Here is a 137,069-nt window from a genome sequence, read left to right as displayed (position 1 = left end):
TTGTTGTACTTGCTTTCGTTCGGTTACGTATTGTAGAAGTTCATCCGTTCGATAGAGAGATAGCTGGTATGGGGAGGCATTTGTGGTCAGAGGACAACAATGACCAGCGATACAGGGATAAAGTGTGTTGAGACCTTTTGTGCTGCCCTGGCAGTAGAGCGAACAAACAAGAGGAGTCATTTTGCAGCAATGACATCACAAGGTCTCAAGAACCCCAGTGAACATCTCTGGGAGGACATCTTGCTCGTCAGCTGAGATAGCGTTTACCACCTCCAGAGGTGAAGAACTGGAACAGACTCTCTCTTGGACTTATGGAACAGGTTCATTCTGCTGACGTCATCCGCCGACTCACGACGTCAATAATATGGAGACGTGTGTTGGCGTGTAATGGATATACCCAGGGATGTCACACTCTGCTATTATGAAGTCAAATTATTGGAAAATGATTTCTGTTTTTAAAATAATTAACATAAATATCACATGCGTCTTTGTTTCTATTTATGTTAAAGTCGGTGATAACTTCTTTGCCCTGTAGCTTATGCCATTGTGTTTATGTGATCAGAGCATCTTTTTATCATAAAGAAGACAACTTTTACATGTTTGACATATGTGGATTGTGTTAGATTGTGTTGGATTGTTTTTACGAGCTGAAACCCCCTCTCAACTTGTTATTGTTCTGTTTACCTTCACCTTGCCTATGTATATATAAAGACTTGCTAGTCGTCGGTGGTGGAGCCGCATCACAAAGCAATAAAGAAAAGATAATGACAATGCTGAAATAGTTTCCCCATTTTAGGATACGTTCTCGTAAAGAAGACAATTAACAATTCTACTACCTGCTTATCTAAATGTGTAGACTCGTCAAAATGAACCAGATTCAAAATGCTTACCGTCAAGAAAGGTTTATTAGCAAAGATCTCAAGAAAGAGACTGTGTAAGATGTGAAGACTCTCCCTGCACACCATATTGCTGTGAGGGATTTATGACTGACGGGCATTACGGGATATCTACCACTCGGTCCAATCTCCCTATGCTAAGAAGAATGCTCAGTAACAGCGAACCAAGAATGGTTGGGTTGTCTATCTGTCTCTTGGAAGAGTGAATGGAGTGAGTTATTGGGTTAGTTATTCAAAACCCATGAAGCTGAAGTAATAATGGCTAATACTCATTATCAACCTTCTTTCGCTGATCGGAATATTAGCTTAGGCATTTAACATAGGCCCAACACTGAAATCGTCCGATCCTCAACCTGGTTTCTACGACAAGCAAGATTCCTAAATAATACACTGTATCTGGAATACAAGTTTGGATTCATTCGCTACCATGTTGATATGTTTGTCACCATCTCTGCCTCCTTCATGAGTACAATTTTATGAGCTGTACATGATGTTGGATGTCCCAAAGTCAGCATTCGAAGCTCTATGAAAGGGTTTTCATCACAACACATCAAAGTGTCCAGCTTCACCTTTTATGAAGACACATCAAAGATATCGTTTCAACTTTTATTCCAACACATCAAATGTACCGTATTACCCGTTTATTCAACACATCAAATATACCGTTTTACTATCCTATTATTCAACACATATAACATAAAGGGTTTTTACCTTTTGTTCAACACATCAAATAGCCGCTGTATTACCGTGCCGTTCAACACATCAAATATACCGTTTTACCTTTTAATTCAACGCACATATAATATAGCGTTTTACCTTTTATTCAACACACTACATGTAACGTTTTCAACCGTTTATTCAACACATCATCAACATACCTGCCTTGCAGCACCTTTATTCAACACACATAATATAAAGGTTTTACCTTTTTGTTCAACATATCACATGTACCGTTTTACCGTTTATTCAACACATCACATGTACCATTTTTACCTTTTAATTCAAAACACATGAGACTGTAATAATTCTACCCCGCTTTACATTCTACATATATATTATTGTTATACAGCTGTCATTCAACCATTACAGTTAACATACAGCTCTACCTTTTCATTCCACAAATAGATTATACAGTCCTGATTTCATTTCAACTTGCTTCAGTTGTACAGCTCTGTCTCATCATTGAACATTACAGTTATACAGCCTCTACCTTTCATTCCACTAAATAGAGTATACAGTCCTAGCCTCTATCTCAACACTTCCAGTTGTACAGCTCTGTCCATCATTCAGCATTACAGTTATACAGCCTCTACCTTTCATTCCACAAATAGAATTATACAGCTCTACCCCTTCATTCAACACTTCAGTTGTACAGCTCTGTCCATCATTGAACATCCTGAGGATACAAGCTCTACCTTTCATTCCACAAATAGATTATACAGTCCTACCACCCTTCATTCAACACTTCAGTCATTACAGCTCTGTCCATCATTGAACATTACAGTCATGACAGTTCTACCTTTCATTCCTGGAAATGAGAGCGGTACAGTCCTAACCTTCATTCAACACTTCAGGTCGTACAGCTCTGTCCATCATTGAACATTACAGCCACACAGTTCTCACCTTTCATTCCACAAAATCAGAGTATACAGTCCCAACCGTCATCCAACACTTCAGTTGTACAGCTCTTGTCCATCATTGAACATCATTATGATACAGTCTCTTAATTTTCATTCCAGGCGACTAACGGGATCGGGTGGTCAGGCTCGCTGGTTGGAGCTGACACATGTCACCGGTTCCAATTTGCGCAGATCATGGACAGCTTTAACCATTAGGCTAATACACACCCCACACACCCCCACACACCCTCATTGACACCCCCACACCCCACACCCCCACACCCCTTCAATCGAAGCATCCGGCTTACTTTCGATTTCTACATAGAAGTTTTTCAGCACACCAATTATTCAGCTCGTATTAACCGAACATTGTTATTTGCGAGTAAATACCCAGGTTCCATGAAAATACACTGTTGTTCAGACAGCGATAATGTTCGCTACATAATGGATGGTAGTTGCATCGATGGCTGAGGTTGATCAGTGGAGTTATTCATACCTTCTTATCGGCTTGAATGGGAAGGAGGTGGTATAACCTAGTGGTGCAAAGCGTTCGTCACGCCGCCGAAAGATCAGGTTCGAATCCCATAGGTACAATACGTGAAGAAGCCGTTGCTATGTCGCGTGATATAGCATCGATCCGTTGGTCGCCTCTTACGACTTCGGCTCCATATGTTGCTAAAGAATGGCAATTCTAACCCGGGATCGTCCGCGATTGCGAATACCTTATTATCATCACTAGTAGTTAGTGATTGATAAACACCTTCGCAAACACATACGCATTACGTATGGTTGAAGTTCTGAAAATAGCTGGTGATTGGGGTAACCTGGTAGTTAAAGCATTGGCTCGTCACGCCGAAAGACCAGTTCCGTTCCCACATGGATGCAATGCGCGTGAAAACCGTTGGTAGCGAAGTGTGTCCCGCGGTGATCTTGCTAGAATATTGCCTTTAAAGAAGCGGCGTAAAACGAAATTCACTCGCTCACGTATATGAGCGCTGTACGTTTGTCAAAAGGGGAGTTCGTTTATGCCATGCCAAAAATGAGGAAAATTCAAGGATTCGTGGACAACGGATGGAAGATGAAATCAGTTTAGGAAGACAGATACCATATTTTGTATTTCGCTGGATTTGAGAATAATGGTTGAAATGATACAGGTTGATGTTAAACACGGCGTAGAAGTACACACCAGGCCAGAGTGGTGGCTTCAATGTTCTGGAGTGCGGAGACCCGCTTCCATCCGCCCCACAGACCTCCACAGAAGTCGGAAGCAGGAGATTCCTCATCACCGCCGTGGTCATGAGTCGTTAGTGAGTGAAACGGTAAAGGCCAAAACCACGACTAAGCTGCACAATCCGTAATCTTTTATAGATAGTGATAATTACAAGGTCGCAAGCCTGTCTGCTGACCTGTGTACATGTCACATACATAAGATCCGCCAACAAGAGGCGTTATTCTATAGTAATATATACCGATGGCGTTAATGAAAGATACGGTCGCGGGTTTGAAATACGAGGGATATGTTGCCTCACATTAGCAAGTGAACCATTCGGTGCATGTGGACGTACTCTGGAGCAATTGTAGGCACTGGACAAATGAAGTTTATAGAAATGGACAACTCGCACCCATTTAAAAGGCATTCGGCGTGTTGGACGACTCGCCATAAATCTGCACTAGTTCGCATAGGTACGCCAGTCGCCTGCCTTGTATCTACGCGGGGTCCAATGGGCACGCTTCGTCCGCTTAGCATGCTTAAATCTTTGGATTCATGAATAAATCGGTTCGACTACGGTAACTGATCTCTGCTGGTTCGCCGACACGCGCCTGTGTCCGCTTAGCGGCTTGTCTGCGGGATTCATGGTACATACCAGTCCGCTTTGTGAGGCGAGTGTAAAGTATTGAGTGAGTATGGTTTTACGGCGCGCTCCAGCAATCTTCCTGCTATATTGCACGGCGCTCTGTAAATAATCAAAGTCTGAACCAGAACAATCCAGTGATCAGCAGCAGAGCATCGTCTCTGCGCAAGCAGGGATACGATGACATGTGTCAACCAAGTCAACGAGCTTGACCACCCGATTCCGTTTGTACCTCTTACGACGCTGCCGAAAACGGCCTGAATGTAGATAAAATTTCAGTGCAATACCTAGCCTTGCTCCAAGGCTGTACTGAATGCTAATCCCATGGATGTATAGAAATTCTCTCCTTTAAAGAGGCAAGTCTAGACAGGACGCCAGTCTGTTATTTACGTGTTAGAAATTATCATTTAAATTATTAATTATTACCTTGGAGACTATTGCAAGTCTAGGAAATACCCTGCATGTATGTAGTTAAATGTTTAGACTGCATAGTACTACAAATTAATAAATGTTTATCTTGTAAAATCCCAGCCTAATACAATGTCATCATTAAGTGTCCCATTCAGTTCTAGCATTGAAATCCGCATGTCAGTTTATTTCGTGTTACCGGTCCCAAAGTGTCACGTTCAGAGTATGCAAAAAAAACCACTATTCCCTCCTGTACTTCATTTTAAAGAAACCGTCTACAGTATGTCTCGAACTTGGACGAAGGCGTCAAGGCCACTGCCATTACTAGATTCGCTCGGGCTACAAAACACGAGTTACTTCCCTTGACATGTCCATTTCTCACAAGGGATGACTTTATTACTGACAAGGGAAAGAAGCATTCTACAAGAAATGGAAGTACATCTTATTTTATCACCTAGTTTCGTTTGTCAGATGCAGTCATTTACAGCATACATAAATGCAACACCACTATAATCAGGCGAGTTCATCGTTGTTTATAAAGTCACATGACTGAACAAAATGGCGGACTCACGCGAGCTGTGAACGAACAGAGCAGAAGAGACAGTTTCAAACTCCTGTAATATAAGCTATCAGTGCTCATATTATTTTGAAAGGTTTGGCATCATTCTAGCGTTAAATATGTTTAGTTTGGAGTATAATTGGTTTATGTCTAAGGCTGTTTCAGACGATCTGAAGGAAAAGTTTAAGAAGTAGGGCTTTCAGTCTCAGTAACACTTCCTCCTTGTCATCGGCTTCAGAAGGGTTCCGCAGTCGTCAGCTGAGGGAAATTATAGACGTCCATTTTCGTTGTCCTATTTCATATGGTTTGCTGTGTTTTTCTTCAGTATAAACTGTTTTTATTCTTACTGCCCACGACTGTGAGATGCATGTGACATAGGATACTGGCTTAGATTGGGGCAAGATAAGTAGACAAGTCGTTGGTGACCAAAACAATTTTTTCACGACCCGCGAGAGTGTGTGTATGCTTACACATGATTCATACCAAGTTGTCGGGTAATTTTAGTTGGTGATCACAATATTTATAAAACGTTGAGCTAGTCAGCATAAGGGATTACGTAATATTTAGATTGGGTAAGGTAGGTGTTGTTGGGAACACCAAAATAATTTCTTATGGAATAACATGGATCTCCATCAATGATATTATGATGGTGATATGAAATCCTGTAAAGCAGAAAATGAGAAAAAGAAATGTTGTATGTCCTGCCTCACATAACTTGAAAAGGGTTATTCCTCCCAGAAAATCTATGTATTTATTCCACCATATACTCTTCAGCGTGTAAAAATCTGATGAACATTGAGTAATTTTTGTAAAATATCAAAGACACAACAGATGCTTGATTTCAACCACATCTTGTTTCAGGTTGCCATGATCACTTTGATTAGTGGACTATGTACTACTGTGGTGTTTATCTAAAATGATACAACAAGTGGGGATGATATAACCAGCCGGCCAGCTTTCATCCTTAGCACAATATCTTTGAAAAAGACACTATGGATCCTTTTGGAGTGGGAGATGATGTTTTCAAATATTGAAGAACTGTACACGCTGGAATCTGACTCAGCTGCCTGAATATGGTGAAAGAAATAACAGTGAAGATGAACGATGTTCTCCATTCCCGTAAGCGAAGAAACGACCTGAATGCAAAAAATTATTCTGTGGTGAGATGATGACACATGTGACTGCATCAGTTTGTTGTCTCGTGTTCTGATTGAACATTTTCCACTATGTTCTGATTGTATGACTAGACCTGGAGATGAATAACCACCCATGAATAGTTAAATAACTCCCTCTTATATAACCCTCAGATTTTACCTCCTTGTTCCCTGGGTGAGGTGGATAATATCATTAACATTTTCTTGCTTGCAATTAGGCATATGTCATCAGGGCTCCAGATAATTTTTCATATCAGAATGCATTACTCTCTTATTTATTCAGTATAGGTACTGGAAAACCTTAAGAATACATTTAGATTAACTGAATGGAAATTAATGGCGTTATCCATGCAATCTGTGTTTAGCTTCATATATACCAACATTGCTACTCTTGTGTAAACAGGTCAATAAACAATAAAACAATACTTTTCAGATAAATCACGATCTGTAAATGATTCTAAGACCGTAAACCATTGCTGTGGTGCATTATCTGCTAACCTTTCTTTCTAAGTTATTTCCTACATTATCTTGCATATTTGTTATCCATACATATTATGCCAATACGACCCTTATCTGGAGCCCTGTGTCATATTACTTGAATTATTGTCACGCTTTGTTGTTTAGCGCCATGCTCATCAAAATTCTAACGACATGATAGCAGCCTGTAAATAACTAAATCTGATCCCCATAATCCAGTGATTGATATTATGAACAACAATCCTAATCATCTAGAACAAAAACACAGAGACAACAAACTCAATGGAGTCTTTACTATTTGATGCCGTGATCTCCTCTTGCAACCCCTACCAAGATTGGTTGGTGACCTGTTCCAAAACAGATTCCATTCAGGTCTTATAGATGAGACAATGTGAAATATTGGATGGATGTGTAGCATGTGTATTGTTGAATATACATACGGCTATGCATTACAACCCTGTTGTCACTGAATAATATACTCTCATCACTCTGTGCAGTGTGAGCCGTTGAACATAGTGCTTTTCCAGGGGCTCCGAGATAAGGGCGGTATGTCGGTAATGTAACGGATATAAAGCGATGCATGATGCGCGAGGAAATAATAATAAGAATTAATTAAATAATTAAGAAAACATAGCGAATCATGCATACGACAATGGTGTATGGTGTCTTGTTGAATCATTTACAGACATATTTATCTGAAAAGGTATTGTTTCTATTGCGTTTTATGGACCTGTTTGCACAAGAGTAGCAATGTTGTTGTGCATATGTGAAGCGAAACACAAGATTACTGATACTCCATTAAGCACTCTAGATGTACTCTTAAGGCTTTCCAGTACTCCTGCATTGAAAAAGTAAGGAATACGTACTTCTGATGTTGAAAATTTCATCTGGAGCCCCCTGCTTTCCTCTTAAACCCATTGAAGATGTGGGTTAGAATTGGTCTTCAGTAACCCATAGCGTGTCAATACAGAGGCTACTAGCGGGACCAGGTGGTGTAAGGCTCGCTGACCTTGGTTGACACATGTCATCGGTTCCCACCTTGTGTAGATTGATGCTCATGGTGTCGATCACTGGACTGTCTGGTCAGACTCAATTATTACAGAGCGCTACTCCATATGGCTGGAATATTTGCTGAGTGTGGCAAAACTAAACTCACTAACTCACTTTCCTCTCACTACATATGCTATCCTTCTGAGAGTTTCTAGGACTCTTAGGCCCCACAACAAAGCACCCATGTGGTCACACCTTAGGCAAGTGAGTTTGTTAAAAAATGCCTCTAGCCACCCAGCAGAAAATGGGTACCAAGTGGTATAAGCCATTTGACTGTAAAACCTTCCAGCACCTCGAGCAACTTGGGTTATCCAGGGTAATATAATGTCCCCTGTTCTGTTCTTGTCCCTCTGCGTGGAGTTTAGCGCTATATAAGTGGCCAATTATTATTTTCATAAGTCTATATTCACTCACTTACAGCCAGTGGGTGAGCCTAATGGTAAAAGCATACCCTCATCACTGAAAGGGCCCAGGTTCAATTCCTTAGATGGGTATACTGTTGGTAAAGCTCATTTCTGATGTCCCCACGGTGATATTGCCAGAATAATGCAAGAAAACCATACTCATTCATTCACTCCTTCCTACACACACACCTTTCCACCAGTATCCATTCAGGGTATATTACCTCACCTTTTGAATTGGAATTTTTCAGGAATGGAGATTTGACGAGACTGAATGTTCATGCTATTGTCAACACAACAAATGAACACCTCAACGATAGAAATAATGAAAGTGATGGAATATTTAAAGGCCGGGCCTGAACTGTATAAAGAAATATCCAATAATATAAGAGGTAAGTCAGTATGTTTACAATTATATAAGTGGTAAGTCAGTTTGTTTACAGGAATTCGGTGGTCAGGCTCTTTGACTTGATGACACATGTCATGATATCCCAATTGTGTAGATAGAAGCTCATTCTGTTGATCACTGGATTGTCTGGTCCAGACACTATTATTTACAGACGCCACCATATAGCTGGAATATTGCTGAGTGTGGCATAGTCTGTTATACAGACCCTGAAACAAACATATCCAGGAAAGCCCCATTCTCTTCCCACAGAGGTAACTCCTGTCATATCTTCCTACGTAACCTCTGTTCTAATACGGCCCTTTCATGGTGTGAGCGTTCAAGACTCGTGATTGGAGACAATCAGATTTAGTTGTGCAATCAGCGACGTTGTTTCAAAAGTGATCATTCGCAAGGCCTCGGTAATTTCCGTATGCTTCGAGAAAACTAAACTTCTTCCCCTGCGCGATGCGCAAACGTTTCTTCTAGACAGAACTCAGTCATGTTATGGCGGATCAGTGGCGTCTCCGTCGCCCTCGTTGACAACGGACAAGCTAGCCATTAAACGTCTTGTGTGTAACATCAACACAAGTCCCCGGCAGATGGGGGATATTTGTGGCCCCACATTTGCTTGTGTTAGTCAAGTTGAATCTAAGTCAATGTAACAGGTGTTCTGATTGGATAGAAAGAAGGGAGATAATTCGTGTTGCGATCTTTTGCCGCTAGGGGATTTAACGAGAACCGGGAAATATGGCCGTAATAGAACAGAGGTTAAGTAGGAAGATATGACAGGAGTAACCTCTGTGGGAAGAGAATGGGAAAGCCCATGCAAGTCTAGATAATGTGGCAAGTCTAGATTTCCCCAGTTTCAGGGTCTGTACCAATCTGCTGAATTCAGAAGCGAGCACAGCGCTTGTAATTATCAGTTGATCTCTAGCTGTCAATGGTGTTTAATATGAACCTGTGGCAGAACCTGTGAGCCTCCCCCACCACACCCCAAAACCCCACACTGAGCAAAAGCCTCCTGCTTCTTCCCTGTCCTTCCACTCCAGCCAAACAACATGTGTGATTACCCTACAGATTTGATGACTCATAAAATCTGTATGTTTTCATTGTCATAAGGAGGGGATGATTATTCAAAGGTTTTCCATCTCATGGTAACATTTAATTGGAATGTTGATGAGGTAATTGCTTCACCACCAGTGAAAGCAAATTCAAGAACATTTGTCCCAATCAATGGCAGTCCTTTCAAATGATTTCACAAGCATTGACCACTCGAGTTACCTGACCTAAACATTACACTGTGTGTGTAAATCATTCACTGTGAACTAAACATTTCAATCAGATGACATGACTCTGTCTTAGTACTTCCAATATACAAATTTCTAATGTGTGATGGGACATCAAACTGACACATATAGTGCAGATAGAACCTTTGGATTTTTAAGAAATGTTAGTAACTTTGGTGTCCAAAATGGAGTTTTTGAGAGATCCAATTTTCTATGAATAGGAATCTCAGAAGATGCTACCTTAAGCTGGTATCCCTATGCTTGCTCTCAAAATCTGGAGACACTTTATACGTACAGCTGCCTGAACTGCCCACCGTCCGACGGTGGGAAGGCTAGGGCAATCAATATTCCTGTCAAACACACATTCAAGAAATATCTCTCTGCAGATTTGTTTAGTCTCTGAAAATGTAGTCTACCATTATGATAGAAGACTTTTGTTTCATGAAAATGAAAAAAAATGAAAAATATAAATAGTCCCGGAAAATGAAGAAAGTCTCAGGGCTCCTTTTCATTGTATTTCATTTTTTTATTATGAACTATTTTTTCTGTAAAATATGTTCATTCAGAGACTAGTTGTTAGTCTAGGTGTGCCATTAAACAACAAACAAACAAAAACAACCGTTTGTTTACAGATATTTCAAGTCTCAAGGTATTCTTGTATCTTCAACTATCACATCTCCGCCAAATAGTATCACATGGTACCATTTGTTGTTATCTTTGTCTACATTTTTTCTGCTGGTCTCTGTTTTTGGAAAATAGAAACAGATAAGTGCTTGTCCTTCTTTAGCTGGAGGGCATTTGACCCATATTCAGTTCCCTTTTCTGTTCTGGATGTTGTAATGATGGAATAATATCACTGTCATATTGGATGACACACTTTTGCGGTAAAGAAGTGCCATTTGAATGAAGTGTAGAAGTAAAGTAAAATTCATACTGAGAACATATGTTTATAGTAACCATAGAATATGGTTTAAGAGATGGCATGTCATTCTTAATGTATACTTCAAACTGTATCGTTATCTTATTAGTGGTGTTCCGATTAATTTAAATAATCGAAGATTGGTCACAGTGACCAAACGACCAAGCAATCGATCACATTTTCTCATAATCGAACATAAACGATTTTGGAACTACTGTTTTAGTCATTGAAATACTTGACAAAATGGAACATATCGTTGAAGTTGTCAGGGCCTGAAAACGTGTTTAATTCTTAGAAAACTCACTTCCCTAACTGAAAAACCATGACTGAATATTTCTTGAAGACTCCGGGAAGTTTATGTTCATGATATATTAGTCATCACTTTAAAGTAGCAAGTTGCATCATGTTATACATATCTGCAATAACAACCTGGATGGGAAAATCTGAAAAATGACGCTAACCAATTTTTGTCGATGATTGTTCGTTGGTAATGAAGCAATCATCAATTGTGAGATTTCAACCAATTCCCAACACTATATCTTATACATACGGCTTTCACAAAGTTGTCTTTCCGTATCCTGACTGAAAAACAATGTTAAATGTACACTTATAGATCAGTTTAAGCATTCATGGATTGCTGCCCTTCAAAATTCATCTAAAAGTAAATACTTCCCGTTATATAAGCATACTCCCAACTTAGAACCTTATTTGATCAGCCTTTCACTGAAACTACGTATTTGGTTGACAAAACTGCGATCATGGAATCGTAGATTACCGGTTGAAACCAGCATATGGTTTAATATAGACATAGAAAATAGAACAGGGCTCCAGATAAGGGCCGTATCTGTATTTATGTCGCGGATAAAAAATATGCATGATACGGTAGGAATTAATTTAGAAAACGTAGCACATACGCACCACAGCAATAATGCTGTACGGTCTTGGAATCATTTACAGACGTATTTATCTGAAAGAGTGTTGTTTATTGACCTGTTTACACAAGAGTAGTAATGTTGTGGTGCATATATGAAACGACACACAAGATTACTGATACGCCATTAAATTCCATTCAGAACTCAAAATGTACTTAAGTTTATCCAGTACTCCTATATTGAAAATATAAGGAGTACGTACTCCTGATGTTGAAACATTATCTGGAGCCCTGATAGAATATGTACAATTTGTAACCACCATGTTTACGTGACATATTTCATATTATATTTGTATCTTATGTACAGTTCTAATGATGTAAGAAAGAGTACACTTCCTAGTTATTTTTGTAATAACCATCATATTGATAAGTTTATTTCCTCATGAAATCCAACAACCCTCCTTGGCTTTAGTACAGAAACTGTCCAGTTCAACAAAAATTGTATTGTCCCTGTATCAATTATACATTTCTAATATGTGTAGATGTATATAAGTCATAATGGCACATTGTATGCATGTTCTCTATATCATTTTGTATGATTTTTTATAATAATATCCTGCTCTGTTCTGTTCACTCCTGGTGTGTTTATGTAAAGAGGGGGCGGTGGTTAAAGCGTTGGCTCGTCACGCCGAAGACCCGGGTTCGATTCCCCACATGGGCACAATGTGTGAAGCCCATTTCTGGTGTCCTCTGCCGTGATATTGCTGGAATATTGCTAAAAGCGGCGTAAAACTAAAACTCAGTCAGTCAGTTATGTTAAGAGGAATGTTTGATTCTAAAGATGAAAGCAGGGTTTTACACAGACTTTGAAAAAAGAGAGTCATGGTGACCCACAGTATTCATTTTTGGGAGTCATTTTCAATATTTGGGAGTCATTAAAATTTTAGCGTAATATTTATGTGTGTATATCAAAAGGGAAAGGTTTTATTGTTTATGTGTTGTATTCTCATTCATATGTTAGTTAATAAACAGTATATTTTTCACAGTTCAGTTCAGTCATAACAAACTCAAGTATATGAACAAATAATCAGACTTGTGATTTATTCACTGTAACATACAGTTATTAACATGAATTGAAAGAAAAATCTAAATTAATGAAGACCTCATGAAAACTATCATTGTTTGCTTATCAGATCAATTTTGTTGACTCTGAACTGAATTGTGAGGGTAACTCATAAAACTTGCATCAAGTTTGGCTCGTATGATAATATTTTGAAGGTGTTTTACAAAATTGTTGCGTCAATACACAGGAATCACGCGTCATGTAAAACCCTGTGAAAGGGCATACAATTGTGCTCAACCGTGAAGCGCAAGCCCGCTCCCATCCTGACGTGGGTATACAACTTTGTGTCAGTAATGCTATTTTGGAAATATGAGCAGGCCCAAAACGCATCACATAGGCTGTAGAGGACAAATGCAAATTAGATCTTGTACCTTTTGTATATGTTAATATCTTCTACCATTGGTTATGAACCAGGGCCTAGATTTTCAAAGCTCGCTTAGCGCTAACATAGTCATAAGTTAATGTATGGCACTTACGACTATCTTAACGCTAAGAGAGCTTCGAAAATCTGGGCCCAGGGCGATAGGGTAACCACGTCATTAAAGTCTTGCTGGTCATGGATACAATATGTTACACAGGTTTCTGGCAATTCCGGACACAATGCTGCTAAAAGAGGTTTTAAAACCATGCTTATCACTTCCTCATTCAGTTGTGACATAATGTTTCTTTTTCTCTCCTTGCACAATATTGCTAAAAGAAGCCTTTAAAGCATGCTCACTCACTCACTCCCTCACTCACTCTTTTCTGTTCAGTTTGCAAGACAGGCGAGGCAAAGATTACAAAAGGCCACAACCTTCCTGCACGTTATATCATCCATACAGTCGGCCCCCGGTTTAACATCAAGTACGTGACGGCGGCTGAGAGCGCCCTGTACAATAGCTACAGGAACACATTACAATTGTGCAGGTAATATTTTACATAAAACACTTTCTGTATTTACTTTGGGAATACAACATTCATCCCCTCGGCCTTTCTTATATGTGTTTGTCAAAATGTTCCTTGTTTATCTTCAAAATACAACATCCTTGGCCTGTGTTTAATTTGCTTATCGCTTCATTCTGCATTGAACAACATCAACATTTATACCCTAGGTTTTGCTTGTTTATCAACATGTTCTGTGTTTATCTAGGTCTCTGTTGTGTTTGTTTATCCAGACTTTCTGTGTTTATCCAGGGAATACAACATACACTCCATGGGTCTCTGTTGTGTTTGTTTATTCAGACTTTCTGTGTTTATCTAGGGAATACAACGTACGCTCCATGGGTCTCTGTTGTGTTTGTTTATTCAGACTTTCTGTGTTTATCTAGGGAATACAACATAGGCTTCATGGGTCTCTGTCGTGTTTGTTTATCCAGACTTTCTGTGTTTATCTAGGAAATACAACATACACTCCATAGGTCGCTGTCGTGTTTGTTTTATCCAGACTTTCTGTGTTTATCTAGGGAATACAACATACACTCCTTGGGTATCTGTTGTGTTTGTATATCCAGACTTTCTTTGTTTTTCTAGGGAATACAACGTACACTCCATAGGTCTCTGTTGTATTCACACCAGCAGGAGGGGTTACCCATCTGAGAGTGGTGCACACATTGGAATCAGTAAGCTTTCATTTTTTGTTTCCCAAGAATCTGTAAATCAAGAAATAAGAATCACTGACCTTTGTTTATTACCTAGCTCATAAACTAAAAATATACAGAGAGAAATAGAAAATCAGAATGAAAGTCAGCTTAATTTTACATCAATTCAAAATATCAAATCTGCAATTATGTCAATCAAATGTGAACATTTCATGCTGTCTTCTTTCCCCTTTTTTGGTGGTATTCATTTTCATCAGAACTATGATCCATTCCTATACTATTATAACCACAGCCTATGAAATTAGACCTAGTCTGCGAGTCTAAGACTACTAGGACAGTCTAAGACAAGTAACACTCCAGTGATGGTAGTCTTTCAGTGTTTGAGGGCTTCAGCACTTGTTCATCCTGAACTATTTCTCATTGCTTCAGTTTACTACAAATTACAATTAATTCTTCCACAGGGACGACCAGACGCTTCCTGGAGAAGTATGGTGACGATCTAGACACAGTTGTGTTTGTGTGTTCAGAGGAGAACGTGGTGAGTTACAGCATCGCAAAAATCATTGAAAATGATCACATAACTACAAAGGTAGATCCTAGTGTATGGGGACAACCTGCAAATAGACAGTTGTTGTATAGTGGCTCACATAAGTGCAGGGAGTGGGTGCTTTCTGGTGTTAAATGTACATTTACTATGCTACTAAGCTGACATTTCATGACCTGTTAGTTCAAAGTGTTGCAAGGCTTTGTGATTATATACCAGTAATACCATTTATCTGTTCTTCTCATTGTATGATAAGAACAGATGACTGGTATATAAGTAATTGTTGCTTGAAATACACGTATGTGAAATATTCCAGGCGATTATTGCCTTTACTGGCAGTGGGGTAGCCTAGTGGTTAAAGCGTTCACTCGTCACACCAAAGTCCCTGGTTTTCAATTCCCCTCATGGGTACAATGTTTGAAGCCCATTTCTTGTGTCCCTCGCTGGAATGTTGCTAAAAGCGGCATAAAACTAAACTCACTCAATCATTGCCCTTAGTTTTCTCTGGCAGTATCAGTGGAGAGAACAATGTGTTTGCTCATTGTTTTGTTACAGGATGTGTACAAGGGATTATTGCCCTTGTATTTCCCTCGCAATATCCGAGAAGAGAAGTACGCTGAAGAACTGCTGCCTCGGGACATAGGGAATGAAAATGGTGAACCTGTTATCAAAGACAGACAGATTCGCATTTTGGACAAACCTGCATTTGCAGCTCTCAGTGAGTAAAAATATATTACATTACATATTATATAAGTGGTATAACAGTACAAGTGTTAAGGAAATATTGAACCTGCAATGTAGGGCTGGATAAAAAGATTGATAAAAATGTTTGCTTTAAAATCAACGACAGCAATTTTCTCTTTTGATATTGTGGTGTGCTTACAGAGGCAGAAGGAAGAGAAGACTTTGAAGAGACCATTGACCTAAATCGGGCATTTGAGCAATCAACAGCACTCGATGTGGGTCATCATCCCTTTTCTCAAATGGAAGAAAACCCTGATAAAGTGAAGAAAACAAGTCTCTATGGGAAGGGTAGTGACGAACAGAGGAAAATAGAGATGAAAAGGAGGTATGATTATGCATTTGGAATTTACAGAATATTGAGACTGATGATGTGACAGGTTTGTTTGTTGTTTAACGCTGCACTCAGCAATATTCCAGCTATATGGCAGTAGCCTGTAAATAATCAAATCTGGGCCAGACAATCCAGTGTTCAACAGATGGGATATGATGACAAGTGTCAGCCAAGTTAACAAGTCTGATCCCTACTTCCGTTAGTTGTCTCTTATAACAAGCATGGGTTGCTGAAGATCAGTTCTAACCTGGATGTTGATGGGTGTGACCTGACAGACATTGACTGGGTGCTGGTTAGAGAATGTCATTGTTTCGCTGGAGATAGGGAGGGCTTTTGTACTTCAGTTGTTTACACATTTACTAATCACCCCTAAAGCCAGTGTTTCATTACCCACTTAGAGAACAATTCGTTAAATGAACAACACACTGTCTCTCTCTTATTGCAATTAATTTATTCTTTTCTTCTAAGATATGACAGGTTCTTGAAGCGCTCCAAGACCGACGATCTAACCGACATAGCAGCCCTGAGATGTTTGTATCGGTCAGGAGTGGACCGTGTTGGCCGACCCGTGGTTGTGTTTGTTGGCAAGAACTTCCCTGCCAACAATGTGGATCCAGAGAGGGTGAGCCATTCATGGAAGTCTGCATTAGGATTTTCTCATAAAATTACATAAGGCTTTTATTGTCTTTGACTCTGAGAATTTTATGGAGACTGGATGCTTTTTACTATGAGCCTAAATATATACATATATATGCTCTACATGTGTGTTGGAGGCCCTGGTCTACATGTGTTTCAGACCCTGCTCCACATGTGTGTTTCAGACCCTGTTCTACATGTGTGATTCTGACACTTTTTATACATGTGTGATTCAGACACTTTTTATACATGTGTGATTCAGACACTTTTTATACATGTGTGATTCAGACACTTTTTATACATGTGTGATTCAGACACTTTTTATACATGTGTGTTTCAGACTCTGCTCTACATGTGTGTTTCAGGCCTTTCTCTGCATGTGTGTTTCAGGCCCTGGTCTATATGTGTTTTTCAGTCGCTTCTCTACATGTGTGTTTCAGATGCTTTTATACATGTGTGTTTCAGACCCAGTTCTACATGTGTGTTTCAGATCCTGCTCTACATGTGTGAATCAGACGCTTCCCTTCATGTGTGTTTCAGGCACTTCTCTGCATGTGTGTTTCAGGCCCTGCTCTACATGTGTGTTTCAGGCCCTGCTCTACATGGTGCGAGTGATGGACCCTGTAGTGGAGAAGGACTATGTGGTGGTGTACTTCCACACGCAGACAGACAGCAGCAACCACCCGGCTATGAACTACCTCAAGTTTGCTTATAGTTTATTAGATCGCAGGTTAGTATCTTAAACAGGATGGTTCCTGGTATCTCCATGTTGCCATTTGGATATGATAGTGAGGGAGATACAGAATTGGTATCTGTTGATACCTGGGTTGGGTGGACATGGTATTGGTGCCTGGATGAGGTGGTCATGGTATTGGTACCTGGGTAAGGTGGTCATGGTATTGGTGCCTGGATGAGGTGGTCATGGTATTGGTACCTGGATGAGGTGGTCATGGTATTTGTGCCTGGGTTAGGTGGTCATGGTATTGGTACCTGGGTTAGGTGGTCATGGTATTTGTGCCTGGGTGAGGTGGTCATGGTGTTGGTGCCTGGATGAGGTGGTCATGGTATTGGTACCTGGACTAGGTGGTCATGGTATTGGTGCCTGGATGAGGTGGTCATGGTATTGGTGCCTGGATGAGGTGGTCATGGTATTTGTGCCTGGATGAGGTGATCATGGTATTGGTACCTGGATGAGGGGGGTCATGGTATTGGTACCTGGATGAAGGGGGTCATGGTATTGGTACCTGGATGAGGTGGTCATGGAATTGGTGCCTGGATGAGGGGGTCATGGTATTAGTGCCTGGATGAGGGGGGTCATGGTATTGGTGCCTGGATGAGGTGGTCATGGAATTGGTGCCTGGATGAGGGGGGTCATGGTATTGGTACCTGGATGAGGTGATCATGGTATTGGTACCTGGATGAGGTGGTCATGGTATTGGTACCTGGATGAGGTGGTCATGGTATTGGTGCCTGGATAAGGTGATCATGGAATTGGTGCCTGGATGAGGTGGTCATGGTATTGGTGCCTGGATGAGGGGGTCATGGTATTGGTACCTGGATGAGGTGGTCATGGAATTGTTGCCTGGATGAGGTGGTCATGGAATTGGTGCCTGGATGAGGGGTCATGGTATTGGTACCTGGATGAGGTGATCATGGTATTGGTACCTGGATGAGGTGGTCATGGTATTGGTACCTGGATGAGGTGGTCATGGTATTGGTGCCTGGATGAGGTGATCATGGAATTGGTGCCTGGATGAGGTGGTCATGGTATTGGTGCCTGGATGAGGGGGTCATGGTATTGGTGCCTGGATGAGGTGGTCATGGTATTGGTGCCTGGATGAGGGGGGTCATGTTATTGGTGCCTGGATGAGGTGGTCATGGTATTGGTGCCTGGATGAGGGGGGTCATGGTATTGGTACCTGGATGAAGGGTCATGGTATTGGTACCTGGATGAGGTGGTCATGGAATTGGTGCCTGGATGAGGGGTCATGGTATTGGTGCCTGGATGAGGGGGTCATGGTATTGGTGCCTGGATGAGGTGGTCATGGAATTGGTGCCTGGATGAGGGGGGTCATGGTATTGGTACCTGGATGAGGTGATCATGGTATTGGTACCTGGATGAGGTGGTCATGGTATTGGTACCTGGATGAGGTGGTCATGGTATTGGTGCCTGGATAAGGTGATCATGGAATTGGTGCCTGGATGAGGTGGTCATGGTATTGGTGCCTGGATGAGGGGGGTCATGGTATTGGTACCTGGATGAGGTGGTCATGGAATTGTTGCCTGGATGAGGTGGTCATGGAATTGGTGCCTGGATGAGGTGGTCATGGTATTGGTACCTGGATGAGGTGATCATGGTATTGGTACCTGGATGAGGTGGTCATGGTATTGGTACCTGGATGAGGTGGTCATGGTATTGGTGCCTGGATGAGGTGATCATGGAATTGGTGCCTGGATGAGGTGGTCATGGTATTGGTGCCTGGATGAGGGGGTCATGGTATTGGTGCCTGGATGAGGTGGTCATGGTATTGGTGCCTGGATGAGGTGGTCATGGAATTGGTGCCTGGATGAGGTGGGTCATGGTATTGGTGCCTGGATGAGGTGGTCATGGTATTGGTGCCTGGATGAGGGGGGTCATGGTATTGGTGCCTGGATGAGGTGGTCATGGTATTGGTGCCTGGATTAGGGGGGTCATGGTATTGGTACCTGGATGAGGTGATCATGGTATTGGTGCCTGGATGAGGGGGGTCATGGTATTGGTACCTGGATGAGGTGGTCATGGTATTGGTACCTGGATGAGGTGGTCATGGTATTGGTGCCATGGATGAGGTGGTCATGGTATTGGTGCCTGGATGAGGTGGTCACGGAATTGATGCCTGGATGAGGTGGTCATGGTATTGGTACCTGGATGAGGTGGTCATGGTATCACTTTTGTCTAGTGATGTTTAATTGCAAATTTACTGTCTTTACTTGTCTTCTCTTGTTCATTCCCTTAAAGTAATATGTAATGTTGTTTTCTTACCCCCTGAAAAAAAGTTTCACGAAAGTGTAACCTGTAGATAACCTGACCCCCTTCTACATTCCAAATTGAGGGGCCAAGATCTAAGGAATTTCCCTATGAAAAGCTAAGAAAGAGAGACGTTTATTTCACAAGTATTGAGCCAAAGGCCAGGTAAGAAAAGTCATTTGAATAGTTAAGCATTGCTGTGACAGCATCAGCATTACAGTAAATACCTATCTTTAGTCAATATGTGATCCCCCCTAATTGGTGTCATGTCCCCCTTTTTTTGTAACAGTTAAGGGGGATGTCCCCCTTAATCCCAATTCCTGGATGCAACACTGCTGAATGAGGTGGTCATAGGTTACTGAAGACCAATTCTAACCTGGATCTTCATGGGTGACCATGACAAATGTTTTACTTTGTGTTACAGATATAAGAAGAACCTAAAAGCCTTCTATGTGATACACCCCACCTGGTGGTCTAAGGTGAGCATTAGTGAACTAGTGATATAGGCCTGATTTAGTTCACATGAAGGGTTAACTCATTCACCTCTCCATAGTAACAACTGGCAGCAGCTGTTAAGGTCCATTACGTGTTACAATACACAGGACAAATGTTAAGGCTCAATTCATGCACTGGTACAACCAGTGTTTCCGCTGGCATTTTGTATAGCTGGACATTGTGACCGGTAGGGTAGGGTATTGCAGAGAATTTTCATATTGCGATATATTGCGATGCGAAAGCATATATTGTGATATGTATTACAATATATTGCAAGAAGTATTTTTTAAACAAAAAAATACTTATAACGAGTTAATGCTTGATTTATAAAGCATGAACACAACAAAATCACTATGCTTGATTAGGCTTTAATCACAACTTTTAATCATGACAAAATAAACATGTAAATAATATTTGACACAAATGAAACAAGGAAATATCCGAAGATTCCCGAGTGTTACGAAGTTTCCCGAATGAAAGTCAAAATACCGGTTTTCGATCAGCGTATCGCAATATGTATCGTTTTCATGTCTGAACCGGTAAATACCGGTAAACCGGTTATATTGTGCAGCCCTAGTGACCGTCGAGCATTTCAAATGCCAGTTCTTTGTAAAATTTGCCCGTCAAGTGATCATGCATTTCATTGTGTACGAGACCTTGCACCCGAACAACCAGCCAGAAATGTTGAGGGTATCGCAATGCATCAGTGCCGCTCTTTTTAGCCTGGGGTTTTCCAAAACTGCTATTTTTTACTTGACAACACCTCGATGTCATTGTGAAAACGTAATCTTTATTGAAGAGAAATAAGATTGATAGAGGTAATTAGAAAATTGACTTTAGAATTTGCTGGACACGATGACCGACAGCCTTTGAAATTACCGGACATTCTAAATTTGTACCGGTCAAAGTCTGGTATATACCAGATAACGGAAACACTGACAACTGGTGTAGTCCGGTGTCATGTACTTGACCTTGACATTGCTGCAAAGGTTGTGAAGCCTTACACAAGAAAAATGTCTGATTTTCTTGCCACTCACAAAATTGGTAATATAGTGACAAACTATCCCAAATTTCCTCTTGAGAAGTGATAACATAAATTTCTGTATAGACTAAGACATTTACCATGTGTATGATGTTTTTTCTCGAGTCATCACACTTTGGATGTAGCTCCATCAGTAAATACAGTTACTCAGTCATTGACATCCACTGATGCCTGTGTGGAAAAGTGTTTTCATTTGAGAATTTAATAACTTTACATGTGCTTTACATGTGCTTTACATGTGCTTTTCAGCTCGCAACATGGTTTTTCACCACTTTTACGGCATCAGACATCAAGCCAAAGGTGCATAACCTGCGTGGTGTCCAGTATCTGTACACCAAGATGAACCCTGACCAACTGGATGTACCACCGTTTGTCATGGACTATGATATTCAGGTGCAGTAGTAGTGGTCACATCATAGTCAACAATAAGTCTTCATCTTAATTGTAGTCACAGGATTTCCATCAATATTGCAAGACTACAATATATTCAGGATAGAGAGTAGTGAAAAGTAATCCATCCATCCATAAACATGATTGTTTGTATTGACAGCAGCATTCCAGTGCTCGTAGCTTTCAATAAATTGGTACATGTCTGAGGCCTGCATCACTTTAGGTCTTGGGGTGGTGGGGTAGCCTAATTGTTAAAGTGTTTGCTCGTCACACTGAAGACCTGGGTTCAATTCCCCACATGGGTACAATGTGAGAAGCACATTTCTGGTGTCCTTCGCCGTGATATTGTTGGAATATTGCTATAGCAGGTGTAAAATGCTGACACAACATGAGATAACTGGAACATGGTATTCTGTTCAAAGCAGCATTAATCCACACTCACACTCATTCTTTAATAATGGAAGACGTTTTGAGACAAGCAATAACTGTGTGCTTTTAGTAATATGTAATGTGTTCTTTCAGATTAACGGTGTTCGCTACAGTGTTCCACCCGAGGACAGTCCAGAAGGACTTTGATGAGAAGATGTCCGTAGAGTCCCAGCATCTCAAACTTTCTTCCAGTAAATTGTTCATTGAGCTAAACATACATGGATGCAGATGAAACTGAGATTACTCACACACCATCTTTTTAACTTCCACTTCAGTTTGACAATACTGACTTTTGTTTCCGATAGATGAGAGTATGGTAATATTTATTTGTGTGATATTTTTGTAATCAGTCCATGATATATTTGATTTGCAAGCAGTGAATGTTGGGCAAGTTTGATCAACCCACTTCCAATCAATGAGAACAGTGATCTCTGATAATGGAAAGACTTATCTCTGTCAATGAGAACAGTGATCTTTTCTAATGCAAACAATGAGAACAGTGATCTCTTATAATGGAAACACTTTTCTCTGTCAATGAGAACAGTGATCTCTGATAATGGAAACACTTATCTCTGTCAAGGAGAACACTGATCTGTCAATACTTTGTTTAATGATGTTTCTGTTAATTAGAAAAATATGATAAAATGAAATGTGAAAGTCAATGTGATAGTTTCATGCCACATTTTGGAGGTATCACCACTTTTTAGACAGTTTTCCAATGTGTGGTATAACTGGTACGTTCTAGTATCACAATATCGTCATTCCTCCAGCACTTCAAGAAACCCAAGGATCAAGCCCTTGAATTCAGCTTTTGTAAATTGGGGTTTGTATCACAGGCAATAGCTTTAAGGTTTTGTTAGGTTTGTTAAGATATCTTACATTTAATTAGAAAAGTACGATAAAATGAAATATGAATGTCACTGTCATAGTTTCATGCCACATTGTGTAGGTATCACAGCCACTTTGTGGACAGATTTCTGGTAAATTCCAATACAGGGTACAACTGTGAAGGTTTAATATCACAATATCATTGTTCCTTCAAAAATTCAAGAAAACTTGGGATCAAGCAGTTGAATTGGATCACAGGCAATATCTTTATAGTTCACTGTTGAAAGGTGTTCTCTTTGTGTGTCTCAATTTCAATGCTAGTCATAAGTCAGAAGCAGTGTTTTTGCTGAGACATTTTATTCACAGATTAATTAATGAGACCGTATTTGTATTATAACAAATACATTGAACACTGTATTGCTACCCATGATGCTCAGCTCTCGAATGGAATGTAGCAACCTCATCAGATTAAATCAATAATATTATGATCTCAACAGTGTGGAAGGGACTGGATATTTGATTTTGGGAGGGGTGGTTCGGTGAGAATATTAGGCCAGTGGGGTGTTTTGATTAAGTGACAGCGAAAGACAGCAAAATCGGATAGTGTCCTGAGACAAGTCCCACAGTGCCCTCAACCACCCACCCCACATTCCCCATGTTATAAATGTTTAGTCCTTACAACCATATTCTTCCATGTCACATGCAGAAGAATGTTATATGTAGATACCATTTTAGAATAGGTCCAGCCTCTTCAGAAGCTTATGAGTTTTGTAACAGTGCGATAGAGCATTGTTAAATTGGTATTATTTGAATTCAATTTTTTTTAATTGAAATTTACAATGTGTGCGTCACCCGAACTTGCAGGTCTAGAAGGAAAGTTGTCGAAGTACTGACAATGAAAGGAATGCATCATGTGTTTCTTCAGGTTTTATGATCCTGTCGATGAAGCAGTCTTTACTGTGTCTTCTCTGTGTGCAGGATGTGTTGTGAGTAGTGTATTTCATATGTAGGATAAGCAGTGTTATTTGTGAACTACACAATGCCATTTTAGAAAGTGGTCAAATGTAACATATGTTATATTTGGGATTACACTATCTTAGTACAGGGGTGGAAATAACTTTAACATTGATAGTGTACTCTGGTACAGTGGCACATGTAATGTCACTTGCCCTGATAATTTTTCTACTATACCGACCGTTTTCTTGCTGATTTTTTAAATAAACAACATAATTAACATTGGAAAGTCAACTGGACACCGGTACAGTGTGATATACAAATTTGCTTGCCCGACAGAAAAAAACACTGGACTCGGACGTTGGGCAATGGGTTATTTCCACCCCTGTAGTAAAGTACAGATTCTAGTTTTGTTGGATTGAGTCCCATCCGGGATTCGAACCCACATCCTCAGAGTCCGGCACCTAATCGCCAGCACACAAAGTCAGATGCCTAGACCGCTCAGCCACGGCGGGGGACTCATCCCAACAAAAGTGTTAGAATCTGTCCATTACTAAGAAAGTGTAATCCCAAATACTAGTATAACATATGTTGCAGTGTTATTGTTTAATGCCAGTCTCAGCAGTATTCCAGCCATATGTTGACAGCGTGTAAATAATCATCCCTGGACTAGTCCTGTATTCAGTATTGGTTGCAACAATCCACATTGTCAATGTATCTTGACATTCTAGCTACTGAGCCTAGCTACCTGATTTGTTTGGTACCCAGGACACTAAGACAAGCTTGCTAGTATAATTGTGATCGTGAGTTGATAGTATGTAGGATTCACATGTTGTTTAACAAAATGTACCAACTTACTGATACGGTATTCTTAAAAGAGGGTAACAGTAGTCATAATAGAAGCCAAAAAGATTTTTTTCCAAAACAAGACCAACTCCCCATAATTCTGTCCATATGACTGAATGACTTCATATCATATATCATTTTGGGGGAAGAGAACTTGTCTTTATCAAATTTGTACTGGTATTTGGATTATGAGGATCATCCATGTAATGTTTCATTGTTACTTGGGTAGGCCTGTTCACCAGTATACATCAGGAGATGAATGAGTGAGTATGGCTTAACACCGCTTATAGCAATATTCCAGCAATATCACGGCGGGGGGACACCAGAAATGGGCTTCACACATTGTACCCATGTGGGGAATCGAACCCGGGTCTTCGGCGTGACAAGCCAACACTTTAACCACTAGGCTACCCCACCGCCCTCTGGAGATGACTCCATACATGGTTGTAGGTTTGATGTGTGTTATGTCATCCTATGCTATAAGCTTATTTCAGGTTTGTCACTCATTTCATGATGATGTATGTCACAGTGCTGTTGTTGTAAGGTATGGGTAGTAATTAAACATGAACAGTTTATTTTAGTTTATGTAAACTTTAACTCAAGTATGGAACATGTGCTTTCAGCTATGACAGATCAAGTTTAAAATATGTGAAATGTAATAATTTGTAGTGTGTATTTGGAATGTCAGAACTTTTATGTATATTAAACAACTCATGATGATGATGATGATGATAATGATAGGTATTTTTAGATCCACACTAGTGGTCATCTTAAGCTCATATGTGGCATGTATATTTCTTGTATATTTGCTTGTAAGCTCATTTTTATAGAAAATACCTTGTTATGCCTTGGTCCATTGTAAGGTGTTGTACATGTGAGAAAGAGAGACACTGAAAGCCCGTTAATCTAAGCCAGTAAGAAATAAACAGATTATTTCAGTATGAGTGACTTTTGAACCTTTATCTAATTTGGGAACTGATTGACAGGTAAAGATCAGTCCAGTATGAGTGACAAAGTTCAGATTATGATGCGAATGGATGGTATTTTTGTGTTCTAGAGTTCGGAATAATGAGTTCAATTCCACAGTTCATCTGCAAGGTGATTGACTAAGGAATGGCTAATTTGAAAAATTACTCAAGAAGCAGGTTTTGTAGGTCCGAGAGAAATATGTCGTCTGTAGGGAGGGGTCTGAAAAGGTTTAAGGTCAAGGTGAAGGTCATTAGCAAGGTATTTTGAAGGTAAAGGTCACTGGAATGGTCATATCTGTGGGACTCCGTGTTAGCTGAGACCATGGTCTCTGGAGTTAGCATCCCTGTTTCCAGCTGCAAATAATCTAGCATATGATCAAATGTTATTTAGCCAGACATTCTGTATCTGAGGCATTTATTCTGAAGACATGTAAGTTAGGTCATGAAACCACAAGTGCATGCAACTTTTTTAGTAAGTTTGTGAGTGGCATATCATTTTCTGTTTTAAGTTGTCTTGCAACAAACAAGTTTCCCAAACCAAAAGTACATGTATACTTTCCTGAACAAGAAATGTGGCATGTGTTGTCACCAACCCAAACTGATATCATTCAACAAACAGTGGTATGACTTACTGTTTAATGTTCTGAAGAAAAAGGACTTTCTGGTTCAAATTGTTCTCATTGGGATGGGTTTCCCTAAAAATAAATGATGACTAAAGACTCGAACTGATTTGGCTGGAATCTAGTTTGGTTCCTCATGACGTTGTACTTGTTGAATGGCTTAAGATTTCTGGGCCTTTCAGAAAAGGTGGTGAGAGGTTGCTTCTGTTTTTGCAAGTCCTTGTAAACACTCTTCTAGTTAGCTGTGATATAGCTGGAATATTGCTGCTTGCTGTGTAGACGGTATTTGTCTACTTGTACATATAGTGTGATCATTGGTCCTGTCTATAATCAAGATGGTAGACAAATGAGTGCCCACTGTATATGACATTTACATATCCTGTTATCTGTTATATGCTTTTGTTTTAGTATGTCACTGGCAGGACACAAGTAGGAGATGTTTTTATTCATTCTGTGCATTTTACCCATAAAACATGCAGTTTACATAGGTACTCAGATTGTCACAAATAAACAAAATAAGTAAACTGCTATTACTTTACGATTTGCTCAGTTGAGATTGGAAACATGAGATTTACATGAAAGATGGTTGCTATCTCTCCATGAGAGCGAGATTAACGACCCGTTTGTCAGTGTGATGGATGTACAGAAGACATAATTGAAAACGTATTTAGAATGCAAGGATCAGATTTTCAAAATGAGAATTTTGTAAATTGTGCACACACAAAAATCAATTTGTATGCGGTGACAGGGCTCCAGATAATTTTTCAACATCAGGAGTACGTACTCATTTTTTCAATATATGAGTACTGGAAAACTTGAAGAGTACATTTAGAGTACTGAATGGAATTTAATGGAGTATCAGTAATCTTGTGTTTCGTTTCATGTATGCACCACAACATTGCCACTCTTGTGTAAACAGGTAAATGAACAATAAAACAATACTTTTTTCAGATAAATACGACTGTAAATGATTCCAAGACCGTACACCATTGCAGTGGTTCGTATCTGCTACTTTTTCCAAAACATGTCCTTCCGTATTGTGCATATTTTTTATCCGTACATACGCCGATACGACCCTAATCTGGAGCCGTGGGTGACATGTTTGCTGATGACAGTTAACTGGGCAGGTATTAGTTAGAGACCTTCAGCTATGTTTGGTTACATGGATCTGTATTGTGAAGATACCACCGGTTACTATATGTGATTCATTAATATGTGATACAAAGTGGCCAGACAAATGGCCACTGTGATGAAGGTTGTTTTGGATATTTAGATGTGTTCTTGAATTATCTGAAGCATTTTGAAGAAAAATGGCTATACTGTTCATGTTCGTTTAAATACCTAGAATGTGCTATGAGCCTGAAGCTATCGTTTGTCTTAATTATTTGCAAGAGCCAATTTCTTGCTGTTGTTGAGACAATATGTTTTATTCTCTTTTTCAAACAGAAATATATGTGTGAATAGCAAAGGGATTGGCTTGTTCAATGTTCAGTGTATTTAGGCCTCTAACCTTGAAGGTGCATAACCTTGAATTCAACAACCAAAGAAACCTGCGAAAAGGAGTTTAAATAATTACGACTTCATACAAGCCAACCCATGATGCAGTAATTGTTTCGGAAGACTTATTGACGAATATTATGATATCGAAGTGCTCATGCAGTCAGTTATTCCCAGTTGATCTGAGGACAATACGAGTAGTATTACCACTTGTTTAAAAAATGAAGAAAATGGTTATTCGATTGGATCGGTTTTATTGTCCGAACTCAAAACAGCCCTGGAGACGAAAGAGTGGATGGATTTTACTGTTCACAATAAAATGGAGGCATGATAAACAGGAAAATCAAGGAGGCATTGAGATGCCTGAAAGATTCTGCCTGACAATGTTTGAAACAGTCTCTTGTTTTAAGTGTGAATCCATGTGCAATACAGGTTACAAAGATCCAGTCCAGTTTATTGTCTTTTATACCAGCCCCTGAGACTTAAATGAGCACATTTGGATTAACGATATGCCACTGTGACCTTCTCATCTTGTATGAATATTTATTTCATTTTTTATTTTTGTGTGGAAATACCTGAATAAACAATGCAGTGTGACTAATAATTTTGATCTAATGTAAAAATAATTAATGAAAATATGATTTTGTATAGATTGTGTAATAAATTGTACATAATATTTTCTGTTTTTTCTGTTGTGTGTATTTTCCTAGTTCAGTCTATGAAGGAGTGATTAAAACAAGTACTTCAACTTATCTGGATGCAGTTAGTCGTCCTAGAGGCACCTTGGGGTAGATAGTAGTCAAAGCATGTCACACTTAAGACATGGGTTTGATTCCCCACTTGGGTACAATGTGTGAAGCCCATTTCTGATGAATATTGCTAACAGCAGTGTAAAACTAAACTCACTCATTTCTGATGTCCCCACTGTAATATTGCTTTTTGCTAAAAGCGGTGTGAAACCAAAACTAACTCACTCACTCACTCACTCACTTGTCCTTGCGATTAATCCACTCTTTTTTGATGGAGCGAATTCAATGTCGGCCTCCTCGTGTACATGTGATGGTTCTTACTGTGTGCAGGGGCGTTGGTGCAGCCTAGAGGTTAATTCGCTTGTCACCTCGAAGACTTGGGTTCGATTCCCCACATGGGTACAATGTGTGAAGCCCATTTCAGGTGTCCCCCGCCATGATATTGCTAGAATATTGTTAAAAGGGGCGTAAACCTAAAAGCTCACTGGCTCACTATTGTATCTGCTCCTACAGCCATGCAGTAAGTGACATGGAATAAGTTCAACAACGTAAGTTCCAATTATAGACTTTCTCCAATCTGTGGTTTAGTCAGTTTAGAGCTCAGAAAGAATGACTGGCATAGGTGGATGCAGGGGTTCGCACCCCCCTTTTGTCCTGAAAGTTTATTAAATGACCCATGAAAACGGGTGAAAATGAAGTGTGCACCCCCTTTCTCATAAAGCTGTATCCGCCCCTGACTGGAATTTGGTAGGCATGGAGTGTGCTGCACGTTTGTAGGGTTCTGTATATATGGGATATGTGTGTGGGTGAGCTGTTTTGAGGCCTGACACGAAATTTACATTTCGGGACAAAAGCCATATTTTACATCATTATTTTGTGATTAAGACGTCGAGTTTAGACGTCTTTTACTTGTCAAGATATTGTTCTTCGGAAAGTTCATTAGATTTAGGAGAGAGATTGTACACCAATATAGAAAAACATCATGATAGAGCTAGAATATTGCTGAGCGCGTCGTTAAACAACAAACAAACAAATAAAGATAATAGTTTGCAAGAAACGGGACACATAGCTTGTATTGTTTTTATTTTGCAGTGTGTCTAATGTACCAAACATAACGGAAAAGGAGACGTGTAGTTGAATATAATGTACATTATAGGGAACTCTAAATATTTTCTCTTGTGGTACGTGTCATTTACACATCAGTGTGCGTTAAAATTAGGATTAAAATATTTCCATGCTCACAAGTAATCTCGGATATAGCATTGTCCACAGAGTGAGTACGGTTTTACACACCACCAGAAATGGGCTCCACACATTGTACTTGTGGTGAATCGAACCCGGGTCTTTAGCGTTAGGAGCCATTAGGCTAGGTAGGTGGTTGGTTGGGTCTCGGTAGGTAGGTAGACAGATTTACATTATTATTTGCAAACGGGTAGGTGAGCATAACGTCAGACCTCCAGACTTAAGCTGGTTTTATAGTGCTAGCCCACTGAGATATACCATGCCGCAGTGAAGCATGAATACCCCACTCAGACACATTATACTGACTCCGAGCCGACCAGTCCTTGTTGTACCCATTAATGCTGAGCGCCAGGCAGGGACCAACAAGTACCATATTTTAACGTCTTTTGGTATGACGCGGTCGGGGATCGAACCCGCGACCTTCCGCACTCCGGGCGGACGCTCTAACCACTACACCTCGGAGGCGGTCCAGACCTCGAGGGATGAAAATAATATGATACGCCTATACAATCTTTTCTATCTATACTAAAATTTATATATGAGCAATATTTCTCCTGTACATTTTATTAGAAGTGAGAAGACTTCTTTAATACCATATTATATATTTTCGATATGTGTATTCAAAGGTGACCAAACGATATGCAGCAAAATATAACGAAGAATGTCAACTATTGATCGTTTGTTTGTTGTTTAACGCCGCACTCAGCAATATTCCAGCTCTATGGCGGCGGTCTGTAATTAATCTAGCCTGGACCAGACAATCCAGCGATCAATATCATGAGCATCGATCTACGTAATTGGGATACGATGACATGTGTCAACCCAGTCAGCGAATCAGACCACCCGATGTCGTTAGTTGCTTAAAAATTACGACAAGCATATGTTGCTGAAGGCCAATTCTAACCCGGATGTTCACGGGTACCCCATTGTTCTTTTATTGTAACTCGTGCTAATTTAAGGGGATTAATTATGAGATTCTTGAGAGGCATTTAGATTAATTATGTTACTAATTTTAACTATCCCTTCCAGAATAATACCTGCTTACTGCTTGCTTGTATGTGAGTCCCGATAACGATCAAAACTCGTGTACAAAATATCAGATAGATCTATGACATGCATAGAAACATGTATTTGGTATGCTGTATCACCAGATGTCATTGTCATCCAAATGTCAAAATAAGTCATTATTGATGTAATATAAAACATCAAGACTAGAGAATAACAGGTTTTCATTTTCCAACGAAACACATTACAGCGAGATTAAAATGTAAATGCAAATGAGTGAATGAGTATAGTTTTACGCCGCTTTTAGCAATACAATATACTCCAGCAATATCATGGCGGGGGACACCAGAAATGGGCTTCACATATTTTACCCATGTGTGGAATCGAACCCAGGGCCTAGATTTTCGAAGCTCTCTTAGCGCTAAGATATAGTCGTAAGTTACTGTATGGCACTTACGACTATCTTAGCGCTAAGAGAGCTTTGAAAATCTAGACCCAGGTCTTCGGCGTGAAGGTGTATATACACGACAGACATAATTTTTTTACCTCGGATTTGCATTCTAATCTCACTGGAATGTGTTTCGTTTTAAAATATATTTAGATCCTAGCTGTTTTTCTCTACTCTTGGCATATTATTTTGCTCCAACAATGACTTATTTCAACATTATCATTTCCACCGCGGGCGGTGGCGAAGCCTAGTGGTTAGACTAGTGGTTAAAGCGTTCGTCACATTTACGCTTGAAATCGGGATACATGTATTTCTACAAGGGACTGGCTTTTAATCACTGAAGGTAAGTAAATAACAGTAATTGACAGATAAATTGACGGTTTTATGAAAACTTCGTTTTCTTCAGACTTTTTAACCTTTTTCTTCATTATTCATAATTGGATTTAATATGAAACACTCTTCCTTACATGGATGAAGTGATTTTTGAAAATAATCTGGCCCTAATACGCTTCCATACTTCGGATCTCCAGCTGGATGTTATGCGCATCAGTTGCTGCACAGAATTACCGGACAGCAAGCGATGTCGTCAAACATATCGGGACACTTTCACAACTGAAAGTTGTTCGCGACAGAGTTATCTCCCCTTCTGCATGTTATCCCCATGTCCGTTACCAAAAGCAGTAACTTCTGATGGTTAATGGCAAATAACATTTTAACAAGATACAGGTTACTCCGATGCACCTAACCTGACATTTACAGTTATTAGCTTACAATAAACAACTAATCATTTCCCATGTTCATCGATATTTTCAACCGTCAAACATCACGAATAAAATTTTAATAACCTTTTCAGTAGCATTGAGTTCAGCTCCATTTAGACTTTCGTGCTCGCAAACTTCGTTTTCCACAGGTCATTTATTCATAGAGTTTCCATTGGCGAGCTGGTGTAGTTAGATGAATTCTCCAGCTACCTAATACGATATTTTAATTACCGCTAACATAAATATTTAAACCGTCTTTTACGGAAAATTGCAAATATAACATAACCGGTGTTCATGCAATTTGTTACCCCTAAGAATCATTCATGTAAAGTTTCTCTTAAAACTGAATGAACGGGTTTCATGCCTTTACGTTGCTTTTCATAATGCTAATGTAGCTGTCATCACCAACACTGTTTAACTCTCGGGTAAATCAGGTTCAAACAGGTAAAAATAAAACACAAGGATGTGTTTGCGATTCCTTTTATTGTATTAATTCATCCAACATAAATGCACTCCATGCTGCTACATATATTTATATGTCATTTCCTGATGACAGATTGGTAAACCAAACAACTTACCATATTAAAACGGCGCTACGGGCTCTGCAGAAAGTGAATTATGCTGTGTAGCCTGCTGGCGATCAACTTTAATATCTAATACAAACACCATCAGCTTACTACTCATGGGCAACACTGACGAAGATAAAGTACGTGGAACATGTTAAGTGTGAGCTTCGGGTCTCTTGTTGTTTGGAGGAAGAGGATATCTCAAACAATCCACACAAATACATAGGCGTAAAGATCATAGCAAGGTCAAATATGCAAATTAGATATGACCCATGCACTCAGTTGTTAGAGCAGACGGATGACCGGACGCCGGATTGCGTGCCATGCCACACGCCTATCGGCCCTTTCAGGCCTGTGGAGCTAAAAATTAAATAACATGAACCATAAAATGAAATTTCCAATCCCATTAGTGACTTAACTTTATTCACCGAACCTTAAACTCATTCAAGAAGCGTTTTTTATCTATGTGTTGAGCATTTAATTAAAAAAACCATGTAATTATTGCTCTACAAAATTTTAACAAACTCATTTCTTATGGAAACATAGGAGGCTAATGACTTCATTGTATTTTACCTTAACCAGGAAGCTAAATTGAAAACACTAAACTGATCGATGTTCCCTACAAACATGAAAAAGTTCGAAAAGCAAGATCAGCTACCTTTTAGCTCTCAAACTTAATGTAAATACAGTAAGGCGAACCAGAAATGGTTTAACTTCTTTTTGTTTCCGTTATGTTAACGGAAAAAAATCAAGTTTTGTCTTTGTCAAACTGTAAACATTTAAAATAAACCTAACGCTATCATTCACAATGTTATTTTCGACATGGGACATTGCTATTCATTCACAGCAATAGGAAACATGTACGCATACATTATTTGAAAGCACACTCTGTATACAGACTAGATTTTGATGTGCTCCAAACATAATAACATTCTCAAATCAAATAACGGTTTCCTCAAAAGGAGAGGACATACAGACGCACGGTGATATACTGATATTTTATCTCAATCACTTTACATCTTGGTTTCTAAACAACATCCGAATGATATTAAACGTTCATCCAAACATGAGTTTACTCAACCTTGCACACAGCAATCACAAGCTGAAACTATCATACCTCATCCTTAGGTATATTTTCATAACAAAAGATAATAATAAATTTATTTTTTCATGTGGTGAAAATTATCATCTAAACCAAAAGCAAGCATAAAGCACGGCTTCTTTGCATTCAGCTCTCCTACCAACCGACATCAACACGGAATTGCTTGCTTGAACAAAAATAAGTCTTAAAACAAGACAATATAATTGCATTAAATAGGCAAACTCAATTAGATGTCAAAAACATTGACAGAGCATATCTACCCCTCCAAAGAATAAACTGTTAACCATAAAGACAAGAATAAATAAAGAAGCAAACTACCTGCAGTAGTACAAATTCTTTACTTTCGTGGTTGAATGATGCGAGTCTCAAACCCACATCTTCGCCACCAGGGCTCACTGTGGTCATAGTTAAAGTCGAGGTTAAAGTGTTGTAAGGCTGAGTTCTGGCGTGAGGTGTCTTACTGAGTTTTAGCCCCTCCTCGAATACAACCACTAAAGTACAGGAATTTGTACTCTTGGCAGACAGTGTAATCCAGAAGTCGGCTCCTGTGCATTTGTTCCATTAAAAGAGGAGAAAAGTTTTGATATTATGTATGCCAATAAAGAAACTTGACTGTCGGCAAAGAGTGCTATATCATGTAGCATATCGCGGCGAGGAAACATCAGACTTTTTTAACATAATTCTTACTAGTTAAACTTCCTCCTCTGCATGTTAAACACTTCTGTGAGGTGAGACCACTCAGTCTACGTCACTCGAACTAGCTAGTAGTTAACTGTGTGCCAGTTTTCATTTTGACCCTTTTATAATTCTCCAGCAAGGTGATTCGGTTTTGCTTCTGGAGTATTTGTTTCAAGGACGTTTTTCCATGATTACTTGCTCTGAAATACTGTTTAGTTACGATATCGTTAAGTTTTTCTAGCCCTGCTGTGTAAATCAATCAAATTTCCATGAATTCCAATCAGTTCAGGAACATGATGCTGAAGGATGTGAATATACGGGGTAACATCACATCTCTGATACATCTACATACAGCTTGATCCATGAATTAATCTCAGAAGACACTTCATTCACATTTGGTGCACTTGATTTCACTAAATCGTTTATGGAGTAGAAACCCATCCCAGACGGATTGTATAACGCCTGCCCTCTCTTCATCGTCAAGTAATTCAGAGGCTTTAAATACCTTTGAGAGTTTCAATTTCTCGGGACCTTGCAAATCACGAAACTCTATTTTCCGTGTATCTTTGTTGATAAAAAATTCAAAGTTTATCCCTGCTTCTTTTAATTGTTTCTCCAGTCTAGACATGTGTTTAAGCTTATTTCTATCAAGGCCAGCTTTGAAACAAGTGTTTGTCTTTACATTGTCCAACAGTCTCAATTCACACACAAGAAGACTGAACAGCTTATCTGTAACCCTCAGAAAGAGATGCAGTTGGTCAATCACCACGTTTCTTAGAGGTATGTTAGGAAACAAAGGATCGTTTGATAAAGAATAATCAGTTTTTGTTTTTCTCTGCACTTTGTCACTATTCGATGCCTTATAATCAATTCGCGCCCCTTTGTTTGGATCCGACATTGACCATTTTTCTTCGACACGATAACGTTCCTGTTTTGAACACTTGCAGTATATACATGTGTGTTGAGATGCAATAGAACTTATTCCTACAGCAATGAGTAAGAACTTATAATCTCCACCTAGATAAAGAGTAAGTTTCAATTGTACACCAGCTATGGAGATCCACGTTCCATTTAATTCATCTGTTTCCTTCCTTAAATTGGAAAGGCCTGAGTAAGTTCATAGTGTCGTTCCCTAGTGCATACAATGGCTAGAGGTAATTTCCCAGCGCAGAACCACATTTACTATCGTTAAGGATAGTAAAAGCCACGTTTATCACATGTAAGTGTTTCCCGATCCGTGTCCCATCTGCCGAGATTTTTACTTTAAGACATGTCCCGTCAATATAAGCATCTGGGTCATTTGCGATCAAATTTGGCACAACAGCATGTAACCGCTCTCGGGTGACTGTTCATATCCTAATCCGTCTGGAGTTTCCTTTATGATAAAGTTACTGTTTAACTGCGAATATGTCTCTTTAATTTTGTGAGATCTGGGAAGATTTTTGAACAGCATGTAAGTTCATGAATAAGCATTGTTGCTTACATTAAACACATCTAATACATACAAGAGTCTATTGTTGCTGTCTTCCTCTTATTTCTTTGTCTTTTTTGGGGATAACCACCCTTTTCTATTAGTATTGACAAAACCTTGGTGTTGTCCTCTTCAACAAAAGATAGTGCATCCTTACACTGTATCATCCTTCCTTGTTCTTTGTCTTTCAAGGATTTTCCTTTTCTTTGCATAAGAGTGATCCTACAGTTAGCTAGTATTTGCCTTTTCCGATCTCTGTCCTGGACCGTCTGGGAGCCTTTACTTTTCAGTTTACATTCGGGTTTTAGTGCTTCCACTAGTTTAGTTTCTAACTGCTGGTTTTCATGTTTTAAATTATCAATGATGCACTCCAAGTTTTGTTTTATTTCATTAACTTTTAATTCACTGCGATGTCCATCTATACTTACATTCCACTTGTATTCTTTTTAGAAAGATTGGCTAAAAATGTCTGAACTGCCTTCCACCTTTCCTTTTACACGTTGCTGCTTGTTTTCTGAGTCTGAATAATTCTGATTTCATATTGTCCTTTCCCTTTCGCTGACAATATAAGACACACCAATTTCGTCCTCTAACTTGCTAATGAAAGATTCCATGTTTTCTTTGGTCAACTGATTTTCCCAAAAGTTACTCTGCAATATGTTAAATAACGTCAGTTTTGAAATGACTACCATGATGAGACGTAAAACTGTAACTTTCATGCTGGACTCTTGCCTATATGACTATAAACTGGTGGCATTGAGGAGAGATCTTTCAGTCGGGACACGTTTCCTGGGGCTTTGACAAAGGTGAATGAAAGTTGATAGCCTCTATCGAGGAAACACTCCTCTACGTGGTCTGGAAAGACTGTGAAATCAACCAGTGACCTCCAGCTTACCAAACCAAAACTTGACTGTGTCAGTTTTGACAAAAAGTTATCACCTTGAGCATTGATGACTCTGTAATCCCATCCGACTCCCAGTATGGGCTCTAAACATTGTCTGGAGGAGATCAGTACACTGTTCTGTCTCTCCTGGTCTGGTAAACCTCACCAATCTGTTTAATTACCTCGAAATCATCACTGGTTATAGGTACTGGAATAAACAACTTGCTGTCTGTGTGTGAGTTATTCAGTGCTTCTTTTATTTCAATCTGTAGTTGTCTAAGTGGTAGTCTGTCTGGTGGAGTAGTGTCAACGATGTCCTCAACCTTAATTAATTCGTCATATGAAGTGCTCCATCCTGAAAAGTAAATCTCTTAAGTTTTGTGTAAGAAAATATTTTGTGATTTTTTATTGTGATTTTAAAAATACTAAACACAAAGGCCCATTTTGGGCGCAGAAATTCAGTTTCAGAAACACAGTTTACAAATATCTGTCGGATAAAGTACGTTTTAGAAGTTCCAAACATCTTCAAACAAAATACAGTGGAATCTGTCATATTCGGACCTTGGGTAATTCGGTTTTCTTTACAGTTCGGACCTTAGTGCTGGTCCCAGCAGAACTTAGTTAAACTATCATTACATCAAACGCTGAATAAATCGGTACTAGTGTTTTGTAGAAATTCTACACTTTACCACTAACCACTAGGTTATGTCATTCAATTAGATACCAATGTAATGAACCCGGCAAAATCCTGTCCTTGGTCGGTCGATAATTCTAATGGGATACAACCCAGGTGTCCATGTTTCTTTTTGACTGGAGGTACTGGCCTTACCACAAGTCTACGCCCATCAGCCAAGTCTCTGTAAATGATAAATCTGTCAATCAGGATCTGGATGTAAAAGGAAGAATGTTTTAAATAACGTTTAATCTCATGTGTAGTAATGATACAAAAATAAATTGAAGATGTATTTTTCCCCAACTAAAATTAAATAAGTTGAAACTACTTTACTAAGTTTCACGGGGTACAAATTCAGGCGTCACCGGTGAGTTTGCAACGTGCCGTCCCACGTGGAATCTTTATTAACGTTTCTACCAAATAATGCTTATATCAGAGTAAAACATCAATTAAAACAAAACGTAGGTTGTTGTTAGATGTTAAGCTTATTTACCTGTAAGAATTGACTTTTGATCCGTCGATATTTATAATTTGTCTTTGACGCAGACGTCTGCTTATTTCTTTCGCCGCCATATTTGTCAGGAGCGACCGAGGGGAGATAACTCTCATCCATGTGACATAATTTTTCATCTCTGTCTCAATATGCGCCGGTAAGGTCAACTGTGTTGCTGACTGAGTTTAGTTTTACGCCGCTTTTAGCAATATTCCAGCAATATCACGGCGGGGGATACCAGAAATGGGCTTCACACATTGTGCCCATGTGGGGAATCAAACCCGGGTCTTCGGCGGGACGAGCCAACGCTTTAACCACTATGCTACCCCACCGCCCTCAACTGTATGGCATAATGCAACGTTAGAATCTTATAGTCGTCTTATATTTCTAGGTAAATATGATGCATACCAGCATGTTTAGTCACGTAAACCACAATTAATAAGAGATGTTAGTTGCCGTGTTGCGATCGATGTGCTTAGGTGCGCGGAATTACCGGACGGCATATAATATGATGCGTTAACTGAGAGATCTGTTATTTGGAACGGGTTATAAAGCGCACTAAGATGCTTGTTTGATCCCGGTTATGTAAATTATGTGAAGGGATATGCATTTATGTTATCTACTAAGCATATACACGCGCTAGGAATATGAATGGGTTTGCCATTGAGCAATCATTGCGCGAGTCAGTGAAGCGCCAGCGCATCACACACGGGGAACCAGACTGACGTAGTGGGAGTTACCTCCCTTGAACAAAGTGTCCACAGGTGTTCCTGATCAGCTGGTGTGCAAGCCTTCTGCTTGGAATTGTCAAGTAAACACTGGAGTTCGTCCTCAGCACGTTGTCAGTAGATTGTTACATTGACTGGAAAGATGGCTTCCATTGGAAGGCTTGATGACAAGGTTGCCCTGGTGACAGGTGCGTAAGATTAAGTAAAGTTAAGAATTATAACGATTGATGCGCTTAATGCCATGAACCAGAGACCATATACCGATGGTCTCAGCATGAACCAACAAATAATTAATCTTCTCGTATGTCATCTTTTCATCGTTATTCCTCGGTGCATTTCTCGATTCTTCTGTTTGGTAAAGTGGCGTTTGTAGAAATAACAATAGTAATTCTGATACGATGTGGAAAACAGCTTAAATTGCCTATGTAGTAGATTATTTTCGTGTTAGTGGATACTAGTAGTCCTTGATCCCTTGAAAATTAGGGTGATTGGTACCACTTGGGGCAGCAAAGGGAGACCTATTTCTTTCAACAGCCCTACATGTGGTTATAATGTTTTGATGTTATAGCAAAGTATTTGTGGCAGCTATTTCATAAATATGATCTTTGACCTCTGAGGTGTCTCAAAATCTTGGAAAAATCAATTTTTGCTGCCATGTGAAAGAAAACAAACTTTATTAAAAAAACATTTAGTTGTTAGGAAGTGTTTGTTTATAGCCGAGAGCAGTGATGCAGTACTATACATTCAAGGCGTGACCCTGCCTAGTATATATGTGTCCCAGTCCACCCAGCTGTGAATGGGTACCTCATTAGAATGAGAAAGCCACAATAACCCTAAAGGCATAGTGGCTGCAAGAGCTGTATATACCCCAGGGAGTTGAGATTGATAATACGAGATGCACGTTGAGATTGACATCAATGATCGAGAGGAAAATACCAGCACCTTGAGCATGCACTAGTTGCCTGGATATGTGCTATATAAATATCCTATAAATAATAATAATAATAATAATATATAGGACCGCATCAAGGCAGTGTTGGGATTTTGTGGTGAAACTGATCATAGATACTGATATCATTCTGGAACTGCAATTCTTGAGAGGCATTTAGAAGTTGGTGAATATTTCTACATTCTGGAACTGCTGTATTCCAGCAACTGAGGTCAATCACATATGTGTAAGTTGCCCTAAGTTGGCACAGTCTGGCCATAGCTGTCACGCGATATCATTTTGGAAGGGACTAGCAACTTGGTTGTTCAGGTTGGGTATTCTGCCAACACCGGTGATTAGTTTAGCGACAAATACTCAACAGTTACACAACATTTCAGGCTTTTAGGGTTGAAAAGATTAACGCTTATTTCAACCTCACTCTATGAATAATCAGAATGTTTTTGCATGCATCTAAAAGAATAAGGCTTCATTCAACTTTACTCTATGGATGATCACAATGTTTTATTCATGTACATGTATCTATAAGAAAATAGCTTCTTTCAGCTTCATTCTATGCATGATCAGAATATTTTATGCATGTGTCTAAAATGTTTTGCCTAATTCATTCACTCTGTGCATGATCAGAATGTTTTATGCATGTTTCTATTTTATTCTCAGCAGATTTTGTTCTGGTGAAACAACAGCCTATCTGTCATTTTGTACAAAACTCTTGAATAAAATAAAGCTTCATTTAATTTCACTAAATGCATAATTACATGTATAATGTTTTGTGAGTATCTTAAAAGTTCTCAGTAGTTTTTGATCTGGTGAAACAACTGACAATTTGTTCCAAACTTTGAGACCTTCTGCTGAGTTACTGGGTAGAATAGCTGGGGTTTAGGCACCCAGGTGATCAATTTGAACTGATAGCCACCCCAACCAGTTTGCAACAAAACTGTTTTGTGTTGAGATTAATGTAGGGTACATGACTGACTGACTGAATTTAGCAATATTCCAGCAACATCCGTGGCGGGACACCAGAAATGGGCTTCACACATTGTACCCATGTGAGGATTGAACCCGGTCTTAGGTGTGGCGAGCAGCGCTTTAACCACTAGGCTACCCACCGCCGTAGGGTTACATGCACACATCGGGGTAAATATGATTCTGAGGTTTCCAACACAAACCAAACTGGCTGTATCTGTGTCACTAGGGTGAAAACGTGGAAGTCATTTATGTTAAGATTTAGTTCCTGTCACAGAATGTTTTTAAGCAATGAAGAAACGTGTATTTTCAGGTGCCAGTTCCGGTATTGGTGCCGGCACAGCCATATTGTTTTCTCAGCTGGGAGCCCGTGTCATCATCACAGGGAGGAATGAGGAGAACCTGGAGAAGACAGCAGAGCAGTGTAACCAGGACAAGTACAAGGTGAAGGTCACGGACACGTTGGGATAGGCGTTTTCATATGCAGTGTTTAAGATATATAAGGTAACAAGGTATCCAAGTATGCGGTGAAGGTCATTGGCACATTGAAATTCACAAATAAATTCATCTTCAGTGTATAACATATAGCATGTAAGCAAGTTTTTTGTGCCTAGAATTAGACGGGTTTGAAGCGGGGTGGCCTTATGAACTGCTTAGAAGTATAAGGTGAAGGTCATTACCCATGAACAACTGTGTATGATATACGGTACAAGGTAAACAGGAATCCAAATATGTGCATATCACAACTAGGTCTCTCACGAGTCCAAAATTTGGGACTCGAGTACTTGAGGAGTCAGACCCGACTCGGACCCGAGTACCCGACAATTTTGATGCTTATCTAAAACCAAGCATACACGTGGCTGTTCCAACTTCCAATCTACGAATAATGCAGCATATATATGTGAATCCAAACGTTCCTGAATAAAGCAATTGATATTCAGTGTCAATGGAAGTATCTATTACCTTTTTTTCTTATTATTGCAAACAGAATGTGAAGGCAACGTAAGTGTCACTGTGACCCAGTTGTACAGGATCAATTATGTGATTAATATTCATGAGTTGGGCCGGTGATACCTTATTACGCATGTAAATGCTGTAACATGATAGGTTGTGTCCCAGGAAAAGAAACCAATCAATGTACTTCTCTTTTCTTTTGGTTTTAACTTTGACTGTGCTTTCAAGATTATCTAATATTAATATGTCTTTGCAGTTATGACATATTAGCAACTTGTAAACATTCACCTAGACGATAAGTCACATAATCAATTAACCTTAATCATTGTTACCTCGTAAGGATGGGAATAACTCGATGCGCCTTGTGGCAACAAGAGTTGCATGATCCCCAGGGAGTTGAGACAATAAGATGTACCGTTGAGGTTGACATCCAATGATCGAGGGGAAAAATACCAGTGCCTTGAGCATGCACTAGTGCGTGAATATGTGCGCTATGTAAATATCCAATAATAATAATAATGGTTAAATTGTGGCAAAACACGTGCGCAAGCAGGAAGATATTTAGACAAAGCATTCATTGATTGGTGCTGCATTGGATATCTTGTAAAGATGGGTCGACTATGGAACTTAAAGAATAAAATATGTAAATCAGGATTGATGTTTATTTGAGATTTCTTATAGTGAAAACGTTTTGGTTTCAAACTAAAGACTAAGCATTTATTGAGTAACACTACACTGAATTTCTTCTTCTGAAACTCTCCTGAACGGAGATCACGTCAATGGTATTTATTGTGATTAAAACTTTTAACTATTTCAGGATTTAGGTCTCTGAGTGTGAATGCTATTTCGAATGTGTATGTATGTGTTGATTGTTCATTATGTAACACTGAAATACACCGGATAAGAACGACTGAATATCTATGTAGAAAACAAGTTGAACAACAAGAGTGAAGACTAATTGTATCAAATTGTTTGTTTAGTGAAATTAATGCAAGAAACCAAGAACACAGGGCCAAGTTGTAAAGAAAATAGATTATTATTGATACACGACAGATATCATACTACCATTTCTTTCATTTTTGCTTTTAGAAATTGCCATTGAAAGTGACATAACTTTATCATGAAACAACAAGTGAATAACACAACTTATTGAAATTAAAATATGAATGCAAACCTGTATGCCTTAAGACGGCATTTCAATTTTCCACTAAATCACAATCAAAATGCGTCCAGGCATTTTTTTCTCATGATCATCCATCTTGATTGCATGAGACGTTTAGAGTTATCTCCCCTGCAAGTCCTGGAGTCCTTTCAGTTGGACTTGAGTCCTGCTTTACCCGACTCGGCCCCGAGTACCCTAGTACTCGTGAGAGCTCTAATCACAACCCGTATGACTTGGCATGGAATACAGTGGTAAACATACAAAGTGGCTGAGGGAAGGTCATTGACACGTTGAAACAGCCATGGACTACTGTGTACAACATCTTAGATGAAAAGGATCCCTACATAGCTTGCCATCTTTGAGCACTTGTCACTTATGGAGCCCCCATATTTGCTTATCAACAAATATTATTCATACATAGTATGATATAAATATAAATGGCTCTATACAGGTTATACATCATAGGTGTTGCGATACTTTTAAACATGTGTATGTTTTTAAAAGATTTCAATATACCACATCAGACTTTTGTGCGGCAGTATTGACATCAATGTCACTTCAATCATTTAATAACACCGGGGCCGGGGGAGAAGCCTAACTGTTAAAGCGTCCGCTCGTCACGCCAAAGACCCGGGTTTGAATCCTCACATGGGCACAATGTGAGAAGCCCATTTCTGGTGTCCCCCGTCGTGATATTGCTGGAATATTGCTAAAATCGGCGTAAAACCATACTCACTCACTCAGTCACTAATAACGCTGCATGTCAACCAAACATAATTAATAAAGTGGCAGAAGACCAACCTGCCATGAAGTGTGTTTTCTAAGTGGGAAAGTCAACTAGTCAACTAAGTTGCTAAGTGACTTACTCACTCACTCACTCACTCACTCACTCATTCACTCGTAACCACTTATAACTAATTATAGACGACCTGTATGAAAGAGTACAGAATTTGAATATGTACGAGTGTTCGACAGAAGAGTAGCCTAGGGATACACCTGATGTCACTTCCATTATATGATAGCACAACAAGAAGACCAAACGTTCTCTATTCCTTTGGGGTGCATTGGGGAAGCCAACTCGCTCTCTCTCTCTCTCTCTCTCTCTCTCTCTCACTCACTCACTCACTCACTCACTCACTCACTCACTCACTCACTCACTCACTCACTCACTCACTCACTCACTCACTCTCACTCACTCACTCACTCACTCACTCACTCACTCACTCACTCACTCACTCACTCACTCACTCACTCACTCACTCACTCACTCACTCACTCACTCACTCACTCACTCACTCACTCAAGACAAGACATTTTTGTTTGTATACATTGTCTTGTCTCATGAAGTTCCATGTCCTCCACAGCCCGTCCTCCTGACTGGTGACCTGTCAAAGGAAGAGGACACGAAGCGTATTGTGGAGGAAGCCATCGCAGCCACAGGCAGGCTGGACATTCTGGTCAGGAACATTTAAATTAAAGTTACTTATTGCAGTCACTCCATATCATTTATATATAGCCCAGAAACGTTGTGACATACAATAAAGAAGAAGTTGTCATCCATAATATTTGCGTTCTACATAAATGCAGTTTTCATTCCTCAGCCACATCCATGTGCCATTCATGCACTATAATGTTGTGGACCGCCTCCATGGTGTAGTGGTTAGAGTGTCCGCCCGGAGAGCAGAAGGTCGCGGGTTCGATCCCCGACCGCGTCATACCAAAAGACGTTAAAATATGGTACTTGTTGGTTCCTGCCTGGCGCTCGGCATTAATGGGTACAACAAGGACTGGTCGGCTCGGAGTCAGTATAATGTGTCTGAGTGGGGTATTCCTGCTTCACTGCAGCATGGTATCTCAGTGGGCTAGCACTATAAAACCAGCTTAAGTCTAGGGTAGTACAAGCAGCCACACATGCATGCACATCGTCATATTAGCGAAATATTCTCAAGCACGACGTAAAAACCCAATTTCACCTCACCTCACCTCACTATAATGTTGTATGGTGCTCTGTACTCGTATGTGCGGATCATGTTTGTTTTCACTTGTCAACTCATGCAAAACTCCAAACTGATTTGGCCTCTGTTTACCTAAAGTGTTGTGCTGCGAATGTATATATTTTTGTAGACAAAGGCCAAATTAGTTTGGAGTATCCTCGCTTAGTGGATTTTCCAACGCTTAAGAACATTCCTTGTTTTCTCAATTATTACGGGAACAATTATATAAGCTGCCACTAGCTCATTAAAGGCAACTTTATCTTGTACACAAGCCATCATCTCAGTATTTCCAATGCCTGTGGGACACAACCAGCCTCACTCTAGTGTGAGTAAACACTGCTGTTCGAAAGGTATGACGCCTGAAAACATAATCGTACAAAATAAGTCACTGTCAAGACCTGATGATAATGTTAAGAACACTGCTCATTGTTGAAGTGTCCAGCTGTGTTTTAGTAAGTTTTTCAAAACACCTGGGATTTACAGTATTGGCTGGACTAAAAAAACACATGTTGAAGTGTTCCGTTGAGCTGTTAATGAACACTGAGATTGGCTGTTATTCAAAGCGTATTATTTAGTTGTTTCTTTTTTTCCAAATTCATTTTGAATGTAAATTGTTAAATAAATGTGTTAGCAGATGTTTATTTGGCTTCTCTTGTTCAGATTGTTGACATTACCTGTATGTAAGTAAAAAAAGAGTAAGTGCCCACGTAACTGAGGGCAGGTGTGTCATGGGCCCATTTTCTGGAATGGCTATTAGTGGTTACTAAATGGTTAAATCGTGGAACCAAACCATTGGATCCAAATTCATTTGGTATTTTTTCAACTGAATCATCAGTAGATTTAGCTAAAATGTGTACAAATGATTGCTATTTCCGGCTTTCTTTACAAGAAAATATGCTCATAACATCGATCCTTTCACATCAAATAATGCCAGGCAGCACAGGTAGCACAGTTTAGAATTATCAGTCATCATGTCAAGTGGGATGTTTTATCAAGTATTTCATCTGTTTTTGCACCAAGTTTATTCACCGATTCATTTATCAGAATTTTCTGAAGTTATGCAGTGTAATTTTCTTTTGCGTAAAATGCTCGAATAATTCAATGCTTTCTTTTTCTCGCCTTCGTAGAATTTGGCTAGGGGAGGTAACTGGCTACTGAGTCTTGACATGAGTCCTGGAGATTTGGATGTAGTCAGAAGACACACAGTAGATATCTTAGCAATGTTTAAATGCTATGATATCAATAAAATTGATGAAAATTTTCAGATTTATGACAGCTGTATACAGTGTGCATTATGCACCATGGCATGTTGCTTTCAGTAAGTAACCAGGTGCGACTTCAGCAGCGCATTGGGCCAAGCTTGTTTTGTCACTCATCATAATGTCAAACAACATCCTTCATATAGGTATTTTTGTCTTTCATATAGGTCAACAGTGCTGGAATCCTCGAACCTGGTAGTATATAGAAACCACAAGTTTAGAACAATTTGACAAAACTTTCAACATCAATGTAAGGTGAGACTGTTTTTAAATACACATTTTATTGTAATAGAAATGCTGTACAAGTAGTTAAAACAAGTCTTGCAGTAGTATCGTGACAGTATTCTACTTTCCCTTCCAGCAAGATAGGTTTCTGACTTTTTTCATGGATGTCAAGCCTAACATGTCTGCATATTCCGATCTTTCTACGGCAAGATAGTTCACTGACTATATTAGTCTAATTTCCACCCTTGTCAAACTAGGCTGGAGTTATACAGAGTTATATTTCAGTTGGGATAATGATTCTGTGCATAGTCCAATCATGTAACTGTAACCTTCTAGCGCTTCACAGGCAGCTTGGGTTATCGAGGGGTAATAATGAACTGTGTGCTCTATGAGCATGCTGTCAGTGTGGACTAGTTATTATTAGGATCAAAATCGCAAAACGAAACAACATAATGGTGTGTGCAGGGTTCGTTCACATGCAGGAAATGCAGAGCATGTGAACCGATAACTGGACATAGGCAGACATTTTCCAAGTCTTTTCATGTTTTGAATAATAAGACCGGTTTTGTTGCAAATGAGATCTTGATTATCGATCAAACAGTCTTTTTGACTGGGCTCTGCCATTTCTTTGAAGCAAATGCTATGGATGTGAGAGGTGAAATCTGACTGATAATTCCTGTACTGATCTGGTGCAGTATGGTGGTCTTGCATGTGCCCACTTGGCCCAAAATCAACAAATTATGGCCATCGATGGCCCCTCTCACTGCCCTGTCTGCCACGTTAGTTTGTTGTTTTCCACAAACACGTGGAAATTGACCAATGAGAACCGTTTTCTGTTCCGAGTCATTCCGAGATTTTCGGACAGGGTCGAGGTTTACCTAAGGCCGGCCAGACGTTTGTTCAAAACGGAGGGTAGTGGTAATGCGAGGGTCAGTGGTCAAATATGAAATGTAGTTAGACGAACTAAATACGATGAGCAGAAGGCCAAAAGAATAATCTACAAGCTCAACACGTTGTTTTGTGAAAACATATATGGTTTGATCAACGCATGCGCTAAAATAGTCGCTACCGCATCGCGGTTTTCGATCAGGCTCTGAGCATCAAGCGAGTGTCATCCCTTGTGTATTTTATGTAATGAGTGTAGCGGGAGAATTTTCTAAAAAATCCATTTCTTCACCGATTTCGTTCAAATTTGAAACATAAGTTACTCATAACATATAAAAACAATATACGGTTGCAAAAATCTAGATTTTCTATTTTTTAAATTTATTGTCCAAACAGTGATTCGAACCCCTGTGCATGAAAGCTATATACATTCAGTACCACACTGTGACGACCTGTGACACAAGACACTCCCTCATCGTTGTTTCAGGTCCATCTACCACTTAACAATGCTGTGTGTGCCTCACCTGGTGAAGACGAAAGGCAACATCGTCAACGTCTCCAGCGTCACAGGGCTCCGAGCAGTATGTTATTTTATTTCATGTTTAGGCCAGACCAATTTTATTTCTTGTTTTATGTATTTTTGTCCTCAGAAAACCTAAAGGCAGGAGGGAAAAAAATACGTAAATAAAATCACTAGTCAAAGTAATAACTTTTCTAAATACTCAAAGTATGGTACTTTTGGCAATTTATGAAGTGTATATGGGGCAAAAAACAATGTGAAAACAAAATTTCTTGTATGTTTACATTTTTGGCCAATAAAAACATTAGGATTATATTTTTTGAGCGGGGAAAATTCATTTTTATTTTTTTTCTTATTCTTGATAAAATGCAACAGGCAGATCCATAAAACAAGAAATGAAATTGGTCTGGCCTTAAGTAGATATGTCTGATTTACATTAAATCCAAGATGTCATCGTATCCCAGTTGTCTAGATTGATGCTCATGCTGTTGATCTCTGGATTGTCTGATCCAGATTTGATTATTCACAGACTGCCTCCATATAGTTGGAATATTGCTGTCTGAAAGAGTTGCTAGTATATCCTTTTAGTTTTTGTTTTGTTGTTTTTGCGGAATCAAAATTTGCTGGAATTTTTTAAACATTGTCCTTTTATTTCTCTTTTTGATAGCATTACTGAAAGTGTCAATGTTGTTAAAATGTTGATTTGGGATCAACAATGTCAGTCATGAACAACTGCTACAAGGCTCCAGACAGGGACATAGGAGTCACATTTCAGTTGCACTGTATGAATGCTAATGTGAGAAGATTATGGAATTGCAGTCCAAGTCATTCCCTGTCTGTAATTGTTTCAGTTTCCAGGTGTCTTATCATACTGCATGTCTAAGAGCGCCATTGACCAGATGACAAGATGTGTGGCTCTGGGTGAGTATTCAAGATATACACTGACAAGTGACTTATTTTTATCAATATTTGCTATTGATGATACTTCAGTTATGGGGGTTTGGGTTCTGGTAATATGATTGTGTGTGTTTCATGCTAATGTTTTTCTTTTTCACAGAATTGGCTCCTAAACAAGTCAGAGTTAACTGCGTAAAGTAAGTCTCTTATTCAATATAATAGTTCATTAATATTGCACATTTATCCATGCACATTGCATGCTTAGAGCGCTGACATATTACCCTGATCAACGAGTACAGAACATCCCTGTGGAGAATACAAGGTTCAAATTCAGACTACCATCGCATCATACCAGGTACCCAATTTACTGCTGGGTGGACAGAGGCAATTTTGGACAAACCCACTTGCCTAAGGTGAGACCACATGTATCACATGTGCTTTGTTGTGGGACAGGACTGAAGTCCTAGAAACTCTCAGGTGTCAAGCTGCCAAGCACGGTCGCCCATCCAAGACCTCTCCACGCTCTCAACTGAGCTCATTGATTATAACAATAGTCATGATGATAACAATAGTCATGAATATATAACAATACTCATGATTATAACAATAGTCATGATTATAACAATACTCATGATTATAATAATAGTCATGATTATAACAATACTCATGATTATAACAATAGTCATGATTATAATAATCACCATTATAGCTAAAATACATGGAATTATCATGAAACGGCCCTCCCATTATCAGAAATTTGCGGGCCGCTGCAAATGATATTGGACCACTCAACCTTAACGATGGGCCACTATCAGTTCTGTTGTCAAGTGACGTCATAGTGGGTGCATGGGCTTACGGTTCATTTGACATTAATTGGCTTTCGGCTGGCAGATATTCTGGGTCAAACAAGTCAAAGCAACCCGAATTCCCGCTATAAATAGCGGTAATATTGGCTTTCTTGTTGGTGCTAACCTTAACATTTGCATTATTAAGGCTGTTGATGGACCAAAACCGAACACTGACATAGTTTGACATGTTGCAGGCTATGGTTTTGTCAAAGGCCAAGGTAGAATATCGTCACTTTCTGTTGTGGCATCACTTGAATTATTCGATGACGTAATTGCATTCGGGCAGTCAACCCTGTCAGAAGTTGGTTTTGAGTAAACTTACAGTCAAATTTCTTCATTGTTTCCTTTTCTTTTCAACATAAATTCCATGTATTTTAGCAATAATAACGGTAATGCTATTTTTGAGGGCATTATCATTTGCAGAAGCCCTCTGTCTTTTTCAGCTGCCCTCCTTCGTCGGGCAGTTAATGGAAGACCTCGGGCTTCTGCAAATGATAATGCCCTCAAAAATAGCATTTTTGTGAACAAAGTCTATGAAAATATGCTTGTTCTGTTTTATAACATATTTGATCACAAATGGTAAGTGTTATCCTCTGACCGATTGGTTACAGCCCAGGTGTGATTGTGACAGAGGTCCACAAGAGAGGAGGTATGACGGAAGAAAAGTATGCACAGGTAAGTTGTCCTCACAGCTGATGACTCCATATACCTGGAATATTGCTGAGTGCGGCATTAAGCTACAAACACAGCTGATGCATCATGTGAAGTATTTTGCTCTGATACAGTCGAAGTAAACTTAGGTTCAGTGTTATTCGTTACACTGCTTTACTACCCTAACAAACTCTAGTAGAGCATTACCCGTGAAGGTCCGGGTTAGAATATTGATCTTGCTTGTCGTAAGAGGCAACTAACTGGATCGGGTGGTCACGCTCGCTGACTTGTTTGACATATGTCATCGGTTCCCAATTGTGCAGATTGATGCTCATGCAACATGTTGATCACTGGATTGTGTGGTCCAGAATCGATTATTTACAGACCGCTGCCATATAGCTGGAATATTGCGGAGTGTGGCGTAAAATTAAACTCACTCACTCTAGTAGAGTGTCACATCAGCTAACCTTTGAGTGACCTATTACTGTCCAATCAAACATGAGATGGATTTAACCAATCAGACAACAGCTACAATTTAGGATTAGGCAGGACTTACAAAATTTTGTCCTCCCCGGTCATTGACAATGATCAAAAGAAAATATGCATATATTTAACCTGCAGTATATATGCTTGTATGCTTCTGACATAGTTACTATTAGCTTATATTTCCGCAAGATGACATCCTTGAATAGTGACAAAAAGCAACTGTTTACTCACTGTGGTGAATAATTGCATTCTCTATGTGTATCACTCGCAAGCAATCGTGCGGAAAATAGCATTCGGAATCATTCGAGTACAAATGTTTTCGAGGTAAAAGTTCAGACAGAATGTGCGAATGTTAACTATCGCAATTTGGTAAGCTGTGTTCTCATTGGTCAGTTCAAAAGTTTAGCTGACACGACTCTCTACTAGGGTTTGTTAGAGCAGGGATACTCTACAACAGGGATAGGTCACTCGCTTTCTTTCTTTACCATTTGTACTAATTAACGTGTGCCTCGTCATGCTCCAACGCACACAGTGACTTGGTTCGGTCCCAACGCAATTTCGCAGCGTTTAACAGTACTTCAGCCAGTGTATTGTATCAGTCAGAATTTTACAATGAATGAATGAATTAAGAGCAAGAATGTTATGTGAATGAATGAAAGAATTTAAGAAAAAGAACAAAAGAAAAAGAACATATGTGAATGAATGAAAGAATAAATGATACACCACGGCCATCCCTCCCCAAACATGTTAAAGAACGCAAAACTATCGGTAGAACACATGTGTTAACATCAGCTGTCCTTTTAAAAAAAAAAATTACTTTGAGACCTTTTTTAACATTAGTAACTAATTCAGATATTTTATTGCATGTGTGGAATGACATGGGCATTGACAGAATGTTAACTGACACTGTCACAGACCCCTCAAAAACAGAAAGTTTAGAACTATCACAAAGCGTTGTAAACACCTTTCCAGTTTTGTCAAATACTAAGATCAACAAGAAAGAAAGAAGTTTTAGAACTATAACACTCAAGCATCACACCCAAACAAAAACAAAAAACAATTTAAAACTATCACTATTACTTGCAAACACCTTTCACCTGATGGTATATTCCACACATAAAAATTGAAGGTGTATGTGAAAGATGTTTTTGAACAATAACTAGAAACACTCAAACAACGCCCTATAGTATTTCAGTGGCAGATCGGCGATATGTCATATTTTTCACACACCTCAAATACACCCTAACAAAAAAAAATTAATTATAAAAATATCACTATTACTTGCAAACACCTTTCAACTAAAGGTATATTTCCCTTCTAAAAATTAAACGAATATGTGAAAGAAGTTTTTAGCGATATAATTTAGTCTTTCTTCGCTGTGTACTGAGAATTGAAGCCAGTGAGCTACAACATGCCCACTTGAAACTTTACTACAAATCTACTGTACTTATACTGACACTAATAACAATTATTTGACTTAAAATGAAGTGACAGAATAGGTAACTTATCTTCTACATGTAGCTTTCAGTTGTCACAACACTCAGCGTATGTAATCAGCTGTTGAAAATAAACCGGGCTCAATCTTAAAAACTACGCTGCCGCCATATTGGCTACACTGGTCACGTGACGAGCCGAGGCATAGCTTAGGAGCTTTCCGAGGAGTGACCACTCCCCCTTATATAGTCTCCCTGGTTAGAGTCAGTATAGCAGTGTAACGAATAATACTGAGCCTAAGTGTACTGTGACTGGCTCTGATACTGTATGACTCTGCATGATGATCTGTAGAAGGAGGTCTGTCATCTTAGAAACCAATCAGCTATGATCTGTCTGTACAAATCCACGTCCATGGAGTTATTCCAAAAATTTGCTTTGTGATTCTGTTGTAGTATCTTGAGCATCTGATTGGATGCCGATTAAACAATTAGTGAGACTTAGGTAATATAACAACGTATGGTATGGATTGAGGTAATATAGTTTTCTAGTGAAGGAACCTTTTGCCTAATGTTCAGCTCACCTGTTGTCTAGGAATATGTAACTGACTCAGCGTTTAAAATTCCCGCCTGCCCGACCATCCGAAATGGTTTATTTTCTTCTCAGACGTTCAAATTTCAAAAGTAGCCTGTCCGGTGGTCTGGTAGATATGTTTACCCCAAACAGTATGTATTTCATAATATCAGACAGGTTCTCTTGTCGTCAGTTTGAGGTGTTTAAGGTATGATGAAAATTATGTGAAACTACTTACGATTGGACAGTTCATGTTACAATAACCAATCACAACACGTGTACTTTCAGTTTATTGTTGAAAACCGGACAGGCAAGTTCTGGACTAGTATTTTTTAAAGTTACCAGTCGGGCTGTTTGGCTTGGATTTTGGGAGTTTTAAACACTGACTGACTGTTATAAAATTGTTATGTATTTAAAGTTAGATTTGATTAGATGATTTTATTGAATGTTTCATCACTTCCGTGCCAAAGAAAATTATCCAGCCGTTTGCTTATCTGAATATTTCAATTATTTTCTAGGATTATACTCAGTGTTTCTGATGAATGCAACCAGTGAATGTTATTTGTTTTCCAGTTCCTTGAGCACTGCAAGACCACACATGCCTTAGGTCGAGTAGGAGAGGTCCGTGAAGTTGCCAATGTCATCGCCTTCCTGGCCTCCGACAGTGCATCATTCATAACGGGCAACACAGAGGCTGTAGATGGTGGTCGCCATTGCATGTGTCCACGATGAATGTCTCCTAGTTTCATCAAGACTCTGTATTTTCATCACAGAAGAAATCTATATCTCTTACATCAATTCGAAAAATTGTGTTTTCTTGAACTTCTTTTGAATAGAATAATTTATTGTATCACACCACTCTAACTATGACATAATGATCCCATCTTCAATACTACCCGAGGATTTATCAGTTTAGGGACCGTTCATAATTTATTGCTAGGTGGGGTGATGATGATTTTTATGGAGAAGCATGTACAATGTGAATGACAACACCACCCCACACCCACACCCCCGAAAAACTTATGTACAAAGTAAGTGGAACCCCCTCCCCCCTGTCATGTACAAAACCAATTACCCCACCCCTCTTTTTAAAGTCCCAAATTGCTCTTTCTCTCTCTGGGGGCGGTGGGGTAGACAAATGGTTAAAGTGTTGTCTCGTCACACCGAAGACCCGGGTTCAAATCCTCACATGGGCATAATGCGTGAAGCCCATTTCTGGTGTCCCCCACTGTGATGTTGCTAGAATATTGCTAAAAGTGGCGTAAAACCAAACTCAGTCAGTCTTTCTCTCTCTCTCTCCCTCTCTCCCCCCCCCCAAAAGTACATGTGTACACCCTACCAAAATGGGTGACCCACCCTTAAAATCAACCCACCCACAAGCCATAAATTATGATTGGTCCCCACAGTAAGGTATACACAGTATAACTCCATTTGACAGATGACTCTTTTATTTGTAAGAGACGAGTTTAATAACTCATAATGGTTATTCATATAAGCTCATGTTTTCCGCATTTCATTTACATGAGATAATGAATACAGTTTGATATATTCAGGATGTTATCTTTATTATTAACAGGATGTAGAAGACGTCCAACAACATCAATCTCATCAAATGAGGGCATTGCCTGTCATGTTAATATATAGGTGTCCAGGCCAAAGAAAGAATCTCATCGTATTATTCATGACTGAAAAGTTGCAAGAGTTTCACAAGATCTGTAAATTCTTTCCAATTTTTAAATAATTTGGATTGAGTGGACAATAATTAATGGATTTAGTGGACAGTTTCGCTGACTTCGTTTCATCATGTTTCATACAGATATTGTACACGGGTTATTAGCAAATAGCAAGTGAAACGAAGTCATGAATCTTATAACTTTTCAAGAGGGATCGTAAAATTTGAGTCCTTTTTTAAGATTTATGTACTTGTCAGCTTGCAGAAAGGGTTAACCTCTTTGGTCATGTGGACAAGGTGTCCGACTTCCGATCAGTAGGTCCGTGGTTCAAATCCCAGCACAGGACTCGGACAGTTTATGGTTGCTACATCATCATACCCGAAGGTGTGAACAATGTTTATAATATCACTAGACTGTCTGATCAACAATCACCAATTCTAGCCATATATACTATTTCTGTGTGTGGCATTTTAAAAGTTACGAAGTACAATATTGGCAGTCTTTTTATGGATATCAACTTAAAGATTCTAACTTTATCATCTGTATCTATTGACCACCACATGTATTGCGTCGTCATAGCATTGTGACGTCATAAGCATTGTGACGTCACGGCCGGAGTTAAAAGTTACTGTTCAGTTTTACCTGATGATGGGGCCAGAACAAGCCCTGAAACGTTGTACTCAGAATAAACAGATGTAACCCAGAAAAAATCTCTATGTTCATTAAAGATTCTTGTTCTGTGGTCAAGCAGGGAAACGGGGATAAAGGTGAGCCGAACCACCATTCACTAGACTATCTGGTTATCAGTCAGTAATTTTACACCTGCATGTATTATTTAAAAATTATGAGGTATATTCAATAAAAGGGTGTCATTAATATTGATAGTCTATATCTTTTATGAGAGAAATAGTTTAAAAGTGTAACAGGCACATCTGACTGAGATTTGCATTGAACGTCAGGTGACCATAGATTGTGTGAGATCATTGACCAAAGCGCCACGACGTCATTTACCATGAAAAGTCAAACTAATATTGGTTGGATCCGCCTCCTGGATTCGATGAGGCATAGTCCCAATCAAATGGGCAGTGAGGTAGCCGAATGGTTAAAGCGTTCGCTCGTCACGCTGAAGGCCCGGGTTCAATTACCCACATAGGTACAATGTGTGAAGCGCTTTTCTGGTGTTCCCCACCGTGATGTTGCTGGCAAATTGCTAAAAGTGATGTAAATCATACTCACTCACCTAACAATAAAACGTCCGATGTCAACTTGGTTCCTCCCATCCCATTCTTCTTGCAGGGCAGTGCCATGTTCATTGAGCATGGTCGCTGATTGTTGACGATGCCCTGTGTGCGGTCCAAGGACAACAAGTCTGGACTGAGTGCTGGCCATGGTAATGTGGTTGCGTTCTTCTGTTGGGGTACACAGTAACAGACCGCCTCCGTGGTGTAGTGGTTAGAGCGTCCGCCCGGAGAGCGGAAGGTCGCGGGTTCGATCCCCGAGCGCGTCATACCAAAAGACGTTAAAATATGGTACTTGTTGGTCCCTGCCTGGCGCTCGGCATTAATGGGTACAACAAGGACTGGTCGGCTCGGAGTCAGTATAATGTGTCTGAGTGGGGTATTCATGCTTCACTGCGGCATGGTATCTCAGTGGGCTAGCACTATAAAACCAGCTTCAGTCTTGGCTAGTACAAGCAGCCGCACATACACATTCACACGCATGCACGTCGTCATATGAGCGAAATATTCTCAAGCACGACGTTAAACCCAATTTCACCTCACCTCACCCAGTAACAATACAAGCCCTGTGTGCTCTCGCCTTGTCATCCCGAAACACAACGACGTCCATGTCGGTGTCCAAATTGCACCGTAGTACTGCCCAGTGGCACGTCCGTGAATAACATGTAAAGGTGTTCTGCCAGTCACGGTGATCGAACACCACACCATAACTGAACCAGCCTCAAAACGATCGTTCTGTCTAACGTCAAGGGCATGAAAACGCTCATTCCGTTTACGCCACATTCTGTTGTTCTGTGCTCTCAAGGAAGTAGAAAGTAAATCATCATTCACGAGGAAACATAATGTTTGCCAAACGACTTGGTCCAGCCAACCGCTCTTGACGTCTTCCTGTAATGGCGGTCTGTCAATGTCGCCAGAACACATGGACGTCGGGCATGCAGGTTCTATCTGTGGAGCCGATAACGAATCGTCCCACCTCTTCCTGTAACATCTGTAGCTCTGTGAAGATAAACCCTGGTTTCGTAATAGTCTTTCAGGTAAAACGGTCTTGTGAGCAAGTTGTTGCCCTTGGTCTACCAGATCTACGTGTGTCAGTAGAGGGTAATATCCGAGTAACTCTCCATTCCTTAAAAATAATGGAGCTGATGCAATGGAACAGTTACGAGGCTATTACCCTACTTAAATTACATTCAAAGTATTGGGAATATTTCTGTTATCAAAATTAAATGTCAAAATGACAAAATGAAGGCTTTAATTTGAAACTGGTACACATTGCTCCATTCCTGAAAAGTAATGGAGCGAGCAGACAATGGAATGACATTCTCTCTAGTTATGAATTACACAGTATAACACAGTGATGTTTCAGTATAGAAAGAGACATCACTTATGGAGGTCAATGCTCGGAATGCCAGACACTGGATTGTCTGGTCCAGGGTCTGTTATTAACAGACCACCGTAATATTATAACGGTACTGCTGTTTTTTAGGTCATTATCATTTGCAGAAGCCCGAGGTCTTCCATTAACTGTTGAAAAAGACCGAGGTTCTCTGCAAATGATAATGCCCTCAAAAATAGCATTACCGTTATTATTGCTAAAATACATGGAATTTGTGTTGAAAAGAAAAAGGAAACAATGAAGGAATTTGACTGTAAGTTTACCCAAATCAACTTCTGACGGGGTTGACTGCCCGAATGCAATTACGTCATCGAACAATTCAAGTGACGTCACAACAGAAAGTGACGATATTCGACCTTCGTCTTTGACAAGATCATAGCCTGCAACATGTCAAACTATGTCCATGTTTGTAGATTTTTCATCTGCCTTTAATACTATTCAACCTCATTTGTTAATTGAGAAACTTTTCAAAATGAATGTTAATTCTAACATCATCAAATGGATTAATTCATTTCTAGTTAACAGACAACAATTTGTACAGGTTACTAATGTGAAATCATCAGTTGTAAACACATCAACTGGCGCTCCACAAGGTTGCGTCATTTCACCAAGTTTGTTTATATTGTACACCAATGACTGTGTATCCAACGCAGAAACATGTTTTACAGTCAAATTCGCGGATGATGCTTGGTAGGCCTTATTAGGGAATCAGAACTTAGTTACAGAGCTGAAATTTCTAAATTTGTAGAATGGTGTAAATCAATTTTTTTATTTTTGAATATGCAAAACACCAAAGAAATGATCATAGATTTTAGGAAAGCTAAGTCAACAATAAATGCTGTAACTATTGAAGATAATGAAATCGAAAGAGTAACTGAATACAAATATTTGGGTACTGTCTTAGATTCGAAACTCTCCTGGAACGAAAACACTGAGAAAATATATAACAAAGGACAGCAACGCTTGCATTTTTTGTGGAAGTTTAAACATTTTAAAATCGACCAAACTATCATGATGTTATTTTACAAAACCTTTATTCAAAGTGTCATAAACTTTAATTTCTTGAGTTGGTTCAGGAACCTGTCTGTTCAGAATAAAAACAAACTTTCAAAAATCGTAAACACTGCGTCTAAAATTATTGGGCTTCCTATCGAAAGTATCGGCATTTGTTATGAGCAGCAAATTTTAAAAAAGGCAAAGAAAATTTTAAGTGATCCTACTCACATACTCTTTTCTGAATATTCATCATTACCTTCTGGACGCAGGCTGCGTATGCCGACTTTTAGAACAAACAGGGTTCGCCACTCATTTGTTCCAGCTAATATTAGATGCATTAACAACAAATTCTGTGACTTGTCTTTAAATTGTCAAAATTCTATTCAATATCTATGTTTGTGTACTAAATTGATGTATTTATATCCTGATTATTTCATGATTACCAATTGCAATGTTATGTATGGCTGCTTTATGAATGAAAAACTGGAGAACGTATGATGCAAAAACAATTTCCCTTGGGGCAATAAAGAATTATCTTATCTTATCTTATCTTATCTTATCTTATCTTATCTTATGTCAGTGTTCGGTTTTGGTCCATCAACAGTCTTAATAGTGCAATTGTTAAGGTTAGCACCAACAAGAAAGCCAATATTACCGCTGGGGAATTGGGGTTGCTTTGACTTGTTTGACCCAGAATATCTGCCAGTCGAAAGCCAATTAATGTCGAATGAACCGTAAGCCCACGCACCCACTATGACGTCATTTGACCACAGAACTGATAGTGGCCCGTCGTTAAGGTTGAGCGGTCCAATTTCATTTGCAGCGGACCGCAAATTTCTGATAATGGGAGGGCCGTTTCATGATAGTTCCATGTATTTTAGCAATAAAGCTGAATATTGCTGACTGCGGCGTTAAACAACAATGACATTTCTACAAACATACATATCAGAAATGTCGTCTTTATTGGACGGCCTCAGGAGGTACTAAGATACTGCAAAACTGCAAAAGAATTTCAGATACTGCAATAAATGTATAACTTGAACTGTTCCAGACAATGGTTAAGTTGTTCGAGTCAATCGAATTACCAGAGAAACTAGGAGCTGCAAGCTCAGAATGCAAGACTACATCGGTATCCAGCCTGTCACCGGTATCTCCGTCGAATAGGCGTATGGGCATTCCGTCTGTGATCATTTTCCACAAAAGTGGAGTTCTTTTTATATATGTATATAAGTCAAAGGCTTAGCGTTCGCCTATCGGACATTGTACTGGTACTTAAAGCCCAGAAACATGTCCAAAGAGGGTATCTCCAGGGTGTTATCGGGCGGAGAGTGTTCGCCAGAGACCCAGAACTGGCCAGAGTGATACAGAATCGGCCAGCGTAACACTTCTTGCTATAGCTCCTCAGGCGGTATGACGGGCAATATAACTAAAAAGGGCAACCCATCTGGGTGGACTTAACGATTTATTGTCACTGACATCGGAGAAGGAAATCTTCGTGTAGTCTTTGTCTCCATCGAACTAACTCCTGATGTTACGGATTAACATTGGAACTAACATAATACCACCATGATAAGATGGAGCGTTGTTTGATAAAGAAACACCAAGTGGTCATTTAGTAAGTGAAGACCTGACGGAAGTCGCCACGCAAATCCTTACTAGAGTGGTACGTGAAATATCTTCACATGAAAGGCCTAAGTGTGTGAGTGAGGATCAATACTGTCCTGGAATACCGTGGATCAGACACCTACGTTAAGTTGGTAAAATATGTCAAACAAATTCGAGGGGAATGTTAAAATCACGGATCGAGAATCCGACTCTTCATTGTTCCAAATTTGTAAGATGGCTTTCGATGAGTCAGTATGCCATCTCACGGGGCATCCACTTCTATCATCCAGCTCAAGAGCTCTTGAGTCATATCAACGGGTACATGTTTATCTAAAAGCGTATCGCAACACCTTGTTTTGAGATGGGCAGTGGTATTTCCCTTTGTATTATTCAAACGCAGTGATGTCAGCTGATGCAAATCGAGTGTGTGTTGGCATAGAAAATGAGAAGAATAATGTCAGTTTTGCTTGGATGATTTCACGATTGTTCGAAATAATGATGAAAAATTAGGTAAAACGTTCACTTGGAAAGTGTTTGGATACCAAGAGAGTTAAAGTGTTCACTCACGTGCGATGCTCATTCCATCCTAGGATTGACCATGGTTTGAGGTTCTGGACTTCTGCTGACCACGGAAGAGTTGCGGATGCTTCCTCGTGTAGGAAACTCATCACTGCAAGACTTATTACTTATTATTGTTGTAAACCGGCCTTGTGAGAACAGGATGGTTGTCGAAATATGGTAAAGAAAAACTCTCAAAGTTCCTCTCTAGTAATTTCCAGGTGCCAGTTCAGATATTGGTACTGGTACAGCCATATTGTTTTCTCTGCTGGGAGTCCGTGTCAGCATCAGGAAAACCTAAAGAAGTATAAGGTGAAGGTCATTATAACACATCAAAACACACTTGGATTTCTAATTTTTGTTTGAAAAATAGTTCTTTCGTAAATTTGTGAAAAGTAGTTAAACATTTTAGTGACAGAGATTCTCAAACCTATGAACACATTTACAAAACAGTTCAGGATGCATGTCTGCGAAAACGACGCATAGAGGATGGTACATGTGTCATTCAAGCATCATTTCGTTCGAGAAACAGCTATACATATTATCCTTCACTAAACGTAACACTAGGCAATGTTCTTGTGATGTATACGCTGAAAGATGTACTTATGAAAATGCTGGGGAAAACATTGTAACAAGCTGTCTTAGCGATTCTATGTGGTAAATGCATGTCACATCCACAAAGTCTGACAGTGGTTGCCCTTAACCCCGGAAAGCTGCAGGCCCTAAGGACCCAGAACCATAAAACGTTGTGGTTCCTGATCAGAATGTGTAGGCCCTATGTACTATATCTTATGGAAATAATACTGTTAGTTATTGGGGATGAAAAAGCTGTCGGCCATAAGGACCAGCAGAAAACAACAGCTGTGGGTCCGAGTGGTTTTTAGTCGGCTTCGGGCCCTAAGGACCGACGTTAATTTCGAACGCTGACCTCTGTCGTGTACGCGTGGGCTGCCCCTCAATAGGGTATCAAAGAAGTGACTGGTGCGCTGGTGACAGGTGCGTCATTACGAGTGTGAACATGTGTCCCTGATCAGCTCATATGCAAAACTTCTGCTTCGACTTGCCAAGCAAACACGCCCTGAGCACATTGTCAGTAGATTGTTTCATTCACTGGAGAGATGGCGTCCCTTGGAAGGCTCGTTGACAAAGTAGCGCTGGTGACAGGTGCGTCATTACGTTAAATTAATACTTTTAACGACTGATGGTCCCATCATTAACAACATTAACGAACAAATAATCTTCTGGTATGATATCTTTTCCCCTTTATTACACGATACATTTCACGCTTCTTCTTTTCGTTAGAGTGATGACGCTTTTTCACTAACAGTAATTCTGATGCCATGTGTAGAACAGCTTGTCTAGTTAGTACTTAACTGTTTTAAAGTAGAGTGGTTTTGATTAAAACATGAGCAGATATTCGCAGTCACGATGCAGGACTGACTGATACTGGTAGTGTTGGGATATTGTCACGATGCAGCACTGACTGATACTGGTAGTGTTGGGATATTGTCATGATGCAGGACTGACTGATACTGGTAGTGTTGGGATATTGTCATGATGCAGGACTGACTGATACTGGTAGTGTTGGGATATTGTCACGATGCAGCACTGACGGATACTGATCGTGTTGGGATATTGTCACGATGCAGCACTGAACTGATACTGGTAGTGTTGGGATATTGTCACGATGCAGGACTGACTGATACTGGTAGTGTTTGGATATTGTCATGATGCAGGACTGACTGATACTGGTAGTGTTGGGATATTGTCATGATGCAGCACTGACTGATACTGGTAGTGTTGGGATATTGTCATGATGCAGGCAGGACTGTCTGATACTGGTAGTGTTGGGATATTGTCACGATGCAGGACTGACTGATACTGGTAGTGTTGGGATATTGCCACGATGCAGGACTGACTGATCCTGGTAGTGCTGGGATATTGTCACGATGCAGGACTGACTGATACTGGTAGTGTTGGGATATTGCCATGATGCAGGACTGACTGATACTGGTAGTGTTGGGATATTGTCAAGATTCAGGACTGACAGATACTGATCGTTTGGGGATATTGTCACGATGCAGGACTGACTGATACTGGTAGTGTTGGGATATTGTCACGATGCAGGACTGACTGATACTGGTAGTGTTGGGATATTGTCATGATGCAGCACTGACTGAAACTGGTAGTGTTGTGGATATTGTCATGATGCAGCACTGAACTGATACTAGTAGTGTTGGGATATTGTCACGATGCAGGACTGACTGATACTGGTAGTGTTTGGATATTGTCATGATGCAGGACTGACTGATACTGGTTGTGTTGGGATATTGTCATGATGCAGCACTGACTGATACTGGTAGTGTTGGGATATTGTGGTGGTCTGGTGATACTGATGATAGATACTGATATCATTCTAGAGCTGCTGTTTTTCAACAGTTGAGGTCAGTCTCATATGTGTCAGCTTGGTAGAGACCGAGTAATTTTCACGAATTATTTTTGGAAGAGGAAGGAGTAACTTGGTTACTCAGTAAGCTGGACTACTAAAACCTCTGCTTACTTTAACGAAAATCACTCCACAGATAATCAACAATAATGTTCACATTTCTTTCTGAAGACACATATGCATTTTTTATATAGTGTCAGACTTTTGAATATATAAGCCTTATTCAACTCCATTTTATCCATAATCAGCATGCGTCTATTGAGAGTTATCAATGCCCTCTGCTCTGGTGAAACAATTGCCAAATTACATTAACCACACTCTTGATACCTTCTGCAGTTGCCGGAGTAGGATAATTGGGGTACGGGTATCCAGGTGGTAAATTTGAATTCATCCCCACCCTAAGGGATTTGCAACAGAGATCAACACAATGTACGTGGATACGTAGGTATGTGTTTACCTCATGTGATTTGGAGTGATTGTTTTCCAACATAAACCAAACTGGCTGTATCTCTGACGTCAGGTTGATGTAATGAAAGTACTTTATGTTACGTGCAAGTCACAGAATGCATTAACATATTCACATTTTCAGGTGCCAGTTCCGGTATTGGTGCCGGCACAGCCATATTGTTTTCTCAGCTGGGAGCCCGTGTCATCATCACAGGGAGGAATGAGGAGAATCTGGAGAAGACAGCAGAGCAGTGTAACCACGACAAGTACAAGGTGAAGGTCACGGACACGTTGGAATAGGCGATTTCATGTGCAGTGTTTAAGATATATAAGGTAAAAGGTATCCAAGTATACGGTGAAAGTCACGGACACACGGAGACATACATTGACTTATGTAAAGTGACTCTGGATCCAGTGTAAGGTGAAGGTCACGGACACATTGGGCAATGGACTTCATAAACAGTGTATAAGATATATAAGGTGACAACGGATGCAGGTATGAGGTGAAGGCCATTAACACATTAAAATGCCAACCCAGTGCTTGTGTAAGAGATTTGTTTCTAGGTTTGTGCTCCGTGCCCGCCTGTTCGTCAAAGTGGTAAATGTTTCTAATCGTTCAGCCTTTCCATCAGCTCATTGCTTCTTCACGAAAAATGGAAGACGTTTAGACTGACATTGGCGTTTGACAGTTGGCGTGTTCCCACTGGCAACAAAACGTGAAAATGCAACAAGCAGCCTGATTGGTTCACTAAACGAGTCATACCAATCGGAATTAATCCCTTAAGTTTGCAAGGATTTTCAGGCTTCGCACTGTCATTCGAAAAACAAGTTGAAAATGAGATCGGAGGACGCAAAACAATAATAGCTCACTTCAACGTTTTTACGAAAACCAAATCAGTTTTGCATGAGATGCCAAGCTATATAACAAACTCATTATGCGTTTCAGGTTGATATTTATGAATGCGCCGCCAATAAACCAGCCCGTACGTGTACAGTGCACAACACGCTATTAGTTATACGACCCTACGGTTTACAAATGGGAAATGATGAATCTTCAGTCTTGTTTCCCTTTATCATAAAGGAGATAGCAGGTGAAATAAATAACTGTGGACTGAGTAAGTTTAGGGTGTTACGCCGCTTTCAGCAATATTCCAGCAATGTCACGGCTGGGGACAAGAGCACAGGCGGATGTGTGTGTGTGTGTGTGTGCGCGTGCGTGCGTGCGTGCGTGTGTGTGTTAAATGACCATTGAAACTCTCGTGAAAATGAAGTGTTGCACCTCCTCCTTTCAAAAAAGGAAATCGAACCCGAGTTTTCGGCGTGACGAGCGAACGCTTTAACCACTAGGCTACCCCGTCGCCCTTGTTACAGACAGAATAGATGATTTCATGGTGCTCTTGTTTGTTGAGGATTAGCACTCACCATATTGTAAAAAGGCTCCAGGAACCCCTGATGTGTTAAAGATATTTATCCTTGTTTACAGAAGTGATGAGCTCCTGGAAAGTAGTATAATGTGGAGTTTGGAAGGGAAAACTATGAAGGATGCATGTCATCACAAATAATTAGGGTAATGATCTTATTATCCAGTTCTTGTTTAGTGACATTTGAACGCTTAGCACTTCAGACAAAAATATTGGCATTTTCCATGTTCAAATGTTTTAGTTTCACATTTTCTCATTGTGTTTTAATGGTAAGAAAGGTATGATACTTTACGGATAACAACTTCTTTATTATAGTGTGATTCGATTCAAGGAAGTTGTCTATAAAGTATCACACCTTTCTTGTTATTCATCAACTTCTAAGCCAATCAAACAGATCATGTTTCAGTAGTGCATCACCAGTACTGTTATATGATTTAGAAAATTTGTATTACACTTATGGAGACAATATCAACAAGACATTTACAAATTCCATGTCCTCCGCAGCCCGTCCTCCTGACTGGTGACCTGTCAAAGGAAGAGGACACGAAGCGTATTGTGGAGGAAGCTATCGCAGCCACAGGCAGGCTGGACATTTTGGTCAGGAACATTTAAATTACAGTTACCTATTGCAGTCTAGATATTTATTGAAAGAGCATATATATATATTCTGTCAAACATATCTGATATTACTACATTTCTGTGTCCAGTATCAATATAGGCGAGTATTCAGTAGCCTTAGTCTTGTATCTTGTATCAATACATGTCAAGTATCAGTAAAAGCCAATATCATGTACCAGTACAAGTTCTTATCTAATGTCAATATGTTCCTAGTATTCAGTAGCCAAAGTCCAGTATTAATGAAGAGCACTATAAAGGAGGACAATAAATCTGCATCCAGTATGAATATGTTCCTCTATCCAGTATAATATAATCCTGTGTCCATTATCAGTTTGAGCCAGTACGAAGTACTAATATGGCAACTCATACATAGCGCTAATCTAGAGGTTACACATCTTTGTCACAAGGCTCTCAAACATATCATTATTCTATGTATAAGTCTAACTTATATCAAGAGTATTATATCAAGCATATAACTATTCAGAAATTTTGTGTCGCTTTAGTTAAGTTTAGATGTAGTTTTCACCAACTAAAATTTGAGATAGGTAGATACTCACATGTCCCAAGAAAACAAAGATTTTGCGATGTTTGTAAAATGAACTATGTCGAAGATAGTACTACTTCTTGTTGTGTGCAAGGCGTATGTCGATTTGCGTGAACAGTTTATACCAAGGGAATACTATGTATTTCCAACATTAGATAAATTAAATCTTTAATGTCCAGTGATAAGATTGATCTTGTAAGAAAGTTGGCTATGTATGTTGATAAGTCTATGCAACGGAGCACAAATCTGTCAATGTAAGCAAAACGTAATGTGGCTGCTGTATAACCTGCTTATGTCATGGGCCGATGGCCTACGTCTCTTTGTTGAATAAACCAGACTGAAAGGCTCTAAACTAAGTCGGCCTCTGTCGCTGCACGAATGATAGTTAACTTTATCTTAAACACAAGCCATCCGTGTCAGCGTGATGCAACCCGCCTTGTTACAGCGCGAATGAACACTGCTTTCCGAAACACATGACGTCTGTAAACATAATCTGACGCCATACATGTATTAGTCATTACTGGACTGATACGATCACTGCTAATTCTTGAAGTCTCCACTTGTGTTGTTTCAAATTCCAAAGTTTCAGGAATAAAACTTAGATTTAAATATTAGCTTGACTAAGAAGACTGTTCGGTCAATGTTGAGGTGTTCAGTTGAGTTATTAATGAACATAATACGATAATTGATAGTGCATTATTGATCTGATGAGATTTGTGGGATTTTTTCAAATTCATTTAAATTGATGTCAGCTGTTTAATAGATGCATTTCCTTTCTTCAAATTGTTTAATTTACCTGTATTAAATGTTAAAAGAAGTAAGTGAACTCATCTCAACAACTAGTACTGTATCTTTAACAAGTAACAGCAGTTTCACGTGACTCACAACTGATTGCTGTTTCCGGGTTTGTTTACCAGAAAATACACACGGTAATCTTAATCCTTGAGTGTAAAATATTGGAAAGCAGGACAGGTAACAGTCCTTGGGTCAAGTGTCATGTTCTTCACTGAGCAGGTAAAAACTGCAGCAGGACATTTAGCCAGACTTATTTTATTACTCATGATATCCAACAGCATCCTTGATAAAGTTTTTTGTGTTTCTTCATTCAGATCAACAATGCCGGAATCCTTGAATCTGGCAGTATTGAAACAACAAGTTTAGAACAATTTGACAGAACATTCAGCATCAATGTGAGGTGAGACTCCAATTTAAGCAGAGTACATTTTGAATTTTAAACATGGTCATTGCTTTGGCAAGATGTTTATACACCCGAAGTCAGCATAGAAATCATGGACTCGCCATGTTGCTGTGGCTTGTGGACAGGCGGCAACTACCTCAAACCCTTTCCTACTCGATCGCGACTCGAAACTGTCACCTTTAAAAGTGCTAAACTGATTAATACACAATAATTGTCATCGTTTGGTGAACTCAAGAGAGTTAGGAATGGATTCCTAACTCCTAAATTTTCAAAGAAGGACTCACATGTGCACGGACTTGAATGTATAGTTATGTCTAATTCGATGGACACTGATATCCTCATGAGTTGCCCCATGTAATCATACACCGATCCTGCTCCAAGACATGGAGCTTAATAACCTGGATGCTGCTATCAGGAGGACCTTATTGTCTCATTGTGGCTTCAGGTCCATCTACCACTTAACAATGCTGTGTGTACCTCACCTGGTGAAGACGAAGGGCAACATCGTCAACGTCTCCAGCATAGCAGGGGTCCGAGCAGTATGTTTATACACTTATAACTATCTGTGTTATATGTTAAGATTGTAATTGTATATGTCCAGGATTCTCTTTGATTTTTTGACCTGTGAGACAAATATCTCCCCTTTTAAAAGCAGTGAAAAATTGAAATGTTATGATATATTTCTAATTATCAGTGGAGTCTATGTTGAATCTTTATGACATGCATTATGATACAGTTACATGTTGTTGTTTTTGTACAGATATATCCTTTGTGTCCTACCTTCAAACTCAATTATACCACTGATAGTATTCTTTGATAATGAACATTGAATACAACCAGTAGTTGCATTAAAACTTGTGCGTTCCTGTCCAATATTATGCATAGCAGGAATATTAGATACCGATTAATGTTATTGGGTACTGAATACGGTTGATTTATTATTCATTGTATTCAGGGGAACAATAACAAAATATCTTTATGGACATATTTTGACAGTGTTGATTCATTATGACAAATTCACTTCTCATTCATGAATATTCGATTCTAGTAAAGGCAAAAAACGAATTGAATTCATGAAGTATTTCGGTTCACTAACTATGGAAATGAACCATCGTAGGTCTGTTTAGCAATCATGCTTACCATAAACAGCTGTTCATTTAGATGACATGGCGTTTATCAAGTGTTTCTGGGTCTGACACAGTGTGTATTTAATCAATTATTGTTGATTAAAATGTGTAAAGACACATAACAGTAACTTGTATAAATGTTGTTTCTATTTGCTTGCAAAATATATATTGTTTCTATTCGAAAATAGTATTTTATGAAACATGCTGCTTTTATTCAATTTCGCTGTGTATATGAAAGGAAATATTTTTAAATCTGAACTTACTAGCAATGACTAAAAGAAAATAAATTACCTCTTAAATATTTACGATGAAAAGCAATTAAATGATTAATTCACACTTCGCAATATTTTATGCACAATTCTGCAAACGAATTGTCGTAGATTCTAAATTCGACTGGTGTTTGATCACTAGACACGCTGATCAATAGCTGTAATTCCCACACAGTGGCCATTCTTGCTAGTGGTGACGTTCGTGAAAACTGTTCCAGCCATAAAGCATATAAAAATATGGTCATTTGTGAGCTGACATTTGCATATTATTTTGGAATAATAGTGGTTGTATATCCTTTTAGTTTTGATGTTGTTATATTATAGCAGAAATGAACATTTCTGGTAGTGTTACAAAAAGTAGTCATGTTCTTAAAGCGATCTCTAATTTGGCTGGCCGCTCAGGGTTCAACAGCTCCATACAGGGATATAGGAATCACATTTCAGTTGCACTGAATGAATGCTAGAGTGACAGCTATAACCGGAGCCCAAGTCATTCCCTGATGGCATACTGTTTCAACAAAACAAAGGTCTGAATATTTCAGTGTGTATATTTGTAACAAACTTAGGGCTTAAGTTCCATAAAATCACAGCACTACGTGGTTTACTATTTCAGTTTCCAGGTATCTTATCATACTGCATGTCTAAGAGCGCCATTGACCAGATGACAAGATGTGTGGCTCTGGGTGAGTATTCACAGATATGCATTACCTCGTAACTAACTGATGCTATTGCTATTACATGAAGGAAAAGGACATTGTCATTGTCTGTGTTTAGCATATGTCATTCAGAACTTTAAATTTTCATGTGTTTTTTTTTACAGAATTGGCTCCTAAACAAGTCAGAGTTAACTGCGTGAAGTAAGTCTGTAATTATTTATAATTCAATCGGTTATAAGTATAATAATCATGATTATCATAATCACACTCACCATTTCCTGCACAGATAAAGGTTGATTTTACACGCCAGTTCTGCAGGAATTGGAATAAAGAAATCCCAATAACGTCAAATGAAATACTTTCTTTCTGTTTTATAACATATTTGATCACAAATGGTAGGTGTTATCCTCTGACCCATTGGTTACAGTCCGGGTGTGATTGTGACAGAGGTCCACAAGAGAGGAGGTATGACGGAAGAAAAGTATGCACAGGTAAGTTGTCCTCACAGCTGATGACTCCATATACCTGGAATATTAATTGCTGAGTGCGGCATTAAGCTACAAACACAGCTGATGACTCCATATACCTGGAATATTGCTGGAGTGCGGCATTAAGCTACAAACACAGCTGATGACTCCATATACCTGGAATATTGCTGAGTGCGGCATTAAGCTACAAACACAGCTGATGACTCCATGTACCTGGAATATTAATTGCTGAGTGCAGCATTAAGCTACAAACACAGCTGATGACTCCATCTACCTGGAATATTGCTGAATGCGGCATTAAGCTACAAACACAGCTGATGACTCAATGTACCTGGAATATTGCTGAGTGCAGCATTAAGCTACAAACACAGCTGATGACTCCATGTACCTGGAATATTGCTGAGTGCGGCATTAAGCTACAAACACAGCTGATGACTCCACGTACCTGGAATATTGCTGAGTGCGGCATTAAGCTACAAACACAGCTGATGACTCAATGTACCTGGAATATTGCTGAGTGCGGCATTAAGCTACAAACACAGCTGATGACTCCATCTACCTGGAATATTGCTGAATGCGGCATTAAGCTACAAACACAGCTGATGACTCCATGTACCTGGAATATTAATTGCTGAGTGCGGCATTAAGCTACAAACACAGCTGATGACTCCATGTACCTGGAATATTGCTGAATGCGGCATTAAGCTCCAAACACAGCTGATGACTCCATGTACCTGGAATATTGCTGAGTGCGACATTAAGCTACAAACACAGCTGATGACTCCATATACCTGGAATATTGCTGAGTGCGGCGTTAAGCTACAAACACAGCTGATGACTCCATGTACCTGGAATATTAATTGCTGAGTGCGGCATTAAGCTACAAATACAGCTGATGACTCCATGTACCTGGAATATTAATTGCTGAGTGCAGCATTAAGCTACAAACACAGCTGATGACTCCATGTACCTGGAATATTGCTGAGTGCGGCATTAAGCTACAAACACAGCTGATGACTCCATGTACCTGGAATATTGCTGAGTGCGGCATTAAGCTACAAACACAGCTGATGACTCCATCTACCTGAATATTGCTGAGTGCGGCATTAAGCTACAAACACAGCTGATGACTCCATGTACCTGGAATATTGCTGAGTGCGGCATTAAGCTACAAACACAGCTGATGACTCCATGTACCTGGAATATTGCTGAGTGCGGCATTAAGCTACAAACACAGCTGATGACTCCATGTACCTGGAATATTGCTGAATGCGGCATTAAGCTACAAACACAGCTGATGGCTCCATGTACCTGGAATATTGCTGAGTGCGGCATTAAGCTACAAACACAGCTGATGACTCCATCTACCTTGAATATTGCTGAGTGCGGCATTAAGCTACAAACACAGCTGATGACTCCATCTACCTTGAATATTGCTGAATGCGGCATTAAGCTACAAACACAGCTGATGACTCCATCTACCTGGAATATTGCTGAGTGCGGCGTTAAGCTACAAACACAGCTGATGACTCCATATACCTGGAATATTGCTGAGTGCGGCATTAAGCTACAAACACAGCTGATGACTCCATATACCTGGAATATTGCTGAGTGCGGCATTAAGCTACAAACACAGCTGATGACTTCATGTACCTGGAATATTGCTGAGTGCGGCATTAAGCTACAAATACAGCTGATGACTCCATATACCTGGAATATTGCTGAGTGCGGCATTAAGCTACAAACACAGCTGATGACTCCATATACCTGGAATATTAATTGCTGAGTGCAGCATTAAGCTACAAACACAGCTGATAACTCCATCTACCTGGAATATTGCTGAATGCGGCATTAAGCTACAAACACAGCTGATGCCTCCATGTACCTGGAATATTGCTGAGTGCAGCATTAAGCTACAAACACAGCTGATGACTCCATCTACCTGGAATATTGCTGAGTGCGGCATTAAGCTACAAACACAGCTGATGACTCCACGTACCTGGAATATTGCTGAGTGCGGCATTAAGCTACAAACACAGCTGATGACTCAATGTACCTGGAATATTGCTGAGTGCGGCATTAAGCTACAAACACAGCTGATGACTCCATCTACCTGGAATATTGCTGAATGCGGCATTAAGCTACAAACACAGCTGATGACTCCATGTACCTGGAATATTGCTGAGTGCGGCATTAAGCTACAAACACAGCTGATGACTCCATGTACCTGGAATATTGCTGAGTGCGGCATTAAGCTACAAACACAGCTGATGACTCCATGTACCTGGAATATTAATTGCTGAGTGCGGCATGAAGCTACAAACACAGCTGATGACTCCATGTACCTGGAATATTAATTGCTGAGTGCAGCATTAAGCTACAAACACAGCTGATGACTCCATGTACCTGGAGTATTGCTGAGTGCGGCATTAAGCTACAAACACAGCTGATGACTCTATGTACCTGGAATATTGCTGAGTGCGGCATTAAGCTACAAACACAGCTGATGACTCCATCTACCTGGAATATTGCTGAGTGCGGCATTAAGCTACAAACACAGCTGATGACTCCATCTACCTGGAATATTGCTGAGTGCGGCATTAAGCTACAAACACAGCTGATGACTCCATGTACCTGGAATATTGCTGAGTGCGGCATTAAGCTACAAACACAGCTGATGACTCCATGTACCTGGAATATTGCTGAGTGCGGCATTAAGCTACAAACACAGCTGATGGCTCCATGTACCTGGAATATTGCTGAGTGCGGCATTAAGCTACAAACACAGCTGATGACTCCATCTACCTTGAATATTGCTGAGTGCGGCATTAAGCTACAAACACAGCTGATGACTCCATCTACCTTGAATATTGCTGAATGCGGCATTAAGCTACAAACACAGCTGATGACTCCATCTACCTGGAATATTGCTGAGTGCGGCATTAAGCTACAAACACAGCTGATGACCCCGTGTACCTGGAATATTGCTGAGTGCGGCATTAAGCTACAAACACAGCTGATGACTCCATGTACCTGGAATATTGCTGAGTGCAGCATTAGGCTACAAACACAGCTGATGACACCATCTACCTGGAATATTGCTGAGTGCGGCATTAAGCTACAAACACAACTACTGCAGCTAGTATCATGTATTTTATATTTGACTGTGATGTTCTGCTTCTCTGCATGATGATCTGACACACCCTCCAAAGAAGAAAGTCTGTGATGTTTTAGAACCACTCAGCTATGATCTGTCTGTACAAATCCAAGTCCACGGAGTTATTCAAAACAGTTGGTTTATGTTTTTGTTGCAGTGTCTTGGTCATATGATTAAATTATCTATTATACACTGTATAAAGTTGTGACAGTATAGGGGCGGTGGGGTAGCCTAATGGTTAAAGCGTTGGCTCGTCACGCCGAAGACCCGGGTTCGAATCCCCACATGGGTGAAGCCCATTTCTGGTGTGCCCCGCCGTGATGTTGCTGGAATATTGCTGAAAGCGGCGTAAAACCAAACTCACTCAGTCAGTCAGTGTGACAGTATAAAGTATATAGCTGTGACTTAATTTGGTATAAATCGGTAACTGTGTGTGCAAACCGCTGTGACAGTACATGGTATATAGCTGTGACTGTCATTGTATAAAGCTGTAATAACATACATTCAGTGCATATTATTTCACTGTGACTGAATGTGGTGTAAAGTTATACGAAATTTAGCTCTGGCTCCACATGGTATATAGCTATGATTGTGTAAGCTATATTGTGTAAAGCTATGATTGTGTAAAAGTATAAAGCTATGATTGTATGAGATATATAGCTAGGACTGTACATAGTACAGTGATTGTACATGATGTAACACTGTGACTACATGGAATTAAGCTAAGACCGTACGTGATATAAGACTTATGAGGGCAGCTGTGAATGTTGTGTATGCTAAAGCGCCACTTGAAATGAAACCCAGGTCATGTAGTTTTCTGGTGGAACTCTTCAAACGAAAGTATTGTTAACTTAAGTCGGTCAAATTGTTGCCTTGAAATATAAAACTGGTTGTTTTAAAATTGCAATTATTTAAATTAGATTTGATGCCTGGTGAAAACTATGTCTTTCCATGTCTGAATATTTCAATCTTATTCTAAAATATACACAATGTTTCTGATGAATGCGTCCACTCAATGTTGTTCATCTCCAGTTCCTAGAACGTTGCAAGACCACACATGCCCTGGGGCGAGTAGGAGAGGTTCGTGAAGTTGCCAATGTCATCGCCTTCCTGGCCTCCGACAGTGCATCATTCATAACGGGCAACACAGAGTCTATAGACGGAGGTCGCCACTGCATGTGTCCACGATAAAAATCCCCTGGTTCCATTCCATAACTTTGAAAACTGTTTACCTGGTCAATCGTGATTCTTTATTTGCTTTCAATAGATATTTAATGTAATTTGTTTAAGTAATGAGAAAGATGTTTAGCAACAGCCAGTAAATACATTTAAATTGTAGACACAGAAAATATCAGAAGTGTCAAGCAACCAACATCTGAAACAAAGTCTCTCATGAATTTTACTACGTTTCAAGAGGGATCTTAAAGTTGGAATCCTTGTCAAGATTAATGTACTTTATAGCTGCAGGCCATCATACCCCAACTGCGTGAATGATGGTCATTAGTCACCAACATTCCAGCTATATGGATAACAACTTCTTTTATTTCGTATCAATACAGATTGTTGTATCACTGTCCAGCTGGGTTTTATTTGGTTTATTGTTTTACTCCGCAATTCCCAGTACAACGGCGAGAATTGTTGAGGTGAAGGATGTTGCTGATGGAGAAACTGAAGAATCTTCATCTGCCGTTAGACATTAGAGTTGCAAGTGTATCTTGAAGAGTATGCAGAAGTTTACTTCTAAATAGATTTTCTCTATATGAGTGAGTGAGTTTAGTTTTACGTCGCACTCATCAATATTCCAGCTATATGGCGGCGATCTGTAAATAATCGAATCTGGGCCAGACAACCCAGTGATCAGTAGTACGGGCATCGATCTGCGCAAATGGGATAGGATGACATGTGTCAACCAAGTCAGCGGGCCTGACCACCCGATCCCGTTTATCGCCAAGCATTGGTTACTGAAGACCAACTCTAACCTGGATCTTTAAGAGTAAGTCCAACAGACGAAGTGGGACAAGGGAAAGTCCATAGGGTGTCTTTGTTCATAGATCTCATCACTCCAGGTGAAGTAGGAGTAGGAGTGGCTGCAGGCGGACTTGAGGCTGCTGATGGAGTAGGTTGAGAGGCTGGCATAGGTTCGTGGCATACTTCTCGCAGTGCTTCTTCACTCGGTACGATAGAAGTCTACAACGTCACAGCTGATGATGTGACCTGAACTGGTTGTATCTGTATTAACACGTCGCACTTCCGGAATAAAAGATGTTGTTATCCATAAAAAATGTTTCATTAAAAACATTATTTCATGTACTCATAAGTGACCTTTGGGATATTAAATATAAAGATATCACAAATATTGATATTTTATATCTTTTATGAGAAAAATATTTTAACAGTGTAACAGTCAGATCTGACAGAAATTTGCATTGACTATCAGATGACCATAGATTGTGTGAAATGATTGGCCAAACCGCCATTCCGTCCATCACGTCATTTCCCATGAAAAGTCAAACGCTTTCATATTGCGTGAATCCGCCTCTGTTCTCAAGACGATCCAGGATTCCATGAGACATAATCCTAAATTGCATGTCCAGTGTCAACATGGTTCATTCCATCCCATTCTTCCAGCAGGGCAGCGCCATTTTCGTTGGGAGCTGTCGGTGGTTGTTGACGGTGACGTTGCGCCTTCTAAGGATATACCGGACATGTTGCATGCGCGATAAGTCTGTTCTGAGTGATGGCCATGGTGATGTGGTTTGGGTTCTTCTGTTGTAGGGGCGGTGGGGTAGCCTAATGGTTAAAGCGTTGGCTCGTCACGTCGAAGACCCGGGTTCGAATCCCCACATGGGCACAATGTGTGAAGCTCATTTCTGGTGTCCCCCGCCGTGATGTTGCTGGAATATTGCTAAAAGCGGCGTAAAACCAAACTCAGTCAGTCAGTCAGTCTTCTGTTGTAGGTACTCAGTAACACCACAAGCCATATGTGCTCTTGAAACACAATAGGTCATCCATGTCGGCATCCAAATGACACGTTCGTGAATAACATGTAAAGCAGTGTTCTGCCAGTCACAGTGATCGAACACCACACCGTAACTGTGCCACTTTCAAGACGATCGTTCAGTCTAACGTCAACTCTAGGAACACGCTCATTCCGTTTACGCCACATTATGTTGCATCTCCCAAAGAGTCCACAGTAAACCATCATTCACGAGAAAACATAATGTTTGCCAAACGACTTGGTCCAGCGCAACTGCTCTTGGCACCAAAGCCGTCTTGCAGTAATGGCGGTCTGTCAATGGTGAGGTAACAGGTAGACGTCGAGCCTTCAGGTTCCATCTGTGTAGCCGATGACGAATCGCCTGTCCACTTACTACTCCTGTAGCTCTGTAAGGCTCATCTCCAGATTGAGAGGCACAGTCTACTCAAGAGCCTACTCATTATATATGCTCCACTACAGTACTACACATCACTTGCTTGATAACGGTCCTAGCATCTACACCGAAACGTCGCATATATTGTAATAAAGAAAGTACAGGCAGACCGCGTTAATCCGAACATTTCCGTTTTTCAGCAAAAACGTTCGGATGGTGAAACGTACGGGCTTATGAAACGAACCATTATGCACACCACTACAGTAGAGTTACTTCCCCTTTGACATACCGAGGCAAGAAAATAAGAATGTATACATGTATCAAATGACTTTATTACAGTTGTATACATATTCATAGAACTATCCCTGTTGTTCATGTTCATTACGCCGACATTTAAATATGACAGTAACTCAAAGAAGGCTTCACAGTCATTCTGATGAAGGACCTTGTGCGCCAGTTGTCGCCCTTGGTTGACCTGATCGGTGTCTTTCATCAACGTTATTTGTCCGTCGATATCGTGATTGTAATCTGTAAGTTTAGGAGCCCGTGCGTCAATGCTGTCTTGTTCCAATTTGATCGTAGCCTTTCTTGATGTGCTTTTTCAAACAATATCAAGACAGATTTCAGTTTGTTTTTATCATTGAAATGTGGGGCGGTGGGGTAACCTCGTGGTTAAAGCGATAGCTCGTCTCGCTGAAGACCCGGGTTCGATTCCCCACAAAGGTGCAATGTGTGAAGCCCATTTCTGGTTTCCCCCGCCGTGTATTTGCTGGAATATTACTAAAAGCGGCGTAAAACTATACTCACTCACTCATTGAAATGTACATCAACACACTGACTTGTCAATCATACAAAAACAACACTATTGTGAAATGAATATAAATGGCTATATGCTGGTTAGGACACGTTTTGCGATATTTTATTCCGTGTGTGTTTGTGCGTGCGTGCGTACGCGCGTTTGGTCGTGTATGTGTTACAATTGATTCTAGGCTTATAACATTTTTCCATATGCATAAATCAGACTGTGCTATACATGTACACATAGAATGCATTTCAATGCGATAAGTACTACCAAAAATTTCGTTGACTTTCACAGCGAAATAAAGTCTAAGAAGTTTGCACCCTATATGAAGTGCACATTGTATGGGTTGATTACGTCAGCACTGACATTACTGATGAGGTTTGAACTGCAATGACTCGACTCAGTCTGATAAGGATTGAGAGTTACGTCCCTTGTACTAGAAAAAAAACTCGCTTATGAAAAACCCACTTACCTATTTATCAAATAGTTATGGTAGACCGTAACGGACGGTTGCAGAGAGATGGCGTCTATTGGGAGGCTCGATGACAAAGTTGCACTAGTGACAGGTATGTAAGCTTTCATTGAGTCCCTGCTTAGTTTTAAAGATGTATAAATTTTCATTGAAGACCTAGCACAAGAAAAAGCAGTGTCACCTGACGAGTTGTTTTGACACACTCCCCTGCATCACGTACCTGTGAGTGGAGCTTAGGAAATCGCTTGACATTGTTATAAGGGTGTTATGTAAGCTTATACATTTATTTGGACATGTAGAAGAAACAGCCTTCTTACTGAATTCGTCGATCGTATCTGAAATGCTATTTTTTTGTATTAGTGTGTTTAGCTGAATAAAATGTTAACGAGGTCGTCATACCTGTCAACTCTCACGCATTTGGCGTGAGTCTCACGCTTTATTGACAAATGTCACGCTCTCACGCCTCCAAATAATAATCTCACGCATATCTGGTAGCCAAAAATAAATTCAAAATTAATACGCATTTTCGTTCGTTTTTGCGTAAAGTTGAACATTGAAAGAACGCCTGAATGAACGAAGTACTAAAACGATGTTCATGCGAATGATTCGGCTTATTATCATTTATTAGCATGCATCTTTTAGTGTCAAAATAATGCCACCAGAAGGCTCCAAATGCTCCTGAAAATCACTAAACTTCATTTTCGGGGGCGGGGGAACCCCGGCTGGACCCCGGCTTATTTTTTTCAGTCTCACTCCAAACCATCTTTAGGGGTTGACAGCTCTGGGTCGTTGGCCTCCAAAGGGCCGTACAGTGTTGAACGGAAAGTACATGTCGTTTGGGAATTCGAAACTCTGAAACCAGAAGGCATAGCATTCCAAGGTCCCCTTTAGATGATCTCATCCTGTATCTCATCCTGTAAAGAGATAGTGTTTTTCAACTTCAATTCACAGAATTCCGATCCCACTTTCAAATAGGCGGGTCAAGCTCCTTGTTATATCTAGCGCTGTGGAATTTGAGATGTTGATGACCCAATTCCTGCAGTCTGGATGTGAGGCCTAGTTGCGTTGTTCACTTTGGACGCTAATACGATGGTATTTGATACTGACATACAGCTTGTTCAGCTTGACTTGATCAAGTGAATACTAATGTATTGCGTGACCGTGTCACAACTGGTTGGGTTGACTATTGTGAAGGGGTGCACTTTTGTCAGTTGATTGTCAACATCTCCGAACAGCAATGTTCTTACTTTCTTTAAAAAGTGTTGTTTTCCGGAACAAGTTCTGTAACGAATCCGTATGTGCATGATTTGCAGGAACGCAACATTAATAACATTCTCTGCTCCCCTATTTAATGAAGTTACCTCGACCTGCCGTTTGTGACATTTGAAGCTGTGACAAGCTGAACAAGCTGTACAGATGATGTAAATGTACATGTTCTTCTATTATATTTAGATTGGTTCAATAATTTACCACGAAATTCTCATTTTTTGTATGTGCGTGACCTTGACATTTCTTAATCACTGTATATAATTCTCACATCCGATAAATGCTTATAAAGAGACATTTTTATGTCCTATTTTTTCTTTTACATCTGGGGCGGTGGGGTAGCCTAGTGGTTAAAGCGTTGGCTCGTTACGCCGAAAACCCGGGTTCGATTCCCCACATGGGCACAATGTGTTAAGCCGTGATATTGCTGGAATATTGCTAAAAGCGGCGTAAAACTAAACTCAGTCAGTCAGTCAGTCTTTTACATCTGGTGTATCTTTTATACACTGACAAGTCTCTTCTTTCGTATCTTTCCGAGACAAGGGGGGTACTTGTAAGATATGTCATACAGGCACCAACGATTGTGTGTGCATGACACAATTCGCTATCTTGCACAAGGAGAAACATCAGGATCAATATCTGGTTAACAAAATGACTTCACGAACAATGGTTAAACGAATTATTTATCAGGTGCAACTAAAAACAAACTATCATTTTCAGGTGCCAGTTCCGGTATTGGTGCCGGCACAGCCATATTGTTTTCTCAGCTGGGAGCCCGTGTCATCATCACGGGGAGGAATGAGGAGAATCTGAAGAAGACAGCAGAGCAGTGTAACCAGGACAAGTACAAGGTGAAGGTCATTAATCCGTCGTTCACTGTGTATAAAGCCCCATTCACATGGACACGTTTACTCATTTGTGTATATATACTTACATAAGTGAATGTACTTACTATGGCAAGTGAAGGTGAGTAAACATGCGCCTGGAGTAAATGGAGACAAGGAAAAATATATTTGCTACACCTAAGGAGGTCGACTAAAATATATATTTACTTATAAGTACAAATGCTTATTGGGCAGATTTTAAGCTTGCGTATGTAAGCATTTTATAGTCATGATACTAGAAAATCACCGCAGCAATTCTAAATGTACAAGATCATGCCTACACACATTATAGATAAACCATAATTAATTAACAGACCACATGAACAAATCTGCTTCAAATAGGTTTCCAAAGATTATGAGATCTGCATTATAGTTCCTGTGCACGAACTTCCATCTTCATCAGTTGCAGTTTGCTTGGAGAGCTTTAGGTAGTGGCGATGATATATATGATCTGATGGCATGATATCAAAATTATTTAAACATTCGTCAGACCTTATACCATACCTAGAAATAGTATTTGATATCATATTGGAAAATGGTACTTTCCCACATTGTTGGACGATTGGTATCATTGTTTCAATTCATAAACATGGGGATGTAAATACCCCAAATAACTATAGAGGAATAACATTACTTATATTTAGTAAAACTTTTACTCTTATAGTTGATAAGAGACTTGTAAGCTGGGAAGATAGAACGGATAAGATAAATGAAATCGCAAGTTGTATTTAGAAATGGATATACCACTGTTGACACCATGTTTATATTACAAAGTATAAAACAAAGATATTTGAATTCAAAAGGAGGAAAATACTATGCCCTATTTGTAAATTTTGCGAAAGCCTTTCATTCTGTATCAAAATATCCACATTTGAAAGATGACAAACTTGACTGTTTTCAGAAAGAGTTAGTAAGTAAAGCTATCAGAAGACTCTATAGCAAAAAATAAATTCCTTTCCTCATTTTTCAAAAACACATGGCTACAGAACATTCGTTGATTATATCCAAATATCAGTTATAGAAACTTGTGCATAAATTTGGGTTTTGTTACAAAAAGTAAGTGGGGAAAAAGACATCGTGCGATTATTACGCAACACACTATCAGACAAAACGCCGAGAAGGATTCGAATCAGTGTTTTGCAATGAAACCTGAGTGAACGGGCCACATTGCAAGCACACTGTGAGTACACAAAAGAACCATGCAACAGGAAATTGCCATCGGGCAAGGGTGTGTGACACATTGTGTTACAGGCGGGTTGTAAAGGTGTGGGCTTTCTGCCTGATTGTTCACTCCTGTACAAGTCGAAATCCAAAGACCCCAGATATTACCACACTGGAATGAATGGTGACGTTTTCTTCCATTGGGTGAACAACAGTTGATACTAGCACTACCTCAGAAATGTTTAATCAGTGAGTGAGTGAGTTTAGTTTTTCGCTGCAATCAGCAATATTCCAGCTATATGTCGGCGGTCTGTAAATAATCGAATCTGGACCAGACAATCCAGTGATCAGCAGCATGAGCATCGATCTGTGCAATTGGGAACCGATGACATGTGTGAACCATGTCAGCGAGCCTGACCACCCGATCCCGTTAGTCGCCTTTTACGACAAGCATGGGTTACTGAAGGCCAATTCTAACCCGGACCTTCACAGGTCCAGAAATGTGTAATTGTTATGGACCACGCACAGTACCATAGCGTGCAGGATCCAGAGGCACAAGCTCCAACATCCAATAGTGGGAAAAGTGATATGGTAGCATGGCTAGAAAAACAAGATATTCCGTTTCCATCAAAAGCAACTAAACCTGTTTTGTATGACATAATAATGCGCAAGAAAACACCACCAATCTTTAAGGTAGATCAATATTTCAAAGCTCATAGCTATGAAACTTTACTTTTAAAGCCTTACCTTTGCGATCTCAACAGCCTAAAGTGGAGATGAAAATAGTCTAGTACTATTTCCAAGGAAAGATAACTCCGAGTTTCCAAACATGGCAGCCTGGTTCCCTGGGTCTGTTGCGCCTGCGCTAACGTCCGACACTGACCCAGGCAACCACTGCCGAATGGCGGCCTTCACTGCAGGGAGACGCGCCATACATTTACTATAGGAAAATCTGAGAACGGGTGGTTATAATTTTTTCATAGCATTTTCATCGATACTATGGCAAAGTAACGTCACCAGAACAACACCCATCGTTCCATCGTTTCAGGGTAGGTTTAGCGGATATATTTTTTCGATCGCCTTGTGAAATTACAAGGTAAAGCGTTTAGATCATATGGATGATGTTAATGACAGGGTTTGTCATTCTGATATTTAGCCTCTACAAAACAACATGAAACAGTTAACATATATAACCAATATCATTCAGAAATGTTTATGATTATAATAAACAAGGATTAATCAAATGATCTATATACAAAAATGCACACACATATACAGCTCAAAACAATGAATTTGATTTATTTTTTAATTTTGGGTAATTTGCTCTGTACTTGTTGACCAGTTCACTATTGTGATTATATTTTTTCTTAATCAAAAGTTTATGGTGTGTATCTTGAAATTGTGTCTTTATATAGATATTGGGTATTGTGTTAACACCTAAACTTTTTTTTGGACTAAAGCACTAACTACTCTTGGTGCACAGAGTAAAATGGCTGTTATGGCATTGTACAGATGTCAAAAGAAAGTTGAAAATAAACCATGTCAAGATTAATTATGATATTTAATGCTATGATTGTTCCTATAGTGTGTAATGGTGCAGAAGTAAGGGGGACCTCATACTGTAAAATTATTGAAGATGTATCGCATAAAATGTGAAACGGTTTCTCAAAACAGCAAAAAAAAATATGGTTTGGGGAGAATGTGGCAGAACGCCTCTCCAACTTGTGCACACCACAAGCCCTGTAAGGTATTGGGGGCGATGGGGTAGCCCTAGTGGTTAAAGCGTTGGCTCGTCACGCCGAAGACCCTGGTTCGATTCCCACATGGGCACAATGTGTTAAGCCCATTTCTGGTGTCCCCAGCCGTGATATTGCTGGAATATTGCTAAAAGCGGCGTAAAACTAAACTCAGTCAGTCAGTATAAGGTATTGGTGCAGGCTACTGTATTTGGATGAACGCAAACTGCCTCGCCAATGCCGTACCTCATATTAAAAATATTCTGTTTAGACTCATTCATATTTAGAATATTCTGATTTGAATATGTGCGGTTAGCACAAGATGTGAAGATATTTATTCGCCTTTTGAGACAAAGATCATTTGACAACCTACAACAATCAGGGTGTGGTTCCATCAACAGTTGATCTGATTCCTTCTATTAACAGCATTTAAAATCACTGTTAAATTGGAATAGAATCTTACACTCCATATCCCTGTACACCTAAGACTATCCATGGCTCTTTTAAGATGTAGTAGGTTTAAACTTCGAGTCGATTTTGGAAGATACACAACTGTCCCATACACTGAATGACTGTAAATATTGTATATTAAGGGGAAGATATTTTGTTGAAGATGAGTTTCATATGCATGTATTCCTTGTATGTAGGCATTACTCAGCCATAAGAATTATGTATGGGTCTTAAACAATTATATATAAAGTCCCACACTGTAACATTTTTTATTGGATCGATGATCATGCTGTTGATCTCTGGATTGCCTGGTCCAGACTCGATTATTTACAGACCGCCGCCATATAGCTGGAATACAGCCGAGTGCAGCCTTAAACAACAAACCAACCAACATCTTTTATCGGAATTCTTTCATCTGAAAACTTCGACAGACGACAAGACAACTTTGCTGTTGTATATAACTCATGTCTATGTTTATATTAAACAGCTAAGGAAATTGTAATACATTGCTTCATTGGCATGCGTGTTTCATGCAATCAAAGATAGTCTTTATTAAACTGTTTGTTTATTGTGAGTGTAATACCAACAGGTTTCAGAACTGAATGTACCCCATTCCCCAACCCTCTCCAACCCCAGATATAGCTACAGTGTTTTTATGTAACAGGAAATGGACACATTATGAAATATTAATAACTGTTTTGTACTAAACATGTCTTTAACGAACATGATCCCCATTTGGGAGTATTGTGTATCAGTGTGTTTTAGACAATGCGCACTTTCCTTTTTATGAGTCGGCTTTTTCAAAACAAGCTAAAACACACAGAGTTATGAATATTTCATAATGTGTCCGTTTTCCCTCTATATACAAAACTGTAGCTATGTATGGGGTGGGGAATGGGGTACATTCAATGTTATATATAAAGGTCCGATGTGTAATCAACTTGCCAGTAGAATCACGCAGATGTTGCCATATTGTGACTATTGTTAAACTTTTTAAGATCAATGCCTATTGCATCGCCGTGATCATCCCAATGCAAAATGGAAGAACAGATATGGGTGTTATATTGAAATGATATATGCCAAATGAATACAAATAACAAATAGGCCATATTCTTCTGATATTATTCCATTTTTGAAAGCACATACATTCTTCTAAAAACATTGTTGAATTAATCATTTATGTGTTTAAAATGTATTAGAAATAATTATTAGTAATTATATAATGTGGTAACAACCATTTTTAGTTACTATTGGGCGTTCAGTGTATTTCCAACACACAAAACAGGAGAAATGGGGGCCAAATCATCGAATTACACGTCATCAAATTTGCTAAAATAAAGATGCTAACTATGTTCAATCAATATGGTCGTTCAGATCCATGTTTTATGTGTACGATTTCGTGGCAATAGCGAGCTGACACGAAATATCAAAGCACATGTCGGTGATGAAAATAGGGGGGGGGGGGTCATTGTTTACATATCGCCCATGTAACGACGATTTTCGTGTCTCGAAACTGCTTAAATAACGTGTTCGTACACTGAAAGTAACGATGGGTGTTGTTCTGGTGACGTATACTTTGCAATAGTATCGATGAAAATGCTATGAAAAAATGTATGGCGCGTCTCCCTGCAGTGAAGGCCGCCATTCGGCAGTGGTTACCTGGGTCAGTGTCGGAGCGTTAGCGCAGGCGCAACAGACCCAGGGAACCAGGCTGCCAAACATGGCTACTCCAGCAATATCCCATATCCCGTGGGCAAAACAGTTATAGAGTCATTCCCTTCGTAAAAATGTTTCAGTGTTGAAAGTTGCTGATCCTTTAGCTCAAAGTTTATGCTTAAATTGTGCTTTGCATAGTTTCAAAGTTCGACGGTGCCGCCATTTTTATGCTTCGAAATGCGTTTTACTACGAGCGATTTGATTGGTTTGACACGGTTCTTGAGAATAGTGGCGTACTATACAGTCATGTACAGGTATGAGTCTTCTTGTAAGTCACGGAAAGAGGCGAGTAGTTACGAATGCTCATCCCAGTATCACAGACCTATCAGATTGCCATTGAAATTAACGTGCTTTCCACAACATTCAGAGGTTAGAGAATAATCAACCGTTCTTCAATTTTCAATATCAGGTGTGTGAACTTCAGGTGTCAAAAAACGTGCAAAAAGTGATTAAGTTCATTGTGCACAAAGTGCACGTACCACGGGCAACGCGTGACATCAAATGCCATGCAAAGTGCTTTGCTACTTGTTACTTTTGGATTATTTTTATAACATATAAGAGGTTTTGCCACATCAAATAGGTACCGACAAATTCAGGTGAACAGGGATTCAGGTTTAAGGAATGGGTATATACACATTGGAAATCCCATGTATTTCATATTTGTAGAACTGGAATGCCAATATAGAGTGATGAATACTTAAACCATGGAACATGTAGTAACTACCTTGTACAACGTATTGGCCATGTACAGGCGCTTTGAGCCCATCTCTGCGTAAACCGTTAAGAACCCTGTAGCTACAATATTGGTAGCGATCTAATTTCCTGTATATGTCTAACACAGCCGGTGCTGCTGATTGGTGATTTGACTAAAGAGAACGATGTACAGCGTATCGTGGACGAAACCATAGCGGCCGCAGGCAGGCTTGACATATTGGTGAGTGGAAACTGTAGGCATGTTGAACATATTGGTGAGTAGCAGCTGCAGGCAACTTGGACATATTGGTGAGTAGCAGCTGTAGACAGGTTGGACATATTTGTTTGTAGCAGCTGCAGGCAGGTTGGACACACTGGTGACTAGCAGCTGTAGACAGGTTGGACATATTGGTGAGTAGCAGCTGCAGGCAGGTTGGACATATTGGTGAGTAGCAGCTGCAGGCAGGTTGGACATATTGGTGAGTAGCAGCTGCAGGCAACTTGGACATATTGGTGACTAGCAGCTGTAGACAGGTTGGACATATTGGTGAGTAGCAGCCGTAGGCAGGTTGGACATATTGGTGAGTAGCAGCTGTAGACAGGTTGGACATATTTGTGACTAGCAGCTGTAGACAGGTTGGACATATTGGTGAGTAGCAGCTGCAGGCAGGTTGGACATACTGGTGAGTAGCAGCTGCAGGCAGGTTGGACATATTGGTGAGTAGCAGCTGCAGGCAGGTTGGACATATTTTTGACTAGCAGCTGTAGACAGGTTGGACATATTTGTTTGTAGCAGCTGCAGGCAGGTTGGACATACTGGTGAGTAACAGCTGTAGGCAGGTTGAACATATTGGTGACTAGCACCTGTAGACAGGTTGGACATATTGGTGAGTAGCAGCTGTAGGCAGGTTGGACATTTTGGTGAGTAGCAGCTGCAGGCAGGTTGGACATATTGGTGAATCGTAGCTGTAGGCAGGTTGGACATATTGGTGAGTCGCAGTTGTAGGCAGGTTGGACATATTGGTTGTAGCAGCTGTAGACAGGTTGAACATATTGATGAGTCGCAGCTGTAGGCAGGTTGGACATATTGGTCAGTAGCAGCTGCAGGCAGGTTGGACATATTGGTGAGTAGCAGCTGCAGGCAGGTTGGACATATTGATGAGTAGCAGCTGTAGGCAGGTTGGACATATTTGTGAGTAGCAGCTGTAGGCAGGTTGGATATATTGGTGCGTAGCAGCTGTAGGCAGGTTGGACATATTGGTGAGTCGCAGCTGTAGGCAGGTTGGACATATTTGTGAGAAGCAGCTGTAGACAGGTTGGACATATTTGTTTGTAGCAGCTGCAGGCAGGTTGGACATATTGGTGAGTCGTAGCCGTAGGCAGGTTGGACATATTGGTGAGTCGTAGCTGTAGGCAGGTTGGACATATTGGTGAGTCGCAGATGTAGGCAGGTTGGACTTACTGGTGAGTCGCAGATGTAGGCAGGTTGGACATTTTGGTGAGTAGCAGCTGCAGACAGGTTGGACATATTGGTAAGTCGTAGCTGTGGGCAGGTTGGACATATTGGTGAGTCGCAGATGTAGGCAGGTTGGACATATTGGTTGTAGCAGCTGTAGACAGGTTGGACATATTTGTGTGTAGCAGCTGTAGGCAGATTGGACATATTGGTGAGTCGCAACTGTAGGCAGGTTGGACATATTGGTGAGTAGCAGCTGTAGACAGGTTGGACATATTGGTGAGTCGTAGCTGTAGGCAGGTTGGACATATTGGTGAGTAGCAGCTGTAGGCAGGTTGGACTTACTTGTGAGTAACAGCTGCAGGCAGGTTGGACATTTTGGTGAGTAGCAGCTGCAGGCAGGTTGGACATATTGGTGAGTCGTAGCTGTAGGCAGGTTGGACATATTGTTGAGTCGCAGATGTAGGCAGGTTGGACATATTGGTTGTAGCAGCTGTAGACAGGTTGGACATATTTGTGTGTAGCAGCTGTAGGCAGGTTGGACATATTGGTGAGTAGCAGCTGTAGGCAGATTGGACATATTGGTGAGTCGCAACTGTAGGCAGGTTGGACATATTGGTGAGTAGCAGCTGTAGGCAGGTTGGACATACCAGTAGACGAGTAAAAGCTGTAGGCAGGTTCGATATGCTAGTGAGCAGAAGCTACAGGCAGGATGGACATATTGGTGAGTAGAAGTTGAAGGCAGGTTTGAGGTATTGGTGAGTAGCGTTTACAGATCGCCGTCATATAACTGGAACATTGCTGAGCGCGGCGTCAACAAATAACACAATTGCCGAAACATTAAATTTCTGTTTAGGTTAACAACGCAGGGGTGTTTAGCACTGTCAGTATTGAAACAACAAGTCTTGAGGACTTTGACAAGATATTCAACATCAATGTCAGGTGAGAATATAGGTTTTCAGTTAACTCGCAATAGGATAGACCTTTCTTCAGTGATGTCGAGAACCAAGATGTTACTTTTACATTGGCCAACACTATCTTTCCCATCTTGCAAAATACATACATGAAACTCATTAGAATTAACCACTGTTACGAGTTCAACCACATTATTTTAGGAATACCAGTTTGGTCATATAATGTGTTAATAGCTTGATCATGAACATTTAACTCAAATTGGAACGTTGATTTGATAAATGAAAATTTTCTTGAAGTTTTACGTATTTACATTTTCAAGATAGCATAGACTAACTTTCAAGACAATTTGCAATTTTATAATTTGAATATTTTCAAGACAATATTTCTCAATAATATTTCGAATAATTAACTTGATTTTTAAGAGAAGACCTCAAATTTTAAAGAGAACTTGAATTACATTATCAGCATTTAGACCTTTATTTATCAAAACTTGTGCAGCAGGGGCGGATACAGCCTTTTGAGAAGGGGGCACTACTGAGAAAAAGGAGGGGTGCTCATTTCATTTTTACCCGAGTTTCAATGGTCATATAACAAACTTTCAGCACAACACCCTCTTTCCCCGCCCCCTCTCTGGATCCGCCTATGAAGACAGACAGATGATTGGCAGATTGAAATATAGCTCACATGGGTATTGGTTTCATTCACAAATTGCTGTGCTATGTTTTGCTTGCAAACTTTTTCGAGCAGGTCTGTGTATAATATAACAATGCTGTGTGTGCCGTATCTGGTGAAGACGAAAGGCAACATCGTCAACGTCTCCAGCATTGCAGGACTCCGGCCAGTATGTCAAAACATTTATATATGTCTCTGTTATATATTAAGATTGTATTTGTATATGTCCAGGGATTCTCTCCGATTTTTTTATCTCTGAGACAAATATCTCCCCTTTTAAAAAACCAGTGCAACAATTTGAATTGTGAATATACAGTACAACAAGAAATTATTGAGAATTTAAGATTGTAATTTTTTTTATTCTTTTCTCTCATTACTCACGTATTAAATGTGAATATTAGCAGAACATAACTCCAGATTCAAAGACAGTTAGTATTTTGTCAAGTCACCATGGGCAGCAATGCAGGCTTCAATGCGGCGAGGCATACTACTGATCAAAGAAGTTAGAAAGTCGTGGTCCATGCTGTCCCAATATCGGACCACCTCTTCTTTCATTTCAGCAATATTTGTCAGATTTTTCTTATTGACACTTTCCTTCATAAGTCCCCAAACATTTCTATTGGATTTAGGTCAGGGCTATAGCTTGGCCAATCTAATAATGTCATATTTTGGGTCTGAAACCAGGCCTGTGAATGCTTTGAACGATGTTTTGGGTCGTTGTCCTGTTGGAAAATCCAAACATTTCCATAGAACACGTGAGCAGATGAAAGTAAATGTCCCTCGAGAATATTTGTGTACCGCTCACTGTTCATATTCCCTTCAAATACACAGATGGGGCGTTGGCCCTCACACAGATATGCCACCCCACACGTTAACTTTCGGACTGTACTTTGGGCGCTGATACAAAGGTTTTTCAGTTTGTTTGGTCCAGAATTTCAGTGTACATGTATTAGGAAACAGCCACACAGAACTTTCATCTGAGAAAATCACATTGTCCCAGTTAAAATGTCTATGCTGTAAGCACCAGTTCAACCTTCGCTCCTTTTGTTCAGGTTTCATGATCGGTGATGGAGTTCCTCGACTTTTCTGCCAACCCATTGCATGCATCTCAGTACTAATTGTCTCCTTACAGACAGCCACAGTTCTTCTATCAATCATATCCAGCCTTAAGTTTCCTAAACGCCTTCGTTTGTTTTTAGAAACAAGAATACCAAGCCGCCTCCTGTCACCCACAGTCAATTTTCTGGGCCTACCTGCGCCTCCCTGGTGCTCAATGCCATATCCATTTGCAATATAACAAAGGGATGCCTGTTCTACTTGAAATCACTTTAGCTGATCTGATGTCCTTGTTATAATACTCTAAAATCAACTTCCTCTTCTCTAAATCATCCATACTGAGGAGCACTGAAAATGTCGTCTGCTAGCAAGTAAACAAAGGGGATAACCCTTCACAAACTAATGAAAAGGATTAACGGAGTTGCCTCTCTTAGATGAAACCAAGCACTTGATAGCTGGTCGAGGTTGTTTTTATGGTAGAAATCAATCAAACATGTTCCTAAAATTCTCAATAATTTATGGTCATACTATATATCTAATTGTCAAATATGTTATATCTTCGAACAGTAAAAGTGTTTATTTATGACTTGAATTGTGATACAGTTGTTTAAAGATATATTCTTGTGAGTTTTACTTTCAAACTCGTATTATTCCACTGTTACTATTCTATGATAATGAACATTGAATACTGCCAGTATTTACATTAATTATGCGTTCTATTACATAGCATCAATATTAGGTCTCCAGCTATTCAGGACTGCGTGCGGTATGCTTCGATATTCTATTCTGTGTTCTGTAATAATGTCTTCAACGCGATAAAGATCCATTTAGAACTGATCTTCTGCAACCAATGTTGGTCCTATGAGGCGTTGGACCGGGTGGTCAGTTTCGCCATGCATGCCATAGTATCCTTGTTGCGAAGCTTGATTCTCTGGATGTCAGTCACTGGATCGTCAGATAGTCACATTAAATATGACTGTAATATTAGCAGATAGTAGCATTGGTATTACTGTAATATTGGCAGATAGTGACACATGGTATTACTGTAATATTGGCACATAGTGACACATGGCATTACCGTAATATTGGCAGATAGTGACACATGATATTACTGTAATATTTGCAAATAGTTACACATGGCATTACTGTAAAATTGGCAGGTAGTGTCACTTTATATGTCTGTAATATTGGCAGATAGTGACACATGGCATTACTGTAAAATTGGCAGATTGTGTCACTTTATATGTCTGTAATATTGGCAGATAGCGACACTTAATCTGACTGTAATATTGGCAGATATTGACAAATGGTGTTACTGTAATATTGGCAGGTAGTGTCACTTTATATGTCTGTAATATTGGCAGATAGTGTCACTTTATATGTCTCTAATATTGGCACATAGTGTTACATGATATGACTGTAATACTGACAATTAGTGATACATGGTATGACTGTAATATTGGCAGATAGTGACACTTAACATTACTGTAATATGAGCAGATAATGACACTTAGTACTTACCTTTTTCAGTTTCCTGACATTTTGCCGTATAGCATGTCAAAGAGTGCTCTTAACCAGATGACCAGATGTGTTGCACTGGGTAAGTACACTTGCATTAATACTGCGTGCATTTGCCAGCCTCAAATAGCTTCCAGTATGAAAATTAATCGCTTATTCAGGATCTGCAACAGCTCGAATCCCCTACGCATGCGCTTCTAAAATGGCCGCGGAGCTATCTCCTACTGGCCCAAAAGTAAAACGATTTAGACTGGGGTCCATGGCGAACCTTTGAAATATTCATTGTTGATGACTACTTTGAAGATGTGGAGCAGGCTGAGAATGGTGGGATGTTAGTTGCCCATTTCCCAAATGACCCAAATGGCGTTGTCCACTATCAAACTCAAATTTACGCGTGCCTCCAACTTGGTGTAAGCGACCTTCACCAGCGGTTGGCGTGATTGTAAGTGACAGAAAGTTAGCACCTCGTTTTAGAACATTGGGAAAGATTTATCTTATGTAGGTATTACATTATATATTGTTTATTACATTATTTATTTTATTGGGAAGATTTTATCAACAATTTTTCAATTACATCCTGAATGAAAAATAAGAGAGCACTATCTTATTCTGTTCACAGAAATGGCGCCCAAACATGTCAGAGTTAATGCCGTAAAGTAAGTTCGTATATCATCATCATCATCATCATCATTATAATCATCATCATCATCATAATGTATTATAGGGTTAGTAGATTGGTGTTACGTCGATCATATGTTGTCGGTTCTTATTATGTTTAACATTTTTCGTGACCGAAGCCTACACCTACATACACATACAGACACACGTACACGTACATAGAAATGCGCGCACACAAAAGCGCACACACACACACATGTATACGTGTAACATTTTTCATCACGTCCCTACTCATTATAATAAATAATTGACCACTGGGCAATATTCAAATTGATATTCTATTAGGACATTATTTTGAATATTAAATAGAACTGTGCCCCCCACAAATAACCCCACATCCTCCCCTGTAATCTCGCCAATCAAACCTTCCATGACAGAAGACTAATGCCGAATCCTATGTTTACAGCCCAGTGGCGACTGACACCGATATCTTCAGACGTGCTGGATTTACTGAAGAGGACAATGCCAAGGTAAACTTGCCTTCTTAATTAAACCATGGTTAGAGCGTCGGCCCGGAGAGCGGAAGGTCGCGGGTTCGATCCCCGACCGCGTCATACCAAAAGACGTTAAAATATGGTACTTGTTGGTCCCAGCCTGGCGCTCGGCATTAATGGGTACAACAAGGACTGGTCGGCTCGGAGTCAGTATACTGTGTCTGAGTGGGGTATTCATGCTTCACTGCGGCATGATATCTCAGTGGGCTAGCACTATAAACCCAGCTTCAGTCTGGGCTAGTACAAGCAGCCGCACATACACATACACACGCATGCACGTCGTCATATGAGCGAAATATTCTCAAGCACGACGTTAAACCCAATTTCACCTCACCTCACCTCTTAATTAAACCTGCACGTGGACGGGTAACTATTGGGTGGCTGTTGTAGCTTTGGGATGGCCTGGTCAGCTGTTTTAAACGTTACGGTAAATATCACAAATTTTTAATAATATTTCAGTTATATCGCGTGCCAACGAAAGCCATAAAGAAAATGTTGGAAAATCCACTAAGAAATGTCAATAACTTTCATTCATGTGCACCTCGGTTTTATGTTCAGGGCCCGGTTCTCCATTGTGCTGAACAGTGCAAGGGCCCATTCCACATGTACACCAATAGCTCAAAGACGATCGTAAATTTAACATAGATCTCAGACAGTCGTGGTGCTTAGCAATAGGTTTGTGGTTCACCAGCTGCTGTACAGCGGGGAATACGATGTTGACTTCATGAATACTTGCTCATAGAAGGGCCCGGAATCACATAACATTCGTTTAACTGCAACTGACATAGCGGGTTGACCCGATGGCGTCATCACACCGGAAGTCATGAATACTTGCTCATAGAAGGGCCCGGAATCACATAACATTCATTTAACTGCAACTGGGATAGGGGGTTGACCAGATGGCGTCATCACACCGGAAGTCATGAATACTTGCTCATAGAAGGGCCCGGAATCACATGACATTCATTTAACTGCAACTGGGATAGGGGGTTGACCAGATGGCGTCATCACATCGGAAGTCATGAATACTTGCTCATAGAAGGGCCCGGAATCACATACTATTCGTTTAACTTAAAGCTAGCCGCAGTTATGGAGTGTGTGAGCGGGGTTTGCTCTGGACGGGGTGAGGCAGGTTTCCGACTTCCAACGTTTGGATGAAGCAGCGAAATGCGGGATGTACGAGGGATGGCTGAAAAACCTTGGAGTTTGATAGCTTTTTCCAACCAGTCGCTGCGGGATATACGAGGGATGGCTGAAAACCTCGGAGTTCCAAAGCATTTTCCAACCAGTCACTGCGGGATATACGAGGGATGGTTGAAAACCTCGGAGTTTGATAGCATTTTCCAACCCGCCACTGCTGGATGTACGAGGGATGGTTGAAAACATCGGAGTTTGATAGCATTTTCCAACCAGTCACAGCGGGATATACGAGGGATGGCTGAGTTTGATAGCATTTTCCAACCAGTCACAGCGGTATATACGAGGGATGGCTGAGTTTAATAGCATTTCCAACCAGCCACTGAGGGATATACGAGGGATATACTTTATTGCGCATAAGAGCAATCCGGAAGTAGACAGTGTTGCTGTGATAATATTAATCACTGGTTTGTCTGGTCCTAGCTGGAATATAAAAACGTCGCCGTCATATAACTGGGGTGTTCACGGACAAGTTTGGTTTGTTGACTTTTTGACAAATATTTTTTGAATTTTATAATTTGAAATGAGTAGTCTGAACAAGAACACCAACGCTGTCATGCAAGTCACTTGAGAATTTATTTCATCTTCCAGCTCCTCGAACAATGTAAGTCAGTACTCGCCCTGGGTCGAGTAGCAGAGGTTATTGACGTTGCCAACCTCATCGCCTACCTGGCCTCCGACAGCGCATCGTTCATGACGGGTAACACAGTTCCCGTTGGATTTTTTCAGTAATAATTCGCAGTGAAAGGTCAACGCTGTGCTGTATATATCAATCATATATGCCTCGCACTTCTTAGTAATAACCCAATTAAAACATGTATGTCCCATGCGTCTTGCCTATGATACTCCAAATGCAGCCATACATGCCCCATGCCTTCAACACTCCTCAAAATCAGATGCGCCTTGCTTTTTGCCCCAAATCCCGCAATTCCGTCATATCAATGTCATGTCTCTTGCCTGTAATTCCACAATGTGTAGTCAAATTTGCCCCATGCCTCAATAAGCACTTATATGCCATGCTACTCGTCTAAACGTGTGTGAAAACCGTCATATATCATCCAATGCTGCTAAAATTATTTACATCCAATCATATATACTCAACAACAAAAGTTAAGGACCCCCCCAATTTTCAATATGAAAGAATTGAATACAGGTCCTTAACATTTTTGTTGAGTATTTATCCCATATATATTTCCCAGGTATGTTTCCCCGTCTTCAGTAACTCATCTTTGTTGTAAAAGGCGGCTAACGTGATCGGGTGGTCAGACTCGTTGACTTGGTTGACACATGTCATCGTATCCCCACTGCGTTGATCGATGCTCATGATATCAATCACTGGATTGCATGACCAAATGTCATATAGCTGGAATATTGCTGAGAAACAAGAAACAGGAAGACAAGTAAAATATAGCATTAAAAGTATTTCAAAATATTTCATGTTAGATTCGTTGAGGGCATTCCCAAATGTGATGCATCACTGAGCAAAGTGATGCAACTTCCATTGGGACTTGAGCCATATGTACTTTGGTTTATTTGAGCGAACACTTTATTTACCTTTGCATGTGTTTGTGATTCATTAACCCATGGCATACTTATCATAAAGTCGGAATCGTACAACTCTGTTTTAAGCAGATTACATATGATATTGAAAGAACTCTGTAGCTTATATTATACCCATAAAAAATAGGGGAACTTCGTTTTTAATTTACTATTGAAAAAAATTGGAGATATATCGGAGCCAATTAATGTTGATATAATACTAATGAATATTTTGAGAGTGCATCACCACTTCCAGTTCCTTATGACCATAGTTGTTTGTACAATAATCACTCTTGAAAGATGATTCGTCTATGACGTGAAATTTGCATGTGTACGATTTTCATTTTCAAGCAAGGAAACGGCTGGAAACAAACACTTACAACTGTGTGATGCAAGATGATTGTCAAAATTAATGGTCTGCAGTGAAAACCGTCAAAATCAAGAATGACACCCCATGCACGTGTGTGTGGCTACTGCGTTGTGAACGTGCATACCATGCGTTGTGTTTAGGGATGGTGATAAAGAGAAATGGTGGTGCGATCATAAGATGTCTGTCTTTGAAAAGTTTGCTATCGCAAATACTTATCCAAAATGAAAGTTCAGGTTCCCCTACTTTTTGAAGAGTGTATGATGATATGATATGTTCATTGGTTTATTTTGGCAAATACTTCATTTGCCTTTGCGTGTGTTTGTAATAGAATCCACAATAAGGACAAGATGAACTCACTTTGTATCATTACTATTGAATAGTGACTGTTAATACATGACATACGTATCATAAAGTCAGAATCGTAGAATGGGCTCGGCTTTTAGAATAGATTACTAATGATATTGTGTAGGTTATATTATGACATATAGTATCATTTACATAAGAATGTTGGAAATAAAGCTAATTGTATTTAATTGAACAGTAATTATGATGTGTGGGAAGTAATGAAAACAAGTTCATTTTGACCACATTGAAACCCTAGTGAACAATTCCTGTACATTCAAAGAGTGTTGAATTCAGTCAGTTCAAGTTTCTTTTCCTTGGTGATTCTCTCTATTGTAATCGAATATACAGAGCATGACCAGTATCTAACTTGGTATCTTACAGAACACGCGAGATGCTGTGGTCCAAACCTACAAACGTCATCTCTTGTATTATAAGGCATTAGCTCGAATATAGCCGCAGAGCAATTTGTATTTTGAAGTGGGAACTGTTGGTAGACGCATCAAAGATTATATTTTGAAGTGGGAACTGTATGTAGACCCATCAGGGATTATATTTTGAAGTGGGAACTGTATGTAGACCTATCAGGGATTATATTTTGAAGTGGGAACTGTATGTAGACCCATCAGGGATTATATTTTGAAGTGGGAACTGTATGTAGACCCATCAGGGATTATATTTTGAAGTGGGAACTGTATGTAGACCCATCAGGGATTATATTTTGAAGTGGGAACTGTATGTAGACCCATCAGGGATTATATTTTGAAGTGGGAACTGTATGTAGACCCATCAGGGATTATATTTTGAAGTGGGAACTGTATGTAGACCCATCAGGGATTATATTTTGAAGTGGGAACTGTATGTAGACGCATCAAAGATTATATTTTGAAGTGGGAACTGTATGTAGACCCATCAGGGATTATATTTTGAAGTGGGAACTGTATGTAGACCCATCAGGGATTATATTTTGAAGTGGGAACTGTGGGTAGACCCATCAAAGATTATATTTTAAAGTGGGAACTGTGGGTAGACCAATCAGGGATTATATTTTGAAGTGGGACATGTATGTAGACCCATCAAAGATTATATTTTGAAGTGGGAACTGTATGTAGACCAATCAGGGATTATATTTTGAAGTGGGAACTGTGTGTAGACCCATCAAGGATTATATTTTAAAGTTGGAAATTTGGGGAGACGCATCAAGGATTATATTTTGAAGTGGGAACTGTGGGTAGACGCATCAAAGATTATATTTTGAAGCGTTTACTGTGTGTAGACGCATCAAAGATTATATTTGGAAGTGGTAACTGTGTATAGACGCATCAAAGATTATATTTTGAAGCGTTAACTGTGTGTAGAAGCATCAAACATTATATTTTGAAGCGTTAACTGTGTGTAGACACATCAAAGATTATATTTGGAAGTGGGGGGAACTGTGGGTAGACGCATCAAAGATTATATTTTGAAGCGTTAACTGTGTGTAGACGCATCAAAGATTATATTTGGAAGTGGTAACTGTGTATAGACGCATCAAAGATTATATTTGGAAGTGGTAACTGTGTATAGACGCATCAAAGATTATATTTTGAAGCGTTAACTGTGTGTAGACGCATCAAAGATTATATTTTGAAATTGGAACTGTGGGTAGATATATCAAAGATTATATTTTGAAAATGCATTGTAAATGCAGCATATAGTAGTGCAAGAATATGCAAATTTTGACTGAATAAAGTTGTATCAAGGATTATTTGTCTTTTGTGTGGATTGTCGTTATCGTGTATGTATTAAAAGATTATATTTTGAAGTGGAGACAGTCGTTCGGTGTGGTCAATTCAAACATTATACTTTGAAGTAGCGACTTATTTTGGTGTAAATGTATCAAAGATTATGTTTTAAACTTTGGGCAGTGTGTAGATATATCAAAGATTATAATGTGAAATGGGGGACGCATGAAAGATTATATTTTGAAGTGGAACTGCCATTCACTATAGATTTAGGAAGGTTATATTGAAGATCAAAGACTATATTTTACTCCTTTCATATTTCTTCTTATGTTTGCTCACTTAAACCTTATCAAACGCATTAGACATAAAGTCCTCACTGAACGTTAAGACGCGCTCCTCCCCGTTGTAAAGGCAAACCTTCCAGCACTTATCCTTTGCAGCTGGTAACAGTTTGACAACATTTCCCATAGAGATCCTTTAAATGACAGGCATCGATGAACTTATTGTTTCCATGAAAACTCATTCTTAAAAATATAAATACGTTTAAAAGTGAAGAAATATCTAAACTGAAAGCTGGTGGAAAAGTGGAACATATTGTGAAAAATGTCAAGTTTATTTTATGAATGTAACTGCGCGCATTTTCTAACTAATGTCTTGGAACTAAGTCCCTGTGACACACAACGTATTTCTTTGCATTTCAACAAAACAATATGTTTGGAAACAAAATGTATATTTCAATGTAATAACGGAGCTAAATTTTACAAAGATGCGTAGATTAAAATATTTACATCATGTCAGACCATTTTCAGCGAGACATTTTCAGACTAACATTTCTCTCCGGTAAACATTTGAATGTGTTATCATCAGTTGTTAGGAAACAGATATCTCTCTTTTCTGACTTGATGAACAGAACCACGTATGGATACGTCAGGTCACTTGGACGAGCATGTCCATTCAGTTCACATCCTTGACAACCAACCACCAATATTCCCTTAACATTCGACTCAGATTCCCCTAGCTAAGTTGTGGACATGTCTAATGTTGGTAATCTTGGAAAACGTCGTTTTCATGTCGCTTAGAGAAATCGTGGCGATGACGTCAGCTTCGGCGTCGGCTACCCGGAACACATGATAAAGGATACCCTTTTCTTGATCCATCCCGTTGAAGATGGTACCACCGTAGTATTTCTCGAATATTCCTGAAAAGAAGCCATTTAGTTTAGCACTAACAAGCTTTCTTATACGAATGTGTTACTCACACTATCGACCACTGGTTTGTCAAGTGAAGACCCGGATATTTGATTGCAGATTTGAGACTTATAATCGAGTATGAACCAAGAAAACTACATGAAAGCATAATCCATACTCCATACTACCGGGCACACGAGCAAGTACAGATGTCATCTGGTTCATTTTAGTCCACCTTACGACAGACCAGGGATGTATTCTACCCTTGAATCAGCGGATCCTGGTAAACTGTTCAGGGTTCAGCACTTACCTGGTTGTGTGATCTCGGCCAGATCTACCACAGCGCCAGTGAAAGGGTCGACAGATATCAGGCTGTACCCGGGGTAGGTGTCTTTAAACAAGCCAGGGGACACAGCCAGGAGCTGACCTGTAGGTGACAGAGATCGACCTTTGAGTGAGTGAGAGAGTATGTTTTTCGCCGCTTTTAGCTATATTCACTGATTCGATTCCCCACATGGGTACAATGTGTGGAGATCATTGCCAGTCTCCCCTGACGTGATATTGTTGGAATATCGCTAAAGCGGCATAAAACCATACTCACTCACTTACAACTAGGTCACGCTTTGAGGACACTGGTTAACTCAGGTCGAATCTAGTCAACACTGGTTGCCATATAACTTGTGCCATAAGTGAGTGAGTGAGGTTTTACGCCACTTTTATCAATATTCCATCAATACCGCGGCGGGAGACACCAGAAATGGGCTTCACACATTGTAGCCATGTAGGGAATCGAACCCTGGGCCTAGATTTTCGAAGCTCTCTTAGCGCTAAGATAGTCGTAAGTTAATGTTATTGTATGGCACTTACGACTATCTTAGCGCTAAGAGAGCTTCGAAAATCTAGGCCCTGGTCTTCGGCGTGACGAATGAACGGTTTAACCACAAGGCTACCCCATCGCCCCATATATGCTGTAGCATCGGTTGACTCAAGTGAAAAGAATTAATCGAACGCATGTAGAGAGTATCTCACAACAGTTCAGCCTGATTATGGTTTGATATTATATTATTAACGTTTGAACAATTTCGATCAAATCCAGTTTTCAGGCGTTTGTGTTTCCCCCCTCAGTTTCTCTTATGTTTATTCCCCTTTTTGTGTAGGGGAACAATATTCCAAGTTGTTGACGGTGATCAGTGAATAATTTAATCTGGATGGGATAATCCAGTGAGTGATGTTCTGAGCATCAATTACAATGGCCGGCAATCAACGGAGTCATCTAGCCTGGCCACGCCATCCATTTAGTCGCAGCGTCCAATCACAGGATGTTTCTCCGTGTCTTACCTGGGATACCACTGACTGACTGACTGAGTATGGTTTTACGCCGTTTTTGGCAGTATTCCAGCAATAACACGGCGGGGGACACCAGACATGGGCTTCACAAATTGTACCCATGTGGGGAATCGAACCCGGGCCTTCGGCGTGATGAGCGAACGCTGTAAGCACTAGGCTTAAAAAAAAAACAAAAAAAAACACCACCCCGGGATACTTGCTGATATATACATCCAGTCACTCTGATTACCTGTTCAAAACAACGTACCTGTCTTGGTGTAAAGTTGCATGGACATGAATGTATACTTGCTAACGTCAATATCAGCGTGGGACTTGAAGGCTCTGAAACATCACTTGCAATTTAGAAACATATATATATTCATCTTCTTTCATTAAATTACTGATTTTCTCTTGTTTGAAATGCGATGGGGTAACCTAGTGGTAAAAACGTTTGCACGTCACGCCGAAGACCCGGGTTCGATTCCCCACATTGGTACATCGTGTGAAGTCCATTTCTGGTGTTCCCTTGAATAGTGTTAAAGGCTGTGTAAAAACTAGACTCACTCACACTCTTGGTTGAAAGTAAGATTTCTGGTGTAGAATACAGCCTTTTCTGGTTGGAATTGCCTTCCAAGAACATTTATAGTCCGGACCTAATCATCAACAACAACCCCAACAAAATACCTGAAGTAATCCCTGAAGCACCTCACCTCAGTAACAGGTCATTCAAGAACCTCATTTCCCAAAACTGTACCTGGTTCCACAAAAACGTATTCAAGAACCTACATTTGCAAGAATGACCTTCGCACCCAGGAAACTCACCTTTTCCGCTTTATCGCAAAACCCTTCCAATCAAAGTACATGACCTTGTATTAGGGAGATAAGCAACCATCCCCGCATTGTGATGATCAAAAAACCAACAGTGCGCCATTCTATACAGCATCAGCATCCACACGCTTCCATCCAAGTAAGTCTTCCCTCAGCTGCTCATAAACCTAAGACCGCCTCCGTGGTGAAGTGGTTAGAGCGTCCGCCCGGAGAGCTGAAGGTCGCGGGTTCGATCCCCGACCGCGTCATACCAAAAGACGTTAAAATATGGTACTTGTTGGTCCCTGCCTGTCGCTCGGCATTAATGGGTACAACAAGGACTGGTCGGCGGAGTCAGTATACTGTGTCTGAGTGGGGTATTCATGCTTCACTGCGGCATTGTATCTCAGTGAGCTAGCACTATAAAACCAGCTTCAGTCTGGGCTAGTACAAGCAGCCGCGCATAGACATACACACGCATGCACGTCGTCATATGAGCGAAATATTCTCAAGCACGACGTTAAACCCAATTTCACCTCACCTTATAAACCTAAACAACCGTTAATTAAGTCTCACGTCTCTCAAACATCCCCTAGCTTGGTTACGTGTTCATTTGGGAACCGCATATGTCTCTATCAAGAGTGAGTATGGTTTCACGCCGCTTTTAGCAATATTCAAGCAATATCCTGGCTGGAGATACAGAAAAGGGCTTCATACATTGTACCCATTTGGCCTTACGAGCGAACGCTTTAACCACTAGGCTACCCCATCGCCCCTCTCTGCCAAGAAACGTCTGTGGTGTTTATTGGATAGAGCAAACGGATACTATTCAAGCATGTATAATACAGATCTGGCTCAAGCACGATTATCTGTTATTCCTTAATGTCTTGACTCAGGATTAACCGTATCAACTATAACCGAACCCAGCAATTCTGTGATCTATCTTTAGTCCAGTACTCACTTAGCGGAGATATCGAATGTGTAGATCCTGGCGGAGAGACCATCTGCGTCGTTCTCATTACCCAAGAGGACAAACAACATCATACGTCCAGGATCGTACTCTGCCCACTGGAAGTTGACATACGTGTCCTCTGTGTCGGGCATGCGCACAACCTCCTGCCAATTACCCGACCAGTCAAGTCCACCCACCACGAAATAGAAGTTACCTGAGACAATGGTAAAAGAGATTATAGATGCGTAATTGGTTCATTGTCATCAATGAACATTCATCCTTTGGACCTATACTCCAAGGTCAACTGAAGAGGCTACAATTGGGTACATGGACACGTACATGTGTGTTGATCAATGACCACCCGATCCCCTTCTTTGCCTCTTATGACAAGCAAGGTTACTGGGAACAAAGTACGGATCTCCATGGGTTGTAATTTTGAAAAAGAAATAATTTTTTGCCGAGAATGTAGTTAATAATATTGACAACGAGAGTTCTATTAGTTAATCCGTCTAACTACAAATTGCTGAGTGCGGCGTAAAACTAAACTCACTCACTCACTCACTTGAACTAAAAATTACAGAGAGGAAGCCTTTAAGACTACCATTTAATTTTTGGTTGAAAGTTCTGTTTGTTGGTGTTTCTATTTCTCTCTCTCTATCTCTCTCTCTCGCTCTCTCTCTGTCTCTCTCTCTCTCTATCTATCTCTCTCTCTCTCTCTCTCAAACACTTAGAACACCTCCATTTGTTGTCAGACATACCTCTCTCTTTCTCAGGAATATAAATATTTTCTTAAATAAATTGCCAACCCCCACTTCAGAATATCATATTTACAGTCTCTTAGTCTCACCTGGCTTCGCCGTTTCCTCCTCGATGCTGAAGGTGAGGTACTGCCCAAAGCTCTGATACACAACAGCGCTGAAAGGCCGTTGGTCAAACCCAAGTATATTCCCATGCCTGACGACGCTGCCATTGTTCGTGCCGAGCTCCAGCATTGTACTAGCTGGGGCGTCCAGCGACGACGACTGTTGATGGTTCATCATGACCGTTACCCCTCGAGGAGGGTCAACAGCGGCTACGCCGTCAGCGATGTAGTTAGCGTTGACATCTCTGACACGACCACTGGAAAATCCTACACCATATTTCAACGTCGTGATGTCCGTGATTACACCCGTCGCGGCATCAACGGCTACGTAGTCGGCGACGTCGGGCTGGTTACGGCTGTACACGATGCCGTAAATTGTTACATCATCTGCAGTGCGGCGCTGAGGCGGGGATATCAATTGCAGAGCTTTATGTAGGTAGTTCTGCTCGTTCTTCCCGTAAGGCGGAAGCTGGGGGAGGAGTTGTGTCCCTTGGGTCTTGGTCACACGCACGTCTGTGCACTGGTAAAACGTGTTCTCGCCAGGTTTATGAGCGTTGTACCGAACACGAATGACACAGTGGTCACACTCCATCTCGGGTATGCTCTGAAATAATCAAATTAATGCATCATGGAACATAGTTTTTTTTAAAGTGACTCCTGGTTGCGCAAGCTCAATTAGATAAGCTTGAAACGACATGGTAGTCTATTGGTTGTAGCGTTCGCACGTCACGTTGAAAGTCCGGTTTCGTGTCTCAATGTGTCCCTCGCCGAGATATTGCTAGAATATAGCTATAAGGGGCGTAAAACTAAACTCTCTCACTAACCTAATGGTTACAGATTTCCCTTGTGCGACGTTCCCTATTGGTTCAGTGTTTGAAGACCTTCTGTGCTATTTGCAATATTGCTAAACGTTACGTAAAACAAGTCAAAACATTGATTACACAACAGTCTCGTTTCCTGCTGACCGGGTTCCGTCCCATTGCGCAGCTTAGTACTATAACCAGTCCATAATTTTGAGACCAGTTCATTCAACTGGATACATAAATATTAATCAGTATTATGTGATACATATAAGCACTTGTATATTGCAACACTACGCTCCTTATAATCCTTGCAAACACGTCGTGCAGCGTGCTCTGTACAGCCTGCTCTGACAAACGGAAATCTGGAAATCGTGGAAATCTCAAAACGAGGCTCTGGCGCTAGAAACGTTTGGCGGTCTGGTACGGACTTGACATTATATCAATCACATTGTGCGTTATAAATCTACACTGGCTAAGCGCAAATAATACATAACAGGTGTAACCAGTGAGCCAGATAAATTGTCAATCATTTTACGACCTCATCGAACAGGGGCAGTCTGTGACGTCTTAGTTAAGGTCATGCTGCCTAAAACTCGGCATAAAATATTGAAATACGATGTTATTAAACTTTAAAATTAAAATTAACTTGTAAATACCATGTTCTTATGGAACAAGGAATTGGAATTCAGTGTAACCATAGTTGTTTGTGGTGTTCCTTTTTACTTTCACACGAGAAAATTCGGATCGGCTGAAAAGTAGGTCATTGTCTGAATAGGTTAATGAGACTGATGTTTCGGTTTACCAACCCACTGACTCTTGTCAAATATACCTTAAAATGTACCCTTCGACACTAAAGCGCCTAAAGTTTGAAGGACTAGAAAGATTAGTCTACCCTGACGGCGCTCACTCACCACGACAACAGTGTAGTTTCTCTGATAGTCCTGGGCATAGACGTATTTGTCAGAAACAACCGCCAGCAGCTTGAAGTCACTTGAAGAAAGCGGGGCAATGGCGGCATCCATGTACCCTACAAAAGAGGGAATTATTGACATCACGCACATATTCTATATGGACAAAGGGGAAAATTAATTCAATTATCTCTATAAATGTTGTTTATAATAAATACAGATTCAGTGGTTCGGAAACAACGCAATGTCATGAGGTGAAAGTAATTACCATTGAGGCTGTTTCTACAATAGAAATATGTTTAATTGCTTGTCTACTGATTTCTTGTGCTTCAGGTTTTTCTTTTCTTTTCTTGATTTGAGTCGCTTTCATAAAAGCGTGCATTTTAATGGAGGGATTGATATGTTAAAACGGAATTAATCGACAGAATTATCGAGTACAAAGATATATCAAAACTATTATTATTATCAAGGGTGTAGTTCTCATAATTTATATACTCGACACAGTCATCCAAGGCACCGCAGTTCGCAGAGTTACATCCCCTGGGCACGCCAGAATCCTATATGATTGTGAGTTCTAATACCGATAATGCCTCGTGGTTTCCCAGCTGCATTCCCGTGCACATGATTATTTCATTACGTGACATCTGTATTCGGCATTAATATTCCTCCAGCATAAAGTTGACACATACATACATACAAACATTTGTATAGCGCCGATAGCCAGTACAACTGCTCAAAGGCGCTTTGTTTCCCCTCGATCATTGGAGGGGCGGTGGGGTAGCCTAGTGGTTAAAGCGTTGGCTCGTCACGCCAAAGACCCGGGTTCGATTCCCCACATGGGCATAATGTTTGAAGCCCATTTCTGGTGTCCCCCACCGTGATATTGCTGGAATATTGCTAAAAGCGGCGTAAAACTAAACTCAGTCAGTCAGTCAGTCGATCATTGGATGTCCATCACAACGGCATATCGTATTTTCAATTTCAACTCCCCTTGGGAGCATACAACTCTTGCTGCCTACTAGGCGCACCGAGTTAATGTGGCTTTCCCATCCTTACGAGGTACCCATTAACAGCTGGGTTGACTGGGACACATAGTCACAGTACTTTGTTCAAGTTCACTGCACGTTGCTGTACCCGCAACTAGGTGTTTTCATGTGGCCACCATCTGGTCGTCTACCAACGGATTCGCGGGTTCTTTTAAGTGTACAGGGTTGTGTACTGTACATTAGGGGTTGTGACAATACTGAAAGAGTATACACCCGGTCCCAGGTGGGCTCGATCCCGGCACCTCCTAGCTCGCTGGATTACTAGCCTGGCGCCTTAGCCAGCTCGCTCGCCGCGCCCCCGACACACCGTGATATAACCGAAATAGGGTACAAATCGGCATTTAAACCTAGCCCACTCACTCACTCTCTCATACTACCGTTGTGTTTATGTTGGACGTTGTTACCTGAGTACCCAACGCTATAGTGGTTATAGTTCTGCTGCCACTTGATGAAGGCGGTACCGCCAGCTGCCAAGGTCACCTTAGGGTCCTCGGCGTTCTGTCCCCCACAGGGCGCTCCATGGCGAAAACACGTTGGATTGCCGCTCTGAAAAATGTCAGTCTCTTGAAACTAATAGCACAAAACATATTCATCATACGTAAACAATATGTCTACTGTTTTGTTCCAATATTCATTACCCGTGAACATCCGGGTTAGAATTGATCTTCAGTAACCCATGCTTGTCGTAAGAGGCGACTAACGGGATCGGGTGGTCAGGCTCGCTGGCATGGTTGTCACATGTCATACATGTCTTACGCCGCACTCAGCAATATTCCAGCTATATGGCGGCGGTCTGAAAATAATCAAGTCTGGACCAGACAATCCAGTGATCAACAGCATGAGTATCGATCTGCGCAATTGGGAATCGATGACATATGTCAACCAAGTCAGCGAGCCTGACCACCCGATCCCGTTAGTCGCCTCTTACGACAAGCATGGGTTACTGAAGATCAATTCTAACCCGGATCTTCACGGGTATAATCGCTGCAAGTGTGTTGGTGGTAATTATGAACCAGTGTGATACTGTCACTTGTGTGCTGGAACTGCCATGAGTATAGTACTCACAGATTAGGATCGTAATTGGATAAACAAAATAGGGATTGGAACTAACGACCAGCGGATCCTGGTTATATAAGATACACGACATACCCGAACGCTAGTCCGATACAGGGTCAAAGATCAGGTTAAGTGGGCTAAACGTGTTTACTACTCAGGTTCCTTTGCCGATTAACTAGGTTATCTTACAAATCTGTATATATTAGTGTACAAAGACGATGGATGAATAATTTTCCGTGGTGGCTTACAGGATCCCGCCATCATGTTACAGAGGAGAGTCTGAGAGCCCATTATGTACAGTCGTTATTTGTCTGGTATTGTAAGTGGTTACTATATTTTGTCAGCTGATTGTGTACATCAGTCAAACAGTCGAACATGTTGGATACAATGCTGACATCTAACCACGAAGTCAAATCAAGTCCTTTCTTCGTCACAATTAACTTCACGTAAAGTCACGTAAAATCACGGGTGTTAGAGCGTTGACATGTTATATATACGTGTTATCGGTGGTTACCATATTTTTTCCAGCTGATTGTGTAAACTCGGAAGCGGGATTCAGATTCTGTTGAGCACAGTCAGTCGTGTTGTAAACAATGCTGACTGAGACATCAAACACGAAATTAATCAGGCCTTTCTTCATCACAAGTAACTTCACGTAAAGTCACGTGAAGTCACGGGTGTTATTCGATGAGAGGGTTGACATGTTAATATGTTTATTATCTTCTCTTGATGGAGTGTTGAACATTTGTTTTGAGAAATTTATAACTCCAGAGCATATATCGCTGTTTTTCTCGTATAAATCTTCAGATGCGTATACAAAATAATATTTACCATGCGTCTCATCGCAACGAAACGTGACTAAGCACAAATTATATAAACATAAATTATCTACTCACTGTCGATATATTTAAGGGGCCTCTTTGGTGGGGAAAGACAATGCATATATGCCCCACACTCCCCGTTATAACGGATAATAGAAGAGCAGCGGTCACTTGCGAACTGGACATTGTTGTGGTTCAAACTGACTGACCGGCAATGGACCAAACCCCGTTTTTCACCTGGTGGTCACGCCCCCTCACGTGGTTGTCATATAATCCCCAAACAAAGGATTAGATTACTGTGACATCCACGCGCACGTGACCTCGTGACATTGCACTTTGTAGCTGGCAATACGGACTTCATACCATACCTGGGGCGGTGGGGTGGCGTAGTGGTTAAAGCGTTCGCTAGTCACGCTGAAGACCCGGGTTCAATTCCCCATATAATATGTGAAGCCCGTTTCGGGTGTCCCCAGCTGTGATATTGCTGGAATATTGCTAAAAGCTGTGTAAAACCATACTCACTCACTCACTCAGACCATACCAGCGATAGAGTAATAATCCGTAAAAGGGAATAAATGAAAACTCAGTGCGTGTGAAGATAATATCAGTCATCTTTGAATGTCATGTAGAAGTGAAACACATAAATGGAGATATCAACTTCTGTATTATGACACATAAATGGAGATATCAACTTCTGTATTATGACACATAAATGGAGATATCAACTTCTGTATTATGACACATAAATGGAGATATCAACTTCTGTATTATGACACATAAATGGAGATATCAACTTCTGTATTATGACACATAAATGGAGATATCAACTTCTTTATTATGACACATAAATGGAGATATCAACTTCTGTATTATGACACATAAATAGAGATATCAACTTCTGTATTATGACACATAAATGGAGATATCAACTTCTGTATTATGACACATAAATAGAGATATCAACTTCTGTATTATGACACATAAATAGAGATATCAACTTCTGTATTATGACACATAAATGGAGATATCAACTTCTGTATTATGACACATAAATGGAGATATCAACTTCTGTATTATGACACATAAATGGAGATATCAACTTCTGTATTATGACACATAAATGGAGATATCAACTTCTGTATTATGACACATAAATGGAGATATCAACTTCTGTATTATGAGAGACACGATATTTCGAGGGATGTTCTTGCTCCTTCATCACCCACGGAGTAAGCATATACTCCGAAACGTGATGTTCCTCAAAACACAGAAGTTGACATCAATACATTGCCCCCCTTGATATCATTTATGTTATTTGTGTCATTGCATTTTATTGTTAAATCCACCCGTGAAGATCCAGGTTAGAATTGGTCTTCAGTAACCCATGCTTGTCGTAAGAGGCGACTAACGGGATCGGGTGGTCAGGCTCGCTGACTGGGTTGACACATGTCATTGTATCCCAGTTGCGCAGATCGATGCTCATGCTGTTGATCCCTGGATTGTCTGGTCCAGACTTGATTATTTACAGACCGCTGCCATATAGCTGGAATATTGCTGAGTGCGGCGTAAAACTCAACTCATTCACTCACTCAATGTTAAATCTGATTTTAATATGCGAGGCTGAAATAGTCTGATGTTGTTGCTGCTGCTGCTGGTGAAATAACCTCAGAATGAAAATACTAAATTGCCGCATTGGCAAGAATAACGAATTATTAATAAAACTGCAAACGTTGCGGACGGAAAAGATTAACTGGATTTAACTAAACAAATTGCAAACATGATCACAACATTCGCCGAAGCACTACAATAAGTATTAAATTTAAAATTTGTAATCAAATATATATTTGCTCTATATTGTGTTTAAAGCATGCTTCCTTCACACAGATTTATATATTAGTAAATACACACATAGCTGACAGAAAGAACTAAGGACATCAGTGCATGTTTGAAATTTTAGTTGATAGAAAATAATGTCACTTCACTATTTTGATCTATCATTCAAAAACAGAGACAGATGTGTCCAAGATTGGGATTCGAATTAATGACTTGACAAGCCATCGTTTAACTACTCGACTTCCCATCGCCCCGAAAATACCAAGTTGTGTCCACCACGGGAGCTGAGTTTCCCACCATTAAACTGATAACCTACATGTATTCCTCTACATAACGATAAGTGCAAACCTCACAGAGGCTGATAGCTTATCAGCTGACATGTACAGTTCAGCTGCCAGTAGCTTTGCTTCAGCGTGTTGACACAACCCGACTTGTGAAGAACATCACCAATACCCGACCGATATTTTCGCAGTTTGCTAGTTACGTAGCTACAATTGTCTTCCGATGATGCAACACTAAACGGGTACCCGGTAGAACATGGTACAGTAAGTAGTGTAGTCTACACTCGTCACTTAAAGATCACATGTACTCTAGGGGGGTACAAATACATAAATCGCTAATTGGCATCGTTATAAATGAAACCCCCTCATTAAAACTACTCATTTCGATCTTTAACTGACTTAAATCGACCTTTTTGACAACAGTGCACAATTCTCACCCGCGAACGAAATTTCAACCAATCAGAGCGGTGCGTCTCAGTGACGTCATATGAGGAATAGATATGAGGGCCGATGCAGAATTCATGTACATTTTAGGGGATAAATTATCTTGTTTACAGGCTTGTATAAACCTGAAATCGTGACAACTGTTGTGAAAAATGAAAGCTATATGTTCTCACTATATCTACTGTCATTTAATTTTGTCTCCTGCTTTGCCTAGTTTCCGAGTTACAACTTGTTTTCATGGACGATGATTCCGTCAAAATCGCTTGGTGTCGTTAGGCCTTATTTGTTCGAGCCAGACGCTAGTGATGGTGAAAATGATGATCAGCCTCGCTCATCACGGTTTCGGTTAATTTCTCCAACCTAAACAGTGCGACATTAAGAAGGGTGGATGCCCATCAGATGCCGTTATTTGAAAATATCCCCGGTAGTTCTTGTCTGATTGTAATAAAGTATCAATAAAGCAGTCTGGACTTTTTCAGGCTTGTATAATGACGGTATAATGACTGATCCAAATTGATCCCATTTCTGTGGGTTTTTTTACCTCGATATTTAATCATGTCATGTTAAAATATGACGTCTATTACGTATGATATTAAAAATTGACATTTGATTGATTTGAATCTGTAAACTAAACAACCCTACTTTGCCACTGCTAGAAGAATCTAAAAATTTACTTAGGTAAACAGGTACATACTCACACGGTTCAATTCGGTGTGTTTGTTGGGCAACGCGGCAGCAATTTTCATGCAATATGACACCAGTCTGTTGATCGAATCAATCCAGTGATCGGTAAGTGAGCAACTGTCAACGCTTTTCACCACGACACGGAATCTGACCACCTCATCCACTCAGTCGCCAAACACGAATATAGCATACTGGAGACAATTCTAACCCGGGATCGCGGGTTGGCTTGCATATCGCGAATATTATGAATAACTCAACACACTATTTACGGAATTTGTTAATTTGGTTTTAAAAAGCGGAATAATTTGGTATTATGGGGGCAACTGTGGCTCTGAAAAGTGTGTATGATCTTTCAAACCACACAGTCCGCGAATTACGACGTTTTGCTGTATTCGCTCACTCACACAAACCTGGAACGCCTCTTGTGTTAGCCTAGTGGTTAGACCGATCGTTCGTATACGCAAAACATTGAAAATCGGGGTTCGTTTTCTAACATAAGAACGATGGGGGAATGTCATTCTTTGTTTTCCCGCCTTAATATTTCTTGAGCCATGCTAAAGCGGCATAAAACAAGTCAGTCACAGGAGCCTCAACTATCTCCACGTGTCTAATTGTAGAAACGATCCGATTATGTCGGAACAATCTGTAAAGGGAATTGCATATGAATCAATATAACAACTGTAAATATTGGAGGAAATTAGAACAAATGAACATTGAGCTTATCTCTAGTTTTGTCTCGCGGTAAGCGTCGATTCAGTTCACTTGGCACTTTCCATCTTGTCTCCAAAAATATGAAGCAACTTTTTCTCCATTTGATCTTTTCCATACCGTGGTATTGGTACAACTGAAAGTTACCTTCTTTGGGGGATAAAAAAACTGATCATTCTGTCCTAGGATCCATGGCCAGGATTTCGATATTTTACGGCCGCTTCGAAATCAACAGGTGTCCGTCTTATTATCAAGAGTTACTTCCCTTATCTCATGCTGAGTGTAAACAAAGATGGCCGCAAGTAAGAAGATCTGGGTCGTTGTCAAACGATTTGATGTGGATGGTAAGTTACTGCGAGTGATTTTTGTTATTTTACGTACATGTGCGGTTCATATCCTTATTGGTGCAAATATCTGGTAGAGTGTGTGGATTTTAAAACACTCGGAAAGCTTGAAAAACAGCTACAAATCGTAATGACAGGCAATCACTATGACAGTCGATCACCTCAGCTTTGGGGCTCGTTGTTTTGGTCATCGTTGGGTGCGGCTCTAGGGGCAACACGTTCGTCCAGCAAGTGCTCTTTCATATTGTCTCAAGTATGGATCAGGTCACTCTTTACCGCGTACATTCATATTCGACGATTTACTGACAAGCTTGCACTCAAGATCATCTTTAGTCTTAAAAACTGTGCAAAGGTCAACGGTAATAAAATTCACACTGTGACGAGTCCGAACATACTTGCTGTTCACTGGAATGCACTTTACCGGGCTCAGCCCTCGCTGCTGCCTTTACGATCCTTAGGGTTAGGGAATCCCAGCAGCGCTACTTAATCTGAAAAAGTGCGCCCGGTAAAGTGCAGTACTTCCACTGGATCAGAGACGTAAGATCTGTGAAGGTGTTTCAATTACCAATTAGTGAAAAAGCTCAAAACTGTTTAAACACATGCTGCCAATATGAAGGAAGCGAGGCCATGGCAGTTTTACCTCAGTGGTATATTACCAATATAGATAAAAAGAGCAGGTTTTCTGGCTACAGCATATCAGAAAATATTAAACGATGCTACCCTTCAGGGTTTTCAGCATTAGGGAAATATAATGAGGACTGGTTAGCTTGGAGTGTGCCTGAGTAGGTATCCATATTAAACTGCATGGTATCTTTGTGAACTAGCAATGTAACACTTACATATGAATAGTGTTAGCAATCATGCTCAAGCTAGTCACTGTATGACAAGTGCAATAATCTTAATTAACACGCAGTTGAACCCCATTTCATCTCACCTGTGCACTGACATGTTTGAGAACTGTAAAAAGTAATCATAATTTTTGCAGTAAATTGTTTTAGCCCAGTCTTATGATTCCTATAATCACATGGAAGTCAGCAGGGTGTTGGGCGGTGGCGTAGCCTAGTGGTTAAAGTGTTTGCTTGTCATGACGAAGACCCTTGTTTGATTCCCAACATGGGTACATTGTGTGAATCCCATTTCTGGTGTCCCCTACCATGATATTGCTGGAATATTGCTAACAGCAGTGTAAAACCCACTCACTCACTGGCTCAGCAGGGTGTGATTGGACAGCTTGTACAAATTTTGCAGTGGATGCTTTCTTCCAAATATCCACTGTACCTGTCACTATTGGACCCTTTGGAGATGTACCTTTAATACTGCTTGCTATTAGTATTATTTACCTGTTATATATAATTCATGAAGATTCGGGTTAGAATTGGTCTTCAGCAACCCATGCTTGTCTTAAGAGACAACTAACAGGCTCGCTGACTTGGTTGACATGTCATCATATACCAACTGCGTAGGTCAATGCTCACGCTGCTGATCACCAGATTATCTGGTCCAGAGCACTGCCATATAGCTGAAATAATGCTGAGTGTAGTGTTAAACAACATACGGGCCGGTGGGGTAGCCTAATGGTTAAAGCGTTGTCTCGTCACGCCATAGACCCGGGTTCAATTCCCCACATGGGCACAATGTGTGAAGCCCATTTCTGGTGTCCCCCGCCGTGATATTGCTGGAATATTGCTAAAAGCGGCGTAAAACTAAACTCAGTCAGTCAGTCAGTTAAACAACATACAAACAACAAAAGCACCCGTTATAATGATGTACCAGGAAGAAAAAGACAAGTGTGATGAGTGTCAGATTTTATTCACTTGTTACAGAATTAAAGAACATAAAATTGTCTATGTCCAATTATACAGTGATTAGTGTACTTTCAGTATCTGATTATTTGTTTTATGAAACTGTATATCTGGTCTTGAAATTAATAATATTGCATCACAAGTGTTGTTTCCTTGTAAAAAGTCTCAGTCAGAATAGGCCCTAGTAATAGCAACTGAGATCTAGATGGAGTAGTGACCGTTATGCCTGTACAGTATACGAAACAGGTTCTAAATTTTGCAAGCCAGTCAGGCTAGCTATGCCTGGAAGTTACTACCCCATAGAATATTTCACTAGTCCGAGATTTGAATGTAGACTCGAGTTTCATCATTAAGCTGAATATGATGAACATTTTCATCAGGCCATAATCTTGCATGATTTAATAGTGTATTATAACTTAACATGTCTGAAAGAGTGATATATTTACAAAATGAAAATTCACTAGCTAGTCGGGCCAGTGACTGTGGAGATTACTGGCCCAACTGGATTTTTACTAGCCACTGGCTAGCGGGCCAGTGGCTATTTTGCACACTGTGCCTGTAGGTTTGTCTGCAATATATTTGTACTCGTGTGTTTCAATGAAGTGATAAACATCTCAGATCTGAATCACACAATGCAACCTCAATGCTAAATTTCAGACACTGTTTTAATATTGCTAACTTACCATCACTCTCTCACAAATGCTAAATCATGTGTCTTCCACGAATGGTGTGTCACTATAAGACTGAGTGTATTGTTAATGGTGTATGTCTATGAGCTCACCTCTCTGTTTCAGATGAAATTGCAGACAGTGATCATGGTGATGCAGCGTCTATGGACATCAATGACAACGAGGACACTGAAATGGTCAGACTCGCACTGAGAAATACATTCAGCATCAGCGATCCGGACCTCATCCTCAAGGTATAGAGACTACTGAATAGATTCTGGATATAGTAGGGATTGGGAAAGGCAGGGGCCATTATTTTTAGAATACAAAATGGCCCATTAAAATTTATTTTGAAGTTTACTATTGATACAAGGGCAGTGGCCCATTCTAAATTTAGAAAATGGCTAATAATCCTGAAAATGGCCCATTGTCAAGGTTCTCTATCCCAATCCCTGATACAGTTAGCTTGCCACGGATGTATGGGTATGAAATATGTGACTATAGAGCATGTTAGCAATACTTCCTAGATTGCACATACCTACATTATGTTCCACCTTCAGTGGCTGACATTCAGGCAGACCTTGGATTAGAGGCTGCATATTATGGATAATGCCCATGTAATCTGAGCACTCATTGGTCTAAGCACCGGTTGGTTTCCCTCCTAAATTCATTCATGATTAGCTATTACATTCCAATGTGTATGTGACTGGTGGTATGAGCGTCCATCCGGGGAAGGTCGCAGGTTCGATCCCTAGCCGCGTCATACCAAAAGACGTTTAAATATGGCACTTGTTGGTCCCTGTCGGACGCTTGGCATTAATTGGTACAACAAGGACTGGTCGACTTGACTCGGAGTCAGTATAATGTGTCTGAGTGGGGTATTCGTGCTTAACTGCAGCATGGTATCTCACTGAACTAACTTAAGTTTGGGCTAGTACAAGCAGCCACACAAACACACTCATGCATGCCGTCATATGAGCAAAATATTCTTAAGTACGACGTTAAACCCTATTTCACCTCACCTCAATATATATGTTCATAGCTAATGGTGGAATGATGTTTAGACAATGCATGAAGCACTGACACTGCATTGACAACAATTTATATAGTGTGTGCTTTTTAGAAAGGTTTCATGTGAATTTTACATGTTTGAGATGCAATTTTTGACAATTTACTAAAATTCATTAAGACCAGTTTATGTCACTTTGTAATGTATTTAACAGAGGGGTCTTGCTTAAAATATTATAAATATGAAAATATAATTACTCATCTGTTGATGGTCATCATTAATTGTTGTAATTGTCATCATGTTAAGCTGACTTTCCACGTCAATCACCCCTTAACATCCATCATCTTATGACATACTATAAATATACAGCTAACAGATTAAGGAGCGGCTGATTTATTCAGACTGCTGATCAATTTATTCCATTAGCTACTATCTAGTTGTACATTAAACACACTTTGGTACAGTAGTCAAGATGTACCATAAGCTACAACATATATCTACTGTAAAAGTGCCCAGGGTGCCGTGAAAGTGTGGTTTAGGGAAGGAGTGCTTGATACAGCCATTCACGTTTGCTGACAGCGTTATTTCCAGTCTTTACATACCTGTAGTAATGTGATAAATGAATTGATCATGTTTAAATGAAATGTCATATATTGAGCTGCATAGCACTTCTTTTCATTGGGTCAATGTTTTTATGTTCTGGTTGGTGTCTTTTATCACATTCCATAGCAAACCAACAAAGAGTTACTTCCCTTTGACTAATGCACCATAACCTGAGGGCAATAGGATGCATCAGTTACTCAACAAGAGGAAATGAAAGCATGATATCATGCAGAGATGCCAACCCTTACGCTTTGGGCGTAATTATTACGATTTTGACCATTAAATTTCATAGGGAATTTTTCTCGTAATGCACTTGTGCAGGGGTTCAGAAATGGCCTTACACCGATAGGAATCGCTTACTCTTAGCATTGCGCTTATTCCAGTTAACTTGTAAGGAATTAAAGTATTTTGTGTCACCTGACCAACAATTTTCGATGTATGTAACTTCATAATGATTGGTCACGTGTATTTCTGTCTAGAATCTTTCCTGTTCCTAAGTAAGTGGTTTAACTATTACAATTTTTAGGTCCAAATTACACTTTTTGACCTCCAGTATTACACTTAGGCCCAAAATAGGGTTGGCATCTCTGTATCATGCATAGTTGCTTTTCAAATCTTGACACTTATTCAGGCTTCATTGGCGAATCTGTTGTCCATAGTCTTTATTCAATAACATTTGTTATTGCTTACTTTTGGTTTGTTTTGATATAGGTTTTTCACATGGGAAGAAGCAGTTTAATGTATTAAAAATGTCAGTTCTGTTTTCTGAAAAAGGCTATTGTAAGGCAGAACAAGCACCAGTTACACAATTTTGAACTTTTTGAGTGAGTATGTCATTAGAGGTTTATAGAGTAAAACAACATCCAAACAATTTCATGCAGTAATTCCTACTAGTGAAATCAGCATGAGAGTTGTAAAGAGTTACCTCCCTTCAACCAGTAATGTCAAGTTGCAACATGAGGGATTTACTTGACGAAAAGAGTCCCAGGTAGGACTACTGAAGAGAAAAACTATCGATAGGCCACATGTTGTATGTTTGATGGGTTACCTTTGATTTTGACTGTGTGTCCTAACACAGTCATGACTATATACATTGTGGACATTGATTTCAGTTGCTTACCATTTAAAATATTAACAATTAAATTTTCTCCTTTTTTTTAATCTTCATCTTGTTGATCTGTGAAGTATATTATTTTGTATTTTTTTATTGTAGCTGTAGGTCATAGTAAATCAAATCCATGAAAAGAAAATATGGAGATCTGCTTCATGCTCATGCTTGAGCCCATCCTTGTGATGAGTCTTTGCATGTCAGAACTATCCCCTTGCTTGTAGGTTTCACCAAGCAGTAAACATATAAGACCAACATAATGGCAGGATTCCCTCCAACATTAGGCTGGCACACAGGTGGGTGGGTGGGTGAGTGAGCAAGTGAGTAGGTGAGTGAGTGAGTGCAGAAGGATGGGTGGGTGAGTGGGGGGATGATTGAGTCACTGGGTGGTTGGGTGAATGGATGGGTCAGAGTGGGGCAGTGAATGAGTGGTTGGATGGGTGATTGAGTCAATGGGTGGTTGTGTGAGTGGGGCAGTGAATGGGTGGTTGGGTGGGTGATTGAGTCAATGGGTGGTTGGGTGAGTGGGGCAGTGAATGAGTGGTTGGATGGGTGATTGAGTCAATGGGTGGTTGGGTGAGTGGGGCAGTGAATGGGTGGTTGGGTGGGTGATTGAGTCAATGGGTGGTTGGGTGAGTGGGGCAGTGAATGAGTTGTTGGGTGGGTGATTGAGTCAATGGGTGGTTGGATGGGTGATTGAGTCAATGGGTGGTTGGGTGAGTGGGGCAGTGAATGGGTGGTTGGATGGGGCAGTGAATGAGTTGTTGGGTGGGTGATTGAGTCAATGGGTGGTTGGGTGAGTGGGGCAGTGAATGAGTGGGGTGGATCGGGAAGTGAGTGGAATTAGAAAGGGCATCAACAGGGCATCAACATTACATCTTCAGTACCAGATATCCCAAGCATGTTGAACACTGCCACTGATGACTCAACTCCATGATTAGCATATGACAGAATGTGAGGGTCATGTTTGTTACCAGTTTGCCAGGAGATTATACTTAATTGGCTCCATTAAGCGTCACCATTGTAGCCTAGAACCATAGATGACTTTTGCAGTGAGACTTTGATTACATTAGGCTGCAGTAGTGGTCTCTCCCATGTTAACTGTCGGCATTTAGTTATTCAATGTATTCTATGCATATTTATACATCTGATATTTCCATGCTGTGTATTTCTGATTTTGCCAGAATTAATGAGTGTGGAAAATCAATACAGTGAGATACCGTGTGCTATTGTGTAATCTGTGTTGGCAACAATGGCATCTTCTCTTGGGTAGTCCTTGGCTTGTTCGAACATGTCTGAGTTGTGTTGATGTCTTCAACACTGGGATTTGATGTTGGAGACACACATTTTGGGGGCAATTATTCATTTCAAATGCTTGCAAGAAACGTTTGATTGTGAGTTTAAATCCATGTTGGCCACATTATGTTTTGATGTTTGTCAGCATCATACCCTTCATTTTGGGTTTCACCAAGATGTGACCTGCATCACTTTTCCTCCCACTGACTCACAAACTCACTCACCCACTGGCTCACTCACTCACCCACTGGCTCACTCACTCACCCACTGGCTCACTCACCCTCTGACTCACTCACTCACTCACCCACTGGTTCACTCACTCACTCACTGTCTCACCCACTGTCTCACTCACTCACTGGCTCACTCACTCACCCTCTCACTCACTCACCCACTGGCTCACTCACTCACCCACTGGCTCAAAATCCTCACTCACCCACTGGCTCAAAATCCTCACTCACCCACTGGCTCAAAATCCTCACTCACCCACTGGCTCAAAATCCTCACTCTGCTACTCTCACTCACTCACTCAATCACTTTATCTAACTAGTTATATACAAGTTGCTGCATCTGCTGCACATGGTTACTCCTCAGGGTCATTAGCTGTACCAGGTCAGGACAGAGAAATGCTGTGTAACATGTTATCTGGTGTAATAAGAGCATGATCAACTCCTGATTGAGTGATCATGATAATAGTGCTGGTGTTATCATGGTTATCACATACCCTGTCACCACACTGTCACCTGACCGCCTCACTCATGCCTGGGCCCTGTATCCATGTCTGATGATGACATGTGATGGGAAGGAAGGGAAAGGAGACAAAGCATATTGCAGTGAGTGAGTGAGTGAGTTTAGTTTTATGCAGCTTTTAGCAATATTCCAGCAACATTACAACAGGGAACACCAGACATGAGCTTCACTCATTGTACCCATGTGAGGAATCGAACCCGGGTCTTCAGCATGACGAGCGAACGCTTTAACCACTAGGCTACCCCACTGCCCCCATATTGCAATGATTCACTCACTCTTTACATCTTAGGGCTGTGTGCAGTTTATAGATGTCAGTGTGCACATTAAACTAAATCACAACTGTTGATAAAGGACAATGGGTGAATGTGTCAAGCATGGAAATAAACATTGTGCACCTCAAACAATAGTAACATTGTCATATACAAAATTATCATGCTTAAACAGAAATTTAACATTGTTCCTACTGTGTTCTATTCTTTTCACCCTGAGGGGAAGTGCCGTAGCCTAATGGTTAAAGCGTTGGCTCGTCACGCCGAATACCCGGGTTCGAATCCCCACATGGGCACAATGTGTGAAGCCCATTTCTGGTGTTCCCTGCCGTGATGGTGCTGGAATATTGCTAAAAGCGGCGTAAAACCAAAACTCAGTCAGTCTCTTCACCCTGAACAGGAGGCTTGTTCGTATTCTGTTGGTGGAACACATTATATGTCTAATGCCTCAGGCTTAACCTGTTTAACGTCTCATACCTGACAACAACCTGTTGTTTTCTTTATCACAGTCATTGTCATTATCTTCAAGGCTTTAGATTGTTCACAAACCAAAGGCTGTTCCCAGATAACAGGAAGACCTTCTTCCAAGGACTGATAATCGGAAACAGAATTACTTTAAAGTGGAGAAAACAGTCACACCATTATTTCACAAGTGCAGATTCCAGCACTCACGAGTTTGAAGGGGAAAATGACTGGACATGTAACCGTGTCCTCCCTGTCTGACCTACAGAGACGACCCTTATCTCGATTGTTGGAACACAGGCCATGCAGTGCCTGGTATAGTGCTGTCTGTAGTGGTGGGGTGATGAGGTTCATGCATTACACTGTTGGGCATGTAGAAGCAGGCAGTTAGTGGGCAACTCCTGACCTACTAGATAACAGGCTGGTAGTTTGTGTCCTTGTGCTGACTCAACTGAGGAAGTTACTGTTGTCCTAGTCTGTCATACTTGCTTCGACCACACCCCCCGTTTTGTGTGGATATATCGTCAGCCATTTGTGTCAAGATCGTTTAGTTGAGAGTCAAAATCGGGTTTCAGTCGACTTGCAGAAATAACAATAAAGAATTGGAAGGTGTCATGAGTGGTGCTCAGTTAATAGGCCAATCATCCATGATTATGTTTACATTACGTTTTAATTGATTGCATGCAATGGTAGCGTAGCGATCAGCAAAGCAGTCGGGTGGGATGTACAGAAGTGTCCGGCCTTGTCATGATGTATTATACTGTGAAGCATTTCGAGTTGGGGGTCATCTCAAATTTTTGTATATATTTTATATAATCTTTAATCCTCGCAAAGACACGAGGGCCTGTGACCGATAAGGGACCGTTCATAACATATGGCTCGGGGGCATGATAATGATTTTAAGGAGGGGTCACCCATTTTTTTCTGGGGAGGTAGGGGGGTCATCAGTTTTGTACACATGTACAGGGGGGGGGATTAATTATGTACATAATAATGTTTAAAAATTACGCTTAAAAATATGGGGGGTCATAGATTTTGTACGTGACTTGCCCACACCCTTGCCATAAATTATAAACGGTCACTAAGAAAGAACGAAAGTATTCACTAATAGTTGGGTTGTATATTTTCAGTTGCGGAACACGAGGGGTTCCCTCATCCCAATCAACAGCAGGATTGAGGCCAACTCGAACGATGTGTAAGAGCAGCTGTATCCACTCTCTTCAATGTTTGAAGCTATCCATGAGTGTCAGAGTCCTTAACGTTACTGAGATGTTGAAAGTTTATGTCTTTTACGATCCCGACTCAAATACTACATTACCATTATCATGTTTATGGTACCAGACTCTGAGGACCACATTACTTTTTAATTTATAACACAATAACACAAACAGCAGGGCTCCAGATAAATTTTCAACATCAGGAGTTCCTACTCCTTACTTTTTCAATGCAGGAGTACTGGAAAGCCTTAAGAATACTTCTAGAGTGCTTAATGGAATTTAATGGAGTACCAGTAATCTTGTGCTTCGTTTCATACATGCACAACAACATAGCTACTCTTGTGTAAACAGGTCAATAAACAATAAAACAATACTTTTTCAGATAAATACGTCTGTAAATGATTCTTAGACCGTACATCATTGTTGTGATGCGTATCTGCTGTTTTCTAAATCATTTCCTACCGTATCATGCACATTTTATATCCGTACATACGCCGATACGGCCCTTATCTGGAGCCCTGAAACAGTATTTTTATTAGTAGTACTCTGTTGTTATGTTTTAGTAAACCATTGAGCTGACTTATTTATATTGGGATTTTACAGCATTTGTAACACTCAGTATCATATACCATGACTTGAATATTTACAAGCCGCTGTCATATACCGGTAGCTGGACTAGTCCTGAGTGCAACATTAAATAAAAAACAAGCAAAACATATACATGCTGTACATTTTATCCCACATCCAGCCATCAGTGGGAAGGTGGGAAGAGTGGATCCACATTAATACACACGTCACATTGTCATTGCCCATATCCTGTTGTTGTTGAGCCATGTATTGTGTTTGTTTCCAGACCCTATGTACTGGAGGTTGTGAGACTCTATCAAAATGGTAAGCATGAGAAAGACCAAGAATACAGCATAACAATGTACAAAGGTGCCAGTTTTTGTACTGTGTGTTTTTCTCAAGTTTGTTGTCCAATTTGTTTGGGTTAGCTGAAAGAAATTTATATAAATTTATGCAGCTCAGTATTTTTATTTTTTTTTGTTCAGCATGTGAATGGGTTTAGTTTAGTTTTAGCAATATTCCAGCAATAACACAGGACGTGTTCAGCATGTAGTTGTTTGGGACATGCTTTGGAATGAAGTTATTTTGTCTGGGATCTACTAAATCAGTTAACTTTTAAGAAAATGTTTCAGTAAACTTGATGGACCAGTGCCACTTTTTTGCCATCTTTCTCATTGTGTAAAAGGAGAAGTGGGATAGTCTAGTAGATAAAGTGTTTGCTTGTCACGTGGAAGACCCGGGTTCGATTCCCCACAAGGGTACAATGTGTGAGGCCCATTTCTGGTGTCCTCAACCATGATATAGCTGGGATATTGCAAAAAGCTGCTTAAAAACGCACTCGCTCGCTCGTTTAATCACTCACTTCTCATGTATAACTAACAAAAGTTTGTAGATACTTTCCAGTGTTTAGCCAGTGTCACCACTCACTATGTTATGTAGGTGAACAGTACCTTGAACAGTCTTTCACTCAGCTTGAGGGGCGGTAGGGTAGCCTAATGGTTAAAGAGACCACTCATGATGCTAAAGACCCGGGTTCGATTCCCCACATGGGTACAGTGTGAAGCCCATTCCTGGTGTCTGCCACTGTGATATTGCTAAAAGTGGCATAAAACCATACTCACTCACTCACTCACTCTCTGTCAGAGCTTGATGGGGAGGAAAGTGATGAAGGTCTTTGATGTTTACCAATTTGGGATTCAAACCTGTGACAATAGCTTTCTGTCATGCTCTGCAGAAGTAACTCTGCACGGCAAATAGCAATACTTTAGACGTCACGTCCAGCCATGCCTCCTTAGCTTTCCAGTGCAGTAGAGATAGTCATTCATATAACATTCCATCACACAATAACACTGCTAATGATGTAGATGTTTTAACAGTGATGCCATGTGAGAGGTCAGTCCAGCTCAGCAGATACAGGGACACTGTCAGGACCAAACTGTCCGAGATAACCATGAGGGTTGGTACACTCTATATCTTTCTATACCTCTTTCAGGGAGGCATTTTCTGAGTCAGACAAGGCAGTGTAGATGATGACCTTTGTTGAAGGAATTTACCCCCAAAACAAGAATTTTTAATTAATATGTGTTGAAACTAATTTCATCTAGGATTGATTCTCTTTTGGCAAAAGAGGAAAGGTTTTTCAAACTTTAACAAACAGAAGTGTGATCAAGTTCTTGACCAAAGATGTTCCTACATCTTTATCAAAGACTTGCTCATGTTATTTTGCTCTAAGAATACTTTCTGAATCACTAGTGATACTAAACATTAATCTTAAGATTTCATTATTTTCAATCAGTTTATGGACTAGAAAAGATTTCAGCATTTAGATTAGTTTGTGGACTAATGACTTCAATGAGAATCTGTCGTGGTTGGCATGTTTATGAATCAGTAAAGGTGATCCTTTCTGATGACATCACTGGAAGAACCCACACAACCAGGGTATTCAGCATCTGCGTCTTCTGTTTCAGCTGCAGGCTCTGGAAACAGCCACACCAGAACTGAACAACAGACGCTCAGAGAAAATCAAAGCTGTGAGTAGACAGTCTTAGTTATATTGTCAGAAAATTGTTCATGAAACTATCTGTGCCTTAACTTGTCTTGTTTTAGTCAATTTTAGCGTTAATATATGCAGTGTTACTACTATATCAAAGATACCTGTACTTATTAGAAGGGGGCGGTGGGGTAGCCTAATGGTTAAAGCGTTGGCTCTTCACGCCGAAGACCCGGGTTCGAATCCCCACATGGGCACAATGTGTGAAGCCCATTTCTGGTGTCCCCCGACGTGATGTTGCTGGAATATTGCTAAAAGCGGCGTAAAACCAAACTCAGTCAGTCAGTCAGTCAGTACTAGACAGGAGATGATTGGCTTGACTCAGATTGAACAAAGTAAGTAAAAGGTTGATTATCCTTGTGTTGTGGGTTTTAGGATGTCACTAGCTGATTCAAGCCAACTTTATCTTGTACACAAGCCATCATCCCAGTATTTACAATGTCTGCGTGATACAATCTGCCTCATAATAGTGCGAGTAAACACTGCCTTAAAAAATGTCCGAAAACACATAATCCGCTGATACTAAGTCAAATGGTTGTGATTTCTATGGTTCATGTGCTGTATAAGTTGCACACTGAGTTGAGGAGGTGCAGTGACCTCAGTAGACTGTAGGTAAATTGATCCACAGACATCTGAATCTGATTCTGGTTATTGCCATGAACACTCCAGACACAGTGTATACAGAGCTCCAGATAAGATTTAGCTCGTGTGGGTACTGTACCCACTGTATTCTTTTGGAGTGGGTATTATGAATGTTGAGTGGGTATTTCATTTTCCGTTACCCACTGCTTTCAAATATGTGCGTATTTCAGTCATTTTACTCACCTAAGTATATGTCATTGAGCAAGTTTACTAAGCAGGCATGTTCTGCCTCATGTCATACCTAATCAAAACCAACTTAAATATAATGGGAATGATTTTATAAAACACTATTCCTGTACTAACATTACCACTTGATAGCAATCGATGTCTTATTCATTACGCAAGCGATTTTTATAAATATATTCCGTACGCATTTGTTTTAAACTTTTTGCGTATCTAACATTTTAATTTTTAACTTACCTTACCATAGGTCTTATGCATATTACCTCAAGCTCCGCTTAAAGAGATCAGACAGTCGTTGATTCGCCATTCTGTAGAACGGCCACCTCGTGTATCGACGAGTGTACAGGCACCGGAAGTGACGTGATCTCCCCTCCGCAGCAAGCGCGGTCCATCCAAAATCACTTTTACTTCAAGCGTCTAGGTCAGACGTTTTTGGTTCGCTAAGTTTCAGACACTTACTAATAGATTTCAGATATTAAAGTTATTGGTATGTATGTTTTTCTATCTTATGTCTCTTCTCTGTGGGTGAAGAACATAATTTACAAGTAACTTCACTTACCTGGCTACCCTCGTGTTTATGTTTTTCACTTCCGGCAGGTGTGTCCCCACGTTCGAAGTTTTTTCCACGTGGCATGTTTGGGTGTTTTGATACCTCTAGGGTTCTTCCACCTTCTGTTTCATGCTTGTTTTGTGTGTACCTTCTTTTTCTTGCCTAATTTGTGTGTTTTTTTCCACGCTTTTTCGGCTCAGTGTGGGGCAGCCATCTTGGTTGTTTACGACTGTCCCACTGCTTAGGCGTGCCCATTCTTGTGGGAGGGTGCTTCCATTTTTCGTCTGCAGGGGTTGTTTCTAGGTTTTTACGTTTCACATTTGTGTGTTACAGCTTTTGGTGTGCATGACCCGGCAGTTTTGTTGCATCTGCAAGGTGCAGAAGTCTGCCAAGACCCACACCCTGGTGCCCAGACTGTGCGACTGTTGCCTGTTCCATTGGCGAGCGCTGTCACTTTTGTACTCTGCTGTCCGTCGCAGATTTCAAGGCCTACCTCAGCTAAGAAGAAACGCTTGTCACAACGAAGAGGAAAATGTCTTCCCCTGTTTCTTCTGTGGACTCGGTCTTCTCCCCTCGTGCGCCGGTCGGACGCTCTTCTCCTGTGATAGATCAGCCGTCCACCCTGCGCCTCGTTTGCTGGCGCCTGAAGCCAAAGCTTCGTCTGGCGCTTTGTTGACCTATCCCACCCGGACGCTTTATCGCATCCGGAGTTCAGAAGTTGCTTCGACGCTCCTTTTGCGGCAGCTGCGGAGCCAAACTAGCACCGTTCCAGCGCCGTTGCCTAGCTTTGCCCCTGCGCCGACACCTGTGGCACTTGATTCTCCAGTTGCTGACTTGTTGCTTCAACCAACGTCGATGCCTACGCCGACGCCCATGCGGACGCCGGCGCCTATGCCTATGCCGACGCTGACGCCGACGTCCATGCTGACGCCGACGCCTGTACCGACGCCAGCACCAACTCCGACGCCTTTGGCAGACTACCGTATCCCCAGGAAGGCTACAGTGTCTAGAGAGGAGAACCTACAACGTCAGTTAATGGAAGAGCGTTCCCGACGTCAGGACGCCGAGCGTTCCCATCGTTCTCGACGATCTCGTTCCAGGTCTCCTCGGCAGCATCATCGGTCTAGGAGTCCTCGTCTTAGTTCCGATACTTCTCTTCGCCGTCGTCGGTCTGACTCAAGGTCTCGCTCTCCCGTACGTTCCAAGGATAGGGAGAGGCGCTCACGGTCACCGATGCGTGGTAGGCGATACCGTCGGTCCCGTTCAAGGTCACCTCCTGTTCGCCGCTCGCCGCGACGTCCACGTTCCCCGACAGTTACTTTGAGTGCTGCTTCTCAGTTGTCATCGGTGCGCCCACCGAAGCCTGCTGCTTTGGGTCAACGATTTACTGCTCCTACCGTGTCCTGGGAGGACACTGAGGAGCGCTATTTTTCTCCCGATTATGAAGAGGATGATGATGATGGGGGCACCTACCTCCCTCTCTCTGCTGTGTTCGACTGGATTGCCGACAGACTGCCGGATTGTCCTTCTCCCTCTTCAGGTTCGGCCGACCCGAAGGCTATTCGGTCTTCTCCGGAGTTACTCCTCCCGCCTCACCCGATGGTGGCCGATGCTGTGGCTTCTTTGGACGCTGATTTTGCTACTTTGTCTCTCAATACCACGATAAAGGCTCCTAAGTCACGCAAAGGAGACTACAAGATTCATAGTTTGGATTTTGCCGATGGAGGCGCGGCTCATGACGAGTCCCTCAAGTGCTTATCGGCTTCCCCACAGGCATCCTACCGAGTGCAGGACTCCAAGATGTTGGCCATTGATGCAGAACTCAAGCGGATGTTGAAGCCGGTATCAGCGTTGGCCTCGGCAACTTCGGCTGCTGCTTGGGATCTGACGGAAGACAACACGTCAAGGTTAGAACATCTTACCACCCTGTTTCAATGGCAGGGCAAGGTGTTGCATGATTTGCTGGCGCACCTCCGGGCGGCTCTGGCCATGACAACGGTTGTTCAGCGGATGGGTTTCCTGGAGCCCTGTTCTTGGCAGGAAGAGTTTAAAAGGAAACTGTTAAGAGCCCCTTTAAGCGTCTCGCTTTCCTCTTTAATGACGGCATTCGGAGGTGTATAAGGAACACGCAGAGCTTACCAATACGGAGGTTTCTTTGTCTACGTTCGAAGCTTTGAGTTCGGCCTTCGTGGCAGATCATCTGCAAGGGGTAGAGGAAGCGCCGTTACGTCCCGAAGAGACTCCGTCCGCGACGCCTCTGGCGAAGGGCGTGGCGTGGGCAGATCCGAACCTGTTTTTCAGCGCCCGTCAGCAGGATCGTCCCCGGACCCCCTTCGGCCCGGCTCGAGGGGTAGGGGAGCGCCCTTACTTCGGGTCGCTGAAGTTGCGACTAACACGACTGGGACCTCCCCGCCCCAGTCGTGCGGTTCCGCCTACTCCAGTAGGCGGGGAGACTGGGGATCTTCTGGCCCAATTGGACAATCCTGGAAGACCCGCTTATCACCAACATTCTCAGGACCGGTTACAAGCTGCCAATCGCCGTGTCAGCCGCCTCTGACTTCAACGCCCAAGTCACGCGTGTGTATGCTCCAGACAAACAGTTACTGCTAGCAGACAGCATCCACACTCTGTTACGCGAAACAAGCTATAGACAGTGCTAGACCCCGACAGTCCCCGGGTTCTACTCACCAATCTTCCTGGTTCCCAAGAAGGACTCAGGGAAACTACGCATGATTCACAACATGGCAGTTTTCAACCACCTTTATCTTCGGAACCGCCTCACTTCGCATGGTGTCCCTGGAACAGCTACGAGCCAAGCTTAAGCGTCCATTGTCTGGTTGGCCAGCCTGGACCTTCAGGATGCCTACCTGCATGTGCCCATTTACCACCGTCACAGAAAGTACCTGAGGTTCTTTTCAGCGGGTCCCACTACCAGTGGAAAGTGCTTCCATTTGGAATTTCCACGGCCCGTGGCTTTTACTTTCGGATTACCTCGCCCGATCACCCGGTTCCTCCATCTCAGGGGCATCGACTTCGACCCTTATATAGACGCGACTGTCTCATGAACCACCTCGACCCTCAGTTGCTTCGCCAAACAGATGCACTTTGCCATTCATCTCTTGCAGCAACTGGGATGGATTATCAACATAGACAAATCCCACCTGGAGCCGTCCCAGGAACTGGCGTTTATAGGAGGCCTCTTCCTGACACATTGCGACCTTGTCAGGATTCCGCCAGATCGCTGGAGAAAGATTGTCAGTTTAAGCCAACCGAGGTCTATCCCAGCCGCCGCTTCGTGCTCAGGGAGTGGCAGTCCCTCTTAGGTCTCCTCACCTCAGCCCAGGACTTGACGCTCAGAGGTCGCTGATGCTTGGGCGTTACAGCTTCCTGTTGCCTTACATCCAGGCGGGGCCGACCTTCAGTTGAGGTTCTTTTGCCCCTGCATCTCCACGCTTACCTCCGTTGGTGGACTGTCGAAGTCGAGCGTCTGCGCGCAGGAGTCTCCTTGACAGAGTTTGTTCACGATCACGCGAACTGTTCAGTAGATCACGTCTCTTCAAGGTTGGGGTGCTCACCTCAACGACCAGACCACCTCGGGGCTGTGGTCAGGCACCGAGCTAGGATGGCACATCAACAACTTGGAGCTGCAAGCAGTCATTTTAGCGGTTCGACACTGGGTGCCTCTGTTGCGGAACACCAGGCTCCTGATAGCGTCGGACAATTCCACGGTGGTGTGGTTGATTCACAATCAGGGAACGACCAGGTCCAAACAGTTGTTGGAGCAGACGTTCCAGCTGGCCAGTCTCCTGGACGACAATGGCATCAGCGCCAGAGCCCGACACATCCCAGGGTGCAAGAGCGTTTTGGCAGACGCTCTCTCAAGGCCGGGCAAACCGTCTCCAACAGAGTGGATGCTACATCCAGAAGCGCTTCAAACTTCTTTTTGTCACAGTCACGGCCGCCCTCTGATCGACCTGTTTGCGACTCGCTTCAACACACAGCTGCCGTTGTACGTGTCTCCGATTCCAGATCCAGCGGCATGGGCGGTCGACGCCATGTCCTTGTCGTGGGAGGGTCTGGACGTGTACGCCTTTCCACCACCAGTTCTGTTGCCAGCGGTAATAGCAAAGGTCAAGCGGACAGAGACGATTCGTCTGCTTTTGGTCGCGCCTTGGTGGCCAGCCAGAACCTGGTTCCCAGATCTGCGCCGTCTCGCCGAAAGAAGTCCGCAACAGTTACCAGACTGGCCTCACCTGCTCAGGCATCCCCACAGTCGACAGTGGCATCCCGATCCGACTCGGTTTCATCTGTGCGGTTGGATCATCTGCAAAAGGCGCTGAAGGCCAAGGGCTTCTCCACGGGTGTCGCCAAGGTTATTGCTCGTGCTCATCGAGTCTCCACAAGATCACTCTATGATGATAAGTGGGTTTCTTTTGAGAAGTTTTGTGCACAGAAGTCCAAGGACCCATTGAAGGCTTCTCCTCAGTTTATAGCAGAGTTCCTTCTCTTTCTTCGGAAGTCCCGGCGTCTCAAGGGCAACACTATAGGAACTTATTTATCGGCTCTTAACTCCGTTCTGGCGGTCAAGTGCGACAAAAAGATTTCCAAGGTGCCAGAACTCATCGCCCGTCCTCAAAGCGTTTAAGCTGGAGGACCAGAAGGCAAAGCTCCGATCCTCCGGCTTGGGACCTAAACGTGGTTTCTTCGTCATCTGAGAGGTCCCCTTATGAGCCCTTGGACACGGCTTCTTTTGAGAACCTCTCCAGGAAGACAGCCTTTCTCTTGGCCCTGGCCACAGCAGCTAGGGTTAGTGAGATCCACGCATTGGATGTCACCAGGGTGCGTTTTGAGCAGTCACGGCATGGTCTTGTTCATCTCGGACTGCTTTGGGATTTCGTGGCCAAGAACCAGCTGCGGGACAACCGGATAGGATCTTCTCCATCCCTCCTTTGTCTTCCATTCTAGGACCTCACGGACGCTGAGGAACAGCTGCTTTGTCCCGTGAGGGCACTTAAGATTTATATTGCCAAGTCATCTTCCCAGGAGGCAGTCTCAGTAGAGACTGTTCATCCCGCTGTCTTCTGTGGCCAAAGGTGAAGTTAATAAGAATACGCTTTCTGCGGTCTGGCTCCGTACTACCATCCTGACCGCCTCGATGCAAGATCTGCCTCATCCTACAGCCACTAATCCGCATGAGATTAGGGCTCTGGCATCCACCATGGCTCTCCACAGAAACTGCACCGTTCCAGCCATCATGGAGGGTTGTTTTGGAAGTCCTCTACTGTCTTCGCTAGTCATTACCTCGGGGATTTGGCCGTCGAGGGCGTGGAAGGTCTTCAATCGTTTGGTCCACTGGTGGTTGCTCAGCAACTCACCCATCCCACCGCCCATTAGGTAACTACTTCTTCTTACCTTCTGGTCTTCAGGTTAACTTACACTCTGGGTGTATTTGTTTTCCTTAGGGTTGCCTTTAGTTACTATCTGTCTCCTGTTCCAGGCGCCTCCTGCGACAGTCTGGCGATTCAGTGGTTTCTTCTGGTTTTCCCTTGGCATGTGGGTTTTTCGTGGGACGGTCCTCTGGAGCCCGACACCGCCGTCCTACTGTCAAATCCATATGCATAAGACCTATGGTAAGGTAAGTTAAAAATTTATTAAAATCTAAATATTTTAGATATTTAAATACTTACCTTACCATAGGGCGGTAACTCCCTCCCAACGCTGGATGCTCCTCCCCTCTCTGGGCTCTTCGGACCTGGTCAGTAAAAGTGATTTTGGATGGACCGCGGGAGGGGAGATCACGTCACTTCCGTTGCCTGTACACTCGTCGATACGCGAGGTGGCCGTTCTACAGAATGGCGAATCAACGACTGTCTGATCTCTTTAAGCGGAGCTTGAGGTAATATGCATAAGACCAATGGCAAGGTAAGTATTTAAATATCTAAAATATTTAGATTTTAATAAAATGCATAATTGGTAAGCAACAATTAATTTTCAATGCGTAAATGGAAATTTTCTATGCATATTTTACCCAGATACACAGCTTATCTGGGCCTCTGGTATACTTGCAGACTGATTCCACTACCACTATGTAGGGGAACAATGAGACCGTAGTCCTTCATTGACAGTTGTCGGGATACTGGTTCGTCAGTTACGTATGTAGTGTAATATCCAGGGCTGCATCGTTCTGTGCAATTGGGATACAACCACATGCTTCAACTCACCACCTCAACCTGTATTATCAGTACACCACAATACACTTTTCAAACAATATGTATTGTAGTATTTATTCTGAAAACTGGTACACTGATAAAAAAATCATAGCAAGTGTTTATATTATCTCTATAGTTAAATCTACATAGAATTTCATTCACCTCTGATGTTTCCTATTGCAATGAATTCACTAAACAGGTTTCTTTACATACTACGTATTGCATAAAAACAGAAAGAATCCCAAACTATCCAGTCTGTTTTTGAGATTGGTGTTATCAGAACCATGTCACTAGTTTTTAGGGCATTAGTATCTAGAAAATAAGATTGGCATGTACAATCAGTGTCACTCAATACCAAACTCTTTATATCCCAATACTGTAAATCATGAAATTAATGCGTCACAAATTTAATGCGAGTGAGAGGGTCTAGTCTTAAATGCGTCACGAAATTAATGCGAGCACAGGAATCTGTGTTGATGATAAAATGAATTGAGCTTGTTAAGCAATGAATGGAAATGAGCTGATGATGTTTCGATTACGCTGCAATGGTTGATCACGTGATTGCTTGCTACATGGACATCTACCATTTCATCTACCAAGGTACAACAAACAAGTGGCTGGAGAATGTCCAGCCTGGCTGATGTGCTTGAGTGACTTTAAACAATGACCAGTGATTGTAACCAGTGATAATTACATGTGACTTGAGATACCTGTAATGAGGAAGTGACCTGTATTGCTGTAATGTGTAGCGTCAACAGATTTACGTTTTCTGTCTTTTACTAAGTAGACATGGTCAGACTGAAATGCGTCATTATAATAATGAGAGAAGAGTACAGACGCATTTTTCGCATTAATTTCATGATTTACAGTATATCACAATATGTATCACTATATGTATACCACAGTGTATTGCGATACAGTTTATTTGCCAGTACACAGCCTCAACATAATCTGTTCCGTGCCAGTTCCTCTGACAGTATTGTCTTCTGCTGCAGGAGATGGGGAGCTGGACCAGAAGATTGAGTTCCTGAAGAAGAGGATCAGCGATGCCGACAGCGCCAACTGGCGGGGCATGTTCAAGAAGAACCCAATGTGGTGATCCTAGGTGGAGGACGGTCAACACCACACCCACCTAGAGGACACTGGATGTAGGATGTGATACATGATTCGGACCTTGAAACAGTGGACGGCAGAATATTTGCCTGTGTTACTAATGGTTGTTACTACAGTTGCAGATTGCCCTTGCTTGGGCAAGCTAGGTGAAAGTGTTCAGTCTTTCCAAATATATATGGACACCTGATGAATATGACTTGTACAGTCCATGGTAGCATTGTTCACGACCTTCAATGGTGGTGATTGAAGTGGAATTGTTCATAAACATCATGGGCGATCAAAGTTGCCTTGTACATGACCATCAGAAATTGTCAAAGTGGCATTGTTCATGATCATCTCTCATGTTAATCAAACTGGCATTGTTCATAAACATCATTGGAGGTGATCAAAGTGGCATTGTTCATGACCATCATTAGCAATGATCAAAATGACATTGTTCATAAACATCATTGGAGGTGATCAAAGTGGCATTGTTCATGACCATCATTAGCAATGATCAAAATGACATTGTTCATAAACATCATTGGAGGTGATCAAAGTGGCATTGTTCATGACCATCATTAGCAATGATCGAAGTGGCATTGTTCATAAACATCACTGGAGGTGATCAAAGTGGCATTGTTCATGACCATCATTAGCAATGATCAAAGTGACAATGTTCATGACCATCATTAGCAATGATCAAAATGACATTGTTCATAAACAACATTAGCAATGATCAAAGTGACATTGTTCATGACCATCATTAGTAATGATCAAAGTGGCATTGTTCATGACCATCATTAGCAATGATCAAAGTGACAATGTTCATGACCATCATTAGCAATGATCAAAATGACATTGTTCATAAACAACATTAGCAATGATCAAAGTGACATTGTTCATGACCATCATTAGTAATGATCAAAGTGGCATTGTTCATGACCATCATTAGTAATGATCAAAGTGGCATTGTTCATGACCATCATTAGTAATGATCAAAGTGGCATTGTTCATGACCATCATTAGTAATGATCAAAGTGGCATTGTTCATGACCATCATTAGTAATGATCAAAGTGGCAATGTTCATAAACATCATTAGTAATTATCAAAGAGGCATTAGCCACCACCATCAAAGTTACATAACCCAGCCTCATAAAAAAGTAACTATACCAGACAATGTAATTTCAAGTGTTTTCTGTGTATTATTTGTGATGAGCTTCACTGGACGTTTGTCCATAGTATAGACATTGCTTTGATTCAAACCATCGGTATCTTATCAAATTCACCATTTGCACCATTAATCATTGAAAAGGCTGATCACAGGTGATCATCAAGCTGACAACTTGGGTGGATCTAATGGCGACATCGAAGTGACTCACGGTCACGTCATCGTGACCTCGTACTGACCTCATTCTGACCTCATAGTGATTCATCGTTACATCATAGGGCAAAGTTCAAGGCATGTTCCGATATAGAATGTGATATAAGCTGCCATTTTGTTTCCATAGATATACTACATCATTCAGTTCCTTCACAAGGTCATTCCACCACATGCCAGCTTTAGAAACTGTGGCTGAAACCAACAAGATTGTACATTATTGACCTCTTCTTAGCAGCAACCCAGATAGAATTCAGACGTTGGCCCAATGTTGGCAATGGTTTTGCCAACATTGCCAACGTTGGGTCAATGTCCGAATGCTATCTGGGAATGTCCTAAAATATTAATTCTGAACATAGTTGCGGCACAGGTGGTTGAGTCATCTAAGGGGCAGAAATTTGCTCTGCAGAGTTACATCCCTTGGTCGCACCAGAAACCTATGATCATGGGTTTGAATCCGTTTTCCTTTGATCATGTTTCTTGGTTTGTTAACACCAAAGAGGTAAACGTCTCCCATCAGCAACACTTTGTGCTCATTCCCACCTTCGGCTGATGTTCCAGATGATATTACTGTATGTCATCTCACTCACTCACTCCTTCACTCACTCCTTCTCACTCACTCACTCACTCACTCCTTCACCACTCACTCACTCACTCACCCACCCACTGACTCACTCACTCACTCATTTACTCACTCACTGGCCCACCCACCCACCCACCAACTCACTCACTCACTCACTCACTCACTCACTCACTCACTCACTCACTCACCCACCAACTCACTCACTCACTCACTCACCCACCTCACCACCCACCAACCTCGCCCACCCACCCACCCACTCACTCACTCACTCACTTGCCCACCCACTCCACTCACTCACTCACTCACTCACTCACTCACTCACTCACTCACTCACCCACCCACCAACTCACTCACTCACTCGCTGTATTGGACCCAGGGAATATGGGAACAAGTCATAGGTAAGACCAATTGAGTTAGATACTTCAAGATAATACTTCTTCTTTTTCTCATTCGAAGTCACTGCTTCATCAAGTATAATCTACATTCAACATTTGTAAACTATTTTGTTTAGTGTATATTGTCAGTATACAAACTGTTGTACTATTTACTTTTTTAAGTGACGCGAGAAGGTCCGGGTTAGAATATTGATCTTCAGTAACCCATGCTTGTCGTAAGAGGCGACAGACGGGATCGGGTGGTCAGGCTCGCTGACTTGGTTGACACATGTCATTGGTTCCCAGTTTCGCAGATCGATGCTCATGCTGTTGATCACTGGATTGTCTGGTCCAGATTATTTACAGACCGCCACCATACAGCTGGAATATTGCTGAATGCGGCGTAAAACTAAACTCACTCACTCACTTTTTAAAGTTTTTGATGCGACTGCTGGTGCAAATGTCTAGTGATGACAAAACTGTACAGATGATCAACTTCTTAATTTAACAATGGTGACGTTTTTGTATAGATCCTTATACTGTTTTCAAGCATATACATGAAAAAATAAGAAGCTGATCATAAGTAAAGTTTTGTCATCACTATACCACCATCTTCTGGAATGCCACTCAAACAATTCAGATGTTTAGTGTTACTTAAGGATTGTCCTACCATTGTGGAACAAGAGCCTAACCAGAGAATCACTCTTCCCTTCAGATCTGAACACATATTGATGCTCTTTGTTCTAAGTATGATCTCATCACCTATATACTTTGTACCTTTTTTAGTCACGACATGGCTGAAATATTGCCGATGTGACTGTAAAACTTTAAATACATGAATCATAGGGTTATTATCTTTGTAATCTTTGTATCCAGTAATCATTGTTTGAACTTTCATTTATTTGGAATGGAGGTTTAGAAGAAGTTGTATCTTAAACAATTATGATAAATCTATTATTCAGGCCACAAGTGACATTATTTGTCATTGTCTATGTGATCATTGATATGTATCATACATCCTATCATAATAGTAGAAGTGAAGTCATAATGACTGAGGGTTGAGTCGTGTCCCTTTGCTGTGGCAGAATCCGTTGGTCATTTGTTTCACTCCCAGATTCACTCTATGACCTTTCGTCTGTCATGGGTTTACTGAAAGGTGAGCATCAGTCTCATTAGAAACATCTCAGTTCTCGCTACAGATAAACACAGAATTGAGGACATCCCTTAGAGGTCATGACAGAATGACCTTCACAAACATTAACAAATCAATATAACAAATGAATAATGACTAGCAAGAAGTTGATATTAGCTATTCAGAATCCATATGATATAAGTTTCAATCTGGCAACTTCCATTCTAGACAATGCTTTACAAATATTTTGCAGAAGTTCTCATTGGAAATTTGAAAAACTGAAGAATCAGCATCTAAGAATGTCTAGTAGAGGGACTAGATATGTCATTACATGTTAGTCACGCCGAAAACCCGGGTTCGATTCCCCACATGGGTATATTGTATGAAGCCCATTTCTGGTGTCCCTGCCAGGATATTGCTGGGATATTACTAAAAGCGGAGTAAAACTAGACACACTCATTTCTTGTTAAAAGTTGAGCAGTCTTTTCCCTTTAAGTTTATGCCTCATTGAAGCAGAAGATAAACCTGATTTGATGGATGGAGTCACTATGACTGTTGTTCAGAATATGTATCAATCTTTTCAAGTTTGCATGAAAGGAAAACCCATTCCAACTGTCACTTTCCTAATCTGGTTTGGATTGGTTGGAAGGTCACTCTGACCTTTTACCCACAATAGGATGTCCTTAGATCTTTGTTTAACAGTTGCAGAAACTAGTGTTGGGAATTGGTTAAAATCTCATAACTGATGATTGGTTCATTACCACCGATCAATCATCGAAAATAATTGGTTAGCGTCATGTATGAAAATTGTTAATGGTAAAAAAAATAAGGAAAAAAACATGTAGTTATTTTTGTTTTTTGGGGGGCAATATTTCGCATCTTTAAAGGATGACTAGTATGTTAGGAACATACATTTCTTGGTGTCTTTAAGATAAATTCAATCATGAACAAGCTTGTAGTGCTTATGAAATGTAAAAGACAAAACCATCCTTGTGAAAAATATTGTTGACGAAAACAAGTGTTCCAAAATTGTTTGTGTTCGATAATGAGAAAACATGATCAATTGCTTGGTCGTTTAGTCACTGCAACCAATCTTCGATTATTTCAATTAATCGGATCACCACTAGCAGAAACTAAGACTTGATTTTAATGAGACTGAGGTAAATGGTATGGCCTGTAGGAGTTTGTGCTTTCCAACCACATAAAACAGAAATATGTTTATCTCACCAGCTCTCGCTCCAGTTTACATTGGGAAACAGGAGAGAGTGTTTCCCTGAGGACATATTTCCAGTACATTCAGTGTATATACACCAGTTGTAGCTCAGGGCAGCAGTCTGTGGATGAGGATGTTAGAGAAGGTTTACACCCTTCCTTGTAACAGTGTGATGACGTCCGACTGCAGTGTTGTTTTAGTTACCATGGTAATGTGTTTTGTTTGTTTTTCTGTGCATGTGACAGTGTAACATGATATGGATTGAGTGTGATGAAGAAAAGATCTTTTTAGACATTAACATTGCGGTACGTGTTCTTCACATATGAACAATATTGTGACCTGAAGAGCATGTTACTCCTATCACTGAACTGGTTAACAGGATTAATCTTTGATCTTGTACTTGATCGAAATACTATTTCTTATGTTAAGGGCAGGTCAGTTAGTTTTTGTTTCTTAACAGCATTCGGGCTGTGGGGTAGCCTAGTGGTTAAAGCGTTGGTGCGCCACGCCGAAGACCTGGGCTGAGTCCCAACATGGGTACAATTCGTGAAGCCCATTTCTGGTGTCCCCAGCCGTGATATTGCTGGAATATTGCTAAAAGCGGCATTAAACCATACTCACTCACTCACTTAACAGCATTCACAACTACACATGATAGGGAATGTAACGTGAGAGGATTGATCTGGAATGCAGTCCTACTGCGTTTGGAAGTTTGATGTTGTCCAACCATAGATTAGAAACTCTTTTTTCAGTTCGGAACCAAGCCCTTTAAAATAAGCTATCAATGGATTCACTTTTTCTCCTGAAATGCAAGAGTTTTGTGTGAAAATTCTTGTTGATACAGAGGTATGAATTTGAATTTGACACCTGATATTACTCCTGTTTTGGCCAATAAAAATCAACCATTCTTTCATTTTCATGTGGAATTAGGGTCAAATCCATGAAAAATATATCATACTAAAATTCTCTTTGAAATCATATCACAGGGTTTG

At 40.7% G+C, this 137,069-nt stretch overlaps 5 protein-coding genes and 1 pseudogene across 7 annotated transcripts; 5 read left to right on the top strand and 1 right to left on the bottom strand.

Annotated features, from left to right (window-relative positions):
* The first annotated feature begins 6,475 nt into the window (after positions 1 to 6,475).
* Positions 6,476 to 23,401, top strand: LOC124290074 (protein GDAP2 homolog). Its single transcript, XM_046726763.1, is given in 13 exon segments — positions 6,476 to 6,495; positions 8,669 to 8,761; positions 8,763 to 8,809; positions 13,757 to 13,910; positions 14,514 to 14,602; positions 15,043 to 15,119; positions 15,681 to 15,843; positions 16,011 to 16,194; positions 16,669 to 16,822; positions 17,427 to 17,566; positions 20,268 to 20,322; positions 21,630 to 21,773; positions 22,293 to 23,401. Coding segments are annotated over 13 exon segments (1,374 nt in total). The 3' UTR covers positions 22,347 to 23,401.
* Positions 23,402 to 38,716: 15,315 nt separating this feature from the next.
* LOC124290079 lies at positions 38,717 to 53,306 on the top strand (annotated as a pseudogene).
* A 7,780-nt stretch (positions 53,307 to 61,086) lies between these two features.
* LOC124290076 (3-oxoacyl-[acyl-carrier-protein] reductase FabG-like) lies at positions 61,087 to 73,536 on the top strand. Its single transcript, XM_046726765.1, has 9 exons — positions 61,087 to 61,138; positions 63,010 to 63,140; positions 64,793 to 64,885; positions 66,560 to 66,645; positions 67,094 to 67,187; positions 68,658 to 68,727; positions 68,865 to 68,901; positions 69,128 to 69,191; positions 73,378 to 73,536. The coding sequence occupies exons 1-9, from the start codon at positions 61,093 to 61,095 to the stop codon at positions 73,534 to 73,536; spliced, it is 780 nt and encodes a 259-aa protein (XP_046582721.1). The 5' UTR covers positions 61,087 to 61,092.
* A 3,502-nt stretch (positions 73,537 to 77,038) lies between these two features.
* Positions 77,039 to 93,911, top strand: LOC124290077 (3-oxoacyl-[acyl-carrier-protein] reductase FabG-like). Its single transcript, XM_046726766.1, has 9 exons — positions 77,039 to 77,084; positions 78,977 to 79,107; positions 85,045 to 85,137; positions 87,209 to 87,294; positions 88,015 to 88,108; positions 90,526 to 90,595; positions 91,133 to 91,169; positions 91,598 to 91,661; positions 93,474 to 93,911. The coding sequence occupies exons 1-9, from the start codon at positions 77,039 to 77,041 to the stop codon at positions 93,612 to 93,614; spliced, it is 762 nt and encodes a 253-aa protein (XP_046582722.1). The 3' UTR covers positions 93,615 to 93,911.
* A 3,659-nt stretch (positions 93,912 to 97,570) lies between these two features.
* LOC124290088 lies at positions 97,571 to 106,816 on the bottom strand. The gene is made up of 8 exons (XM_046726776.1): positions 106,701 to 106,816; positions 105,153 to 105,294; positions 103,706 to 103,821; positions 101,977 to 102,595; positions 101,139 to 101,343; positions 99,639 to 99,712; positions 98,355 to 98,471; positions 97,571 to 98,055 (listed from the first exon to the last, which is right to left on the bottom strand). The coding sequence occupies exons 1-8, from the start codon at positions 106,809 to 106,811 to the stop codon at positions 97,862 to 97,864; spliced, it is 1,578 nt and encodes a 525-aa protein (XP_046582732.1). The 5' UTR covers positions 106,812 to 106,816; the 3' UTR covers positions 97,571 to 97,861.
* A 4,045-nt stretch (positions 106,817 to 110,861) lies between these two features.
* Positions 110,862 to 133,010, top strand: LOC124290080. 3 transcript variants are annotated; one of them, XR_006901826.1, is made up of 8 exons: positions 110,862 to 110,919; positions 113,516 to 113,643; positions 120,014 to 120,078; positions 120,954 to 120,991; positions 122,044 to 122,123; positions 122,635 to 122,697; positions 131,297 to 131,795; positions 131,944 to 133,010. XR_006901826.1 is itself a non-coding variant. In XM_046726767.1 (7 exons), exons 1-7 carry the CDS (start codon positions 110,868 to 110,870, stop codon positions 131,330 to 131,332), a joined length of 462 nt encoding a protein of 153 aa, XP_046582723.1. In that variant the 5' UTR covers positions 110,862 to 110,867; the 3' UTR covers positions 131,333 to 133,010. The 3 variants fall into 3 exon arrangements, 1 of the variants encoding a protein (XP_046582723.1); XR_006901825.1 differs by having other exon boundaries at positions 131,870 to 133,010; XM_046726767.1 differs by having other exon boundaries at positions 131,297 to 133,010.
* The last annotated feature ends 4,059 nt before the right edge of the window (positions 133,011 to 137,069 follow it).

Source organism: Haliotis rubra, unplaced genomic scaffold, assembly GCF_003918875.1.
Source record: "Haliotis rubra isolate DU_JTF1 unplaced genomic scaffold, ASM391887v1 Scf456, whole genome shotgun sequence".
NCBI lineage: Eukaryota > Metazoa > Mollusca > Gastropoda > Lepetellida > Haliotidae > Haliotis > Haliotis rubra.
This window is presented reverse-complemented; position numbering and strand designations above follow the sequence as displayed.

Excerpts from the sequence above, each read along its gene's own strand:
- LOC124290076 (XM_046726765.1), top strand. The coding sequence starts at position 61,093 with ATGGCGTCCCTTGGAAGGCTCGTTGACAAAGTAGCGCTGGTGACAG. Across the intron at positions 68,728-68,864 it reads GACAAGATGTGTGGCTCTGG|AATTGGCTCCTAAACAAGTC; the intron begins GTGAGTATTCAC and ends TTTTTTTTACAG. Across the intron at positions 69,192-73,377 it reads CGGAAGAAAAGTATGCACAG|TTCCTAGAACGTTGCAAGAC; the intron begins GTAAGTTGTCCT and ends GTTCATCTCCAG.
- LOC124290077 (XM_046726766.1), top strand. The coding sequence starts at position 77,039 with ATGGCGTCTATTGGGAGGCTCGATGACAAAGTTGCACTAGTGACAG. Across the intron at positions 77,085-78,976 it reads CAAAGTTGCACTAGTGACAG|GTGCCAGTTCCGGTATTGGT; the intron begins GTATGTAAGCTT and ends TATCATTTTCAG. Across the intron at positions 91,170-91,597 it reads GTCAGAGTTAATGCCGTAAA|CCCAGTGGCGACTGACACCG; the intron begins GTAAGTTCGTAT and ends CTATGTTTACAG.
- LOC124290088 (XM_046726776.1), bottom strand. The coding sequence starts at position 106,811 with ATGTCCAGTTCGCAAGTGACCGCTGCTCTTCTATTATCCGTTATAACG. Across the intron at positions 98,472-99,638 it reads GCAACTTTACACCAAGACAG|GTCAGCTCCTGGCTGTGTCC; the intron begins GTACGTTGTTTT and ends TGTCACCTACAG. Across the intron at positions 98,056-98,354 it reads GGCCGAGATCACACAACCAG|GAATATTCGAGAAATACTAC; the intron begins GTAAGTGCTGAA and ends GCTTCTTTTCAG.
- LOC124290080 (XM_046726767.1), top strand. The coding sequence starts at position 110,868 with ATGGCCGCAAGTAAGAAGATCTGGGTCGTTGTCAAACGATTTGATGTG. Across the intron at positions 120,079-120,953 it reads GAGGCCAACTCGAACGATGT|ACCCTATGTACTGGAGGTTG; the intron begins GTAAGAGCAGCT and ends GTTTGTTTCCAG. Across the intron at positions 122,698-131,296 it reads GCTCAGAGAAAATCAAAGCT|GAGATGGGGAGCTGGACCAG; the intron begins GTGAGTAGACAG and ends CTTCTGCTGCAG.